The sequence below is a fragment of the Corticium candelabrum genome, chromosome 2 (assembly GCF_963422355.1).
Source record: "Corticium candelabrum chromosome 2, ooCorCand1.1, whole genome shotgun sequence".
Taxonomy (NCBI): domain Eukaryota; kingdom Metazoa; phylum Porifera; class Homoscleromorpha; order Homosclerophorida; family Plakinidae; genus Corticium; species Corticium candelabrum.
In genome coordinates, this window is record NC_085086.1 from 2,683,011 (window position 1) to 2,823,916 (window position 140,906).

General features: G+C 41.6%; 22 protein-coding genes and 1 pseudogene across 23 annotated transcripts in view; 12 read left to right on the top strand and 11 right to left on the bottom strand.

Annotated features, from left to right (window-relative positions):
- The window catches only part of LOC134176271 (uncharacterized), a 2,466-nt gene extending 263 nt beyond the window's left edge, over window positions 1-2,203 (top strand). Inside the window, exons 1-3 of the mRNA XM_062642947.1 lie at window positions 1-461; window positions 653-1,512; window positions 2,199-2,203. The exon at window positions 1-461 is cut by the window's left edge and continues 263 nt beyond it. Coding sequence (XP_062498931.1) covers window positions 1-461; window positions 653-1,512; window positions 2,199-2,203 — 1,326 coding nt within the window. The remainder of the gene's footprint in view (window positions 462-652; window positions 1,513-2,198) is intronic.
- A 2,164-nt stretch (window positions 2,204-4,367) lies between these two features.
- LOC134176272 (riboflavin-binding protein-like) lies at window positions 4,368-5,153 on the bottom strand. The gene has a single exon (XM_062642948.1). It carries the CDS (start codon window positions 5,151-5,153, stop codon window positions 4,368-4,370), a length of 786 nt encoding a protein of 261 aa, XP_062498932.1.
- A 6,076-nt stretch (window positions 5,154-11,229) lies between these two features.
- Window positions 11,230-12,166, bottom strand: LOC134176240 (riboflavin-binding protein-like). Its single transcript, XM_062642919.1, has one exon. The coding sequence runs from the start codon at window positions 12,108-12,110 to the stop codon at window positions 11,382-11,384; it is 729 nt and encodes a 242-aa protein (XP_062498903.1). The 5' UTR covers window positions 12,111-12,166; the 3' UTR covers window positions 11,230-11,381.
- Window positions 12,167-15,570: 3,404 nt separating this feature from the next.
- LOC134176258 (uncharacterized) lies at window positions 15,571-16,490 on the bottom strand. The gene is made up of 4 exons (XM_062642936.1): window positions 16,395-16,490; window positions 16,199-16,327; window positions 15,960-16,135; window positions 15,571-15,852 (listed from the first exon to the last, which is right to left on the bottom strand). The coding sequence occupies exons 1-4, from the start codon at window positions 16,425-16,427 to the stop codon at window positions 15,669-15,671; spliced, it is 522 nt and encodes a 173-aa protein (XP_062498920.1). The 5' UTR covers window positions 16,428-16,490; the 3' UTR covers window positions 15,571-15,668.
- A 2,310-nt stretch (window positions 16,491-18,800) lies between these two features.
- LOC134176273 (riboflavin-binding protein-like) lies at window positions 18,801-19,688 on the top strand. Its single transcript, XM_062642949.1, has one exon. The coding sequence runs from the start codon at window positions 18,801-18,803 to the stop codon at window positions 19,527-19,529; it is 729 nt and encodes a 242-aa protein (XP_062498933.1). The 3' UTR covers window positions 19,530-19,688.
- A 6,643-nt stretch (window positions 19,689-26,331) lies between these two features.
- Window positions 26,332-27,060, bottom strand: LOC134176274 (riboflavin-binding protein-like). The gene has a single exon (XM_062642950.1). The coding sequence runs from the start codon at window positions 27,058-27,060 to the stop codon at window positions 26,332-26,334; it is 729 nt and encodes a 242-aa protein (XP_062498934.1).
- Window positions 27,061-28,380: 1,320 nt separating this feature from the next.
- Window positions 28,381-29,497, bottom strand: LOC134176275 (MFS-type transporter SLC18B1-like). The gene is made up of 2 exons (XM_062642951.1): window positions 29,230-29,497; window positions 28,381-29,177 (listed from the first exon to the last, which is right to left on the bottom strand). The coding sequence occupies exons 1-2, from the start codon at window positions 29,495-29,497 to the stop codon at window positions 28,381-28,383; spliced, it is 1,065 nt and encodes a 354-aa protein (XP_062498935.1).
- A 4,296-nt stretch (window positions 29,498-33,793) lies between these two features.
- Window positions 33,794-34,755, top strand: LOC134176199 (riboflavin-binding protein-like). The gene has a single exon (XM_062642882.1). It carries the CDS (start codon window positions 33,823-33,825, stop codon window positions 34,549-34,551), a length of 729 nt encoding a protein of 242 aa, XP_062498866.1. The 5' UTR covers window positions 33,794-33,822; the 3' UTR covers window positions 34,552-34,755.
- A 2,323-nt stretch (window positions 34,756-37,078) lies between these two features.
- On the bottom strand, window positions 37,079-38,124 carry LOC134176276 (riboflavin-binding protein-like). Its single transcript, XM_062642952.1, has one exon. It carries the CDS (start codon window positions 38,122-38,124, stop codon window positions 37,402-37,404), a length of 723 nt encoding a protein of 240 aa, XP_062498936.1. The 3' UTR covers window positions 37,079-37,401.
- An 8,763-nt stretch (window positions 38,125-46,887) lies between these two features.
- On the bottom strand, window positions 46,888-47,944 carry LOC134176104 (riboflavin-binding protein-like). The gene has a single exon (XM_062642781.1). It carries the CDS (start codon window positions 47,890-47,892, stop codon window positions 47,170-47,172), a length of 723 nt encoding a protein of 240 aa, XP_062498765.1. The 5' UTR covers window positions 47,893-47,944; the 3' UTR covers window positions 46,888-47,169.
- A 6,246-nt stretch (window positions 47,945-54,190) lies between these two features.
- On the bottom strand, window positions 54,191-54,946 carry LOC134176278 (riboflavin-binding protein-like). The gene has a single exon (XM_062642953.1). It carries the CDS (start codon window positions 54,944-54,946, stop codon window positions 54,191-54,193), a length of 756 nt encoding a protein of 251 aa, XP_062498937.1.
- Window positions 54,947-61,619: 6,673 nt separating this feature from the next.
- Window positions 61,620-63,503, top strand: LOC134176279 (zinc finger MYM-type protein 1-like). Its single transcript, XM_062642954.1, has one exon. It carries the CDS (start codon window positions 61,620-61,622, stop codon window positions 63,501-63,503), a length of 1,884 nt encoding a protein of 627 aa, XP_062498938.1.
- An 8,359-nt stretch (window positions 63,504-71,862) lies between these two features.
- Window positions 71,863-73,140, bottom strand: LOC134176280 (MFS-type transporter SLC18B1-like). The gene has a single exon (XM_062642955.1). The coding sequence runs from the start codon at window positions 73,138-73,140 to the stop codon at window positions 71,863-71,865; it is 1,278 nt and encodes a 425-aa protein (XP_062498939.1).
- A 53-nt stretch (window positions 73,141-73,193) lies between these two features.
- Window positions 73,194-76,146, top strand: LOC134176205 (zinc finger MYM-type protein 1-like). The gene is made up of 3 exons (XM_062642887.1): window positions 73,194-73,486; window positions 73,555-73,742; window positions 73,803-76,146. The coding sequence occupies exons 1-3, from the start codon at window positions 73,392-73,394 to the stop codon at window positions 76,079-76,081; spliced, it is 2,562 nt and encodes an 853-aa protein (XP_062498871.1). The 5' UTR covers window positions 73,194-73,391; the 3' UTR covers window positions 76,082-76,146.
- A 4,751-nt stretch (window positions 76,147-80,897) lies between these two features.
- LOC134176281 (uncharacterized) lies at window positions 80,898-82,375 on the top strand. Its single transcript, XM_062642957.1, has one exon. It carries the CDS (start codon window positions 80,915-80,917, stop codon window positions 82,373-82,375), a length of 1,461 nt encoding a protein of 486 aa, XP_062498941.1. The 5' UTR covers window positions 80,898-80,914.
- A 3,323-nt stretch (window positions 82,376-85,698) lies between these two features.
- On the bottom strand, window positions 85,699-88,394 carry LOC134198461 (zinc finger MYM-type protein 1-like). 2 transcript variants are annotated; one of them, XM_062667871.1, is made up of 2 exons: window positions 88,267-88,394; window positions 85,699-88,199 (listed from the first exon to the last, which is right to left on the bottom strand). In XM_062667871.1, the coding sequence occupies exon 2, from the start codon at window positions 88,181-88,183 to the stop codon at window positions 85,826-85,828; it is 2,358 nt and encodes a 785-aa protein (XP_062523855.1). In that variant the 5' UTR covers window positions 88,184-88,199; window positions 88,267-88,394; the 3' UTR covers window positions 85,699-85,825. The 2 variants fall into 2 exon arrangements, with proteins under 2 accessions (XP_062523855.1, XP_062523854.1); XM_062667870.1 differs by having other exon boundaries at window positions 88,321-88,392.
- Window positions 88,395-92,850: 4,456 nt separating this feature from the next.
- Window positions 92,851-95,896, top strand: LOC134198429 (uncharacterized). The gene has a single exon (XM_062667825.1). It carries the CDS (start codon window positions 93,107-93,109, stop codon window positions 94,535-94,537), a length of 1,431 nt encoding a protein of 476 aa, XP_062523809.1. The 5' UTR covers window positions 92,851-93,106; the 3' UTR covers window positions 94,538-95,896.
- Window positions 95,897-96,266: 370 nt separating this feature from the next.
- On the bottom strand, window positions 96,267-98,872 carry LOC134198177 (protein O-mannosyl-transferase 1-like). Its single transcript, XM_062667513.1, has one exon. It carries the CDS (start codon window positions 98,828-98,830, stop codon window positions 96,431-96,433), a length of 2,400 nt encoding a protein of 799 aa, XP_062523497.1. The 5' UTR covers window positions 98,831-98,872; the 3' UTR covers window positions 96,267-96,430.
- LOC134198178 (zinc finger CCCH domain-containing protein 14-like) lies at window positions 98,859-121,024 on the top strand. Its single transcript, XM_062667514.1, has 12 exons — window positions 98,859-98,967; window positions 99,058-99,100; window positions 99,324-99,438; window positions 102,517-102,640; window positions 105,047-105,174; window positions 109,529-109,671; window positions 109,727-109,901; window positions 111,778-111,923; window positions 113,891-113,945; window positions 114,008-114,033; window positions 120,462-120,541; window positions 120,603-121,024. The coding sequence occupies exons 1-12, from the start codon at window positions 98,920-98,922 to the stop codon at window positions 120,777-120,779; spliced, it is 1,260 nt and encodes a 419-aa protein (XP_062523498.1). The 5' UTR covers window positions 98,859-98,919; the 3' UTR covers window positions 120,780-121,024.
- Window positions 121,025-122,968: 1,944 nt separating this feature from the next.
- Window positions 122,969-125,937, top strand: LOC134176282 (uncharacterized). Its single transcript, XM_062642958.1, has 5 exons — window positions 122,969-124,044; window positions 124,108-124,154; window positions 124,214-124,273; window positions 124,339-124,721; window positions 124,854-125,937. The coding sequence occupies exons 1-5, from the start codon at window positions 122,969-122,971 to the stop codon at window positions 125,715-125,717; spliced, it is 2,430 nt and encodes an 809-aa protein (XP_062498942.1). The 3' UTR covers window positions 125,718-125,937.
- Window positions 125,938-128,604: 2,667 nt separating this feature from the next.
- LOC134176118 (uncharacterized) lies at window positions 128,605-129,641 on the top strand. The gene has a single exon (XM_062642797.1). The coding sequence runs from the start codon at window positions 128,628-128,630 to the stop codon at window positions 129,459-129,461; it is 834 nt and encodes a 277-aa protein (XP_062498781.1). The 5' UTR covers window positions 128,605-128,627; the 3' UTR covers window positions 129,462-129,641.
- A 3,657-nt stretch (window positions 129,642-133,298) lies between these two features.
- On the top strand, window positions 133,299-135,085 carry LOC134198048 (exosome complex component RRP4-like). Its single transcript, XM_062667390.1, is given in 10 exon segments — window positions 133,299-133,412; window positions 133,691-133,742; window positions 133,745-133,794; window positions 133,857-133,902; window positions 133,961-134,050; window positions 134,135-134,200; window positions 134,262-134,330; window positions 134,383-134,571; window positions 134,626-134,757; window positions 134,816-135,085. Coding segments are annotated over 10 exon segments (831 nt in total). The 5' UTR covers window positions 133,299-133,338; the 3' UTR covers window positions 134,879-135,085.
- Window positions 135,086-137,977: 2,892 nt separating this feature from the next.
- The window catches only part of LOC134198038 (zinc finger protein ZFP2-like), an 8,302-nt pseudogene continuing 5,373 nt past the window's right edge, over window positions 137,978-140,906 (top strand).

A 140,906-nucleotide genomic window follows, 5' to 3' on the forward strand; every position in this document is an offset into this window, starting at 1 on the left:
GTTCATCAAGGAGATCCTTTGGGACCTGTGTTATTTTCCATTGCAATACATCCTCTTCTATTGAAGTTACAGTCTAATCAAGCAGGGATCATGGTATTGGCTTACCTGGATGATATATTTCTTCTTGGTCCACCAAATGAAGCAATGGTGGCCTTTGAGAATCTGAGGTCTGATTTCTCCAGTATTGGTTTAGAAATATCAAGCAGCAAGTGTGAGGTCTTTTCGTCATCCTCAGGCATCAAACTTCTCGGAGATCAAATTTCATCTATTCCGACTACATCCACGGGAACTACAATCCTTGGGGTTCCTATTGGCTGCCCATCATTTATTCAGTCCCACTGTTCATCATTTGCTGACTCTGGAAACCTTTTGTGTGACCAACTGGTCGAGCTTGAGGATCCACAGAGTGCGATGCTTTTACTCAGGCATTGCCATGTTCCTAGAATGACACACTTGGCAAGGTCAGTAGCACCAAGTACCTCATCGAAGCAGCTTCACTGCATGATCATCTGACAAGAGAGTCATTTTCAAAAATACTGAACTGTGGTCCAATTCCAAACGACAGGTGGTTTCAAGCGACACTACCGATTAAAAATGGAGGTTTTGGGATGACATCCATTACAGAGATATGTCAAATAGCCTTTATATCTAGCTGGGCTAATGCACTGTCGACATTACCGATTCGATTCCCAGCTATGGAGAATCAAATTAATGAAATCATTTTTGGAGATGGTGCAGATGGTTCTATTAGATCCGAGTTACTTCGAGCAATTCCTCCTGGCAAGATTTTTACTGACTTGCTAGAGGACACTAAGAGACTACAACAAAAATTAACTCGTCAACACATGACTTTTGCTACTGCCCACATGGTAGAAAACACTGCTTCGCCCAGAGATGCGGCTCGCCTTCGCTCTCTAGGTGGAAAAGGTGCTGGCTCCTGGCTTAACACGATTCCAGAATCAGCAAAATTCGCACTCTCACCTTACGAATTCCGTTTGGCGTGTTTGCTGAGATTGGGTCTATCTTTGCCGGCTGTCAGATGGATTGAGCAGTGTGATTGTGGAACTGCATTAGACGAAATGGGATACCACTTGCTGACTTGTAAGAAGGGTGGTGGGCCTGTTTGGTCACACGATTCGATAGTAAGTGAATGGGATGACTGTTTGCGGCAGCTGCAGATTCACCACAAAAAGGAACCGAGGGACAGATACAATGATAGCAACAACAGACCGGACATCGCTGTCTTTGATGTTGGCTCTGGTGCCAATGTGGAACTAGATGTAGCCCTTTCACATCCATGGGCATCGGACATTGTGAGTCAGGCTGCTGAGAAAGACGGGGCAGCAGCAGCAAGAAGAGAGGACAGGAAGACAAAAAAATACAGTGAGCTAAAGCTCGCTGGAATGTCTTCAATGAGATTTGTTCCCCTCGTCATGGAACACTTTGGTCGCTGGGGTGAAGAAGCCACAAACTATCTACAGGAACTATCTCGCCGATCATGTGATGATGCTGGCAACAATAACTGCAATGAGTTTATGTGCTTTTGGCGAAAGCGGTTTTCAATAACACTACAGCGGTGCAATGCAAAGACAATAGCAAAAAAAATTTCTATTCTTACCTTTAATAGTTGTAACACTGTAGATGACTTTGTCACACAATTTTACATACATTAGGTATAGATAGCAGTATAGTTGTAGTGGCCGCATAGAGCCTGCTTAAACTCACCTTCTCTTCATTAGCCTGTAGTAGTGTTCATGTTTGAAATATATGAGGATTGACAGACAGACAGACAGACAGACAGACAGACAAACAGACAGACATATACTGTACTCTCATAGAGACTCTACTTGCACATTTGCTAGGAATTTGTGAAAGCAAACCAGTCGTTGCAAACAGCAAAGTCATAGATTGACTAATGTACTTGGCCTTGAATGTCAAAATCAAATAATCTATCTGAATCAGACAGACAGACAGACAGACAGACAAAGACATGTAATTAGCATTGGTGTAAGTTATAGTGATGATATATAAAAACATATGTATTGACAAACAGACAGGCAAACAGACCGTAGACAATAGGACGGGCAAACATAATTTAAAGTAGGGTTTTGTGCTGGCCATGCAGTCGAGAGAATGATTTTGTTGATTCTCAGACTGAATTATCTTGGTTTTATGAACAATTGAATTATTATTTGCAGTATAATAGAAATCTTGGTGACTTTTCTCAGTAATATATAGCAGAAATGTTGCTCAAGAATTGGCAACCATTTCTAGTTCCATTGATAGTAATGAGAAAGTTGACTCGATCATACTGCACGTGCTGCCCCATGCTACTATTTGCCTTGCCCAAGTGACTCCCTTGAGTTGTCTACCTGTTGTCTTTGCCAGTACAGACAATTAAGTTTTGGAATGCGGAATCAAGTTACTAACTAGCTCAAAAGTGTACTAAATTTTGAATGATCTGAAAACTCATACAAAGAGAATATTCTTTATGAGAGTGCAGAAGCAATGTACAGATACAGTGGTGCAAACTTTTCACCCCAACAAACAAAAACCAAAACAAGCTAAAACAAAAATCGTAAGGACACATAGTAAATCATCAAAAAAGACATGTCGTCTCTCTTGGATTGTACATGTGTTAGTGAATGTCAAAACATTTCATCACTTCACAAAGAGGCATACTACAATTATTTCTTATTACCTCTAACATATATATATATATATATATATATATATATATACACAAATATTTGCTGTTCAAGTACACACACACACACACACACACACACACACACACACACACACACACACACACACACACACACACACACACACACACACATACACACACACACACACACACACACACACACACACACACACACACACACCCCAGTATACTAATTATATAACTTTTATTCACGTCACCAACCATATAACAATGCCATAATAATTATATAGTTTGCAATACAATACCCGTTGGCAAAAGGCATATACAACGTATACTTATAAGTGCCAACAACGCAATGACTGATACCTTCAATTTAATTAAGTAACTGAACTTAAATTAATTAACTTAATTTAATTAAAACCAATGCTAGCTCTAAACATACATTACCTCAATAATACTGTAGCTTTGTGACAACCAGCAGAGTTATGAATACGTCGCGTCATCCATCTAAATGATTCTATGCATTAGTAATTATTATGTGGTTTGCATTAAATGATCTGATTTGTAATGAGTATTAAAGTGTCTATAGATTATTTCATTTACGTGTTTATACCAACTAGATAATGCTTAATTAATAAATATTGTGTACACACACATATGGTATGCTGTCATTTTAATTGTATAGTGTTTATCTGTTAATAAATGTTTTGTAGGAGTAGTTGTGAAATAAAATTAAATTGCCTGAGTACTTTGTACTGTTCTAATTGTATTGGTAATTAATTAATTGCATATTATTTAACTGGACACAGGAAATAAATTTGCAATAAATAGTACACAATTTGATGTATGCAGTGCACGCCACAATGACACACAATTTAATCCAGTTAATTAATAATGTGCGTAGCAGATGCGCGCACCCAAAAAATATTTCAAGAAAACTGCAAATTTTTTTATTTAACCGCAAAAAATAGTAATTAAAAATTACTTTACCTGCCGTCCAATTTATTTGAAGTCGATTTGTGCCGAGAGCAACGTTCAGCGGACGACACTCAAAACTGAGGCCCCCTTTTAATAAACGGTGCAGGTTACTGCTCTAAAGATGCACAAAAAGACAGCAGTTCGTTTATGTCAAAAACGCGGTTGTAACATGTCCGTTCACTACCAAGAATCAATTGGCGCGTCGGTAGCCTCGTACACCAAAGCGCATTCGCTGCAGGGGCTAAGTTCCCAAACCTCGTCCAAAAAAAATAGCCCACCCCGCGGCCTCAATATCAGCGTCGACGTCACTCGACCAGAAGCTGATTACTAACTGAGGCGGGCATGCACAAGGTTTACAATGATAGAACTACTGAAAGGACACACGGACATTTGAATGCATTTGTATAGATCGCTAGCATTAATTAGCGTGGCACGTGCTAGTCAATGTGTCCAGCCCCCTTCTCAGCCTCTTCATGCTCTAGTTAGCAGATGCAAGTACGTGCGCAGCAGATGGGCTAGCAGCCAAGTATTTACCACTCTAGTGTTTCTTCACTAACCTAATACAATGCCTGAGCTCAACTGCAATTGGCTACGTCTATGCATACATATATGATATAATTGCGACTACACAAAAAAGTTTGCAATTCGTGACTGTCTGATCAAAATGTGAATTTCCAGTCTGCTAGTACTGCTCATGGAATGGCCAACCATTCTTTCTTCAAAATTGGAGAAGAATATAAGATAAGACAGAAAGCACAAAGTACAGACTACTTTGCCAACGTGCAATGCCATGAGCTCCACTCGTGTCTTTCTTCACGTTCGCATTAGGATTGTTACCAGTGAACGTCATGACCACACAATTATCATGTGCAACATATTGGTTATCTCCCCACATGGTTTCACACATTTCCTTGCCGTTTCCATACCACTCTGCAAAGGTACGACATGTCTTATTGACGCAATGAAAACGGCCCGTTTCATTATCTTCTTTGAAGCCTGTCAACCAATTTGGTGCACAAATAGCCACGTCTTTGCATGCTTCGAAAAACTCGTCACAATTGGAAGCGCATATAGGTAGATCGACCACTGATAACTCCTCCGAGCCTTTCCACTGTCCAATATATGGATCACAATGGAAAAAACAGCTATCGGCTTTCAAAAAGCGTTCACATTCAGGTGGTACCTCACCGCAGTCATCCCAGTGGAAATTGTACAACTCTTGGTCACCCTGTTGGTCAATTGAGTGCGAGACGTTTGGTGAGCAGCAAGAAAGGCTAGAATATCGACTGCATGCAGTGTCTGCTCTAATGTCGGGCTCGGGTGAAGGAGACGCTTTGTGATGAGGTCCAAACACGCATGTCAGATCAGCAGCTTGTACTACCATCTGGTTGGCCAGAGTAGCTAGAGCACTGATGACAATCAAAGCGAATCCCATTGTGCAGAATGTCTGGTAACCAGACTCCCAAACCAAATCTAACGGTTCTCTAAGACGTTGTGAAAGCATGCGCACCTAATTAGAATGCTTTTCTTTGTTCCAAAATAAGCGTGGTGTGTAGCTAATTAAAGCACCATCTCAACACAGACCAGGCGCTAAAAGCTGGTTTCCAGTAACGTACGCTAGTCGAGCGTTGAGCAGCTCAGGGTTCCATTCAGCGACAAGACCACTGAGCGGACACACAGACATTGCAATGCATTGTTACTAAAAAATTATCGTGCCAGTACTCTAGTGTTTCTTTATTGATCTAAAGCTAATGCGGTGCTTGAGAGCAACTGTAATTGGCAACGTGTTGCGTCGCCTGTGAAGAATGTCGGCCGTGTTTCAATTTTTGGCACTTATTAATCTTTAAACGCTTGTACATACGCGCAATCTTGCAGTTTTCGGAAGCCCAACTTTCCTAGCCTCGCCGTATCGAGGTTGTCATCTTCCCCGGCCGCGCATAAAGGCCTGGGTGTACGAGGCTCTCCACTAACTAATAACAACAACAGCAACAACAACAACAATAATAATACCAATAACTAGTAATAGACCAGATATTCCATTCACACTAGACAGCTACACTTAACTAAGCATACAGTATGGCAACTTTCACAGCAACATTGGAAACGCCCCATCCATGTTTAGGTAATCAGATCTAACCTGCTCACCTTCAATATCATGCTATATTCAAGTCTGCTTGACCAGGTTTAGTGCTATCTTCACTGTGCCTTAATTCTTCAACTAACTGAAATAGGTCTGAAGTTCAAGTTGACACTAATGCTTTGGCTGCTTCGTGACCCCATGCATAACTGATCAAATTTGGAAAACGACGACAAACAGATGAAAGTAGTGAATAAATGGCGCTGTATAAAGTTATGAGAAGAGAAGACATATCAGTTGATGCAGGTCAATTTCATGTGACTAAGGACGTTAGCAAGATGCTGCTGGATCCAACAGTTTTGGCAGTCAATCGAGATGCCTTGATACAATGTTTGGACTGATGTATAGTCGTAAATGATTCCCACTTGACGATGCAAATAATCAACTGCACAAACAATGCCACAAGAAATTTTATCTATTTCATCTACATTCATCTCATCATTCACCACTGAATCAGCAAGCAAATCAGACAAAGATGCTACAACTTCCTTCATCACCAACATGTCAGGACACGTAGACACAGTCACACTATATGTCACGGCTTAAATGAGATGGTGGAAGATAGAGTGCAGACGGTATATCAAAATGACATGCTTCTGTGCAATCCTTCTTGTTTCAGTATGATCTCTCTGATGACGTTGAATTGCTGCAGCAGACCTACTGCCTTTTCCGATTGTCCACAATACAGTTTCTGACATTCTTCACATTTGTATGACGATTCTCTTGTGTGCACTCTCTCGTATCAAGGCGTAATTCATCAGCACGATCAAACTTCTCTTTGCACACGCTGCATGCATATGATTTCTCTCCAGTGTGGCACTTCGAGAGCTATTTACACATTTACACATTTGACAAATAAGTAAACTTCATTACACACAGTTTACATTAGCAACGTTTTTCACCTGTGAGCACTCTTGTGTGCATTTTCAGTTGATATAAACAAACATTTCTCTCGCACAACTTGCAAACGTTTTTATTTTTATCAGTCATCTAGTGTTGACACCACAATGAAGCAGTACAGAATTTCTATCCACATTTACCACACGTGTGTGTTTATGTTTCCATAGTCCAAACTTAATTAAAATATAAATCGTTGTTAAAATTTTACATTCCCGGTTCTAGAAGTTAATCATTGTATTTATGTTAAACGTTCAGTTCGTAAAGCGTATAGAAACGTTACGTAGAAATTCCTGAAGTTTGAAAAAGCGCTAAAAGTCCGAAAGATGTATTAGACAGACAGAGAGACATTCAAAGAGACAGACAGACTGACAGACAGGCAGACATACAAAATACAGGAACAAACAGACAGACAGAAAAACAGACAGACAGACAGACAGACAGACAAACAGACAGACTGAGACTGACAGACAAACATACAGAAATACAGGGACAAACAGACAGACAAACAGACAGACAGACAAACAGACAGACAGACAGAAAGTTAAACTTGGGTAACACTGACGTAGATCGACGTTCATAAGTCTAGTCATCAGTTGTAGTTGTTGCTTCCTACAAAACAGTTTTGTATCCCATGTAGGATACTAGCATAGTTTTTTTAGCTGCACTTTCAAGTAGATCGATTTGATTAAAGCCCTTTATGAATAGCGAAATACCTTTGACAGACAGACAGACAGATAGACAGGCAGGCAGGTAGACAGACAGACGGACGGACGGACGGACGGACGGACGGACGGACGGACGGACAGACGGACAGACAGACAGACAGACAGACAGACAGACAGACAGACAGACTCATAAAATGGATAGACAGACAGACACGTACACAGACAGACTACTGCTATTGCACATGCTCGCTGAGACATGTTGGTGCATATGACTTACTGAGTATATGTTGGACATAAAAAATTAAATAAAAACTCTAACCTCGCCTTATACCCATTGAACCTGTCTCAGTGACGTATCGAAGTTTCTTGAAATGTTTACTGATCTCACAAAATCTAAGCACTGATACCGAAATCTGAACAACATGATTAGGAAAAACAAGCCGAGAATTGACTATCCTTGGAATGACAAGGACGGAGAGAGACTAGGTCAAGTCTAGACACGTTGGCTACAGCAAGAGAAAGGACACACGGGATAGATACATATAGCCAAATGGACTCGAACTCCTGCATTGAGGCTGCGCGAGAGGCATGTCGGACATAATTTCAGATTGTCATCCCGATTTCTAGCCTCAAACTAACCGTAGACGGCAATTCTCACACTTTCCCATCTGTTGCATGATATTATTTGCCAAGCCAAAGGTCTGGCCCATTACCAACAATGGTCGACCATGCATACGAAAGTTTAGACTAGCTGGCACATTTTAATAGTAAAGTAGACAACTGATTCGAGAGAGGCAAATGCGTGTGAGTTTCTTGCCCAAGGAAAATATGAAATACCTCGACATCACTGTCACTTAAACTTGCAACCTTGATGAGTCACTGTTTACGGTCGATTTCTTTAGGATGCATGACACTCTAGCCAACTAAGCTATAGCACCATGCACACGCACGCACACACACACGCACACACACAAAAAGTAAATTTTAGTGATATCAGCATAAAAAATATTTTGCAGTACCAAAAGTTAATTCTATAGTTTTTCTTTTAGAATAATTTACGCAATATAAATTATTTTCAATATTTTAATAACGACAACTACCGCCCATAACAAATTTTACTGTCTTGCAATTTTGGTTGACACATTAATAAAAACATATTTTAAATATTGAACGTGTGCCAGCAATGGTCTTGTCTCTCCGTCCACAGACTTCGTTTTCTATTTCCTAATTCGAAATCAACAGTGATTGCAAATTGAACAGTGAAATCAAAGACAATCAACAGTACTTGCAAACCAAGCAACCCTCCAAACATGACATACATGAGATGATTAGACCCACAATGGTCCCATTATGATTCTCAAATATAGAACTACTTGTCGAATTCCAGGAGTTAATTGTTCTTTACATTTTATTGATGTCGACCTAATTGGATCGAGAGCAGCGCGAGACTGAACTAACCACCTTCTTTAGTCAGTACATGCTCTTTTGGTAGTCTGGTTGTTTCTATATTTTTAAGGATACTAGGATGCTCAATCATTTCAGCTATTTCTTCTGTAGTGCATCAGTCCTAGCCATCGATATTATAATCTAGTTTTCTTGCCATTACAAATGTCACTAAGCAAACGCCTAGCTGATCGATTAGTGTTATCGGTTTCTTAGTTGAGAAATCACCTTTACGGTCTAGCTTTGCTCCTTTCATGAAACCACTAGTTGATATCATTAAATTATAATAATGAAAAACACAGTGACTTTATCGGTGGCTGCACATTGACAATTCCAAGGTTGCTATGTCTAATACTAGCCGCGTCCCCAGACTCACGTGAGCCTGGCAGTGTCCTGTTCCCGTATAAACTGTCAGAAATGTTATACGGGAACAGGACACTGCCAGGGTCACGTGAGTTTGGAGACGGGGCTATTTACTACATGTCTACAATAGCCGTTAGCACGTCAAGTGTCCGCCGATTCCTGAGTTCATATTACTTGCAGTTCTACACTGAACGCGCGCGGAGTTGTAATGTTCAATCGGCTGATCTGCAGCCGGCTAGCGTTTGATCTCTTAAGGATAGTGATTATTTTGCTAATTAATTGAGGAACGAGAGAAGATGATGATGACAAACCCGAATTAGCTCACTTTATTAATTAATTAAAATATATATTATATTATATTATATTATATTATATTATATTATATTATCATGTTTAATGAGTCCCTACAATTGTAGGCCTCTCTTCGCCTGACAATGGCAACTTTGTTTTGTGCCAAATTTCCTATTGAATATGCATGGCTTGGAGATGCCAAATTTACCGAGGATGCCAAATTTTCTATGACAACGGTCATGTAAGCTCACGTTTCATCACGAGCATTATTTTTCCAAGGGACGTTACAGCTACGAGACACGACTACTTTTATGGACACGCTCACTTTATTGGTTTTTAGTTGCCTGATACGGTAAAGTCAGAAGAATATCTCGACTAAAGAAATAGGCAGGGATCATATACTAGTCAGTGCATGACGTAGGAAGATGTCACGAGCGGGGACTGTATCGTGGATGTCATCGCGAGTAAGCAAACCTAACTCGCTTGCCAGACCGTAGACAGATTTGTAAAGTCACTGGCACAGAAAATTTCAATTCCTACACTGAGCGATGGGGCTTCAGACCTCCAGCTTCCCACTTCCTACGCCGGTGACTCTAGATACAGCTTTGGTTCTCACACGTATATACAGATAGTTACAGTCCAAAAATTTTATGGTCACGCCTACAAAATGAGCTGGAGCCCGGTCTAGCCCTTAAATGCCAAGCCTCGCTCATGCGAGTCTACTACAAAATGTGAAGATGAATCAGCTGCTTTTTTTCTATTTCTTTACAACGCGCAACGACACGTCGCCTAGTACAGTGAACGCTTTTTGCTTTGTGTTGATTACTACGACAGGATCAGTGAAGCTCTCTGTCATATCCTAGGTAATTTAATTAACATTGCTTGTTTAATCATCATGTGCGTGTCCACCTGGACTTGCATTGTCACTCCGTCCTTATGCCTGCCCGCCTGCATATCTGCCCACTGAATCTCGTTTTGGGCAGAGAGAGAAGAATCGTAGGAATCCTGTTTGGTAGAATTGGATGAACCAATGACTGGTCATTGGAATGCAGCGCATGCATTGTTGTTATCGTTGGTGTTCATTTGTGTCAGATATCGACAATCTCACGTGCCTGCCAATATGTCCAGTCTCTTTCTCATGTTGTTTATGTTAATTGTAATATTGCCAGAAAGCGTGTAGTAGCTGTTGCGTAACTATGAAAGTAGGGAAAGTTGACAGTGTGGACATTACGGCAAACGTTTATCTAGACATAAGAGGAGCCTAGAAGGGGCAACAAAGAGATACGTACGCACATTACAACGGAAGCGGGTTCCACTGCAAACATTCTATATTCCCCAAAGTTATTCATCATGATGCATTAAATATGTCATATATATATATATATATATATATATATATATAGGTCTGCATCTAAAATTCTGTGTACGTTCAATCTTCGTAGCGACGTGTGTGAAGTCACAGGTGATTATTCTAATTGGCCACTAGTGCGTAATCACATCGCGTGCTGTATAGGAATTTTAAGTAGCCAATTCTGTAGGTATACACATGTACTGTACAAAACTGATTACGAACAAGCTCTATATATAATAGTCTTCTCGTCTTCTCTAGTTTTCTAATAATTTTAGAATTAGCTGTTTGGGACATATACTTAGCGAGATTCAATATTTTTCATGCTACCAAATATTACTTTTCCCACTTTAATCTAGAAGCTGTAAGGATTTAGCTGCATTTCAAGACTCAAAGAAGGTATTTTTAATAACTGTGTAAATCATGGTTACAAGACAGAAAGAGTAATTAATGTGCATGCATGCATGCACAATATACAGCATCTATTGCTACACATAACAAAAAACCTTCCAGCTACAGCAACTATCTGACCATGTCAGTTTAATGTTTTCACTCTGTTACTTCTGGCCAACCGCGCTCTTTTCTTCACAACTGAAGAAGAATATAAGGAAAGACTGCAAACAAGAAGAGCAGACTCCTTTGCCAGCGTGTAACGCTCTCAGCTCCGCTTGCGTCTTTCATCACATTCGAATTAGGATTGCCACCAGTGAATAGCATTACCATGCAATTAGTGTTGTCTTCATCATATTGAAAGGAATCTCCCCACATGGTCTCACACATTCCCTTGCCGTTTCGATACCACTGTGCAAAGGTACGACATGTCTCGTTGACACAATGAAAACGGACGGTTACAGGATCTATTGTAGGGTTGAAGTCTGTTATCCAATTTTGTGCACAAAGAAGAACGTCTTTGCAAGCCTCAAACCAATCGTCACAAAAGGCAGCGCATATAGGTAGACCGGACAATGATAAAACTTCTGAGCCTTTCCACTGTCCAATATATGGATCACATGAGAAAAAACAGCTTTCAGCTTTGAGGTAGCGTTCACATGCAGTTGATATCACACCGCAGTCATCCCAGTAGAAGTTGTACAGCTCTCGATCACCGTGTTGGTCAATTGAGTGCGAAGTGTTAGCTGTGCAGCAAGAGAAGCTTGAATATCGGCTGCATGCAGTGTCTTTTCTAATGTCGGGCTCAAGCGATGGCGACGCTTTGTGATGAGGTCCAATTATGCACGACGGATTGGCTGCATGTTCTGCCATCTGGTTTGCCAGAATACAGAAAGCAATAATCACAACCAAAGCCAATCCCATTTGTGCACAAAGTCTGCTACAAAACTGAACTCTCAAAACCAAAACTACGGCTATATGACATTTGTGCAAGCAGGCACAGCTAATTAAATTAAGAACCAAGGGACTGTAAACCCTTTGTGGCTACGCAATTAGCCAGAGCCAAATTTAGAAGAACTCCAAGGGAAGAGGGCTGAACATATTGATTAGCAAGATACATTGCAATGATCCGAATATAGGCCTGGTATAGGTAGTCGTTGTTTTGCGATCGTGATCACGATAATTGAAATGTACGTACAGTCTAGGTTAGCTTCGGTATTCCAGACTGCTTTCTGCACGTCATGGGAGGGGAGAGTGGGACGAGACAAGAAAGCAGTCTTGAACTTGAGCTTGAGCAGTCGCGCTTCTTCCGAAGTCACTTACAATAGCACTGATCCCAGACTGCTTTCTTCTCTCCTCTCACCCTTCCCTCCCATCACGTGCAGAAAGCAGTCCGGAATACCGAGGCGAAGTCTAGGTATGGACTTAGATCCGTTGTAACGACAGTGGTATGGTATTTACTGACATAGAAATTGATATCGGCAAAGATTGACAATCAGCAGTGTTAGATGCAGCACAGTGAAGTAAAGGATTGATTGTACGGGACGTGTGAATAGTTGACTGTAGGTAGCATTCAACTCCTGAAGGTGTTTTCTTAGTGGTCAAGTACACACAGTCCCTAGCTACAATACAGAAGGATGGGGCGACGGAAATTCATATAGCGTTTTCGTCGCCGTTTGCTCACTTAGACGAATCGTTCTTAAACTCATCTGTAGTTGGACACGAACAAATTTGAGATTTGCGCGCGCGCGCGCGTGTGTGTGTGTGCGTAGAAGCCTCGTTACGCTCGGCAACAATCCTAGTGTCTTTCTTCAAGAAGCTTACTGTACACAGCCAACAAACATAAGCAGAGAATGGGGCACACGAGTTGTTTAGGCGATTCCCCGTATGTATAACAAAGCTTAAAATTTGTTCTCGCAGTCTACGTACGAGTGACGTCACTGTGCCCAAGCGTTCATGCCTGAGGTAAGAAAGGGCTAAAGTGCTAAACCCTTGAACAGCTGCGGCGCAGGTGTACTGGTATTTGCTAGCTAGCGAATTAGATCTAGTGCTACTGAACTCAACGTGTAGTGATCAACAATAAGTAGATAACATTCTCAAAACAAAGTGAATAGATTATACCGATCAGTGAAATAAAGAAGTGTTTATTTATTGTCGACTAGACACATAGTTGTTGGCTACAGTGACCACGGTAGTGACAATCATCAGCAGAAAACTGGCGAAACCAAAAATTGAGGTAGAGATGTGAAAATCGAATGCAGCTGTCAGGCCTCCAACAATGGGAGCACCTAGTGCTCCAGACAAATATATAGCTGCTAACAACAGTCTTGATATAGCTCCATCCATGCAATCCCATGTTCTTTTGGTAGCCTCTTGAAATGGAAGTGCTCATGACATCGGGACCAGCCGATATTACAACCATAGCCATTCCAAATCCAAATAATGTTGATCCAACGTACACATACCATGGCTTAGGAGAGAGAAACGAGAACATAAGAGATGGACCAAATAACATCATTCCACACGTTTCTACTAGTAACCCAATGATCATAACAATTCGTGGACTAGTGGCATCCACCACCAGACCAATTACAACAGCAAAGACAAGATACACTACCCCTGCGATGAGAAATATCAATCCAATATGAGCAGCACCTCAACCAAACTCATTTTCAGAAACACTGCATAGGATGTCTGAAAAAGTGCAAAAGCTGCATAGCAACTGGACATGTTCACGAGAACTAGAACTATAGATGGTATCTGCAGAAGCTGTAATGATGACACAGATTGATCATCATGATCATCGACTTGATCACCATCAGTACTTTCAGTTAGTGAATGACTGGCTGGCAGTAGAAGCCACAATAGCGGCATAAACAACAATAAAACACCACCAATGATCACAAAAGGAAAATTAAAGCCTTCAACCTGATACAGAAATCCACCAAACAGTGCTCCGCAGACCAAACCAAGAATGACAGCAAATTCGTAAAGAGCCCAAATAGTACCCGTATGAACAGGAAACATGCCTAGCAACAGAGCCGTCGATGTTGCATTAAATGCAGCTTCTCCAAATCCCATCGCAAGTCTTATAACAATACTGAGTGCAATGAATGGTGACCACTCTTTTACATACTCCAGAAAACCAAAAATCACTGTACATCCGCCGGCCAAGAAAGCCCGGATGTCATCAGGAACCTGCAACCCAACGGATTTATGTATCCTCCGATAAACAGCAACACGAAAGAAGAGGAGAGCTCAATACTACCGACCATTATACCAACTTCCGTGTCTGCTTTCGAGCCTTTCCTTTTCGGCAGCAAACTGTGGGTAGAAGGAAGCAGGCAAGTAGATGCAGATTTAGTTCACGAAGCAGCCCAACAAAATCACTGCCACAGTCACGTACTGACGCAGCCATCTAGATCTCTTTGAAGGTATCGTGATCGTTAACGTTTGGATTTCATCGGTAGTCGACGGAGAGCTTGAGAGAAGAGGAAGATCTTCATCCAAAATATTGCAGTACTATGATAATAATGAGCTCAACATGATGTCTTCTAACTTCGTTCATGATTTGATGGCTGTTCGGAGGCGTAAAATTTAGAACTAAACGCACGTAATATCCCATGACAGCAAGGTTGGGCTTCAGGTTTGGGACACGTGATCATGCAGATCGCTCTGCTAGTAGGTCGAGAAAGTGGCGAAAATAGACGAACGCTAATTGCCTTTGAAATTTCTTGGTTCACTGTAGAGATAGCTTCAAGCGGTCAAAGAGTAAAAACATGACAAAATTATTTCTGTAGTTGGTGATTTTTGCCAATCGAGCAGCCTCATTGCGGAAGTTCGAGCCAGCCTATTTCTCGAGGTGAGATACTGTACCTGGCCTCAGCAGTGGTTGCGTATAGCAGTGCAATGTCAGCTATATCAGTGAATTAGAAGCGACATCACTGAGCAATGTCTGATCTTTGCTGCAGCGTATTGCTTGTAATTTCATATCTATTGACAATGTAGTTGTGCATGGTAGCTATAGCTAGGGTGACGTGCATGTAGTGTATACAGAGTCTGAGAGTACATGTACTAACTAGACTAGAGACTATATCTAGGTATTCAGCAGCGTAGGAAGATGTTCGCGAGCGGGGGAGGGGGGGCGCTGTACATGTACGTACTGTGGATGTCATCACCAGTACGCAAAAACAGTGGCGTAGGAAGCGTAGCGGCTGGCCGCCTCACTTTTCAAAAAGTGGCTTTCCGCCAGCTGCTCATTGCCGGTAACTTCCGTTGTTACTTGTGTCGATTAAATAAGTAATATATTTCAGCATGAATGTGAGCAAACTTAATGTGCGCTAGATTGCTCGCTGTACAGCGCACAGGCGCGTCCGTTATATGAATGAATGAATGATATATTTCTGTCGAACCTAAAAAGGTACAATTCCCTCTTGGGGCAAACATAAAAACAACTAAGACATAAGACGTACAGCTAACAGACTACAAAATATACCAACTACAACAGACAGCACAAACTACACAAACTCGAGCCACTGTTTGTGGTTCATGAAGGTGGCTAGTCTTGTGTGGTCGGACCTGTTGATACAGTGCCTTCACCTTTAAGAGTTGCCCAGTCTCGGGGTACTCTAAAGCTTTCCTCTGATGATCATCAATATCAACAATTCTGTAAAGATAGAGTTATAATGCAACACTAACTACAATATTATCATAAGCATTGAAATAAACACATAATTACAGTTATGACTGTGGGATTTGAACACATCTTCGTACCTATAAGGGGCAGTCCACAAAGCATCTAACTTTCCACCCTTCCGTCCCACATTCTTCATAACCTTTCGAAGAACAAGGTCACCAATGGAAAACTGAAAAACTTTGACCCCTTTTAATTTCCGTTTAGCAAATTGTTTCTGTTGCTTGGCTTGGGCTTCTAAAACATTTTGCTGAACCTAGCAATATTAACAGAAACTATTAAGATTGTAAGACATAATAGTAGTACAACGCTTCTTTGCCTGTTGGTCAACACGTGTCATCAAACTATCTCTGTTTGCCACCATTCTGTCCATGTCTGCATCACTTTCAAAGATAGCTTCCTCCTTATTGTTAGCAGTCTCTTCCAAAGTTTCCTCTTCTTCTTCCATCTACAAAATAATTATAGCTAACAAATTGGTTCAAGACTGAATGAGGAACAACAATGAATGTGTTTACTTCTATCGGAGTTCTTGGATGCCGACCAAACATAAGGAAGAATGGACTGTACTTCGTAGACGCCTGTTTTTGAGCACGTATGGAAAAGGCAACATCATCAAGAAAGTTGTCCCAATCATTTTGGTGCTCATTGACAAGCTTGGCAAGTCAAACTTTCAAGGTCTGATTGGTGCGTTCATCAGGCCATTACTCTGAGGATGGTATGCACTTGTCACCGACCGCTTGATGTTAAACCTTCTGCAAAACTCTGTGTTGACCTGAAAATACATGCAAAATATTTTACATCATACGACAAACTTAATGGACAAGAAAATGTAGTTATGAGGTCAAAGAATTCTGTATAACATTCCTTCTACCCAATATCAAGTCTTCCATCAATCCATAAGCTATGCCCAAAACAATGAGCATGCATAAGAAAGCCTGCATAGGTTGCCATGATCTAAAAATGTAATTAAAGAAACAACATTTCATAAATATATCTAATGTATATTAATTTGGTAATTAAAATTAATTAGTGTGAAAAACAGAAATGACATGCCATTCTTACTTGTGAAACAAACTCTCTCCCTGATCAGAAAGAAGTCTTTTGGGGGCACCCCGTCTGTAAAATACAAGACCATATTACCAGTTTCACAAGTGCCTGCGGCTGATTGTTGACATTGAAGATAAATTGAACTTGTACCTGCATAGGAAAGTTCTATTCTCTGTACCACACCATTGGCAGTCTTGTCCTTCAATGAGTAGAAATCCACAAATTTTGTGTAGTAGTCTGTAAAGGTAAGAATGTACATAAACCCGGCATCAGTTGTTGGTAGTGGTCCTAAAAGGGATAGCAACAATAACATGGTCTTAACTAAAATTCAGATGATACAACACAGCTAGCAATTTCTATAAAAGCTACAAAGCTGGTACATACCAATAAGATCCATCCCAATCAGTTCTAGAGGCGCCTTTACCCTAATAGGCTTCAACTCTGGAGCCTACGTCTTTAGTTTGTCATACCTCTGACAGCGATCACAAGATTTGCACTGTAGAATGACATTGTCAAATCGTTATAGTTTACAAAATAATTCTATTTTATACAAAATCTATTTACATATTCAATGACATCTTCCCTCATGCCATTCCATGTGTAGAACTTGGAGACTTTGGCAAGTGTGTTGTTGATTCCACTGTGTCCACCCATGGGGTTAGAGTGGTATTGATGAAGAATTTCTGTTATTTCATCTAGCTGATAAATAACTTTCTTCCTCGTGTCTTTCCTAACTCCAATGTAAATCAATTCCTTTCCTGTAATGGAAACATGAAATACTGTCAAACGTTTATAACTTGCTGGAGACCAATAGAGGTTGATTCGATTGTTTATATGAATGGAAATGTTGTGTTGTTGAAACAAATCAGATATTAAAACATTGCACCACACACAATGAGTCAAAATAGTGATAGCATATGACATAGCTCAGTCAAATTATTACAAAACATTTGGTTAGGAGACGACAGTCCAAAAATCCCTACTCTGCCAACGCACTAAATAATAAAATTCTACAAACATTGTATAAGAAATAAATAAATTAGTATTGTTAGTTATATATTAATCAACTATTTTAATACGTTACAACAATGTAAAACACTGGGTTGAAGTAAATAATTCAGTTGTTAGGAATAATTATGTACTACATAATATGTATATGCTATATACAATTATATATATATATATATATATATACATGTATATATCTACAACTTTATACAATTGGAAATATAATTATCTATAATAACTATACATTTGTATGACTAGATTCTCTCTTACTTTTGACATCCCACTGGTGAGTCTTGGCCTGGTTCTTGATGTTTCTGATTTCATTTTTGCTATCCCTGATGGAAGGCTTTGTGTCAGGAGATAAGATACCAGATTCTGGTATCTCTCTCTGTAGCGACAAAGTCTGGCTTCCCTAGCTGCAATTATAGTTTGCTTCGGATCATCCATGGACTTCTCAAGCGAGTGCACACAACTATTGTCTACCCAAGAAACAAAAAACCTCAATATTACGATACCTAGATGTGTGAACAATCTCAGCACGCCGAATGTAGACTTACGCGCGCAAATAGTTGCTGAGCATGCGCAGACTGTAAAATACAATCTCGGCACGGTGACAATCTCGGCACGCTACACCGGTCGACGCTGACTTTGACGTTGAGATGCGAAGAGATCAACTAGCGCATGCTACTGTAAAGCAGCCTCTCTAGAGAGACACGCGCGCCTGTTATCTGTTGTTAGGGTGCAACTGTCAACACTATGCATGCACGCAATTTGGAACAAAGGAAGCATGCTAATTACTTGCGCATGCTTGCCTGAACGTCATCTAGAACCGTTCGATATTTTTTGGTCTGCGAGTCTGCACTAGAATGGTATTCACTTTGGTTGTGATCATTGCTCTATTTACTCTTGCCAACCAGATGGTAGTACAAGCTGCTGACCTGACATGCATTATTGGACCTCATCACAAAGCGTCTCCTTCACCTGAGCCCGACATTAGAGCAGATACTGCATGCAGCCGATATTCCAGCCTTTCTTGCTGCACAGCTAACACCTCGCATTCAATTGACAAACAGGGTGAGCGAGAGCTGTACAATCGCCACTGGGATGACTGCAGTGTGATATCAACTGAATGTGAACGGTACCTGAAAGTCGAGAGCTGTTTTTTCTCATGCGATCCCTATTTTGGACAGTGGAAAACCTCGCAGACGGAGGAATTGCCATTAGCAGGTCTACCTGTATGCGCTTCCTCTTGTGACGAGTGGTTCGACGCATGCAAAGACGTACCTGTTTGTGCACAAAACTGGTTAACAGACTTCAAAGAAGATAATGAAACGGGCCGTTTGCATTGCGTCACAAAGACATGTCGTACCTTTGCAGAGTGGTATCAAAATGGCAAGGGACTGTGTGAAACCATATGGGGAGATGGATACCGATATGTTGCAGATAACGATAATTGTATGGTATTTGACTTCACTGGTGACAATCCTAATGCAAACGTGACGAAAGACATCAGTGGAGCTCATAGCTTTGAACGCAGGCAAAGTAGTTTGTCGTTTGTGCTTGCATTCTTGTCATATATTTTTCTCCAGTTCTGAAGAAAGAAACGGTTGGTCAGCAGTACCAGAGTGGAAACTTTATGATGAGATGCATGGTCATACACAAGTCTCTATAATATTCCACCCTTTAATATGCCATGATTGTTATGTGTAGCAATAAATGACGTCTGTAGTGCATGCATGTACGTTTCACTTTCTGTCATATAACCGTATTTCTTTGAATGACACCGTCTTCGAATAAATGGTTCTTCAAATAAACGCTTTGCCTTGTCTATATGAGTCGTTATTAAATGCACTGGATAGTACTACAAAGTCCATGTGATTATCTAGACTCTTCAAGGTTTCAAGTTCGAGTTACAGTGATGGTGCATGTTTTCCTTGAGCAGGAAGCTCACACGTATTTACCTCTCTCGACTCAATACTCTAGGAATATACTTTGTTATATTCTTGCAAAGAAATGGAAAAAACCTTTTGGTTGCAAATATTATCCTGTAGCAGACGGACAGTGTGTGCATTGGTCTCTACCTATCTGTGTAGTTCGAGGCTAATTTGTTGGAAATAGGGATGAAAACCTGAATGTCTAACATGGCTCTCGCGCAGCCTGATTGCTGGAGTTCGAGTACGTTTGTCTACATCCCGTATGTATTTTCTTTGGTGCAGCTGCACGACTGTCCGGAGCAGTATCAACTTGTTTTTCTTACCATGACTGTTAACATAGCTTATTCAGACATTTCGGCATCAGTGGATTGTGAGATCAGTAAAAATTTCAAGACATTTCGACAAGCGTCACTGAGGAAGGTTCGATGTCTAGGTTTTAAATTTCTTATCTACAAACATATTTAGTAATTCATATATACCGGATTTGGTCAACATGCATCAGTGAGCATGCGCAGTAATACTTGTCTGTCTGTGACCGTGTCTGACTGTGTCCGTGTCTTTCCGTGTCCGTGTCTGTTCGTGTCCGTGTATGTCAGTGATTCATTATTGACAAAGAACTTTAATTAAATCGATCTACATGAGGGTGCAGATAAAACAACTTTAGGCTAGTATATCTCACTTGGCACAGTCTGATAAAATGAATATTGTAAGAACAATTAACAACAACAACAACAAAAACAAAAACAGCTACTACTGAATAGAGTTCTGAATGCCTAGTCAGGGTCATCCCATGCAGTCAATCGTCTTTCTATCGAACTCTTTGTCTGTATAGGTGTCTGTCTGTCTGTTTGTCTCTCTGCCTGTCTAATACATCTGTTTGACTTCTTTTGCTTTTCAAATTTCAGCAATTTTTATGTAACGTTTTATTAGGCTTCAGGAACTGAGCGTTAATACAATGATTTATCTTCTAGAACCGTTGTATGCAATATTTTAACGACTATTTATATTTTAGATTTATACTATGGAAACAAGTAACACACAAATGTGGTAAATGTGGAAATAAATTCTCTACTGCTTTAGCGTGGTGTCAACACCGTATGACTCATAAAGGAAAATAAATTTTGGAAGGAGTGCGAGAAAAACCTGTATTTATATCAACTCAAAATGCACACAATATTGCACACAGGTGAAAAACCTTGTAAGCTGTGTAATGAAGTTTACTTACTTTCAAATATCAAATAGCCGCCTGCCGTCTAATTAAGTGCCACACTGGAGAAAAATCATATCTATGCAAGGTGTGTCAAACGAAGTTTGGTCGGCCTGATGAATTTATCTTGATTATAAGCGTGCACACAAGAGGGACTACATGCATAAGCAAATGTAACGAATGCAAGTACGATTTACAGCACCTACATTTTTCTGATCATATTTTTCATACCATTTTGTTTTTAGTGTTTAGTAATAGGATTTTGTTTACATTGCAATTAAGTCTTTCGTGTCATTTGTCTCTAGTTCATTTGGTGTTTTAATTCTCTTTATTCAATCTTTCCGATCTAGCTGTGGCATATATGGTGTGACTGTGCATGTCGTATAGTGACATGTTCGTGATGCTTGGAGAAAGTTGTAACGTCTTTAGATTGTCTGATGTGCTTGATAATTCAGACATGAATTACAAGGCGAAATAGTTGACATTATCTATTGTTTGTGCAATTAACTATTTGCATCAAGTGGAACCATTCACGGCTATAAATTAGCCCTAAACTGTATTTCTCACATCTTGATTGACTGCCAAACTGTTGGCCGGATCCGACAGCGTCTTGTCTGATCCATAATGATGAGTGTTAACGTACTCATGCATTCACATGACAGTGACCAGCATCAACTGACATTGACATGTCTTCTCATGACATTATCCAGCGCCCGTTCACTACTATATTTCTTCATCTCTTTATCGTCGCTTGCTTAACATGATCAGTTATGATGGGATCACGAAGTGAGCCAAAGCATATATGACCTTCAGACTTATTTCAGTTTGTCAGATACAGTGAAGAATATACCTTACCTGCTCAAGTAGACGTGAGCATGAGATTGAGAATGGATGTTGAAGGTGAGTAGGTTTAGATATATATAACTGATTAGATATGGATGGGTATTTCCAAAGTTGCTGTGAAAGTTGCCATACTGTTTGCGTAGGGAGAGTTGCTGTCTGGTGTGAATGAAATATCTGATCTATTAAAGCCTCGTGCGCAGGTCCTCATGCACGTTTGGAGATGAGGGTCTCGAGGCTAGGAATGTTTAGCTTGGGAAACTTGCAAGATTGCGCGAACTTACACGCGTACACAAGACTAATACATATGCCAGAAACTGGGACACGACCGACAATCTTTGCGGGTGACGCAAATTAAGACATTGACCATTGCAGTTGCCCTCAGGCATTCTATTAAGTTAACTTTAGATCAACGAAGAAAAACTAGAGTGCTGAACTCTATTTTGTTAGTAACAATGCATTCCAACGTCTGTGTGTCCGTTCAATGGTCTTACATGTAACCTTCAGCTGCGCAACGCTCGGCTATAGCGTAAGTCACTGTAAACTAGCTTTTAGCGCCTGGTTTCTGCCGAGATGGTGCAACTTTCAACACCACACTCAATTTGGAACAAAGAAGAGAATGCTAATTAGTTGCGCATGCTTGCATAACTTCATCTAGAACCGTTGGATGAGTTTTTGGGGTTTGCGAGTCTGCATGGTTTCAGACATTGTGCAGAAGTGGGATTCACTTTGGTTGTCATCATTGCTCTATTTACTCTGGCCAACCAGATGGTAGTAGAAGCTACTGATCCGACATTCGTGGTTGGACCTTATCACAAAGTGTCCCCATCACCTGAACACGACGTTAGAGCAGACACTTCCTGCAGCCGATATTCCAGCCTTTCTTGCTGTACAGCTAACACCTCGTACTCAATTGACCAACAGGGTGATCGAGAGCTGTACAACCTTTACTGGGATGACTGCGATACGATATCAACCGCATGTGAACGTTATCTCAAAGCTGAGAGCTGTTCTTTCGCATGTGATCCATATTTGGGACCGTGGAAGGGTTCGAAATATTTATTATTGTCTGCTGTACCGGTATGCGCTTCCTATTGTGACGAGTGGTTCGACGCATGCAAAGACGTGCTTATTTGTGCACCAAATTGGTTAGCAGACTTCGAAAGGATAATATGACGGGCGAGTATCATTGCGTCAATGAGACATGGCGCACTTTTGCAGAGTGGTATCAAAATGGCAAAGGAATGTGTGAGACCATGTGGGGAAATTCCTTCCAATATGATGCAGATAACGAGAATTGTATGGTAATGACATTCACTGGCAACAATCCTAATGCGAATGTGACGAACAATCTTACTGTGAAAGTGATGACAGACACCAGCGGAGCTGCTGGCGTCCTACAGTGGCAAAGAAGTTTCTTGTTTTCCTTGCAGTCTTATCATATATTCTTCTCCAGTTCTGAAGAAACAATTGGCAGAGTTGATGAGATGGTCACATGTGTAGAATGGCGAACTTCTTGACATACCTGAAAGTGTTTGTTACATGTTTAGCAATTAACGTAGTGAACACGTTGTTTACTCTGATTGAATTTACGTCTTGTAGTTTTAAAAATCTTTCCTGTTAGATAGAACTGCCAGCATTTTCATACTGTTTGACGTCAAAATGACCACGTGACTTGGTGTGTGTAGCAGTTCTGCTACAGATACTAATTACAATGAAGTTGTACTGCTGTGGTGTGTGTGTGTGCGTCCGTGCATGCGTGCGTGCGTGCGTGCGTGTGTGTGTGTGTGTGTGTGTGTGTGTGTGTGTGTGTGTTGTGTGGCGTCGGTTGCTAACTGTATAGTTTGAGGCTAACTTGCCAGGAATCAGGATGACAATCTGAATGTCAGACATGCCATTCCCGCAGCGGCGGCACCTTATTGCTGGAGTTCGAGTGCGTTTGTCTACATCCCGTGTGTGCTTTCTTTGGCACAACTGCACGACTTTTCATTACACACAGCCTAAAAGGTTTTCACTTGTGTGCACTCTTGTGTGCATTATGAGTTGATATAAATACGTATTTTTCTCGCAGTCCTTGCAAAAAATGTTTATCCCCTTTATGAGTCATACAATGTTGACACCACGATGAAGCATTACAGAATATATTTCCACATTTACCACATGTGTGTGTTTGTTTCCATAGTCTAAACCTAAAAATATATTGTTGCTAAAATTTTAAATACCCTGTTTTAGAAGATAATTAATTGTATTTCTGTTAAACGTTTGGTTCATAAGCGTATTAAAATGTTACGTAAAAATTGCTAAAGTTGGAAAAAGCAAATAAAATCCAACATCAGTATTATAGACAGAGAGATAGACAAACAGACAGACAGACATACAGACAGACCTACAGACAGACAGATCGACAGAAAGGCGCGGAGATGTAATGTTCGATCGGCTGATCTGCAGCCGGCTAGCGTTTGATCTCTCGAGGATAGTGATTATTTTGCTAATTAATTGAGGAACGAGAAAAGGTGATGATGACAAACCCGAATTAGCTCACTTTATTAATTAATTAAAATATATATTATATTATATTATATTATATTATATTATCATGTTTAATGAGTCCCTACAATTGTAGGCCTCCCTTCGCCTGACAATGGCAACTTTGTTTTGTTCCAAATTTCCTATTGAATATGCATGGCTTGGAGATGCCAAATTTACCGAGGATGCCAAATTTCCTATGACAACGGTCATGTAAGCTCACGTTTCATCACGCGCGTTACTCCTTCAAGGGGCGTAGCAGCTACGAGACACGCCTACTTTTATGGACACGCTCACTTTATTGGTTTTTAGTTGCCTGATACGGTAAAGTCAGAAGAATATCTCGACTAAAGAAATAGGCAGGGATTATATACTAGTCAGTGCATGACGTAGGAAGATGTCACGAGCGGGGACTGTATCGTGGATGTCATCGCGAGTAAGCAAACCTAACTCGCTTGCCAGACCGTAGACAGATTTGTAAAGTCACTGGCACAGAAAATTTCAATTCCTACACTGAGCGATGGGGCTTCAGATCTCCAGCTTCCCACTTCTTACGCCGGTGACTCTAGATACAGCTTTGGTTCTCACACGTATATACAGATAGTTACAGTCTCAAAAATTTTATGGTCACGCCTACAAAATGAGCGGGAGCCCGGTCTAGCCCTTAAATGCCACGCCTCGCTCATGCGAGTCTACTACGAAATGTGAAGATGAATCAGCTGCTATTTCTATTTCTTTACATAGCGCAACGACACGTCGCCTAGTACAGTGAACGCTTTTTGCTTTGTATTGATTACTACGACAGGATCAGGGAAGCTCCCGGTAATATACTAGGTAATTTAATTAACATTGCTTGTGTAATCATCATGTGCGTGTCCACCTGGACTTGCATTGTCGCTCCGTCCTTATGGCTGCCCGCCTGCATATCTGCCCACTGAATCTCGTTTTGGGCAGAGAGAGAAGAACCGTAGGGATCCTGTTTGGTAGAATTGGATGAACCAACGACTGGTCATTGGAATGCAGCGCATGCATTGTTGTTATCGCTGGTGTTAATCAGTGTGTCAGATATCGACAATCTCACGTGCCTGTCAATATGTCCAGTCCCTTTCTCATGTTGTTTATGTTAATTGTCATATTGCCAGAAAGCGTGTAGTAGCTGTTGCGTAACTATGAAAGTAGGGAAAGTTGATAGTGTGGACATTACGGCAAACGTTTATCTAGACATAAGAGGAGCCTAGAAGGGGCAACAAAGAGGTACGTACGCACATTACAACGGAAGCGGGTTCCACTGCAAACATTCTATATTCCCCAAAGTTATACATCATGATGTATTAAATATGTCATATATATATATATATAGGTCTGCATCTAAAATTCTGTGTACGTTCAATCTTCGTAGCGACGTGTGTGAAGTCACAGGTGATCATTCTAATTGGCCACTAGTGCGTAATCACATCGCGTGCTGTATAGGAATTTTAAGTAGCCAATTCTGTAGGTATACACATGTACTGTACAAAACTGATTACGAACAAGCTCTATATATAATAGTCTTCTCGTCTTCTCTAGTCTTCTAATAATTTTAGAATTAGCTGTTTGGGACATATACTTAGCGAGATTCAATATTTTTCATGCTACCAAGTATTACTTTTCCCACTTTAATCTAGAAGCTGTAAGGATTTAGCTGCATTTCAAGACTCGAAGAAGGTATTTTTAATAACTGTGTAAATCATGGTTACAAGACAGAAAGAGTAATTAATGTGCATGCATGCATGCACAATATACAGCATCTATTGCTACAAATAACAAAAAATCTTCCAGCTACAGCAACTATCTGACCATGTCAGTTTAATGTTTTCACTCTGTTACTTCTGGCCAACCGCGCTCTTTTCTTCAGAACTGAAGAAGAATATAAGGAAAGACTGCAAACAAGAAGAGCAGACTCCTTTGCCAGCGTGTAACGCTCCCAGCTCCGCTTGCGTCTTTCATCACATTCGAATTAGGATTGCCACCAGTGAATAGCATTACCATGCAATTAGTGTTGTCTTCATCATATTGAAAGGAATCTCCCCACATGGTCTCACACATTCCCTCGCCGTTTCGATACCACTGTGCAAAGGTACGACATGTCTCGTTGACACAATGAAAACGGCCGGTTACAGGATCTATTGTAAGGTTGAAGTCTGTTATCCAATTTTGTGCACAAAGAAGAACGTCTTTGCAAGCCTCAAACCAATCGTCACAATAGACAGCGCATATAGGTAGACCGGACAATGATAGAACTTCCGAGCCTTTCCACTGTCCAATATATGAATCACATGAGACAAAACAGCTTTCAGCTTTGAGGTAGCGTTCACATGCAGTTGATATCACACCGCAGTCATCCCAGTAGAAGTTGTACAGCTCTCGATCACCGTGTTGGTCAATTGAGTGCGAAGTGTTAGCTGTGCAGCAAGACAAGCTTGAATATCGGCTGCATGCAGTGTCTTTTCTAATATCGGGCTCAGGCGATGGCGACACTTTGTGATGAGGTCCAATTATGCACGACGGATTGGCTGCATGTTCTGCCATCTGGTTTGCCAGAATACAGAAAGCAATAATCACAACCAAAGCCAATCCCATTTGTGCACGATGTCTGCTACAAAACTGAACTCTCAAAACTAAAACTACGGCTATATGACATTTATGCAAGCAGGCACAGCTAATTAAATTAAGAACCAAGGGACTGTAAACTCTTTGTGGCTACGCAATTAGCCAGAGCCAAATTTAGAAGAGCTCCAAGGGAAGAGGGCTGAACATATTGATTAGCAAGATACATTGCAATGATCCGAATATAGGCCTGGTATAGGTAGTCGTTGTTTTGCGATCGTGATCACAATAATTGAAATGTACGTACAGTCTAGGTTAGCCTCGGTATTCCAGACTGCTTTCTGCACGTGATGGAAGGGGAGAGTGGGACGAGAGAAGAAAGCAGTTTTGAACTTGAGCTTGAGCAGTCGCGCTTCTTCCGAAGTCACTTACAATAGCACTGTCCCCAGACTGCTTTCTTCTATCCTCTCACCCTTCCCTCCCATCACGTGCAGAAAGCAGTCCGAAATACCGAGGCGAAGTCTAGGTATGGACTTAGTTCCGTTGTAACGACAGTGGTATGGTATTTACTGACATAGAAATTGATATCGGCAAAGATTGACAATCAGCAGTGTTAGATGCAGCACAGTGAAGTAAAGGATTGATTGTAGGGGACGTGTGAATAGTTGACTGTAGGTGGCATTCAACTCCTGAAGATGTATTCTTAGTTGTCAAGTACACACAGTCCCTAGCTACAATACAGAAGGATGGGGCGACGGAAATTCATATAGCGTTTTCGTCACCGTTTGCTCACTTAGACGAATCGTTCTTAAACTCATCTGTAGTCGGACACGAACAAATTTGAGATTTGTGCGAGCGAGCGCGCGCGTGTGTGTATGTGTGTGTGTGTGTGTGTGTGTGTGTGTGTGTGTGTGTGTGTGTGTGTGTGTGTGTGTGTGTGTGTGTGTGTGTGTGTGTGTGTGTAGAAGCCTCGTTACGCTCGGCAACAATCCTAGTGTCTTCCTTCAAGAAGCTTACGGTACACAGCCAACAAACATAAGCAGAGAATGGAGCACACGAGTTGTTTAGGCGATTCCCCGTATGTATAACAAAGCTTCAAATTTTGTCCTCGCAGTCTACGTACGAGTGACGTCACTGTGTCCAAGCATTTCATGCCTGAGGTAAGAAAGGGCTAAAGTGCTAAACCCTCGAACAGCTGCGGCGCAGGTGTACTGGTATTTGCTAGCTAGCGAATTAAATCTAGTGCTACTGAACTCAACGTGTAGTGATCAACAATAACTAAATAACATTCTCAAAACAAAGTGAATAGATTATACCGATCAGTGAAATAAAGAAGTGTTTATTTATTGTCGTCTAGACATATAGATGTTGGCTACAGTGACCACGGTAGTGACAATCATCAGCAGAAAACTGGCAAAACCAAAAATTGAGGTAGAGATGTGAAAATCGAATGCAGCTGTCAGGCCTCCAACAATGGGAGCACCGAGTGCTCCAGACAAATAGATAGCTGCTAACAACAGTCCTAATATAGCTCCATCCATGCAATGCCATGTTCTTTTGGTAGCCTCTTGAAATGGAAGTCCTCATGACATCGGGACCAGCAGATATTACAACCATAGCCATTCCAAATCCAAATAATGTTGATCCAATGTACACATACCATGGCTTAGGAGAGAGAAACGAGAACATAAGAGATGGACCAATTAACATCATTCCACACGTTTCTACTAGTAACCCAATGATCATAACAATTCGTAAACTAGTGGCATCCACCACCAGACCAATTACAACAGCAAAGACAAGATACACTACCCCTGCGATGAGAAATATCAATCCAATATGAGCAGCACCCCAACCAAACTCATTTTCAGAAACACTGCATAGGATGTCTGAAAAAGTGCAAAAAGCTGCATAGCAACTCGACATGTTCAAGAGAACTAGCACTATAGATGGTATCTTTAGCAGCTGTAATGATGACACAGATTGATCATCATGATCATCGACTTGATCACCATCAGTACTTTCACTTAGTGAATGACTGGCTGGCAGTAGAAGCCACAATAGTGGCATAAACAACAATAAAACACCACCAATGATCACAAAAGGAAAATTAAAGCCTTCAACCTGATACAGAAATCCACCAAACAGTGCTCCGCAGACCAAACCAAGAGTGACAGCAAATTCGTAGAGCCCAAATAGTACCCGTATGAACAGGAAATATGCCTAGCAAAAGAGCTATCGATGTTGCATTAAATGCAGCTTCTCCAAATCCCATCGCAAGTTTGATAACAATACTGAGTGCAATAAATGGTGACCACTCTTTTACATACTCCAGTAAACCAAAAATCACTGTACATCCGCCGGCCAAGAAAGCCCCGGATGTCATCAGGAACCTCCAACCCAACGGATTTATGTATCCTCCGATAAACAGCGACACGAAAGAAGAGGAGAGCTCAATACTACCGACCATTATACCAACTTCCGTGTCTGCTTTCGAGCCTTTCCTTTTCGGCAGCAAACTGTGGGTAGAAGGAAGCAGGCAAGTAGATGCAGATGTAGTTCACGAAGCAGCCCAACAAAATCACTGCCACAGTTACGTACTGACGCAGCCATCTAGATCTCTTTGAAGGTATCGTGATCGTTAACGTTTGGATTTCATCGGTAGTCGACGGAGAGCTTGAGAGAAGAGGAAGATCTTCATCCAAATATTGCAGTACTATGATAATAATGAGCTCAACATGATGTCTTCTAACTTCGTTCATGATTGGATGGCTGTTCGGAGGCGTAAAATTTAGAACTAAACGCACGTAATATCCCATGACAGCAAGGTTGGGCTTCAGGTTTGGGACACGTTATCATGCAGATCGCTCTGCTAGTAGGTCGAGAAAGTGGTGAAAATAGACGAACGCTAATTGCCTTTGAAATTTCTTGGTTTACTGTAGAGATAGCTTCAAGCGGTCAAAGAGTAAGATTAAGACAAAATTATTTCTGTAGTTGGTGATTTTTGCCAATCGTGCAGCCTCATTGCGGAAGTTCGAGCCAGCCTATTTCTCGAGGTGAGATACTGTACCTGGCCTCAGCAGTGGTTGCGTATAGCAGTGCAATGTCAGCTATATCAGTGAATTAGAAGCGACATCACTGAGCAATGTCTGATCTTTGCTGCAGCGTATTGCTTGTAATTTCATATCTATTGACAATGTAGTTGTGCATGGTAGCTATAGCTAGGGTGACGTGCATGTAGTGTATACAGAGTCTGAGAGTACATGTACTAACTAGACTAGGGACTATATCTAGGTATTCAGTAGCGTAGGAAGATGTTCGCGAGCGGGGGAGGGGGGGCGCTGTACATGTACGTACTGTGGATGTCATCACCAGTACGCAAAAACAGTGGCGTAGGAAGCGTAGCGGCTGGCCTCCCCACTTTTCAAAAAGTGGCTTTCCGCCAGCTGCTCATTGCCGGTAACTTCCGTTGTTACTTGTGTCGATTAAATAAGTAATATATTTCAGCATGAATGTGAGCAAACTTAATGTGCGCTAGATTGCTCGCTGTACAGCGCACAGGCGCGTCCGTTATATGAATGAATGAATGATATATTTCTGTCGAACCTAAAAAGGTACAATTCCCTCTTGGGGCAAACATAAAAACAACTAAGACATAAGACGTACAGCTAACAGACTACAAAATATACCAACTACAACAGACAGCACAAACTACACAAACTCGAGCCACTGTTTGTGGTTCATGAAGATGGCTAGTCTTGTGTGGTCGGACCTGTTGATACAGTGCCTTCACCTTTAAGAGTTGCCCAGTCTCGGGGTACTCTAAAGCTTTCCTCTGATGATCATCAATATCAACAATTCTGTAAAGATAGAGTTATAATGCAACACTAACTACAATATTATCATAAGCATTGAAATAAACACATAATTACAGTTATGACTGTGGGATTTGAACACATCTACGTACCTATAAGGGGCAGTCCACAAAGCATCTAACTTTCCACCCTTCCGTCCCACATGCTTCATAACCTTTCGAAGAACAAGGTCACCAATGGAAAACTAAAAAACCTTGACCCCTTTTAATTTCCGTTTAGCAAATTGTTTCTGTTGCTTGGCTTGGGCTTCTAAAACATTTTGCTGAACCTAGCAATATTAACAGAAACTATTAAGATTGTAAGACATAATAGTAGTACAATGCTTCTTTGCCTGTTGGTCAACACGTGTCATCAAACTATCTCTGTTTGCCACCATTCTGTCCATGTCTGCATCACTTTCAAAGATAGCTTCCTCCTTATTGTTAGCAGTCTCTTCCAAAGTTTCCTCTTCTTCTTCCATCTACAAAATAATTATAGCTAACAAATTGGTTCAAGACTGAATGAGGAACAACAATGAATGTGTTTACTTCTATCGGAGTTCTTGGATGCCGACCAAACATAAGGAAGAATGGACTGTACTTTGTAGAGGCCTGTTTTTGAGCACGTATGGAAAAGGCAACATCATCAAGGAAGTTGTCCCAATCATTTTGGTGCTCATTGACAAGCTTGGCAAGTCAAACTTTCAAGGTCTGATTGGTGCGTTCATCAAGGCCATTACTCTGAGGATGGTATGCACTTGTCACCGACCGCTTGACGTTAAACCTTCTGCAAAACTCTGTGTTGACCTGAAAATACATGCAAAATATTTTACATCATACGACAAACTTAATGGACAAGAAAATGTAGTTATGAGGTCAAAGAATTCTGTATAACATTCCTTCTACCCAATATCAAGTCTTCCATCAATCCATATGCTATGCCCAAAACAATGAGCATGCATAAGAAAGCCTGCATAGGTTGCCATGATCTAAAAATGTAATTAAAGAAACAACATTTCATAAATATATCTAATGTATATTAATTTGGTAATTAAAATTAATTAGTGTGAAAAACAGAAATGACATGCCATTCTTACTTGTAAAAAAACTCTCTCCCTGATCAGGAAGAAGTCTTTTGGGGGCACCCCGTCTGTAAAATACAAAATCATATTACCAGTTTCACAAGTGCCTGCGGTTGATTGTTGACATTGAAGATAAATTGAACTTGTACCTGCATAGGAAAGTTCTATTCTCTGTACCACACCATTAGCAGTCTTGTCCTTCAATGAGTAGAAATCCACAAATTTTGTGTAGTAGTCTGTAAAGGTAAGAATGTACATAAACCCGACATCAGTTGTTGGTAGTGGTCCTAAAAGGGATAGCAACAATAACATGGTCTTAACTAAAATTCAGATGATACAACACAGCTAGCAATTTCTATAAAAGCTACAAAGCTGGTACATACCAATAAGATCCATCCCAATCAGTTCTAGAGGCGCCTTTACCCTAGGCTTCAACTCTGGAGCCTGCGTCTTTAGTTTGTCATACCTCTGACAGCGATCACAAGATTTGCACTGTAGAATGACATTGTCAAATCGTTATAGTTTACAAAATAATTCTATTTTATACAAAATCTATTTACATATTCAATGACATCTTCCCTCATGCCATTCCATGTGTAGAACTTGGAGACTTTAGCAAGTGTGTTGTTGATTCCACTGTGTCCATCCATGGGGTTAGAGTGGTATTGATGAAGAATTTCTGTTATTTCATCTAGCTGATAAATAACTTTCTTCCTCGTGTCTTTCCTAACTCCAATGTAAATCAATTCCTTTTCTATAATGGAAACATGAAATACTGTCAAACGTTTATAACTTGCTGGAGACCAATAGAGGTTGATTCGATTGTTTATATGAATGGAAATGTTGTGTTGTTGAAACAAATCAGATATTAAAACATTGCACCACACACAATGAGTCAAAATAGTGATAGCATATGACATAGCTCAGTCAAATGATTACAAAACATTTGGTTAGAAGACGACAGTCCAAAAATCCCTACTCTGCCAACGCACTAAATAATAAAATTCTACAAACATTGTATAAGAAATAAATAAATTAGTATTGTTAGTTATATATTAATTAACTATTTTAATACGTTACAACAATGTAGAACACTGGGTTGAAGTAAATAATTCAGTTGTTAGGAATAATTATGTACTACATAATATGTATATGCTATATACAATTATATATATATATACATGTATATATCTACAATTTTATACAATTGGAAATATAATTATCTATAATAACTATACATTTGTATGACTAGATTCTCTCTTACTTTTGACATCCCACTGGTGAGTCTTGGCCTGGTTCTTGATGTTTCTGATTTCATTTTTGCTATCCCTGGTGGAAGGCTTTGTGTCAGGAGATAAGTTACCAGATTCTGGTATCTCTCTCTGTAGCGACAAAGTCTGGCTTCCCTAGCTGCAATTATAGTTTGCTTCGGATCATCCATGGACTTCTCAAGCGAGTGCACACAACTATTGTCTACCCAAGAAACAAAAAACCTCAATATTACGATACCTAGATGTGTGAACAATCTCAGCACGCCGAATGTAGACTTACGCGCGCAAATAGTTGCTGAGCATGCGCAGACTGTAAAATACAATCTCGGCACGGTGACAATCTCAGCACGCTACACCGGTCGACGCTGACTTTGACGTTGAGACGCGAAGAGATCAACTAGCGCATGCTACTGTAAAGCAGCCTCTTTAGAGAGACACGCGCGCCTGTTATCTGTTGTTAGGGTGCAACTGTCAACACTATGCATGCACGCAATTTGGAACAAAGGAAGCATGCTAATTACTTGCGCATGCTTGCCTGAACGTCATCTAGAACCGTTCGATATTTTTTGGTCTACGAGTCTGCACTAGAATGGTATTCACTTTGGTTGTGATCATTGCTCTATTTACTCTTGCCAACCAGATGGTAGTACAAGCTGCTGACCTGACATGCATTATTGGACCTCATCACAAAGCGTCTCCTTCACCTGAGCCCGACATTAGAGCAGATACTGCATGCAGCCGATATTCCAGCCTTTCTTGCTGCACAGCTAACACCTCGCATTCAATTGACCAACAGGGTGAGCGAGAGCTGTACAATCACCACTGGGATGACTGCGGTATGATATCAACTGAATGTGAACGCTACCTGAAAGTCGACACCTGTTTTTTCTCATGCGATCCCTATTTTGGACAGTGGAAAACCTCGGAGACGGAGGAATTGCCAGTTTCTGGTCTACCTGTATGCGCTTCCTCTTGTGACGAGTGGTTCGACGCATGCAAAGACGTACCTGTTTGTGCACAAAACTGGTTAACAGACTTCAAAGAAGATAATGAAACGGGCCGTTTGCATTGCGTCACAAAGACATGTAGTACCTTTGCAGAACGGTATCAAAATGGCAAGGGACTGTGTGAAACCATATGGGGAGATGGATACCGATATGTTGCAGATAACGATAATTGTATGGTATTTGACTTCACTGGTGACAATCCTAATGCAAACGTGACGAAAGACATCAGTGGAGCTCATAGCTTTGAACGCAGGCAAAGTAGTCTGTCGTTTGTGCTTGCATTCTTGTCATATATTCTTCTCCAGTTCTGAAGAAAGAAACGGTTGGTCACCAATACCAGAGTGGAAACTTTATGATGAGATGCATGGTCATACACAAGTCTCTATAATATTCCACCCTTTAATATACCATGATTGTTATGTGTAGCAATAAATGACGTCTGTAGTGCATGCATGTACGTTTCACTTTCTGTCATTTAACCGTATTTGAATGACACCGTCTTCGAATAAATGGTTCTTCAAATAAACGCTTTGCCTTGTCTATATGAGTCGTTATTAAATGCACTGGATAGTACTACAAAGTCCATGTGATTATATAAACTCTTCAAGGTTTCAAGTTCGAGTTACAGTGATGGTGCATGTTTTCCTTGAGCAGGAGCTCACACGTATTTACCTCTCTCGACTCAATACTCTAGGAATATACTTTGTTATATTCTTGCAAAGGAATGGAAAAAACCTTTTGGTTGCAAATATTATCCTGTAGCAGACGGACAGTGTGCATTGGTCTCTACCTATCTGTGTAGTTCGAGGCTAATTTGTTGGAAATAGGGATGAAAACCTGAATGTCTAACATGGCTCTCGCGCAGCCTGATTGCTGGAGTTCGAGTACGTTTGTCTACATCCCGTATGTATTTTCTTTGGTGCAGCTGCACGACTGTCCGGAGCAGTATCAACTTGTTTTTCTTACCATGACTGTTAACATAGCTTATTCAGACATTTCGGCATCAGTGGATTGTGAGATCAGTAAAAATTTCAAGACATTTCGACAAGCGTCACTGAGGAAGGTTCGATGTCTAGGTTTTAAATTTCTTATCTACAAACATATTTAGTAATTCATATATACCGGATTTGGTCAACATGCATCAGTGAGCATGCGCAGTAATACTTGTCTGTCTGTGACCGTGTCTGACTGTGTCCGTGTCTTTCCGTGTCCGTGTCTGTCCGTGTCCGTGTATGTCAGTGATTCATTATTGACAAAAAACTTTAATTAAATCGATCTACATGAGGGTGCAGATAAAACAACTTTAGGCTAGTATATCTCACTTGGCACAGTCTGATAAAAATGATTATTGTAAGAACAATTAACAACAACAACAAAAAAAACAAAAACAACTACTACTGAATAGAGTTCTGAATGCCTAGTCAGGGTCATCCCATGCAGTCAATCGTCTTTCTATCGATCTCTTTGTCTGTATAGGTGTCTGTCTGTCTGTTTGTCTCTCTGCCTGTCTAATACATCTGTTTGACTTCTTTTGCTTTTCAAATTTCAGCAATTTTTATGTAACGTTTTATTAGGCTTCAGGAACTGAGCGTTAATACAATGATTTATCTTCTAGAACCGTTGTATGCAATATTTTAACGACTATTTATATTTTAGATTTATACTATGGAAACAAGTAACACACACATGTGGTAAATGTGGAAATATATTCTCTACTGCTTTAGCGTGGTGTCAACACTGTATGACTCATAAAGGAAAATAAACTTTGCAAGGAGTGCGAGAAAAACCTGTATTTATATCAATTCAAAATGCACACAATATTGCACACGGGTGAAAAGCCTTTGTAAGCTGTGTGATGAAGTTTACTTACTTTCAAATATCAAATAGCCGTCTGCCGTCTAATTAAGTGCCACACTGGAGAAAAATCATATCTATGCAAGGTGTGTCAAACGAAGTTTGGTCGGCCTGATGAATTTGTCTTGATTATAAGCGTGCACACAAGAGGGACTACATGCATAAGCAAATGTGACGAATGCAAGTACGATTTACAGCACCTACATTTTTCTGTAGTGTTTCACTATTCAACCCACATGCGAGTTGGTCGCGTAGTGCGGTTTGTAAATACTCCCCAAACTCGCAGTTCTTCGCTAACCGACGCAGCTCAGACAAATACACAGCGATTGACTCACCTTCTCGCTGTTGTCTTTTGAAGAACTTGAATCGCTCCGCTGTGACGACTACTTTGTGGTGGTAGTGCCTCTTTATCACGTCAATCAGCGCCTCCAACTCGAGATCTTGCGGCAGTCGCGATCTTACTAGGTTCTTCAATAGAGTGTAGGTCGTCCCTCCGAAGCTCGTCAAGAACACGGCCTTCTGTTTGTCTCCATCTTCGATCGAGTTAGCTGTACAATACAAGAAGACCCTCTCTTTATAGTTCTCTATGGTGTCAATTCCTGGGCTGAACTCCGCCAAACGTCCATGATAACTTGCAGCAGCCATACGGTCGTGTGTTTACTCTGATAGTTCGAACTCCTATCGTTCAATGACAATCTCTTGTCGCAACTGTATCGGTGCTCCTCAGCGTCGTACCGATCTTCTTATGGCTACGTACTCTTCGCCACTTGCCGAGTATATCCTCGTCGCCAATTGTTGTATAGCTCCCCAGCCGTAATACTACTCCGCTGTAGTCTAGGCTAAGTATATCGCGTATACCAACTCAGTGGACCGGTTATACCAGAATCTATTCTGCTACAGTAAACGACACGTACTCTACTGCACAAGTGCACTCAACGCTAGTTATCGCTAGACTAATATAACACGTACGCAAACCGCAGTCACACCTAAAGCGCATGCTCGCTATACCACAATGAGTATATACAATCAAACTAAATCCAATGCCCTTTCATGATGACTCATATAATAACTTGCGCGTCTACTAGAAAATGCAAGCGTTTATTTGAAGGACCGTTGATTCACAGAGTGTGTTTATTCAAAGAAATACGGTTATAGGACAGAAGGGGAAACATAGATGCACTACAGACGTCATTTATTGCCACACATAACAGTTTACGGCAAATTAAAGGGTGGACTACACGTGTGCATAACCATGCATCTCAACAAAAAGTCTCCACTCTGGTACTGCTGACCAACCGTTTCTTTCTTCAGAACTGCAGAAGAATATATGATAAGAATGCCAGCAAAGATGACAGACAACTTTGCCACAGTTCAAAGCTATGAGCTCCACTGATGTCTTTCTTCACGTTTGCATTAGGATTGTCACCAGTGAAGTCTATTAGCAGACAATTATCGCTATCTGCAACATATCGGAATTCATCTCCCCATATGGTTTCACACATTCCTTTGCCATTTTGATACCTCTGTGCAATGGTACGGCATGTCTTATTGACACAATAAAAACGGCCCGTTATGTTATCTTCTTTGTAGTCTGTTATCCAATTTTGCGCACAAACAGACACGTCTTTGCATGCATCGAACCACTTGTCGCAAGAAGAAGAGCATATAGGTAGATCAAAAAATGTCGAATTATCCAAAGTTTTCCACTGTCCAACATACGGATCGCATGAGAAGAAACAAGTCTCGGCTTTCATGAAGCGTTCACATTCAGGTGTTAACACACCGCATTCATCCCAATGGCGATTGTACAGCTCTTGCTCACCCTGTTGGTCAATTGAGTGCGAGGTGTTAGCTGCGCAGCAAGAAAGGCTGGAATATCGGCTGCATGCAGTGTCTGCTCTAATGTCGGGCTCAGGTGAAGGCGACGATTTGTGATGAGGCCCAATAATGCATGTCAGGTCAGCCGCTTGTACTACCATCTGGTTAGCCAGAGTAAATAGAGCAATGATCACAACCAAAGTGAATCCCATTTCTGCACAATGTCTGCATCCAGACTCGCAAACGAAAACAATTGAACGGTTGGAGAGGAAGTTAAACAAGCATGCGCAGCTAATTAGCATTGTCTTCTCTGTTGCAAATTGAGTGTGGTGTTGAAAGTTGCACCCTCTCGGCAAAAGCAGGCGCTAAAAGCTAGTTTACAGTAACGTACGCTATCGTCGAGCGTTGCGCAGCTCAAGGTTGCATGCTAGACAATTGAACGGACACACATACGTTAGAATGCAGTGCTACTAACATACTATAGTTCAGCACTTTACTGCTTCTTCGTTGATCTACAGTTAATTAATAGAATGAATGAGGGCAACTGCAATTGTCAATGTCTTAATTTGCGTCACCCGCGAAGATTGTCGGTCGTGTCCCAGTTTCTAGCATATGTATTAATCTTGTGCACGCGTGTGATTTCGCGCAATCTTGCAGGTTTCCCAAGCCAAATATTCCTAGCCTCGAGACCCTTATCTCTGTACGCGTATGAGAACCTGGTTACGACGCTCTAATAGACCAGATAATATTTCATTCACACGAAACAGCTACACTTCACTAAAATTCTTAAAACTTTTTAAAAAAAATTTATGTAGGGATTGTCTAAGAAGAAATAGAAACAAGATCTACAGCTAATATGAAAGAAAGCCAAACATCATTAGTGAATCCTTCCAACCCCAAAATGTAAAATGTAGGAAATATGGTGGTTGGAAGGATTCACTAAGGATGTCTGGCTTTTTCATATTATCTATGGACCTTGTTACCGCTACTTTTATACAATCCCTACATCTCCTTTTTTAAAGAAAAAGTTTTTAAAATTTTTGTTTGGTAAGTTTTTAAGTGCGCAAATGAGCAACATATACCTAGAGGGTACATATCTTTACTATAGCCTGTAAGCCTTTTACAGTATAAGCATGTCTTAGATTTAATGCGTTTTCATTAAATCTGTTTATATGTAACAGTTTTTGTTAGAATGATTCAGAGGCACTTAGTTTACTCAAGTGCTGTATATAGGTCTACGAGGCATACTGTACTATGGTATCCTGGCGCACGTTGCACGAATTTGGATTCTAATTTTTAGTGCCTTTGCATTGTTCTTTCTTCTGTGCGTGTATAGAATTGACTATGCAATGGCAGCTGGAATGGAAATTGGTTTCGTAGTCAAAGCCAAATATCACCACATACGGGATATGAGTTGCAAATGTTGGGTTTCCCGTAAACATTGGTATGTGACAGTGTAGCTAATTATTTGTCAATTTTGCTCTTTTGTGCGACGCAGATAGCAAACAATTTCAGACTGGACTGGACAATGGCAAACATGATCGAATTACACAGTTTTGGTGATAAACTCCTTCATAAACGCGTTTGGCCTATCTGACTGGCTTTTCGTTCATTGTCACTGGTTTACATGGACAAGCTATCGCAAGTACTGCTCCGTCATTGGCCCGAACAGTGCACTAGCGTTGATGACGGTCGTTGGATCAAATCTGCTTGAAAGAAAAACAATTTTTAATTAACTAGCATTGATTTCGGTTTCTCTAATCACCAAATGAATAGAGTTCGGGTAATTCTAAAGTTTTTTTTCAAGTTCACAGCCGTGCGTAACGTACAAAAGTGGTTTAGGAAGCAATTTAAAAAGTGGTGAGGCCTAACGTGCGTTAGAAGGCGACGTAATTTTGCGTGCGTTACCATACAAAGGTGTGGTCCTAGTTGTACACGCATGCCGCTTCTGGTTGCACCGACTTGCAGCTCCTAAGGCCCTGCAGCCCTACTTAGAGGTGCTACTGGTGGCCGTCGGATCCTTGTCACAACGTGTGTGGCTCTTGAAGGGGCCCCTTTTCCAACGACTGAGTCTTTGTTTCCTTCATCCTCTTTACATCTATTTTGTCCTGATGCTTGTAACGCTTCCTCCAGCGCGTAATTGTGTGTGACACCGGAGGCAAACACTTGTCTTCTTATTGATATCAACTGTCTTGCTGATGGCAACATTGGCAAGAAACATGCTGAGAAGTTGGCGAAGTACAGCGACTTGCGAGTGGAGATAAGCCGCATGTGGCATTGTCGAACACTGGTGGTTCCGGTGGTCTTGAGAGCTTTGGGCACAGTGCACGCAGGTATTGCATGGTGGCTGGACATTATTCCAGGTCATCACAACCTGCAACACTTACAGAAAACCGTGCTTCTGGGATCTACTCGGATTCTTCGTAAAGTCATGTCTTCTTTCTAGACAGCCGTGATGATCTAAGTACTTCTGACGCAGGGTTTGCTTCCGGTACTTGTAATAGACTTTACCAACCAGACTGATCCGGTCGAGCACGACACACACAAACTACAGGCAAATACTTATCTGTGGGAGACAACGCCTTCCAAGGGTCTTTGTGAACAGTGGAACCCTGAAATGTATTGGTGATCTTAACACGATCATTAATACGTTGAAGGATAAACCAGATATGAGTGAAATCAGTTACCTAGTATACTCTGATGCTTCACTAATGTCCAAAAGGCGGGGCTTAAAGACGACGAAGTCAACCAATTCTCAAACACCGACATGGATACGAAGGTTGGATATGAAGATTCTCACACCTCGAAGTGCGATCTCACTGTTGCTAGAGGTTAGAAAGGGTTCATCGGGCATTTGTATGTTACATAAACTGCGACTTCTTCTGCATCGGTTGGTCACTTCCTGTTCGGAGAGTTGTGAGGTCACCATCAATCGGTTGAAAATAGAACTTAATTAAGTCCAAGTCGAGCGGACCAGGAGGCTGGAGAAGAATTGTGAGAGATTTCGCCAAAATGGTTTGCTTCATCGAGAAGCTAAACGGTTTTACAGAGAGCTGGGTAAGCAGACTATCCAGGTCACTTCCCCGCCGTCCGCGTCTGAGGTCGAGCAGTACGGGGGTTGTATCCTAGAAACTGAGGTACATCACAATAAGTCTGCCTTCTGGCTGAGACGTCAAAACGATGGCGAGACACACTGGAGAGATGAGCGGCAGAGGTTACTTCTCTCAGACAGTGAGGTCGCATCGTGTCTCAAAAAGACGGGGAACTGGAAGTCTCCTGGTCCAGACAAGGTTATGGTTCTGGGTCAAGCGTATCACGTGTCTTCACACTGATCTGACTCGTACCTACAACCTGCTGTTTTAGAATCCAAACTCTGTACCCGATTGGTTGTCTTAAGGAACAACTCTGATTTCTAATAATAACAAGGCTGACCAGGCCAAAAATTACAGGACTATCACGTGCCTGTCCGTGTTCTATAAGACCCTCACCTCAGTCATCACGTAGAGGATTGCAGGGCATTTGGTTAAGAGAAACCTCATGACTCCGGAGCAGAAGGGTTTTCGACAGGAATCTTTTGGTGCGAAGGATCAGCTGTTCATCAACAAGCTGCCTACGAAAGACTGTAAGACCAGGCACAAGAGCTTGAGCGTGGCTTGGCTGGACTACCACAAAGCCTATGACAGCATGCCGCACAGTTGGTTACTCCAATGCCTTCAGCTGCATAATTTCAGTCCAGTCTTGTGCAGGTTCCTGTCACGTGCGATGAAGAGTCGAAGGACATCGATGATGCATTCTTGCGGGAACAGTACGATCAAGATAATTAAGGCTTATGCAGATTAGGAGGAGTATTTACAAGGTGGCTCATTTTCTCCACTTCTCTCCTGTATGGCTCTTAATCCTCTGAGCAAGGAGCTGCACAGAACCGGTTACGGCTACTGGATGACCACTGAGCATGGCGAGACTGGCAAACATCAGCTCTTCAAAACCTTGAAAGGGGTTTTGTGGGGTTTTAGAAGGGGTTTTGAAAACCCTCCAGGGTAATTGTATCAGTAACCCTACAGGGTTTTAGAAGAGTTTTTTGTGAAACCTCCCAAAACCGCCCAAAAAAACCTAGGGTTTTCTGTCGGATTCCCTGTGAGTGTTTGTTACATGTGTAGCAATTAACATGGTGAACACGTTGTTTATTCTGATTGAATTCACGTCTTGTTGGTTTAGAAAATCTTTTCTGTTAGATAGGACTGTCAGCATTTTCATACTGTTTGACACCAAAATGACCACGTGACTTTGGTGTGTGTAGCGTTTCTGTAACAGATACTAATTACAATGACGTTGTACTGCTTTGTTTACACTCTGTTGTGCAGAAGTTAATTTAGTTTTAAACCTCGAGAAAGCTGATAACTAACTCGTGTGTGTGTGTGTGTGTGTGTGTGTGTGTGTGTGTGTGTGTGTGTGTGTGTGTGTGTGTGTTGTGTGGCGTCCGTTGCTAACTGTATAGTTCGAGGCTAACTTGCCAGAAATCAGGATGACAATCTGAATGTCGGACATGCTACTCCCGCAGCGGCGGCAGCCTCATTGCTGGAGTTCAAGTCCGATTGTCTACATCACGTATGTGCATTCTTTGGTACAGTTGCACGACTTTCCATAGCATTAGCTAGGCAGTATATGACAGCTTGTCTTTTCTTACCATGACTGTTAAATTAAACCACTCTGCAAAGGTACACAACATGTCTTATTGACGCAATGAGAACGGCCCGTTACACTATTTTTTGAAATCTGTTAACCTATTTTGTGCACAAATAGGTACGGCTTTGCATGTGTCGAAAAACTCGTCACAATTGGAAGCGCATATATCTTATAGGTAGATCGACCACTGATAACTCCACCGAGCCTTTCCACTGTCCAATATATGGATCACATGTCATAAAGACAGCTGTCAGCTTTCAAGTAGCGTTCACATTCGGTTGGTATCACACTGCAGTCATCCCAATGGAAACAGCACAACTCTCGGTCACCCTGTTGGTCAATTGAGTGCGAGGTGTTAGCTGCATGTGTAGCAAGAGTATCGACTACATGCAGTGTCTGCTCTATTCATATGTCGGGTTCAGGTGATGAAGACTGTTTGTACGTAATGAGGTCCAATCATGCATGTCTGATCCGCATCTTGTAGCCTACCATCTGAATTGCTACAGTAGCTACAGCAACGATCACAACCAAAGCGAATACCCCATTGCTTTGTGCAGAATGCCTGCTCACCAGATTCCGAAACCAAATCTAACGGTTTCATATGACGTCATGCAAGCATGCGCAGCTAATTACCATGCTCTTTTTTGTTCCAAATTGATCGTGTTGTCGAACGTTGCACCATCTCGACAGAGCTATACGAGGCGCTAAAAGCTGGTTTACATTAATGTACGCTATAACCGAGCGTTGCGCAGCTCAGTGTTACATACAGTTACTAGAGCATTAAACGGACACGCAGACGTTGGAATACATTGGTAATATCAAATTAAAGTAGTGCTTCTTCTTTTAATAGAGTTAATAGAGTGCCTGAGGGCAACTGCAATTGTTAACGTCTTAATTAATTGTGTCACCTTGTCGGCTGTATTCCAGTTTCTGGCATGTATTTTTGTTACGAGTGTAAGTACCCGAAATCTTGCAGGTTTCCCAAGCCAGACATTCCTGGGCCTCTTCGTACAGAGACACTCATCTCCGGCCGTGCAAGAGGGCATGGGTACGAGGCTCTAATAGACCAAATATTCCATTCACACCAGACAGCTACTCTTCATAAGCAAACAGCACGGCAACTTTCACAGCAACTTTGGAAATACCCCATCCATGTCTACTCACATCTATTTAAATCTACTCACCTTCAACATCCATTCTCAATTTCATGCTTAGTTCACGCCTGCTTGAGCAGGTAAAGTATATTCTTCACTGTGACTGACAAACTAAAATAAGTCTGAAGTTGATATATGCTTTGCTCACTTCGTGATCCCATCACAACTGATCATGTTACGCAAGTCACGATAAAGAGATTAAAAAATATAGTAGTGAACGGGTGCTGTATAACGTTATGAGAAGACATGTCAAAGTCGGTTGATGCAGGTCACTCTCATGTGACTGCATGAGCACGTTGACACTTATTTAGGTTTTCACCTGTGTGCACTGTTGTGTGCATTTTGAGTTGATATAAATACGCATTTTTCTCGTACTCCTTGCAAAAAATGTTTTTTGTCTTATGAGTCATACAGTGTTGACACCACGATGAAGCAGTACAGAATATATTTCCACATTTACCACATGTGTGTGTTTGTTTCCATAGTCTAAACCTAAAATATAAATTGTCGTTAAAATTTTACAAACCCTTGTTCTAGAAGATAAATAATTGTATTACTGCTAAACGTTCAGTTCATCAGCGTATTGAAATGTGACATAAAACATTTTGAAGTTTGAAAAAGCAAACGAAATCCAACATACGTATTACAGACAGGCCGATAGACAAACAGACAGACAGACAGAAAGAGAGACAGATCGACAGAAATGCGAATGACTGGGATGACACTGAACTAGATTTTCAGAACTCTATTCATTAGTTGTTGTAGTTGCTAATTGTTCCTACAATATGTCTTGTATCAGACTGTCCCATGTGAGATATACTGGCACATAGTTGATTTTTAGCCGCACCTTGATGTAGATCGATTTAACTAATTAAATTTCTTTGTCAATAAGTGAAATACATCTGACAGACAGACAGACAGACAGACAGACAGAGAAACAGACAAACGTTATGAGAAGACATGTCAATGTCAGTTGATGCAGGTCACTCTCAAGTGACTGCATGAGCACGTTGACACTTATCATTATGCATCAGACAAGATGATGTCGGAACAGGCCAACAATTTGGCAGTTACAACTTACTACATGCATCAACAACATGTCACTACACGATATGTACAGACACAACATATATGTTACAGCTATATTGGCATGATTTAATAACTAGAAAGAATTAAAATGACAAATGAACTAGAGACAAATGATATGAAAGGCTTAATTTCAAAGTAAACAAGATTATATTACTAAACACTAAAACAAGATAATATGAAATATATAATCAGAACAAATGTAGATAAATCGTACGTGCATTCCTCGCATTTGTTTACTTATGGCGTCCCTCTTGTTCACACTCTCCTACCAAAAAATTCATTAGGCCGACCAAATTTCGTTTCACACACCTTGAATGGATATGATTTTTCTACAGTGTGGCACTTAGACGGCTATTTGACATTTGAGAAATAAGTAAACTTCATTACACACAGCTTACAAAGTTTTCACCTGTGTGCACTCTTGTGTGCATTTTGAGTTGATATAAATACGCAGTTTTCTCGCACTCCTTGCAATAAAATGTTTTTTTATCTTATGAATCATACAGTGTTGACACCACGATGAAGCAGTAAAGAATATATTTCCACATTTTTCACATGTGTGTGTTTGTTTCCATAGTCTAAATCTAAGATATAGATCGTCGTTAAATTTTACATACCCTTGTTCTAGAAGATAAATAATTGTATTTCTGTTAAACGTTCAGTTCATTAGCGTATTGAAATGTTACATAAAAATTGCTAAAGTTTCAAGAAGCAAACGAAATCCAACATATGTATTATAGACAGGCAGAGAGACAAACAGACAGACAGACAGACCTACAGGCATACAGACCTACAGACAGATAGATCGACAGAAATGCGAATGACTGGGATGACACTGAACTAGACTTTCAGAACTCTATTCATTAGTTGTTGTTCTAGTTGTTAATTGTTCCTACAATATGTTTTGTATCAGACTGTCTCATGTGAGATATACTAGCATACAGTTGATTTTTAGCTGCACCATGATGTAGATCGATTTAACTAATTAAAGTTCTTTGTCAATAAGTGAAATACATCTGACAGACAGACAGACAGACAGACAGACAGGCAGACAGACAGACAGACAGACAGACAGACAGGCAGACAGACAGACAGACAGACAGACAGACAGAGAGACAGACAGACAGAGAGACAAAGAAACAGACAAACAGACAGGCAGACAGACAGACACAGAAAATAGATAGAATGACAGACACGGACACAGACAGACACGGACACAGTCAGACACAGTCACAGACAGACCAGTAATACTGTGCATGCTCACTGATGCATGTTGACCAAAGCCAAGCCACTATCTAGGAATTACTACAGATGTTAAAATTTAAACCTAGAGATTGAACCTTCAGTGACGTATAGAAGTGTCTTGAAATTTCTACTTGTCTCACAATGCACTGTTACCGAAATCTGAATAAGTTAAGTTGACAAACATCGTAAGAAAAAACAAGTTGTTACATACTGCTTAGCGTTACGGAAAGTCGTGCAGCTGCACCAAAAGAAAGCACATACGGGATGTAGACAAACGGACTCGAATTCCAGCAATGAGGCTGCGTGAGTGGCATGTCGAATCAGATTTTCATCCCGATTCTTAGCAAGTTAGTCTCGAACTACACAGTTAGTACCGGTATAAGAATTGGAAGGATGGATAGTAAAGCTCCCTCGGTTACTGTAGGAATTGAAATTTTCTGTACTCCTGACTTTTGCAAATATGTTTACGTTCTGGCAAGTAAGGTACTTTTTGCTTAATCTTAATGACATCTACTATACAACTCCCCTCGTGAACATCTTCTACCCCACTGGTTAGCTAGAGACCAATGCCAACACTTTACCGTCTGCTTCAGGATTATATTTGTCAAGTCAAAGGTCTTGCATGTCCATTCCCATGCATGCAGTCATGTATTACATAGTATTTATAGACTATTTAGTAGAGAGAGAGGAAAATACGTGTGAGTGGAAAATACGTGTGAGTTTCTTGCTCAAAGGAAGTTTAGGGCAATAGCTTGTCATCAATGCGACTCGAACTTTGAGCATTCATGAGTATATATAGTCAGACTAAATCCAGTGCCCTCTAATAATGATATATATATGATAAACTTGCGCGTCTACCAGAAAATGCAAGCGCTTATTTGAAGTACAGTTTATTGAAAGATGGTGTTTATTCGAAGAAATACGGTTATAGGACAGAAGGGGAAACATAGATGCACTACAGACGTCATTTATTGCCACACATAACAGTTTACGGCAAATTATGGGGTGGACTTCTACACGTGTGCATAACCATGCATCTCATCAAAAAGTCTCCACTCTGGTACTGCTGACCAACCGTTTCTTTCTTCAGAACTGCAGAAGAATATATGATAAGAATGCCAGCAAAGAGGACAGACTACTTTGCCACAGTTCAAAGCTATGAGCTGCACTGATGTCTTTCTTCACGTTTGCATTAGGATTGTCACCAGTGAAGTCAATTAGCATACAATTATCGTTATCTGCAACATATCGGAATTCATCTCCCCATACGGTTTCACACATTCCCTTGCCATTTTGATACCTCTGTGCAAAGGTACGACATGTATTATTGACGCAATGAAAACGACCCGTTATGTTATCTTCTTTGAAGTCTGTTATCCAATTTTGCGCACAAACAGGCACGTCTTTGCATGCGTCGAACCACTTATCACAAGAAGAAGCGCATACAGGTACATCAAGCAATGATAACATCTCCGAGGTTTTCCACTGTCCAACATACGGATCGCATGAGAAAAAACACATCTCGGCTTTCAGGTAGCGTTCACATTCAGTTGTTAACCCACCGCAGTCATCCCAGTGGCGATTGTACAGCTCTCGCGCATTCTGTTGGTCAATTGAGTGCGAGGTGTTAGCTGTGCAGCAAGAAAGGCTGGAATATCGGCTACATGCAGTGTCTGCTGTAATGTTGGGCTCAGGTGAAGGAGACGATTTGTGATGAGGTCCAATCACGCATGTCAGATCAGTAGCTTGTACTACCATCCGGTTGGCCACAGTAAATAGAGCAATGATTACAACCAAAGTGAATCCCATTTCTGCACAATGTCTGGAAGCAAACTCGCAAACCAAAAGAAATTGAACGGTTCTAGATGAAGTTATACAAGCATGCGCAGCTAATTAGCATTGCCTTCTTTGTTCCAAATTGAGTGTGGTGTTGAAAGTTGCACCATCTCGGCAGAAACCAGGCGCTAATAGCTAGTTTACAGTGACGTACGCTATAGCCGAGCGTTGCGCAGCTCAGGGTTACATGCTAAACAATTGAACGGACACACAAACGTTGGAATCAGAGGCGTCGCTGGACGTCCAAAATTGGGGGGCCAGCGCTAAGATTATTGTCTATTGTCAATTGTCTAGACGGCCACGCCTACTAATATTGGGGGCCATGGCCCACCCAGGCCCCTATTGAGCGACGCCTCTGTTGGAATGCATTGTTACTAATAGAATAGAGTTCCGCACTAGTAATTACTGCTTCTTCGTTGATCTAAAGTTATTAGAATGCCTGAGGGCAACTGCAATTGTCAATGTCATAATTTGCGTCACCCGCAAAGATTATCGGTCGTGTCCCACTTTATGGCATATGTGGCATCTTGTGTGCTGTACGCGTGCAAGTACGCGCAATCTTGCAGGTTTCCCAAGCCAAACATTCCTAGTCTCGTTGTACCGAGGCTCTCATCTCCGGACGCGCATGAGGACCTAGGTACAAGGCTCTAATAGACCAGATAATATTCCATTCACAAGAAACAGCTACACTTCACTAGATTCTAAAAAAAATTTTTCTGAAAAAAGAAATAGATGTAGGGATTGCATAAAAAGTAACAGAAACAAGATCTATAGATAATATGAACCAAAGCCAGACATCATTAGTGAATTCTTCCAACCCAAAAATCTAAAATGTTGGAAATGTGGGGGTTGGAAGAATTCACTAATGATGTCTGGCTTTGATTCATATTATCTATGAACCTTGTTTCTGTTACTTTTATACAATCCCTACATCTACTTCTTTCTTCAAAGAAAAAGTTTATAAAATTTTAGTTTGGTAAGTTTTTCGGTGCGCAAATGAGCAACATATACCTAGGGTATGTTGCCTTTTACAGCATAAGCATGTCTAAAATTTAATGCGTTTTCGTTAGCGTTAATTAGACCTGTTATATGTAACAGCTTTCGTTAGACATGATTCAGAGGTACTTAGTTTACTCAAGTGGTGTGTATAGGGTATACGGTACTATGGTATCCTGGCGCACGTTGCACGAATTTGGATCCTACTTTTAGTGACTTTGCATTGTTCTTTCTTCTGTACGTGTATAGAATGAATATGCAATGGCAGTTGGAATAGAAATTGGTTTAGTAGTCAAAGCTAGAAATCATACATACGGGATATGCGTTGCAAATGTTGGGTTTCCCGTATAAATTGGTATGTGTACGTAATTATTTGTCAATTTTGCTCCTGTGTGCGACGCAGATAGCAAAAAAAATTCAGACTAGACCGGACAATGGCAAACATGATCGAATTACACCGTTTTTGTGATAAACTCTTTCATAAACGAGTTTGGCCTATCGGACTGGCTCTTCGTTCATTGTCATTGGTTGCCATGAACAATCGCAAATACTGCTCCGTCATTGGCCCGAATTGTGCATTAGCGTTGATGACGGTCGCTGGATCAAATCTGCTTGATAGAAACAAAATTTTTAATTAACATTGATTTCGGTTTCTCCAGTCACCAAAAGAATAGAGTTCGGGTAATTCTAAAGTGATTTCTCAAGTTTCACAGTCGTACGTAACGTACAAAAAGGGATATCCGTGGAGAAGAAAAAGAACGAAGAAAACCAAAATTGGTGCATCGGCCTCAGGGGCTAGCAACTGTTTTCTAAGTTGTTAGATGATTAGTGACCAAAACAAAATAGAATATAGTACATGACGTACAAACTTTTCATTTTCTTGAGTTTGAGAAATTTTAGTCTTCACTTACTACGTTATATATGTGTGCAAAATGACGACCACGCCTCCACAACGCTCCATAACCGGGGCAATCCCTACATACTGCAGGGTACTAGACTCTTACCCAGTCCTCCTCCTCGCGCGCGCTCCACGTGTTTTGGCACGTGCTTTTTGTTTCACTCGCCAGGAGAAGGACTGGTAACATATTACGTCATGTGATCATTTATTTTATTAATTTAATTAGAAACCGATCCTGTAAATTGTTGCCACCTGCACTGATAATATGGTGTCGAGTAATTAGTCTCACGAGAGTACGTATTATGCTAAACGTCGCCAGCCAACACAAAAACACAAAGCTTTACGCTCCTTCTAGGGACTGTTCAGAATTAGAGTTACAAAGTAGATTGCTTTCGTTGCAACGAGTGAAATCCTCTCTTCATAAATATTGTAGCTTCACTATCTAGCGGTAGCGAATGCACCTTGTACGCGCTCCTGTCGTCTATTGGCTACCATTCACTTCGTACGGAGCAGCTAGAGACATCTCTGTCAATTTGGCTGGAGAAGACGTCATTGTCATGATGTCCACAGCAGAGACACTAATGAGGTTGAACCTTGCGTGACGACAACAATTGCTAATAACCGTCTAGTTGTCAAGGTAATTGCTACTCAATTCATTCTAATAGGATCCTACGCGTGCTCTTGTAACAACATGTTTTCGTCTCGCGTTGCAGTTTTGACCAATCAATACACCGAAAACATAACACATGAAGAACTAGTTCTTCACGTGACATAATATGTTGCCAGTCCTTCTCCTGGCGAGTGGAACAAAAAGCACGTGCCAAAACACGTGGAGCGCGAGCGAGGAGGGGGACTGGGTACGAGTCTAGCTGGGTACTACCATATATACCCTGTGATAAGCAAACAGTATGGCAACGTTCTTTCACAGCAACTTTGGAAACACTCCATCCATGTCTATTCAGATATATTTAAACATGTAAACCTACTCACCTTCAACATCCATTCTCAATTTCATGCTTCACGTCTGCTTGAGCAGGTAAGGTATATTCTTCACTGCGTCTGACAAACTGAAATAAGTCTGAAGTTGACATATGCTTTGGCTCACTTCGTGATCCCATCATAACTGATCATGTTACGCAAGCGATGATAGAGATGAAAGAATAGAGTAGTAAATGGGAGCTATATCACGCTATGAGAAGACATGTCAATGTCAGTTGATGCAGGTTACTGTCATGTGACTGCATAGGCACGTTGACACGTATCATTATGCATCAGACAAGATGCTGCCGGATCGGGCCAACAGTTTGGCAGTCAATCAAGATGTGAGCAATACAGATTAGGGCTAATGTAGCCGTGAATGGTTTCCACTTGATGCAAATAGTAATTGCACAAACAATAGGAAATATCAACTATTTCGCCTCATCATTCATGTCTGAATCATCAAGCACATCAGAGAATTTCACCTAGAGGCATTACAACTTTCTCCATGCATCACCAACATGTCACTACACGACATGCACAGTGGCACCATATATGTCACAGGTATATTAGCATGATTGAATAACTTGAGAGAAATAAAACAACAAATGAACTAGAGAAAAATGACGTGAAAGGCTTAATTAATTGTAACGTAAACAAGATCCTATTAGTAAACACTACAAAAAGATAATATGAAAAACATGACGAGAAAAAAATGTAGGTAAATCGTACTTGCATTCCTCACATTTGTTTATGCAAGGCGTCCCTCTTGTGTGCACACTCCTATCAAAACAAATTTATTAATTTATTAAGCTGACCAAACTTCGTTTCACACACCTTGCATGGATATGATTTTTCAACAGTGTGGCACTTAGACGGCTATTTTACATTTGATAAATAAGTAAACTTCATTAGCAATTTACACACAGCTTACAAAGTTTTCACCTGTGTGCACTATTGTGTGAATATTTTGAGTTGATATAAATGCGTATTTTTCTCGCACTCCTTGCATAATTGTTTATCTCTTATGAGACATACAATCTTGACACCACGATGAAGCAGTACAGAATATATTTCTATATTTACCACATGTTTGTGTTTGTTTCCATAGTCTAACCCTAAGAAATAAATCGTCGTTAAAATTTTACATATCCTTGTTTTAGAAGATAAATAATTGTATTTCTGTTAGACGTTGAGTTCATCAGAGTATTGAAATGTTACATAAAATTGCTGAAGTTTGAAAAAGCAAATGGAATCCAACATATGTATTATAGGCAGGTAGATAGACAAACAGACATACAGACAGACAGACAGACCTACAGGCAGACAGATCAACCGAAAGGCGATTGACTGGGATGACCCTGAACTAGACGTTCAGAACTCTATTTATTAGTTTTTGTTGTAGTTGTTAATTGTTTCTACTATATGTTTTGTATCAGACTGTCCCATGTGTGAGATATACCAGCATATAGTTATTTTTTAGCTGCACCTTCATGGAGATCGATTTAGCTATAATTAAAGACCTTTGTCAATAAGTGAAACTTCTGACAGACAGAAAGATAGACAAACCGACAAACACACTGGCAGACAAACAAATACAGAAAAATAGATAGAATGACAGACACAGACACAGACAGACAAGTATTACTGCGCATGCTCACTGATGCATGTTGAACAAAAAGCCGGTATATAGGAATTACTACATATGTTGAAATTTAAATTTACAGATCGAACCTTGCTCAGTGACGTGTCGAAGTGTCTTGAAATTTCTACTTGTCTCATTATGCACTGTTACCGAAATCTGAATAAGTTAGGTTAGCAGTCATAGTAAGAAAACAAGTTGTCATATACTGCTTATAGTACAGGCCCGTAGGAAGCAAATAAAAAGTGGTACGGCCTAACGCACGCTAAAGGGCGTGGCTTTTAATTTAGTGCGCGTTAAAGCAAGAGACCAATGCTCCAATTAATGTCTGTCAGTCTGGTTTCAAATTGAATGCCTCCTTATATGTGTTTGTTTTTCCTCTTCTCTCTCTTTCGCTCGCGCAGAGAAGGGTCTGGCTAGGCGAGGCTACAAAAAGTGGTGCGGCCATGGCCGCACCAGCCGCACCGGCTCCTACGGCCCTGTAGTACTACGGAATAGTTGTTTAGCTGCACCAAAAGAAAATACATACGGGATGTAGACAAACGGACTCGAACTCCAGCAATGAGGCTGCGTGAGTGGCATGTCGGTTCAGATTGACATTCCGATTCCCAGCAAGTTAGCTTTAAACTACACAGTTAGCACAAGTATAGGAATCGGAGGTATGGAGGAGGCTTCAGCCCTCTCGGTTACTGTAGGAATATAAAATTCTGTGCTCCTGCTTGACTTTGCAAATATCTTTACGATCTGGCAAGCGAGGTAGTTTTGGCTTCGTCATGATAACATCGACGATACAGCTTCCCCTCTCGTAAACATCTTCCTACCCCACTGGTTAGGTAAACTCCAATGCCAACATTTTCCCGCTGCTGCAAGATTATATTGGCCAAGCCAAAGCGTTTGTCCATTCCAATACATGCAGTCATGCATTGCCTAGTACTTAAACTATTGAGTCGAGAGAGGCAAATACGTGTGAGTTTCTTGCTCAAGGAAAATATATGCTAATGTTCGCCGTCACTGTGACTCGAACTTGAAACCTTGATGAGTATATATAATCAAACTAAATCCAGAACATTTAACAATGACTCATATAAAAAAACTGGCGCATCCACTAGCAAAGGCAATCGTTTATTTGAAGGACCATTTATTCGAAGATGTTGTTTATTCGAAGAAGTACGATTATGGGACAGAAGGGAAAACATACGTGTATACACTGCAGACGTTATTTATTCCCACACATAATATTTTAAGGGCAAATTATAGGGTGGAATTCTACACGTGCTCATGACCATATTGACCAGACGCGCGTGTATCTATATAGGCTGTTTTACAGTATCGTACGCCAGCCGATCTTTTCATGTCAATGTCAGCGTCGACGGTGCTCGACCAGAAGCTGATTTAACGAAGGCGTGCATGCAACAGGTTTACAGTGATAGGACCACTGAACGGACACATGGACCTTTGAATGCATTTTTATTTATCACTAGTGTTAATTAGCGTGGCAAATGCCAGTCAATGTGTCCAGCCCCCATCTCAGCCTCTTCATGCTCTAATTAGCAGGTGCAAAAACGTGCGCAGCAGATGGGCTATCAGTCAAGTATTTACCGCTCTAGTGTTTCTTCACTAACCTAGTACAATGCCTGAGCTCAACTGCAATTACCTACGTTTATGGATACATATAAGGAATATTTGCGGCTACACCAAAACGTTTGAATTCGTAATCATCTGATAAATATGTTAATTTCTTCTCTGCATTCCTTTCTTCAAAACTGGAGCAGAATATAAGATAAGACTGCAAGCCCAAAGTACAGACTATTTTGCCAGCGTGCAATGCCATGAGCTCTATTGGTGTCTTTCTTCACATTCGCATTAGGATTGTTGCCAGTGAATGTCATGACCAAACAATTATCGTCAGCAACGTATTGGTTATCTCCCCACATGGTCTCACACATTACCTTGCCGTTTCCATACCACTCTTCAAAGGTACGACATGTCTTATTGATGCAATGAAAACGGCCCGTTTTATTGTCTTCTTTAAAGTCTGTTATCCAATTTTGTGCACAAATAGGCACATCTTTGCATGCGTCGAAAAACTCGTCACAATTGGAAGCGCATATAGGTAGATCGACCACTGATAACTCCTCCGAGCCTTTCCACTGTCCAATATATGGATCACAATGAAAAAAACAGCTATCGGCTTTCAAAAAGCGTTCACATTCAGTTGATATCACACCGCATTCATCCCAGTGGCGATTGTACAGCTCTCGATCACCTTGTTGGTCAATTGAGTGCGAGGTGTTAGCTGTGCAGCAAGAAAGGCTGGAATATCGGCTGCATGCAGTGCCTGCTCTCATGTCGGGCTCAGGTGATGGAGAAGCCTTGTGATGAGGTCCAATCACGCATGTCAGATCAGCAGCTTGTACTACCATCTGGTTGGCCACAGTAAATAGAGCAATGATGACAACAAAAGCGACTCCCATTTGTGTAGAATGTCTTGCAACCAGGCTTCCAAACCACATCTAACGGTTCTATATGACGTTCTGCAAGCATGCGCAGCTAATTAGCATGCTCTTCTTTGTTCCAAAGTGCGCATGGTGTGAAGTTAATTAAGACACCATCTCAACATAGACCAAGCGCTAGAAGCTGGTTTACTGTAACCTACGCTAAGCAAATGTTAACGTTGAGCACCTCAGAGATACATTCAGAGACTATACCCCTGAGCGAAAACAGAGACGCTGGAATGCATTGTTACTAACAAATTCGCTTACCAGCACTTTAGGACTTCTTCATTGATCTAAAGCTAATAAAGCGCTTAAGGGCAACTACAATTGGCAACGTCTTGCTTCACCTGTGAAGAATGTCTGCCGTGTCCCAATATTGGCACTTAGTAATCGTTGTAAGTGTGTACGTACGCGCAATCTTGCAGATTTCCGAAGCCAACATTCTTAGCCTCGTCGTACCGAGGCTGTTATCTTCTCCAGTCGCGCATAAAGGTCTGGGTACGAGGCTCTCCACTAATTAGTAATAACAGTAATAGTAATAATAATAATAATAAGTACAGCGACTTGCGATTGGAGATAAGCCGCATGTGGCATTGTCAAACACTGGTGGTTCCAGTGGTCTTGGAAGCTTTGGGCGCAGTGTACGCAGGTATTGCATGGTGGCTGGACATTATTCCAGGTCATCACAACCTGCAGCACTTACAGAAAACAGTGCTTCTAGGATCTACTCGGATCCTTCGTAAAGTCATGTCTTCTTTCTAGACAGCCGTTAAGGTCTAAGTACTTCTGAAGCAGTGTTTGCTTCCGGTACTTGTAATAGACTTTACAAACGAGACTGATCTGGTTGAGCACGACATAATAATAGTCACCGCAGTGGCTTAGTGGTTAGCGACAATGGCTACCACTCCATGGTTTGGGGGTTCAAACCCCAGTGACGATAGTAAATTATGAAACTTAACTGTCTTTCTCATGTTTCTCTAGCTTTATTCATGAGACTATGACTCGTTTCAGTCGTTGGAGAGTTTCTATGGTCTGGCCAACGGTTCGTTGACAATGACGTTCAGCGCTTTCCTGGTGGTCGTTGATATCCACTATGCGTGCTAATGGCCGCCACTTCATGGTTTAGGGGTTCAAACCCCAGTGACGACAGTAAATTATGAAACTTGTCTGTCCTACTTTCTTATGTTTGTCTATCTTTATCCATGAGACTACGACTTGTTTCAGTCTTTGGGGAGTTTCTGTGATTTGGCGAACAGTCCGTTGACGATGACGTTCAGTGCTTTCCTGGTGGTCATTGATATCCACTAGGCGTGCTGATCCGATGTTCGCGGTCACCGTAATGCCTGCAATCTATATCGAACTGGCTAGTCATTGATTGCCGTGTGGACTACACAGAAACATATACCCTGCTGGGCTTACCTGCCAAGTTGGTGGGCGCAGGGATAGGGGTGAAGACCTCACTTGCCCATTATGGAAGGGCATGCATAACTACATACTAATAATAACTAGTAATAGACCAGATATTTCATTCACACCAGACAGCTACACTTCTTAGGCAAACAGTATGGCAACTATTACAGCAACGTTGGAAACACCCCATCCATATTTAGGTAATCAGATCGAACCTAGCTAATCACCTTCAATATTATGCTATGTTCATGTCTGCTTGAGTAGGCTTAGTGCTATGTTTACTGTGCCTTAAGTTAACCTAAACCGGAGCATACAAATCACTGAGTATGTTTGATATAAATTTTTTAAAAACACTAACACCGCCTTATACCGATTCAACCATTCTCAGTGATGTACCGAAGTCTCTTGAAATGTTCACTGATCTCACAAAATTTATTGAACTAATACTGAAATCTGAACAACTGTCCTAGAAAACAAGCCGAGGATTGACAATCCGTGGAACTACAAGGGAGAGAGACTGTATCGAGTCTAGACACGTTCAGCTACAGCAAGAGAAAGGACACACAAGATCGATCTAGACAAATGGACTCGAACTTCTGCATTGCCGCTGCGCGAGAGGCATGTCGGACATAATTTCAGATTGTCATCCCGATTTCTAACAAGTTAAGTAATTAGCCTCGAACTAACCGTTGAGTAAATGGCAATTACCACACTTTCCCATCTGCTGCAAGATATTATTTGCCAAACCAAAGATCTTGTCCATTCCCAGCAATGATCCATCAGGTACTAGCTCATTTTAATAATAATGTAGACAACTGATTCGAGAAAGGCAAATCCTTGTGAGTTTCTTGCCCAAAGAAAATAGGAAATACCTAGATCGCCATCACTGTGACCTAGACTTGCAACCTTGATAAGTCACCGTTTAGAGTCTATTTCTTTAAGATGCATGACACTATAGCCAACTGAGCTATAGCATTATGTACACACATGTACGCACGCACACTGACATGCACACGCACACACAGACACACACAGACACACACAGACACACACAGACACACACAGACACACACACACACACACACACACACACACACACACACACACACACACACACACACACACACACACACACACACAAAGTCAATTTTAGTGATATGAGCATGGAAATATATATTTGCAGTACCCAAAGTTAATTCCATAATTTTTCCAGAATAACCTATGCAATATAAACTATTTTCAATAACAACAAGTACAGCCCATAACAAATTCTACTATCTTGCAATTTTAGTTGACACATTTATAAAAACAAATTTTAATTATTGACGTGTGCCAGCAGTGGTCTTGTCTCCCCATCGTAACTTTCTGTTCCTCTGTCCACAGACTTTGTTTTCAATTTTTTAAATCGGAAGCAACAGTGATTGCAAATTGAACAGTGAAATCAAAGACAATCAACAGTGCTTAGAAACCAAGCATCACTTCAAACATGACATACATGAGATGATGAGACCCACAATGGTCCCATTATGATTCTCAAATCTAGAAGTACCTGTCAATTCGAATGGCATGAGTTAATTGTTTTTTTACATTTTATTGATGTCGACTGTATTGGTGTCGGATCAAGAGCAGCGTGAGACTGAACTGACCACCTTCTAAGACTTCAAGCCCGACGGAAGCAACTTGAAAGTGGAGCGACCTAGCGCGCGGTAAAAGGTGTGGCTTAGCGCACGCTAGGGGTCGGTTGGCTGGGCGTGTACAGGTACTCACAGACACCAGTTGGCGTGAATCATCAAATTTTCCTTTTTTCAAAACAGTCACCAAATTAGTAGAGCCGCAATCCGGTAGTTGACCAAATATATTATTTTATTTTATCAGCTCTATCTTTAGACCGGAAGTATGCAGCAATCGTTCGCTGGCTGAAGTCGAGTTTTTTCAAATAGTGGGGCGGCAATGGCCGCTGCTGCCGCTGCGGCTCCGTCGGCTCTTTCTTTATTCAGTGCATGCCCTTTTGATAGTCTGGTTGTTTCCATATCTTCAAATATAGTAGGATGCTCAATCATATTACTGCTATTTCTTTGTAGTGCATCAGTCCTAGCCATCGATATCATTATCTAGTATTTTTCTATTGCAAATACCACTAAGCAAACGCCTAGATGATCAATGAACTATTGTTATCGGTCTCTTAGTTGAGACATCAGCTATATGGTCTAAATTTACTACTTCCATGAAACCACTAGTTGATATCATTAGTGAAAAACTCAATGACTGTATCGGTTACTGCGCGTTGACAACAGTATAGCGTTCTTGTATCATTGGAAGTTGATAAATTAATTATCTATTTAGATGGACCATCAGATCATTATCATGCTTTTGTTGAGTCGTACTTTACGGTTCCTATGTTTACTACATGAATGTCTACAATCGTCGTTAGCATGCCAAGTGTATACAGCATTTTGTACGTTTATCAATTCTTGAGTATATATTACTTGCAGTTCTACGCGCGCGGAGTTGCAATGCTCGATCGGCTGATCTGTAACAGGATATCGTTTGATCTCTAAGCCAACGCAGCTGGGAACGCTTTTCAAGGATGATCATTGCTAATTAATTAACGAATGAGAAAAGGTGATGATGACTAACCAGAAGTAGCTCACTTTATTAATTAATTAATTATAAATATATATTATATTATAATATATTATATTATCATGCTTAGTGTGTCCCTAACATTGTAGGCCTCTCTTCGTCTTACATTAACAACTTTGTTTTTGTTGCCAAGTTCTCTAGGATATACAGTTCGGGAATGTAAACGTCTCGAAGAAATACTAAATTTCCTAATGAATATGCATGGCTCGGGGATGCCAAATTCCCAGAGTATGCCAAATTCCCTATGATAACGGTCATGCGTAGCGTGCGCGACCTCTACAATGAGGGCTAAAGTCGACGATGCTACGAGACACGCCTACTTTTATGGACACGCTCACTTTATTGGTTTCAATTGCCTGAAACGGTAGAATTAGAGGAATATCCCGACTGAAGAAATAGGCGGTGAATATACTAATCATGCAGTGCATGACGTAAAAGGATGTCACGAGTGGGGACTGTATCGTGGATATCATCGTGAGTAAGTAAAAACTAATTCGCTTGCCAGACTCTAGGCAGATTTGTAAAGTCACTGGCACAGAAATTTTAATTCCTACACTGAGCGATGGGGCTTCAGATCTCCAGCTTCCCACTTCCTACGCCGGTGGTAGCCTCGACGTTAGGCCAACTTCGCCTTACGTGGTGGAGTAACGCGCGCGACTTTGCATAGGGCTCACATGACCGGAAACGAAGTTGCCACCGTACGCCGGTGACTCTAATTACACAGCTTTGGTTCTCACACGTATTTACAGTTATTTATAGTCCACAATTTTTATGACCGGGCCTGCAAAATGGACTAGACCCTAGACTAGCCCCTAATTGTCACGCCACGCCCATGCGATTGCACCACGTAATGTGAAGACGGATTAGTCGCTATTTTCCAGGCTACTACTTCACAAGGCGCATCGACACGTCGGCTAGTACAGTGTATGCTTCCTGCTTTGTGTTGATTACTACGACAGGATCTGGGAGGCTCCCGGCCATATCTTAGGTAATTTAATTAACATTGCTTGTGTAATCATCATGTGCGTGTCCATCGGACTTGCATTGTCACTTAACCCTCATGCCTGCCCGCCTGCGTGCCTGCCCACTGAATCTCGTTTTGGGCAGAGAGAGAAGAACCGTAGGAATCCCGTTGGGTAGAGTTGGATGAGCCAACGACTGGTCATTGGAATGCAGCGCATGCATGCATGAGTGTTATCGCTGGATCGACAATCTCACGTGCCTTTCAATACGTCCAGTTACTTTCTCACGCTATTGTTTATCAGATGCCAGAAAGCGTGTAGCAGTTGCTGCGTAACTATGTAAAGTAGTAAAAGTTGACAGTGTGGACATTACGGCAAACGTATAATTATCTGTAGACATAAGAGGTGCCTAGAAGAGACAACACAAAGGTGTACACTTAACATTACAACAGAGGCGGGTTCAACTGTAAACATTCTATATTCCCGATGTTATACATTATGATGCAATAAATATGTCATAAATATGCATAAAAATTCTAGGTATGTTCAATCTTTGTAGCGGCGTGTGTGAAGTCACAGGTGGTTACTAGGCGTAATCACATCACGTGGTGTATGCCAATTAAGTACCCAATTTTGTAGGTATACGTAGCCTCGTCCCCAGACTAATGTGAGCCTGCCAGTCCGGTTCTCGTATGACACTTTCAACATCTCGTGAGTCTGGAGTCACCGCGACTACTTTCACACGCTCACTTCACTAAGTATCACCCACGTCATAGCCATATCAGCTAATTGAGTTTGTGACGTAGGTAGTATTTAGTCACATGAGGTGCCAAGGCTATGACGTGAGATGTCGCTTAGTAAAGCAAGTGTGTGAAAGCAGGCGTGGTGAGTCTAGACTCACGGGAAGCTGAAAGTGCCATACGGGAGTCGGACACTGCTAGGCCTACAGGAGTCTGGAGACGAGGCTAGGTATACGCATGTACTGTAGAAAACTGATTACAAACAAGCTCTAAATGTAATAGTCTTTTCGTCATCTCTAGTTTTCTAATAATTTTAGAATTAGCTGTTTGAGACGTGTACTTAGCGAAATTCGATATTTATCAATGCTACCAACTATAACTTTCCACTTTATTCTAGCAGCGGTGAGGACTTAGCTGCATTTTAGAACTTTTTTATTTCAAGAAGGTATTATTCAATAACTGTGGGAATCATGGCTACAAGACATGTGAATACAGGCATGCACAATATACGGTTCTAGTGCTACACATAACAAAAAAAACCTCCAGCTACTGCAAAAAATTATCTGACCATGTCAGTCTAATGTTTCCACTCTGTTACTGCTGGCCAACTGCGTTCTTTTCTTCAGAACTGAAAAAGAATATAAGGAAAGACTGCAAAGAAGAAGAGCAGACTCCTTTGCCAGCGTGCGACGCTCTTAGCTCCACTTGCGTCTTTCATCACATTCGCATTAGGATTGTCAAGCCCGTAGACTGGGGGGGGGGGTGTACTGGGTGCACGTGCACCCTCCCCGAATCCGTTCACGGAAGAAGTCCGGGCTAGTAGGCAAAAGGACTCCGAGGAATGTATTGGAACTCCAAAGCACGTGCCAGATACTTGGCTATCCTGTCTGCTACCTGGTAACGTGGAGAAGTGTGTGTTCGTCACAGTGACACTAGATGGAACGGGCTCAGGAAAAAGGTAGAAAAAGGAGGCAAGCAGCGGCTACGTGTCAACGGCTGGACAGTTTTCTAGTTCCGAAAAGGGCACGTGATCAACTTGTGACTCCTGATCCAGATTTTACACAGCTGGTTGCAGTAGACGATCAACTAACACCGACTTCCAGTGAGTGCTGTAGTGGTAGTGTAGAAAGAGTAGGGTCGTCCTCTACCGCCACGCATGTCGAGTCTTTGCGCAACACATGCTGTGAAGTTTACGACAACGAGGCTCAGCGTGCAGCCGTCGCAGGCGGCAATCAGCAATGCCATCATGCTAATACTTCTGATCATGATTTAGTGGATGATATTGACAAATTGTTTTTCAAAGCCAAGTCTCCTGTCGATTTCTGCAAATCCATGAAGGCTCTGGGTGCTGCGGAGAAGTATAACCTACTGACAAATCACAAAAAGCCTCGTGCCGACCAAGTTTTTCCTCCGACATGTATTGGTGGCCGCAACCGAGCTTTTCGTCCAGTTTGGCTATCAGGACACCTGTGGATGGTTTACAGCGAGCGAGTGGATGGTGTCTTTTGCATTGCTTGTGGAATTTTCGTTGCTAAAGTGTCCATGGGGAAGTTTGTATGCAAGCCTTTTCGTGATTGGAACAAGAAAGGAAAAAAAGCAAAGGAGCACGAGCAGTGCTTATACCATCATCAAGCCATTGAGCAAGCTGATAACTTCAAGCGAACCTTGGAGAATCCAGATACTACCATTACTGCACAGTCAGACACCCGCAAGGCGGCCAATGTCGCGCGTAATCGTGCTGTCCTGAAGTCCATTGCTTCTGCTGTGTTGTACTGCGCCAGACAGTGCATTGCTTTACGTGGAGACGCAGAGAGTGTGGAATCACCCGGAAATCCAGGTAATTTTCTGTCTTTGCTGAGGCTTCTGGCAGTGCACGATGGAGAGTTAAGAAGGCACCTGGAAATTCCTGCAATGCGATGTGCAACTTATCTTTCTCCTCAAACACAAAATGAGCTGATTAAAGTCATGGGAAACCACATCCTCTTACAGGGAATAATAGGTGATTTGACAACTGCGCCCTTTTACGCCATTCTTGCTGAAGAGGTAACTTCGCATAACGTTGAGCATCTTGCCATCTGCGCCAGGTTTGTTGACAGAAGTACTAAAGAGGTCAGAGAAGAGTTTTTAACGTTTTTGAATTTGGTCAGAATTACTGGGGAGCGGATTGCAGATGGTATCTTTGGCTTTCTGGAAGAGAATAACATACCACTTGCTACTATGTGTGGTCAGGGCTACGACGGCGCCAGCAACATGTCTTCAGATCGAGTGGGTGTCCAGGCCAGGATTAGACATAAAGCTCCTTTAGCCACCTACGTACACTGCAGTAGCCACTGCCTTAACCTTGTGATAAGCAAGTCATGTGCTCTTCCTGAAGTACGTAATGTGATCGATTGCGTTACAAAATGCAGCCGTTTCTTCCTCAATAGTCCAAAGAGAAGTGGTGTTCTAGAAATGATCATCAACCACAATGTGTTCAATGAAGAGAGGAGGAAGCCACTGATCGATCTGTGCAAGACGCGATGGGCTGAGCGGCATTCGGCTTATCAGCACTTCTACCAAGGGTACATATTTGTGGTTGAAGTTCTAGAGATGATAGCTTTCCGCTATCACTTGGAGAAATATGGGGCTACGAATGCTGACTGGAACTATGCAGGCCGCAATGAAGCACAACAGATTCTGGCCAGTGTTACTTCCTTTCAGTTTGTTGTTGTGTTTGTGCCGATGTATCAGTACTTATCACATCTTTCGGGCATCACCGTAAAGTTGCAGAGCAAAGCTGTTGATATCGTGAAAGCGCATAACACGATATCTGAATTGTGAGGACCTACAACAGCGAGCGCGCAAACGTTGAAAGCAGCTTTTCTCAAATCTACAAAGTTAGTTCAGACATGGCAAAAAAGGTTGGAAGTACAATTGCAATGCCTCGCATTGCAGCAAAACAACAAAATCGCAGCAGTATTCCAGCTGCTTCTGTTCAAGAGTATTTCCAGAGAAATGTTGCAATTCCCTTTCTTGATCATATAATTATTAGCATCATCCGGCAGTTCTCAAAGTCGGCAATCACAGCCATATCCCTACCTGGTCTTGTACCAAGTATCCTATGTTCGCAAGATGTCAACCTGGAAGAGGCGCTGATCAAGTACAGAGATGATCTGCCATCGCCCGAATTGATGGACGCGGAACTCAGGAGCTAGAGGAACAGGTATATGGCGATGCCCCCTGAGAAGAGACCGTGCTCACCAGCAAAAGCCATCAAAGAATGTGACGCCATTGACTGACCATCGCCTGTACCATACCTGTCACCTCGTGTGAATGTGAGAGAAGCGCCAGTGCTTTACGACGCCTAAACAACTATATGCGCGCATCAATGGCTAAGGACAGATTGTCTCACCTTGCTCTCCTTCACATCCACTACGATGTACCAATAGATCTTGACAACGTAGTCGATTATTATGCTCGCCTTCACCCTCGTAGACTCGAACTTGACTCGGTACTGTTACACTAATGTTTTCTGCTAACTCTAAGTCTTACATATACAATTATGAATACAAATACGTATTATTAGATAATGCCTGGACAATTGCAATACAATTATGTGAACTAAGTATACAAACACAATTTTAACCATGTTTCCAAAGTGGTGAATCCACAAAAAAACTTTAGCGCAGTGCGATTACATTTAATTGAAACCACATAGACTTTGTTGGCAAATGCACCCCCCACTCCTGCGACCAGCCTACGGGCCTGATTGTCACCGTTGAATAGTATTACCATGCAATTAGTGCTGTCTTCATCATATTGAAAGGAATCTCCCCACATCGTCCACACATTACCTTGCCGTTTTGATACCACTGTGCAAATGTACGACATGTCTCGTTGGCACAATGAAAACGGTCCGTTACATTATCTATTTTGAAGTCTGTTATCCAATTTTGTGCACAAAGAAGAACGTCTTTGCAAGCCTCAAACCAATCGTCACAACAGGAAGCGCATATAGGTAGACCGGACAATGATAAAACTTCCGAGCCTTTGCACTGTCCAATATATGGATCACATGAGAAAAAACAGCTATCGGCTTTTAGGTAGCATTGACATGCAGTTGGTATCACGCCGCAGTCATCCCAGTAGAAGTTGTACAGCTCTCGATCACCGTGTTGGTCAATTGAGTGCGAAGTGTTAGCTGTGCAGCAAGAAAAGCTTGAATATAGCAAGTAAAGCTTGAATATCGGCTGCATGCAGTGTCTCCTTTAATGTTGGGCTCAGGCGATGGCGACGCTTTGTGATGAGGCCCAACTAGGCATGACGGATTGGCAGCAAGTTCTGCCATCTGGCTTGCCAGAATACAGAAGGCAATAATCACAATCAAAGCAAATTTCATTTGCGCACAATGTCTGCTACAAAACTGAACTCTCAAAACCAAAACTACAGCTATATGACGTTTATGCAAGCAGGCACAGCTAATTGAATTATGAACGAAGGGACTGTAGACCCTTTGTGGCAACGCAATTTGAATGCCATTAGTAAGAGCCAAATTTAGAAAAGCTTCAAGGCAAGAGGACTAAACACATTGATTGGCGAGATACATTGTAATGATCTGAATAGGAATGCATTTTCTTTACCTAATTAGATAGCAGCAGTATACACAAGTTTCAATCAGCAACCATATCTTTTATGCAGATTTTGACAATAAACGATTACTCATCAGAAAGAAATACTATAAACAAGGATTACAAAAGGCGAATATATCTGAATGTACCTGAACTATACTTTCGCTAGCTAGGTTTCCCGCTGGTCCGACGACATAGATACGATTTGGCTGTAATCACTAGCAATTGCTCCTGTATTATATTGTTGACATAGCAACATGCGTCGTGAAACACCTAGGCAGTATCCGCCCTAGTGACAATTTAGCACACGAGTGATTATTTGTACGGGACATGCAGGGGTTAACTTATACAGTACCCGTATATAGTCTCGCGTAGCCAGACCCCTTTCCGCCGCGTCATACTTCCTCGCGAAATGGGGTCTGGTGATCAGCCTTGATGTCGCTGTGTGCCGCGTAGCCAGAAATCGGCTATCTAAAGACCGGATTTGGTTTCTTAAATGCTTCACTAAAGACCAGACTGGTATGCAAGCAATACAATCTTATCTCATTAGCTTCTCTTGTCTAGTAGAGAACAACTCGAAGACTACAGCTCGAGTCGTTGCTGTTTGTGAAATCTGCATGTCTACAGCAGCAACTAATGCGGCCGCGGAAACGTTGACGTCGGCAGGCTCGACGTCCTACGTCTAGCGCTGTGCGCTCGTGTCACAACGGCGACTGAATGCGAACGCAATGAATGGATGAGAATGTACTCGATGCTGTTTGCTGTTTTGACGTCTAAAAAGCGACCGCAGGCAGTCCAGAGTGATTAAAGGGCTTAGAGCTGCATGACGTCATCGAAACAAGATGAGTCGTCTTTCTGTGTTTGGGTACTACTACAGCTAGAGTCGTTGCTGTTTGTGAAATCTGCATGCATAGCTACAGCAACAATTAGTAAACGCGGTCGAGGAAGTATGACGCAGCGGAAAGGGTCTGGCTACGCGAGACTACACCGTTCATACGAGCTTACATGGCCCATTGACACAATGACAACGGTCCGTTACATTATCCATTTTAGAGCCTGCATCTCAATTCTGAGGACAAAGGAGTCGTCTTGTCACAATAGGAGGCTCATATAAGTAGACAAACCATTATGAATTTAATTAATTATTAGTGCCTTTCCATTATCCAAAGTGTGACTAACATTCGATACAATAACTCTCAGCTTTCAGATAACGTTTACAAGCAGTTGATATTACACCGCAGTAATGCCAGTGGACATTGTACAGCTATCACTCGCCCTCTCGGTCAATTGGGTGCCAGGTGTTAGCTGGGCAGTAAGAAAGACTGGAATATCTGCTGCACGCGGTGCTTACTCATTGTCGGTCTGAGATGATGGAGACGCTGTGTGATGAGGTCCAATAAGGCAACTATCACAACTACAGCAAATCCCATTTGTTCGCAATGTCTGCTATAAAACCAGACTCCCAAACCAAATCTAGCGGCTATAGATTACGTTTTGCAAGTATGTCCACATAATTAATTGGCAAGGTTTTGTGTTGGCCTGGCTGATCCAAAATGTGTGGCGCCTCAAAATCTTTCGTGAGAAAATATCGAAGCGTAAACGCAGCGACAAACCCACCAAATTGTAAAATGGATGCGAAATTAGATTTTGAATTTACAGGAAATACGAGATCAAATTAGCTGCGAAATCAATCCAATATAATACACAGAGTGATTGCTGCGAACGCAATTGGATCAATAAATAAATAAATTCAAGCAATATAAATAATATAAATTCAAATAAAGCCATGCAAGTGTCCAGAGCCAAGACTTTAAAAATAATTATACTGTTCTAGGATACAATTCTATAGTATCGAGATACGATGGCGTCGGAAGCTCCTAGATTGGGGGTGCCGGCAACAAATTCCCAGAGTCACGTGACCATCCGCTTGTTTGAGAAGCTACTGTCCTTGAAGGCTTTACATAGCTTACGGATTTTGAAACGTTTACGATATCCATTATATAATTAATCTGATACCAAACACAATACATAATTCCGGTGAAACAATTACCAAGCACTAGTACTAAAACCCCCAAAGTATCTTATTTGCTCGTCGGCACAACAAACAAAATCGGTCGCAACGCCTACCAGTTCACGTCATTCAGTAACTCTTTTTGCACATATGTAAGAGTGAACAGTTATCTAGCCTCTTTTCCATTATTGTGGATCGTAGGTAGGTCAGTGGCCTCCTAAGAGTTTGGTTAGGAAAATTGGAAGGTCTGTCGCCCCTCGAAACCCATCTCCGCCGTCACTGAGATAACCAACCGTAAAACATTGTATCCTCCAACAGAAGAGGACCCAAATGCTTAGTGACTTCTGCAAATTACTAAATTTCAAACTTATGCATGAACCCCACAGCAAATTTGCCAACCGGGACACTTAACATAACCGCCCCTTTAATTCAGTATTTGAAAGATAAACGATATATTAGCATTTATTAAGTAAAAATGCTTCTATTAGCAGACGGCTTTTATTCGACGAAATATAGGGTTTGTAATACAAGACAAAATAGGATATCATGCATGTAAAGACTATCTATATAAACGCCATAAATTGCTACCTGCACATAGCAAACACTTCTAGCCAGGAGCTATGAAAAATACTTTGCAATTTTACACACGTGATCATCTTATCAAAAAAAGGTTTCCACTCTCCGGATGTCTTCGAATGTTTACGGCTCTTGAGCACTTCATGCAGAACAGGATCGAGAAAAATATAGGATAAGACCGCAAGCATGCAAGAAGAACAGATTACGTTGTCAACGTGCAGCGTATGCCATGAGCTCCACTGACGTTACCAGCTAGTGAATATCATTACTATACAATTATCGCTATCGGCATCATAGTGAAATTCATCCCCCAAATGGTGTCACACAGTTCCTTGCCATTTTGATACTACACTGACATGTCTCATTGACGCAGTAAAACTTGCCAGTTTTATCATTTGTGTGAAGTCTGCTAGCCAATTTTGGCAAGAAACAGACTCGTCTTTGCATACGTCAAACCACTCGCCACACGAGGAAGCGCATATATAGGTAGGCGAATCAGTGATAACTGCTGCGAGGTTTTCCACTGTCCAATGTACGGATCACATCTCAAAAACCATCTTTCACCTTTGCGGTAGCCTTGGAGCCAGACAGCTTTTGCACGTGAGGGGGCGGGAAAGGCGAGTGAGAGGGCGGGAAGAAAAAAGCGGTCTGGGGACTTCGCTATTGTAAGCGAGTTCGGAAGTAGGCGTAACGACTTAACTCGTTATTACGCTAAACAAGTCTCACAGTTATTAGCTACTAACAATCTACTAACAGTAATCTGAGAACCAGTTGTTGTTTACTAACGCAATTCATCATGTCATCTACGGCAAGCACTCTGCTTACGCCTAGGAAGACTGTATCTTCACAAGTTCAGAATTTGCGGCAGTAAGTTTACGTCAGGGAGCGAAAAACACAGCTTGTTTGGGACCAAGCAGAAATTCCACATCACCAATTGCAACTAGGCGACTACAAAACGCAAAGAAAAGACAGGATTTTGCCTTACCACTGAACTACTGTGTGAGCTTCGTCCACAACCACGGCTACGAACCGCTCTCTCAACTCATTTGCTTGTAAGGCGCATCGCCACTCGCGTGAGCCGCGACCGACAAGCACTTCGGGGCTTCCAGAGACATAGGGAAATTCCCCTACCTTGATAGCAGCGTCTGACGAATCGGACTCACCAACAAAGGCAGCCGTAAATCCTTTGCGTTTAAAATAGTGACCTGATCTCCCATCAGCGACTTCAATGGAGTCACCGCTAGCACCGCAGGATCCGCGGGATATTGCCGGAAGCCATTGGCTGCAATGCTAGTCTGGCATATACCTGCGGGAGAAGATGAAAAATTAGCGACTTCCCTTGTCTACGGACAAGGAGGCGAAGAGATAGCATCTGCAGTGGCTTCAAATTCTGCTCGCCGAACAGAGTCAAAACGCTACATGGATACGGCAGTTGCAAATGGCTTCATCGTCAGGCATTGCTCGGAAGTCATCCTTAACTACCAGACAACAAGGACGTTCGTACGCTCACACACTAAGACCTTAGCAAGCGGTAATTGCAATCACTTGCCTTATAGCCTCTTGCACCTGCATACGCAATAGCGTGTCCTGCTGCGTTGCTGTTAGCATTCTCATCACCGATTGGCTGCCTTCCTGAAGGCGTGGGTTTTGATTGACGCGGTTGCAATTGAGCGAACAAGAACCCTCCTCTTCCAAACTAGATATGAGCGGTGCAGTCCCCAGACCGCTTTTTTTCTCCCCGACCTCTCACTTGCCTTTCGTTCCCTCAAGTGCAAAAGCGGTCTGGCTTCGAGGCTACTTTGCAGTAGCGTTTACCAGCAATTGATATCACACCGCAGTCATTTGGGTGGTAATAGAACAACTCTTTATCATCCTCTCGCTCAAATGAGCAAGAAAAGCTGGAATATCGGCTGGATGCAGTGTCTGCTCTAAAGTCAAACTCAGGTGATGGGGACGCTTTGGGATCAAGCCCTAGCAGTCATGTCCTATTCGCAGCACGTGTCACCATCTGGTTTGGCAGGGTAATGATCATGCAAAACCAAAGTGAATTCTATTTGTGCATCACGTCTGCTGTATACAATGAGACACGACTAGATCCAACGAATGTAGATGACGTTTTGAATGCATGCAGTTAACCTAGCATGCAATTTTTGTTCCAAGTCATGTGATGTGGTATAACACCACACCGGATGCGTCTGTATAGGCTAATTTGCAGCAACGTAGCTAACTAGCCAAACGCTGCGAGTCTCAACGTCAAAGTCAGCGTCTCTCGACGCTTGCTGGCCGAGACGAGCATGTTGTAGAGACCACAGTGACAGGACACTGAACGAACGCACGGCTATTGGAATGCATTGTTATCGTTGCTGTTACTCAGCATGTTAGAAATCAACATTTCTATGTGCCAGTCAATGTGTCCAGCCCCCTTCTCACGCTGTTCGTGTGCAAATGCCAGTACACGTGCGCAGCAGCGGTTCGCTAGCAGCCGAGGGTTTAGCACTTTGGTCTTTCTTTCGTACCCGAGGCATGAAACGGTTGGTCACAGAGACTCCACGTGTAGACGAACGACCGACCAAGCGAGCGCGACCAATGACGGGAAAGATTGATATCGTTTGTTATCGCCGGCAAAGCATGGATGCCTACGTGGTAGCTAGATTGTCACGAGAGCGGATTCCGCCAGTAGGAAGGTGATCCATGATTCTATGTCAACAACACAGGAGCTATTAGGAGGAAGCAGCGCACTAGTGAATACAGCCAAAACGTGCTTGAATGGCATGAAACTTGGCAAAAGCTAGAAAATTGCATTGCAGTACGATTTACAATCTATCTCGCTACTTACTGTGTCCAGTCCTCTTCTCACGCTCTTCATTGGCTGTGATCTGCTGGGGTCTCAGCTGCCGATCTTGACTGATTAGTGAGAGCAACTGTATGCAGTACAATTGGCAACTGCAATTGGCAACTCAATAGCGAGTTGAGCCTTTGCAAAGCCTACCTAAGGACTGCTAGCAGTGGCAGATTAAGAATTTGAGGGTTCGTGGAAGTTTTGTACTGTGAGCATGCGCACTTGCAAGTATTTTAGATGCGAGGTAATAGGGCAAGATGTTCTATATAGTCGTAGGACCCTAGCTTTTACAGTGTAGGCTTATGCAGATTTGAAGAGGTAGCCTTCTAGTAGCACGTACCAATGATCAATTCACATAATTTTGAAGTTACTCCGATGGGGGAGCACGTGCCCAGTTCCCCGCCTGTGGACTCAATTACATGTTCCAAAGAAAACTCGGAAATTATGTAATTATGTGACCTGTTATGTACATTACAAAAGAGAGGTTGCTACACAACAGTATATTATTATAATCGGTAGACATATGCCCTTCAATCTTTGAAAGAATCCAGAGGCAGAATCCCTGAATCCACGTAAAGCTCTCTCTCGATAAAACATGAATTTCTAGAACGCTTATTGGACAAGAACAGATCTTTTCACTGTATCGATTCGATATTCAGCGGTCGATCACCAAGACACACGTATCTACCTGTCTTGCTGCAAGAAAGAGTTACGGCAGAGTTGGGACATAGTTTACTGAATACTAAATAATTCTCACCGTTACTTCTGAATACTGTACGGAGCTTATGAATAAATACTCTGTTCTTTCTCTTTCAATCTCCTCGTCTCTCTTCTTGTTGACCAGCGGCTGCTTGCCCTAGAATGACTGGTTCCAATTATAGGATCTTGCGTTGTATGGCCCCTCGTCTCAACAGAACGGTAGTATCATAACCCCTTCCAACTTCATATATCTACAGAGACGTGAACATGCATGGCACATGCAGTATCTTTAACGAAAGAGACAAAGTAAGCTTATCAATTAAAACATTTTTTCAATTTTTTAGTGCTACTAAACTCAACTTGTAGTGATCAACAATAACTAAATAACATTCTCAAAACAAAGTGAATAGATTATACCGATCAGTGAAATAGAATTCAAGTGTTTATTTATTGTCGTCTAGACATGAAGGTGTTGACTACAGTGACCACAGTAGTGACAATCATCAGCAGAAAACTGGCAAAACCAAAAATAGAGGTAGAGATGCGAAAATTGAATGCAGCTGTCAGGCCTCCAGCAATGGGAGCACCGAGTGCTCCAGACAAATATATAGCTGCTAACAACAGTCCTGATACGGCTCCATCCAATGCCATGTTCTTTTGGTAGCCTCTTGAAATGGAAGTGCTCATGACATCGGGACCAGCAGATATTACAACCATAGCCATTCCGAATCCAAATAATGTTGATCCAACATACACACACCATGGCTTAGGAGAGAGAAACGAGAACATAAAAGATGGACCAACTAACATCATTCCACATGTTTCTACTAGTAACCCAATGATCATAACAATTCGTGGACTAGTGGCATCCACCACCAGACCAAATACAATAGCAAAGACAAGATACACTGCCCCTGCGATGAGAAATATCAATCCAATGTGAGCAGCACCCCAACCAAACTCATTTTCGAGAAACACTGCATAGGATGTCTGAAAAAGTGCAAAAGCTGCATAGCAACTGGACATGTTCAAGAGAACTAGCACTATAGATGGTATCTTTAGAAGCTGTAATGATGACACAGATCGATCATCATGACCATCAGCTTGATCTCTATCAGTACTTTCAGTTAGTGAATGACTGCCTGGCAGTAGAAGCCACAATAGTGGCATAAACAACAGTAAAACACCACCAATGATCACAAAAGGAAAATTAAAGCCTTCAACATGATACAGAAATCCACCAAACAGAGCTCCGCAGACCAAACCAAGAGTGACAGCAAATTCGTAAAGAGCCCAAATAGTACCCGTATGAGCAGGAAACATGCCTAGCAACAGAGCTATCGATGTTGCATTAAATGCAGCTTCTCCAAATCCCATCACAAATCTGATAACAATACTAAGTGCAATGAAAGGTGACCACTCTTTCACATACTCCAGAAAACCAAAAATCACTGTACATCCGCCGGCCAAGAAAGCCCCGGATGTCATCAGGAACCTGACACCCAACGGATTTATGTATTCCCCGATAAACAGTGACACGAAGAAAGCGGACAGCTCAATACTACCGACCATTATACCAACTTCCGTGTCTGCTTTCGAGCCTTTCCTTTCGGCAGCAATCTGTGGGTAGAAGGGAGCAGGCAAGTAGATGCAGATGTAGTTCACAAAGCAGCCCAACAAAATCACTGCCACAGTCACGTACTGACGCAGCCATCTAGATCGCATTGAAGGTATCCTGATCGCTAGCGTTTGGATTTCATCGGTAGTCGACCAGTGGCGTAGCCAGGCATCTATTTTACCGGGCATATGCCCGGGCAACTTTTTGCTTTGCCCGCGTATTTTAGGTGACATAAATTCAAGTTCAACGCATTTCTATAAACAGTCGGGAACACCGTGATAGAGGAGTCCCGCCCACGGAACTGTCCCGGATGCCGACTAATATCAATTCTCAGCGTCTGATTCGTTGAATTCGCTCAATGCAGGAGAAGATGGATGCGTCAGAGTCTAACGCTAAGCGTAGAAAGCGAAAGCGACATACTGTGACTCTGAATGACTTTTGGGGACCCAAAAGGTATCATTTCTCGTAGATACCAGTGTAATGATTTGGTGTACTTGTAGAAAATGTTTGTGGTTAATTAGAATTGAAAACGGTGACAAAACGGGCGATTCAGACGATATGCCTAACAAAATTCAGCAAGCCATACCTGAAAGCGCTGAGTCTGCCTACGAAGCCCCGGATGATTCTGGTTCTGGAGAAGACATGGCAAATACCGAGCCTGGTAATGCTAGGAGTACTGTGTGTTCAACATCTTTGGAGATCATATCAAGTACATATGTACATATTCTTTCCAGGCATTCATGATTGATTTATGTTGTGTTCTCTACAGAGTTGGACATTTCCACGAGGTTTCAGAGCGGCCCTTCCCAACCGGTCTGTCAGTTTCCTTCTAAAAATTTTGGAAAGGGAAAACACTCATGTAGAAGATCGTTTGTTGCCACCTGGTACACAACATATCCATGGTTGGAATACTCGATAAAATTTGACCGAGCCTACTGCTTTGCCTGTCGTCATTACTGCCTTGGCAGTGCAAGCGGCCGTGCCGACACAGCGTTTACCAGTATAGGTTTCGGCGACTGGAAGCATGGTACTGGTAATAAAGGAGCATTTCTGATCCATGCCAGTTCGGCACATCACAGGAATGCTATGGCAGAATGGCATGAGCGGCGACTGGATGACTGTAACAGCCAGCGTCGACGAGTTGAAGACCTCTTTGCAGAAGAAGATGAACGCGTTGTTCTTTCTAACAGACACTATTTAAAATGTCTGGCGGAGGTTATCCTCTTGTGTGCTAAACAGAATCTTGCACTTCGTGGGCACGATGAATCGGAGGAGTCATCGAATCCAGGCAATTTTTTGGCTGTATTTGAGCTTCTTGCAAGGCATGATCACGAATTGTTCAAACGAATTGAAACGCTCCCCGGTAACGTAAGTTATAAGTCTCCAGAGATTCAAAACGCTTTGATCCAGTTGATGGCTGATATGGTACGAGAGAAAATATGCAGTGAAGTACAAAGGAGTGGCTATTTTTGTCTTATTTGCGACGAAAGTAAAGATGTAGCAAAGAATGAACAGCTTGCAGTTGTTCTGCGCTATGTTCTAGACGGGACTGTTCATGAGCGGTTTATATCTTTCACACCTCTTGGCAACCTTGCAGCAGACGGGATAGCAGAGGAGATCTGTCAAGTGTTGACAAGGAACAAACTTACCTTGCAGAACTGCATTGCTCAAACCTACGATGGTGCTAGTGTCATGAGCGGAAAGCACACCGGCGTTCAGAAGAGAATCAGAGACATTGCTCCGAAAGCCGTCTACACGCATTGCTACGCACATAGGCTGAACCTTGTTGTCGTTGATTCTGTAAAGTCCGTCTCCTCGGCGAGTGTGTTCTTTGACGTCCTTCAGAGGCTGTACGTCTTTGTTTCATCTTCTGCTGTTCACCCAATTTTCTTAGAAGCTCAAAAACGTCACTATCCGCAACGTTGTGAGAGCGTCACGCTGAAGAGACTTTCAGACACACGATGGACCTGTCGAATAGACTCTATACGAGCAATGCTTAAATCCTTTACAGCAGTAGTCGATGCCTTATCCTCTTTGACAAATGCTAGCAACAGCGAAAGAGCCATTTTAGCTGCAGGTCTATTGTCACGAGTGAAATCGTTAGAGTTTACCTCAAACTTGGTTATTTTCGAAAAGATGCTGACTATTACAAAAAATCTGTCCGATCAGTTGCAAGCTGAAGATTTAGATCTGTCTGGAGCCGTTGATTTGTTAGAGACTGTGATAGAGCAATTGGTGGAGACCAGGGAATCCGGGTGGGACGATACATGGCAGCAAATTCTTCACTTGGCACAAACCTGCAGCGTTAATATGGATGTTTCTGATGGATCACGCAGTCGTGGTGATCCTGGACTTGTTACCGGTCGTCGCACTCGGAAACAAAAGGAAATTACTGATTGCGTTTTAACAGAGACTACTGGGCAGCGATTAACTGATTATTTCACCAACGATCAAGATCCCCTGGATGACGTGGCAAGAACGAAAATTCATTTACGACGAAAGCTTTTCTTACCGGTGATAGACCAAATGCTGCAGGAACTGGAATCAAGATTCAGCAACGATGGACGATCCCTTATGAAGTCAATTCAGGCTTGTAGTCCACAGTCCCGAAACTTCCTTCAAGCAGACGCCATTAATGCCTTAGTGGTACATTACGACATAAACCGTGAGGAAATTGGTTATGAAACTCATCAGGCAAGAAAATTTCTTAATGCATCTATGTGTGAAATGAAGTCTATCGCCGACGTCATTAGAGTTCTTACGCCGGTCAAAGCAGCTTTTCCGCATCTTATATCTGCCTTGCAGATAGCGTTGACTGTTGGGGTGACATCTGCCTCATGTGAGAGAACTTTCTCTAGTTTGAAGAGGCTGAAGACTTACACGAGACAATCGATGCTGCAAAGCCGAATGAACAGTCTAGCGATTTTGACCATAGAGAAAGATGTAGTTGAAACGTTAGATTTAGAGAGGGTAGTTACGAAATTTGCAAGTTTAGAATTTGGAAGATGCCGAAGATTAAGTCTAGTTAGCAAAAGCACAAAATTTTAGTGCTCTATAGAACAGCTTGTATTCTAACTGAGCTAATTATGAGTACATGATTAGGTTTTGTTCGATTGGTTTGTGAAATTGATGGATATGGGCAATGCCCGGTCAGTCCCTAAGGGCATGGCTACGCCACTGAGTCGACGGAGAGCTTGAGAGAAGAGGAAGATCTTCATCCATATTATCGCAGTAATTTGATAACAATTAGCTCAACATGATGTCTTCTAACTTCATTCAGGATTGGATGGCTGTTCGGAGGCGTGAAATTTATTACTAAACGCACGTAATATCCCATGACAGCAAGGTGGCGCTTCAGGTTTGGGACACGTGATCATGCAGATCGCTCTGTTAGTAGGTCGAAGAAGTGGCGAAAATAGACGAACGTTAATCGACTTTGAAATTTCTTGATTTACTATACAGATAGCTACAAGCAACCATAGTGTAAAAACGACCATACTTATTTCTGTAATTGGTGATTTTAGCCAATCGCGCAGCCTCATTGCGAAAGTGCAAGCCGTATATTTCTCGAAGTGCAGATACCTGACCTTAGCAGTGATTGGCTATAGCAGTCCAATGTCAGCTAGATCTGTGAATTCTAGGCGACATCAGTGAGCAAGGTCCTATATTTGCTGCAGCGTATGCTTGTAGTTTTATATCTACAGACAATGTAGTTGTGCATGTTAGCGATAGCTAGGGTGACACTATTTACATGCAACTATGTAGTGTAGACAGACTCTGAGACTACTAACTAGACTCGAGACTATATGTAGTATTCAGTGGTTTTGGAAGATGTTCAGGAGGGGGGGGGGGGGCGTTGTATGTACCGTGGATGTCATCACGAGTACGCAAAAACCGCCAGACCGTAAACAGATTTGCAAATGTCACTGGCACAGAAAAATTCAAAGTATGCTTCTGATATCTGTAGTTGAGTAGTTGGCGAGCGAAGCGAGCCTCTCTCTTGTCATGTCAATTGAGCTCGAGATATATTATATTTATATATTTATATATTTATATATTTATATATTTTTATATTTATATATTTATATATTTATATATTTATATATTTATATATTTTATATATTTATATACAGACATGAGCATAATTATGGAGCCATCCCTCATATCAGCTGAGGCAGGAAAATCAACAGAACATTGCAGATTTATGAATATACCTGCTGACCCGCCTAAAGCTGCATCTGATTCTACATCAAATCATGCTAATTGAGTATTGATATTGTTTTGATTGGACGCTTTGACAACTCGTAGCAACAAAACGATTAAGGGATGACCAGACTAACCACCGCCCCCTTGCATGACCATGTCAGGATTTCGCTCTCTTGAAGAAATTTGTGGCTTTTAAAAAAGCCGGTTTAGTTCAATGGGTCACACACACACTCCAAATAACCCACAAACACTCCGTTAAATTATCAATACTTGGTTGCTCCTCCTCTCGCTTGTCCTATAGACTCAATTCGTCTTGGGACACTCTCCATCAGGTTGTTAATTAATCCCTGGGGTATTTCGCGCCAAGCCATCTGCATTGCTTCCCACAACTCTTGTTCGGTTTCAGGATGTTTTTCATTTGCCAGAACCTTCAGAACATGCCATAGATTTTCAATGGGGTTTGCATCTGGCGACTTAGCAGGCCAGTCCAAGACAGTAACCTCGTTGTCCCGCAGCCATTGCCTGGTTGAGCGCGAGGTGTGAATTGTCGCGTTGTCTTGCTGGAAGATAAAATCTTTACCGACTAAACGACGAGCATCTGGCAGCATGACATCACCCAGGATATGTTGGTAGTCTTCTGAATTCAGACGGCCTTGTATGCGATGAAGAGAGCCTACACCTTCAAAGCTGATGCAACCCCGTAGCATAATGCTCGTTGGATGCTGCACTACTGGCTGACAACATTCTGCGCTAAATTCTTCCCCTTTTCTCCGCCACACGTACAGGCAGCCATCACTTTCGATGCTGATTTTCACCTCATCGGAAAAGACAACACGTTTCCAGTCCTCCAACGTCCAGCCACGATGGGTGACCGCCCACGCACGTCGACATCGCTGATGTTAACGATTCAACTGCGGCTTCTTGCGTGGACGGCGAGCACAAATTCCTTTTTCCCTGAGACGGCGAGTGATGGTTCTTCGGGACAATGACTTCCCACATGCCGCTGAAAGTCTACCTTGCAACCGTCTCGTCGTCACCTTTCTGTCAGTAAGTGCAAGTCGTTCGAGTAAACGATCCTCCCTAGCCGACGTTCATCTTTTCCTTCCAGATCGCTTGATGTAATCACTACTGCCTTCTTCCCATCGTCTCACGCACTTCTGTACTGCTCCACGAGACTTTTCTACCAATCTGGCAATTTCACGATGAGACAAGCCCGTCTGGTGGAGACCTTCGATCTTGCCTCTCGAACGTGGGCTGAGTTGGCGAGCGCTTGGCATTTACGCAATAGAACACAACCGTGAGATACTGAAAAAATCAGCTGAATGCGACTTGAGAGAAAGCACAGGTGATTTGAGAAGACAGCTGACCATTTCCCCGCTAGAAATTGCTTATCGCTCAATCGAAACAGCTGATTTCTCTACAACAGTCGCCATATTTGTGTACATTGTTGCAAACCTAAAGTCACTCCGTCAGCAATCTTTGCTAACTGGACTGTGACAGAAAGGACTGGACAGGACATGAGCACTGCAGAACAAGTTTCAGCAATACAGAACAGTGACCAACGAATTTTAGTCTCAATTGCTGGTCTAGACCGTTCATGTTGTGACGTCACAAGAGCAGATGAGAATAGACTCAGAATATGCAAGTAAACTGAAACTTATAGCCTCTATTTAATTTTTGAGTATGTCTTCTAAAATAAACAAAGTCATTTTATTGTTTAGAAGCTTTTTGAAAATGATTTTGATTATTAACTTTCAAATTTACTGATTGAACTGGCAGCAAGAAGCAGTCATGTGTCTCAACAGGTCACACATCTCCTGCAATCTCAGACATGTGGATGGCACAATCAGAGCCATTACCTCACCATTATGACTTGTTTTAATTTATTACAAAGTGCAGCTGTCACTGTAGATACATCTACTTGGACTGTCTGAGAAAGTCTAATTAGCGAGCGAAGCGAGCCTCTCTCTTGTCATGTCAATTGAGCTCGAGATATATTTTATTGGCGTGCGAAGCGAGCCTCTCTCTTGTCATGTCAATTGAGCTCGAGATATATTATATTTATTGGCGAGCGAAGCGAGCCTCACTCTTGTCATGTCAATTGAGCTCGAGATATATTTTATTTATTGGCGAGCGAAGCGAGCCTCTCTCTTGTCATGTCAATTGAGCTCGAGATATATTTTATTTATATATTTATATATTTATATATATACGTAGGTCAGCACATGGATTTACGGCAAAACAGAAAGACAAATCAACAAAACGACGATGCCAGATGAATGCAATTTTGGCTCCGTAACATATGCGCTAAAAATTGAAGCATGGGACCTCTTTTGAGGGGTCGACTCAATTGTAATTTCTTGGCGAGGAGAGTCAAACGACTCTCGATTTTGCTCCCTTACGCGACTAAAGAGAAAAGGAGACTGATTTGTGACAAACGAAATGAAAAAGAAAAGCTAAAAGAAGAGAAAAGCCTGTTTTTTGAGTTTCCGCGCGTTACTTTGATAGAAATTATTGCTACGCAACCATTGTCACGTGACTATGCGATCATTGTTACGTAACTATCTCAGCTAATAAACGAGTGAGACGATTGAAGCGTGAACGAAGTATTGAAGACAACTATAGTATTTTGCGTTCAAATATTCGAACTCGGCGTTTAGTTACCCGATTCAGGCAAGCAATTATCCGAATTGAGCGTTCAGTTATCCGATTTGGGCATTCAATTATCCGATGTTCTGTCCTAATTAGAAGTACCAAATATAGAAATAATTATTTTAGTCGCACATTTATTTCATGACGTCTTTTGATGCTCACACACGTTTCAGCTGACCACTAAATGATTAATTCAAGAAAGGTGGGAAGGCAAAGTAGTGAAATTCGAGCTCTTGATTAGCTAAATACCCGCTGCAACGCATGATGGACTGTTGCATGGTATCACGCGCAATCTACAAAGTATGCGGATTACAGCACGATTGACGGAGCAAGGCGTTGTTGTAGGCTTCCTAGATATGTAGATTTAGTTCGCTCACAGCAGCTTAGTTAGACCTCCGCGGAAACGTGGGACACCAAGATTAGTGCAAAGGAAATTATCCTACAACACACGCTAAAAATTCACGCTACAGTCAAGATTAATTACAAATTATTGAGTCTATACAGCTGATGAATGATGATATTTGAGCAGCTGCCCAACCGCAGACTATGTAAGTTATTTAGTTGCACAACAGCCGTAAGCAACGGATAATTGAACGCTTGAATCGGTTAATTGAACGCAAAATACTTTAGAAGAGCAACTGAAAGTCTGTTTCCTGAGTTCCCGCGTTTGTTTGACAAACACTATTGCTACCTAACGCAACCATTGTTACGCGAATAGGTAAAGACAGAACACCATCGCTCGCCAAACACAATGCTAACCGAGCATTTACTAGTTTACAATACTAGAAACACTGGATTCGTCAAGACATACCGTGCGCGGAATATGATGGAGGATGTCGAGGTTAATTGCATCACGTGCCCACGTGACTTTCTAAAGAATTCTCTCGTTCCCGCGCACTCTGGTCTGGAAGTTCGAGGCTAATGTACAGTACGTATACGTGCGGTATGTACGTGTACACATACTTGGCCGTAGTTAGCGTGCGTTAACTTCACGGAACAACTAATAGCTCTGTACTGAATGCTATGGAGTTGAGAACGAGGAAGCGGTTGACGTATGTAGTCACTAGCATCTACTTCTTGCTGGGAGGCGCAGAGTTTGCTGTCATTCTTCCCACTCTCTATCCCTACGTCAAAAGTCTCCATGGAGACGAATTTTTCTATGGCGTCACTTTAGCCGCTTTTTGCATATCCAGTCTATTTGCAAATCCAGTGTTTGGTCACGTGGTCGACCGAATGAAGAAAACCAAGTCGATGGTGCTTGTAACAAATATGTTTCAAATTGGAGGAAATTTTATGTATTTTGTTGGGACGTCCAAGTATATGCTACTTGGTGGTAGACTCGTTACTGGAATTGGAATGGGTGGTGGGGTAGCAATTTATGCACAACTTGCATGGATGAGTACAGAGGAAGAACGAACTGCTGTGATGTCAATAGCGATGGCTTGCCGACAGTTTGGGATTCTTGCTGGTCCAGCTTTGAATATATTTCTGAGAGAGATAAACTTCCAGATTGGGCCGTTCAATGTTAATCAGTTGTCAGTGCCTGGATTGTTTCTAGCAGTGTTGTGGTGTGTAATGCAGCTTGTTGTTATTGTTATGTATTTTGATCTTCCTCCGGTTCAGGAGGTTACAGTGTCAGACGAGGCATCAACAGCAGACAATGTTAACATTTCAAAAAGTGCCCAGGATGGATCCGGATTTGGCTACCAATTTAATGATATATGTAGCAATGATTCAGATTCTGACGTTATGCCACTCTTGAGCACTAAAGCATCAAAGTACCAAACTATAACTACTTGCACAGACAGAGAGTCAATAAGTCAGCAACACTCAATCCGGAGAAGACTGACTAGTATAACAGATGAGTATCTTCGTGAGGAGATTGTAGTGCTGTTGGGCATTATCTTTATCATCTTCTTCAATCAGTTGGTGCTTGAAAGTGTCATTGTTCCATTGTCTACGAAGTATTTCGGATGGAGTGCTGTTGATAACAGCTATTTCTACTGTGGATCGGCTGGTTTGGCAATGTCTGCATATGTAACTATCCAGAGAGTTAGCAAACGAGTGTCTGATCGTTGGATCATGGCTATTGGTCTCGTGTTTGGGACTTCTGGTGTGTGTTTGCTCACTATATTCACTCCACAAATGACACCATTACATGATATTACTAGAAATACTATCATTGTTATGTTTGCTTCTGCTTTCTTAACCCTCGGCTTTCCATGTGCTTTGACTACTTCCACATCACTGATCTCTAAGCTTACCTCAATGAAAATGCAAGGAGTAACTCAGGCAATTCGACGTATTGTCTCAAATTTTGGAATCATAATGGGACCTTTGTGGTCCTCAGCCTTTTTTGGGATGCTAAACATCATGTGTGGAGTTATGCTTGGCTTGCAGATAATGATACTTGCAATGGTAATTCTTTCATTCAGGAAATTGAAAGAAAAGTCATTTTTAAAGCAGAACAAAGATGAAGATTAAGAAGTTCTAAGAAGGTATTATGAACTGTATATAAGTGGCGTATCAAATAACTCATTGGATACGCAAAATTTATTTATTTAATTCAACCACATGACTGCCTGTTTGTTAATTGTTAGGAGGACTGCTATATGAACAGTATTTTCTCGGTTTAATTTGAAATCACCACACATTGGTGAGGCATGTCAGGATTAGCAGAAATCAGTGCTATTATTCATTGACAATAAAATATTTGTTTCAAAGAGCTCCTGACTTGCTAAGGCAACAACCTTTGACTTGAAGTGTACTATATATGCAACAACAAAACATGCCCGTATATTCACTTCAAATTGTTATATTAACAGTTTGTCTGTCTATCTCTCCGTTTGTTTGTCTGTCTGTCTCTCTGTCTGTCGGTCTATCTGTCTATATCTGTTTGTCCGTTTATCTTTCTGTCTCTCCGTCCTTCAGTCTACCTGTCTGTTTGTTTGAAATATATTCTCATAAATCAGTACAGTACTATTACAAGCTCTTGTGGAGTTACAAACTACACAAACAAAAAGGACCCTTAGGCCCTAGACATAATTTGCAACTGTATTCTGTCTGCCTGTCGTATCTGTCTTGTCTGTTGGCGTGTCTTTCTGTTTGTTCGTTTGTCTCTTCGATTGTTTGTCTGTTTAGTAATAATTTTAATTGTCCGGCCGTATATCTGTCGGTCCATCTGTCTGACTGTTCATCTAGTTGTTTATATCTGTTTATCCGTTATCTTTCCGTTTGTCTTTCTGTCTCTCCGTCTGTCCTTCCGTCTGTCTGTCCTGTCGTCTGGGTTTTCTCTCTGTTATGTTTGTTGGTGTGTCTGACTGTTTGTTTGTCTGTCTGTCTGTCTGCCTGCCTGCCTGCCTGCCTGCCTGTCTGCCTGCCTGCCTGCCTGCCTGCCTGCCTGCCTGCCTGTCTGCGTGGCTGCCTGTGATACATTCAGAACACACTCTGAAATAGTTGAACTTGTTTATGAAGCACTTTCTTTTAATTATCGAAAAATCATGTATTCTACAGTGTGTAGAGATGCTTCTTTCTAATAGAATAATCTGCCTGCCTGCCCGCCCGCCCGCCCGTCACTTTATAGTGTGACTATAAAGAAGTAGAAACACTGTTACAGTCCAGGCTAAAAAGGTTTTCATGGCTCGATGCGATCGTCAAATTGAATGGCATCTTGTTGACGATAGAATCTAGAAGACCAATGCAGTGCAAAGACCGTTGACCAATTTTAGCATTTCGTAGTATAGGGAGCAATATGTGATTTCTCTCCAGTGTGGCACTTAAACGGCTATTTGACATTTGAGAAATAAGTATTTTGTGAAATGTAACTTGCAAGAATGTTTTTCTTTTATGAGTCATACAGTGTTGACACCACAATATGAAGCGGTCGAGAATTTATTCTACATTTACCGTGTGTGTGTGTGTGTGTGTGTGTGTGTGTGTGTGTGTGTGTGTGTGTGTGTGTGTGTGTGTGTGTGTGTGTGTGTGTGTGTGTGTGGGTTTGTTTCCATAGTCTAAATCTAATATATAAATCGTCGTTAAAATTTTACATACGTCGGTTCTAGAAGATAATTATTGTATTTCTGTTAAACGTTCAGTTCATAAAGCGTATTGAAATGTTACGTAAAAATTTGCTGAAGTTTCTAAAAGTAAACGAAATCAAACGTATGTATTATAGACAGGCAGAAAGACAAACAGACAGACAGACAGGCGTACAAACAGACAGATTGACAGAAAGGTGATTGACTGGGATGACACTGAACTAGGCATTCACAACTTTATTCATTAGTTTTTGTTGTAGTTGTTAATTGTTTCTACAATGTTTTGTATCAGACTGGCCCATGTGAGATATGCTACCATATAGTTGGTTTGAGCTGCACCTTCATGTAGATCGATTTAAATTAAAGTTTCTTTGTCAATGAGTGCAATACTGCTGACAGATAGACAGACCGACAGACAGACAGACAGACAGACAGACAGACAGACAGACAGACAGACAGACAGACAGACAGACAGACAGACAGACAGACCGACAGACAGACAGACAGACAATGTACTTCTGAAGAAATCAGTAATGCCTGGTCGGGACAGGCCAAGTGCCCAGACTCGTAGATGTTTTCTAGAAGAGGGATCACATGATCCCTTTTAACGAATTAGTAGTTAAATATAGATTGTATTTAGTTGTTAGTTGTTTTCTTTTGCTTTTTTGTCATAGGACAAACGTAGATAGCCATTTGCTATTGTATCCTAATTCAAATATGAAAAATATGTGTATTGACAAACAGACAGACAGACAGACAGACAGACAGACAGACAGACAGACAGACAGACAAACAAACAGACAAGCAGAAAAATAGACACAGAAAAATAGATAGAATGACAGACACGGACACAGACAGACACGGACACAGTCAGACACAGTCACAGACAGACAAGTATTACTGCGCATGCTCACTGAGACATGTTGACCAAAGCCGATGGACGTCTAGAGGAACTAATAGGGAAGCTACTTTTAGGTGTACCTAGTTGTGGACACTCCCCGGTAATTTGAGTTACAATTGCTATTTTCTCTGATAGCCTGCACGAAGAGACAGGGAAACATGTCTGATGTGCGCTCCAATGTCTTGGCTTTGTAACGGTACCTGTAGGACTAGAATCGCACAACGTCAACACAATATACGAGATAACGTCTGTAAACCGCCTGGACGCACGTTGTATCCTATTTTTGAACATTTTTTTCCGTCACAGAAAGCGTCTGAGCCTGATCATATATATATATATATATATATATATATATATATATATATATATATATATATATATATATATATATATATTATAGTGACACCCATATATTTGTATATAATACAGATAACACAAATAACACATATCCGCCCTAGGGAGGGCAGCACAAAGAGTCTAAGTCATAATAATTAGGTAGATAGTCACTAATCAGTCTTGACTTATACTGCCATAAACGAACAGATAACTGTTCATGAAATTGCCTGGAAGCTTGGCCCAGAGACAGGCCAGATGATAGAAGAGACTTCTTTACAATTGATCTCAATACCTCTAGACTATGTGCAGCCCATACTCCGTATGATTCCACCACAAGAGGGTAGAACAAACAGCCATAACTTGAAACGTTAGCAAGATGGCGTTCATCTTTGTCCACTTCCCCAGCCTCAGCAGCAGCACCAGCTTTTATGGCAGAATTAATAAAGTGAGAGGGAGTTAACGAATTCCTCACGGAAATGTCGGAATAAGCAGCCTTGCAGGGGCGTACCGTGGCCATTGGAATTGGGGGGGGCTGAAATACCCGAACACTGACACGCCCCTTTGACAAAAATTGTATTAGTAGCAACAATGCAGACCACAAAGTATTACGTTTACTCGTATACATATATACAGTATGGAGCAGACTAAACAAGCACCTATTTACTGAAAAATCATCCTGCGGTTTCCTCTTGCACAGAACTCTTCTATGAGTTCATCAATAGCTTCCTCTAACTTCAATACCTCTTCTCTCTCAACTGTTAGTAAGGCCAGAGCTGCAAGTCTTTCTTCTTCCATAGAACTCCTAAGCCAAGTCTTTAGACGACGGAGAGTAGAAAAGGAACGCTCAGATTCTGCTGATGAGACTGGAACTACCAGATATATTTGCAAAAGCCTTAAAACTTCTGGATAGCTGTCTCTAAGACCCTTTCCAGCAAACAGCTGCCTAATATGCTGTATTGCCGGTAAATCGGACTCTATTTGTCTTTTTCCATGAGAAGATGCTATCGCCTTTATTTCACCATAGAAGACAGTAAGCTGGTGGTGTAGACGGGAATAGTCAAAATCACTTCTATAAAACTGACAAGCTGTCTGAAGAAGACTCAAGTTTGGTTTGGTCTCTGTCAAGGCATCTGCTAAAAGAGTCTCTACAGCAGTGAGAACGTCATAATTGTTTTCGTTAAATCTTTCTCTCAACTCCATTATCATCGTGTCAACAAGTTCGTTAACAGTCATTCTGAACTGGTCTTTTGGCGTTGCTGGATAATATGGTTCACTTCTTCCCCACTCTAAGCGCTCAGATGCTTTCCGTTTTCGAGCCAAACGAGGCATTTCTAGATCTAGCTCCTCTGCAAGCTTTTCAGTTTGCTTCCAAATCATCTCGAAGTCCCCTCTAACACAATTCAACGCCTCAATTGTGCCCAAAACTTTGGCCTTTACTCCAAATAGTTCTACATGCTTTGCTTGGAGAAATTCAGATAAAACAGCCGTTTTCCCCAAAGTTGCCTCTAGAACAGAAATATAGAAGTAGAATTGAAACGTTTCAACCGACTTCTGAAGAGACACAGCGTCTGCTCCTAATTCTGCATCATCACTTGCAATAGTTTGAAGGGTTTGAACTATGGATTTAAAAGCCACCTTAATGGCTTTAACTGCTTGGTAACGAGAAGACCAACGAGTCTCGCAAATTCTTTTCAGAGTGGTAGCCGGGTTTTCTGAATCCACGGATTCTTGGATGTTCTTGAATCGCATGTGCCTTTTTGCTGACCCTTCCAGTAATTTATATAAGGAATCCACTACTCCGAGAATGTTCCGAACATCCTGAACAGAAGTAGAAGCTTTGGCAAGGGTTAGGTTTAATACGTGAGCATGGCAGTGGATGTATATGGCTCGGCTCTCGTCCTGTAGAAACCTAGTGCTAACTCCTTTATATCGTCCTCTCATATTTGCAGCGCCGTCATAACATTGTGCTCTCATCATGCATACTGGAATACCGAGCTCTTTCAGTACGTCCTTGAGAAAGTTATGCAATGACTCACCATCAGTTTCCTTAACAGGCCAAAATCCTAGAAAACGTTCGTGCACTGTTACTGTTTCGTCAACATATCGAAGACAAATTGAGAGTTGCTCTTGACGAGAAATGTCAGTCGTTTCGTCACATATTAAACCATAGCATCCGGATTTCCTGACCTCCTCAACTATTCCACGCTGAATTCTTCTTCCACACAATGCAATGATTTCATTTTGTATTTTTGGCGACGTATAGGTAAATGTTCCTTTCAAATGTAAAGCAAGGTCTGGATTATCTAATGCTCTCAAATTCAGTAGCTCTAAGAAGTTCCCTTTGTTTAAGGAACCCTCACTTTCATGACGTCCACGAAAAGGTATGTTCTGGCGACCAAGGAAGAGAATTGTGTGTATGATTTTGCTGAGATTTCGTCTATTGAGCTCTACCCTTCTGGCATAGTCGTCACTAAGGCTTTGTGCCACAGAACTACCTGTAGCCGCAACATGCCTAGCCTGATGCCACATCCCAGAAGCCAAGGAATGAACTGAGCTCAATTCATGTTTTCTAAAGTCATCAAGAGCAGTCTTCCAGTTTCTGAAGCCTTTCCGTGTAAAGGATGGATCAGGACGACCTATTGTACCACTGGCACTGCATTCTGCAAAACGGCAGGAAAAGCAAAAGACTGCGTCCAACTGTGGACTGTATTCTAGCCATACAAATTTGTCATACCAAGATGACTGAAAGCACCTTTGTTGTTTACCAAACTGTCTTTTAGGAAATGTTCCACCAATCACAGAATCAGCTGTTGGCTGAAAAGGACCTCGAAGAACGTCAGCTGTCTTTGCTCCTAGACAGGGATCTTTCATATTGCACAGACTCGATGGCGCTATCTCTTCACTGTCATGGCTGTCTGCTGACGCTGCAATGGCAGTGTCTGGCATCAGTTTGGTAGTAGAGTCATTTGCTTCCTCAAGTCCCTCCTCTTGCTGTTCAGATTCTGGCAAACTGCGCATAGCCGGCTGGACTAACCTAACACAGAAATTGACATTTTATACTCGCTACTAGAACTATACTCTAGTAAAGAATTGTAACACACCCACTACTGCGTAAACTCTGTTTGACACATATCAGCGTGGACCATAGATCTTACCGAAAACAGTGAGACAGTTTCGTCTGTTTTTTGTACTTCTGGTTTTGCTGATGAGACGACATGGTGTCAGTGAAGTAGTGTTGATCACGGAAACCGATGTCTGCAGCCTAGTGTGAGACACGCATGCTTGGCCTCGAACATCCAGACTGTAAACAGACGCGCACGTTTACAAAAAGCTACGTAACGCTAGTTTTCACCTGACAAAATGGGAAACGCCCACAAAAACTGGGGGGGCTATAGCCCATTTAGCCCATGCCACGGTACGCCCCTGAGCCTTGTCTAGGGAAAGTCGAGATGGAAAACGTCACCTAGTCTTGTCATAGAATGAGAGGAACAGCGTTGTTCTCGACGTACATTGGAGTTGTCTAAGAGCAACCAGTGGAAGATGACGTCACATAAGGCATCATGTCGCTTAATCCGAAGAGGGCCACAGTCAAGAGCATGGTCACCAAAAATGTCCAATTCATGACCGCGCACACAATGGACTGAGTGTGGGGTGCTGGAAAAACCGGAATTCCCAAACGCAAAAGCAGAGAAGTCACAAATTCACGCAGAGACATGGCCAGCCTTACTAGACTTGAGTTGGGGATAGCCCTCAACCAAGCCCCAGAATGAGGATATGCGACAGCAGTGAAACGTGCCTGTTCTCGCAGACTAACAACGCTGACTTTAATGCTGCATCTCAAAGCATCATATATATCTTGAAGGAAAATGCTGGTACACGTCGTGAACAAGGATGCTCGACTCTGTCCTTTGATAGACTGGGTGATGTTTATTACCCTGATTTCTCTCAGGACAAACCTGCCTATTTTGATGTGTCGGTCAGGAATTCATTCGGCTCTTCTCACATTATCAACGCTGCAAGTAAAGCAGCTGTGGCTGCTGAAGCTGGAGAATGTGGGAAAGATCTTCGACATGATGAGAACGTTGCAGCTGCAGGGGGGATTTTCTATCCTCTAATAGTTGAAACTTATGGAGTGTGGTCAATGCACAGCCTGGAGGTTCTGAAATCCATTGCGAAGAAAACATCTCTGTTCAACGGATTGACTTCTAGTAGAACTTTATGTAATTTACACGAACAGTTGTCATGTAAGCTTTGGCAGTACAATGCTAAATTGATAGTAGATAAGTTAGCTTGTTTAGCTATGACATGGATTCTTTTAATATAGTTTTAAAAAATTATATATATATATCCATATATATAAAGGAGAGGTGTCTGTCTGTCTGTCTGTCTGTCTGTCTGTCTGTCTGTCTGTCTGTCTGTCTGTTGGAGAGTTTCTCAAAGACGGCGAGTCCGATCTCGGCCGAATTTGGCTCGCGCACGCCAAATTCATTAATGTCGAAAGTGAAACGGTGGTCGCCTTCCTGACTTCTCCCACGCCGACGCCATTTCCGGCCGATCGCGCTCGCTTCCGCTCGCGCGCGAATATCTCCGGAACGGCGCGTCGTAGCTCCACCGAATTCAGACTGCCCGTTCCCGACGTCGGACGGTACGCGCCGAGCGTGTCGTTTATTGAGGGCGACGCCGGGAAACGGAAGATATTTTTGCTGATATCCGGGTCTCGAATAAATGCGCCCACAGTCGTTTGCCAGTCTACGACCGTCGAAGAGCTGCCGTGTTTGATGCACCTGTTCCCCGAAACGCCAGCAACGACTTCGAAGGGACGACGTTCAGCGGGACTGTCGAAAAGGCGAGAGTCGGCATTCGTTATATACGGGGAACGGATTATCCGGGTAAGTATTGCACGTGACTTACACGTTACGAGATTCACGTCGAAATTATAGATGCCAGGTTCGATACACCTGGTCTCCGCAACGGGACTGTCGAAATGGCTTCAACGGCATCAGTAATCCAATCAACGGGATTTTTGAAACTGGACACGTGTCGACTAGATGCCAAGTTCGATGCACCTGTTACTCGCAATGGCAGCAACGTCCAAGTCGAAATGGCTTCAACCAATCGCTAATCCAATCAACGGGATTTTGGAAACGGCAACTGAACGGGATACAACTATGAATGAGAATTCTGTCTGGCTGCTACTAAACGGTAAAAGCAGTTACACCACGGCTAATTTGTGACAGTAAACGGTTACTGACAAAACATTACAGTCTACTGCGCCAAAACATTACAGTCTACTAGCTGCGCAATATCCGGGAATGCTATACGACTGCAAGTGCATACGCGACATTTTTCGTTGTTTTTACAATGCCTCCGAACAGACGGACTGGCTCAGGTTGCGCTGACAAGGGCATAAGTTAGTGTAATTGGTTTGTGCTGTGATTGGAATTTTTTTGCACAGGGATGATAAGCAACACTCTAGAGCAGAGAGTTTGGAAATCTACAAAGATCTCTCTATACAAACTGTACGTGACTTGGCTACACCCCCTCTGCCTTTCCAACCATCAAACGCATTTTTAGATACTTTCTGCTATAATCTCTACCTATAAAAGCGACCTGTCTGTCTGTTTGTGTGTCTGTCTGTACTGTCTGTCTGTCATTAATAGCAAACAGTGTCTGCAAATCAATAATTTGTGTGATTAAACTATTACCCGGGTGTTGTCCCCCGGGCGAAGCCGGGCATTGGAGCTTGTATACATATATATCAGGGAGTGCGGTAGCGCTCCCTATGTAGGGATGCGAAGAATCTAAAATGGCGCCCCATACAAAAGTATCCAAGCGCATCGGAACCGGATCTCTCAGAACTCACTATAGAGATCTCGGACCCACGTAGCGCTCAACTTCAAACGTTCCTAATGGTAGCCAGACTATCACCGCTGACACTAAGCGCCTCAGAAGCCAGCTATCGGCAAGTAAAAAAACCCGATTTATTCTTTCACATTTCACATTACACATTTCACATTTCACTTTGTCAGCGAGGCTAGCGCCTCACTCGAAGGAGCTACAACGACGAGAGTCACACCAAACGATTCGCTGTTGTCCGAAGAATTGCACTGACCCATGCACCAGCTAGAAATGTGCAAAGTCATCTTGTATCAGTCAACTGCTGCCATGCAATTCCACGTACTGCTTCCTACAACGCCATGTTGTTCCGGTCACGTATGTACATGTGACTACCGTTTGGAAGGCTAGCTGTTCCGGTCATGTGTGTACATGTGACTACCGTTTGGAAGGCTAGCTGCCAGTTTATTTTTATAGCGCTAGGACTGTCATTTCCATTTCAAACTACATACACATACTCGATGCATTACCCCTCTTTAGTTTCAAACTACATACACATACTACTATAGACCGGTCTATTACTGAAGACACCACTGAAATGTCAATGTACACTAATTATCGTGATATGGTTCACTTCGCAGTTGTGCGAAACTGCATACCCGATTGTTATACTGTCTAAAAAGGCCACTTGAAAAGAAATACCGTAGCTAAACTGGGATGTGCTGCATCTAATTACAGCCTGGAATTCCTGGCCTAGGGTGGGAGGAGGGCGGGACAGAGAGTGCAACCTGCATGTGGTCTGTCCTGGGGTTTTGAACATGAAAGTATTCTCACATGTTCAAAATGCTAAGCACTCTGTTTACTAAAACTGTCATTTTCATCTAAAAATGTATGAAACAAGTCCAAAAATATATGAAACAAGTCCAAAAACATTTTGAGAAAATGATGGGTATGTAGGGATGGGTATGTACTTATGTCATTTATGCCCATCTCCTACATCACACTCTTTTTACCTATATCGCTTGCAGCAGTTGTGAATGTAATGTAGGAGATGGGCATAAATGACATAAGTACATACCCATCCCTACATACCCATCATTTTCTCAAAATGTTCTTGGACTTGTATATATATATATATATATATATATATATATATATATATGTGTGTGTATGTATGTATGTATGAGTATTCAGTGGCGTAAGAGGATGTTCACAAGCGGGGAGAGAGGGCTCTACGTACTATGGATATCATCACGAGTACGTATACGCAAAAACCGCCAGGCCGCAAACATATTTGCACATGTCACGTGCACTGGCACAGAAAAATTCAATATATGCTTCTGATATTTGTAGTTGAGTAGATTAGTTAGTATCTTACAGTGGTAAATTCATATAAAAAAGCCTTAATTAATATTTTACAATACTAGAAAACACTGGATTCTTCAAGACATTTCGGGCGCCGGATATGATGGAGGACGTCGAGGTTAATTGTATCACGTGCCCATGTGACTTTCTAATCTAATTAACGGTGTGTGTAAGCGCTGTAGTGTAGTGATAGCTTCGAAGTTCCAGGCCGTCTCCCAAAAGAAATGGGAGACGGTCTGGATCAACTTCTGACAAAACCGAGTTCGGAAGTGATCCGAGTCAGCCAATCAGCAAGCTGCCGCCACTAAAGTGGCAGCCAATGAACGTCGAGAGATCTGTAATGACATACATGGCGTGTGACAGACAGCTCGTAATTGATTGCATGCAGGTGCGCTTTCGTAACGCAAAACTGCACTGGACCGCGCCTTTGAAACAACGCCCAAGGCTCTCGAAATTGATTCTATGCATCCCGAACAGTGGACCGCTGCAGATTTGCCGCCATCGCCGTTGATTACCAGCCACCTTGTTTGAACACACCTCTAGCTAGAATGTAGGGTGGCATAGCGCTGGTATCTAGAGAGGTGTTTTTGACTGCTACTACCTTTTCGTTTCTCTTAATTAAGTAACTACGCCTACTTCTGAACTCGGTTTGATTAGAAGTTGATCCAGACCGTCTCCCAGATGTAGTTCATCTAGCGTGCGTTAACTTCACGGAACAGCCGCATCTCTGTACTGAATGCAATGGAGTTGAGAACGAAGAAGCGGTTGACGTATGTAGTCATGAGCATCTACTTCTTGCTGGGAGGTGCAGAGTTTGCTGTCATTCTTCCCACTCTCTATCCCTACGTCAAAAGTCTCCACGGAGACGAATTTTTCTATGGCGTCACTTTGGCCGCTTTTTGCATATCCAGTCTATTTGCAAATCCGGTGTTTGGTTACGTGGCCGACCGAATGAAGAAAACCAAGTCGTTGGTGCTTGTAACGAATATGTTTCAAATTGGAGGAAATCTAATGTATTTTGTTGGGACGTCGAAGTATATGCTACTTTGTGGTAGACTCGTTACTGGAATTGGAATGGGTGGTGGGGTAGCAATTTATGCACAACTTGCATGGATGAGTACAGAGGAAGAACGAACTGCTGTGATGTCAATAACGATGGCTTGCAAACAGTTTGGGATTCTTGCTGGTCCAGCTTTGAATATATTTCTGAGAGAGATAAACTTCCAGATCGGGCCATTCAATGTTAATCAGTTGTCAGTGCCCGGATTGTTTCTAGCAGTGTTGTGGTGTGCAATGCAGCTTGTAGTTATCGTTATGTATTTTGATCTTTCTTCGGTTCAGGAGTTTACAGTGTCAGACGAGGCATCAACAGCAGACAATGTCAACATTTCAAAAAGTGCCCAGGATGGATCCGGATTTGGCTCCCGATTTAATGATATATGTAGCAATGATTCAGATTCTGACGTTATGCCACTCTTGAGCACTAAATCATCAAAGTACCAAACTATAGCTACTTGCACAGATGGAGAGTCAACAAGTCAGCATCACTCAATCCGGAGAAGACTGACTAGCATAGCAGATGAGTATCTTCGTGAGGAGATTGCATTGCTGTTGGGCATTATCTTTATCATTTACTTCAATCAGTTGGTGCTTGAAAGTGTCATTGTTCCATTCTCTATGAAGTATTTCGGATGGAGTACTGTTGATAACAGCTATTTCTACTGTGGATCGGCTGGTTTGGCAATGTCTGCATATGTAACTATCCAGAGAGTTAGCAAACGAGTGCCTGATCGTTGGATCATGGTTATTGGTCTCGTGTTTGGAGTTTCTGGTGTGTGTTTGCTCACTGTATTCACTCCACAAATGACACCTTTACATGATATTACTAGAAATACTATCATTGTTATGTTTGCTTCTGCTTTCTTAACCTTCGGCTTTCCATGTGCTTTGACTACTTCCATATCACTGATCTCTAAAATGACGTCAATGAAAATGCAAGGAGTGACTCAGTCAATTCGACGTAATGTCTCAAATTTTGGAATCATAATGGGACCTTTGTGGTCCTCAGCCTTTTTTGGGATGCTAAACATCATGTGTGGAGTTATGCTCGGCTTGCAGATAATGATACTTGCAATGGTAATTCTTTCATTTAGGAAATTGAAATTGAAATAAAAGTCATTTCTAAAGCAGAACAAAGATGAATAGTAAGAAATTATAAAAGGTATTATATAACGTTTATAATTGGCATATCAAATAGCTCATTGAATCCTCAAAATGTATTTAATTCAACCACATGACTGCCTGTTTGTTAATTGTTAGGAGGACTGCTATATGAACAGTTTTTCTCGCATTAACAAATTCACTAAACTTTATTTGAAATTGCCACACAATTGGTGAAGACTGTCAGGATTAGCAAAAGATCAGTTCTATTATTCATTGACAATAAAGGATTTATTTCAAATTGCTAAGGCAACAACCTTCGACTTTTAGTGTACTACATATCCAGCAACAAAACATGCCCGTACATTCACTTTTAATTTATTATATTAATTAATTAAGTCTGTCTCTCTGTCTGCCTATCTGTCTGTCTATCTGCATGTTTGTTTGTTTGTCTCTCTGTTTGTCTATGTGTCTGTCTGTCTATCTGTTTGTCCGTTATCTTTCCCTTCGTCTTTCTGTCTCTCCGTCTGTCCTTCCGTCTATCTGCCTGTCTGTTCTGTCTGTCTGTGTTTTCTCTCTGTCTTGTCTGTTTGTCTGTCTGTCTGCCTGCAATACATTCAGTGCTTCACATATTGGAATAGTTGAACTTGTTTATGAAGCACTTTCTTTTAATTATTGAAATATCATGTATTCTAGTGTGTAGAGATGCTGTATCCTAATATTATAAAACGATATAAACTATTGTTGCTGAGTGGTCTGCTTGCATGCCAAATGGAGCTGGATATTCATCAGCAAACAGACCCAAGAAACAGATACCTACAAACTGATGGAAGACCAGACATTACATTCTACAACATTGATTCTGGTGTCACCTATGAATGTGATGTTTCTTTAAATGGCTCACCCTTGGAGGAAAGACATAGTGAACGGAGCTGCAAAGGCATGCAGACATGCATGCAGAGACAAACGGGAATCAGAAAAATGTTACAAATATTCAAAGGAGATCTTGCCATATGGATCTAGCCCTGAAATTGTTTCGCTAGTTTTTTAGCATTTCGGCACATGCGGATCACAAGCGGAAAACTTACTGCATGATATGGAAAGAAAGGCAGGGCTCATTGAAGGAAGACGAGTAGATGCAGAGTTTATGCCATATTGGCGACGACGTTTTTCTGTGACTCTCCAAAAATGCAATGGTAAAGTTGTCTTGAGAAAAGTGTGTAAGTTGTCACAAACAGACTAATGGAGGATAATGTAGTTAGCAGAGATAGATACATTCTGTGCTTGTTTATGAAGCACTTTCTTTTAATTATTGAAAAGTTATGTATTCTAGTGTGTAGAGATGATGTATCCTAATAAAATTACCTGCCTGCCTGCTTGCATATAGTGTCTATTCTTGCATGATTTCTGACTTGACTGACTGACTTGTTAACTAACTTGTGCTGTACTTTATTGGTAGCTAGACAGAAGGCTTGACAAAGTGCACTAATATTGTGATGGCAATGCCTGGTGCAAAGTTACCGACGGTGCCCATATCTGGTGCTGACGTAGTCAGTGTATCTATAAGTTTTTTCATCTGTCTGTCTGTGTCTGCATGTCTATCTGTCTGTATCTGTCTGTCTGCCTCGCTGCCTGTCAGTTAAACCTGCTTATCAGATACATCACCAATTTGTTGGGTTCTGGTACTAAGTATACTAGAACTTCGATACTGTGACGAAAAGATGAGCTGCAGAACAGACGATCAGAGAGCATGAGATATTTTGACTTCATAAACTCACTACCAGATACTGCAAAGTAAATCTAGCGCCATTACAATTAAAACTTGAATCTCATGCAAACAACTGTCAATAGTGTTAGGTCTCTATTTCTCCACACATGGAACTAACCCAATTGTGTCCTTCAATACTATATTAACATTCCTATTTGACCGTCAGGTCTTCTGACAAGGAAATCCCATGTCGACAGCCACCTACGTGCTGCAACACCTTCCGGAGTAAGAGACTTCAATCCATATGAGAATGGAGAGAAGTAATAAAATGACCACAGAATGGCCAGTACAACCAACCCAATAAATATCAGATATAAGTGACGTAGTCTAACTCGCTGTGGGATGACGTAATGATACACGTGATCAATAACGATGGCGATGAGAACAATCTGGAAAACAACAGCAGGGAGGTAGTGATGAAGGAAAAGTGCTCTGTCCATCGTAAAGAATGGAACATAATGAAGTAGCCATCCACCGACCAGCAGCCAACCAGCATCCTTGAATTGTGTCCAGACTGTCATTTCAATGTCATAAACCTGTCTTCTTCGACGGATCAAATAAAATCCTAATAATCCAAAATAGGTAACCACCCCAACTGATGACGTCCACCATAGCAACGGGTTGCCTAGCAACTGGATCTGGGCCATAGATGTGTTGCTAATCCAGTAAGCAATCGAACGCTGACACAAAGGCCACTCCAATGGACGCGAACTGAAGGTATGCTCCTCAGTCAACTCTCGATTTTTCACTAACATGGTGAGCAGCATTTCTCTAAATTTGGAAAAAAACCACATGGAAACTGGAACACCAGACCGTTCGTTCGTTTCAGTATTATTCTTTGGGTTAATTCCAAATTGTATCTCCTCCACGATCCATTGACTGCCCTGTTTCGGAGACTGCGTGTTGGTGGTGACTTCCCACTGATAAAATCCCCACTCTGGCAATCTGAGGTCGGTTGTTTTCAAAGCCTGTGAGGAGTTGACGTGGACAAATTGAACTGTTGTGGATGTCGACGTCCAACCATTTGATCCTTTCGAATGCTTCAAGAATTGAACTTGCCATAGATCTTGTAGCACACTGACATTCTCGTAGTGAATGTATCCCGACACTTCCTGATTCGTCGGTGTCAAAGGAGCGGCGACGTTGTGAGAGTTTAATCTCCTTCCCGTCATTCGATGAACCAAATGGACAAAATCCTTGTCTTTTACAGGAATAGGTGGGTTGTCGAGAGTCGCGTTTTCAGTGCCAGGTCGTTGGATGGCCCACCAATTGTTCATATCAGAATATCCATAACACGTAATCTGTTGCTGAGCACTTGAGCCTCGTCCATTATCATAGAACACTGGATAATTGTGTGGATGAGAATGCAGCCAACAGGCTTCTCCGTCAACTCGTTTCAAAGTCACGTGACTTCCAAATGCAATTTGATGCTCTACACCTGCCTGTGGAAGCTCCTCCGGATGAGTCAATATCCGGGATCCTTCCAGAGACTTCTGAAAATCCCTCGACATGAAAGCATCATGAGGACCCGATCGGTAAAGCAACTTAAAGTCGATAAAAAAGCAAGTCATGAATACAACGATTGGAATAAAAATCAACCCAAACACTCTCGCACCAAAATGCTTTATGACATCATAATCTGACATTTTGGGTTGACCCAGCAACACCCAAAGATCGTGTAGAGTATGAAGTCCGACCAGAAACACGACAAAAACTCCCACAAACTTGACACTCAAAACGCAGCCGAGTGCGACTCCCGTTAGGCACAGTTTTTGATACCACACTTGAGAGAAATGCCGCTTTTCGCTGCTGAACACGACGTAGCAAAGGACAGTGAGAACAATAAAGAAAATGAGGATCGAGTCAAGTAGAATAAATCGACACTGTGTGACAGATGCATTGTCAAAGATCAAAAACAGAGAGGCGAGAAACGCAGAGTAGTGCGAACACCCGAGCTCCGTCACGATCCGATACACCATGAGAGGCACCACACTACCCAATACAGCAGGCAGCAAACGCAGATAAGTGTGTGCAACCAGCTTGGGGTCATACTCTTCTCCGATCGTCTGGAAAGGAAAGAATCCTTCGTAGTTGGTTATCCACGCCATCAGACTCAGCAGCTGTTTACCGAGAGGTGGATGCACGTCGAAGAAGAAGATCCCGTGCATGTAATAGCTGATAAATTTTCCAAAGTGTACTTCATCAAACACGACCTGATTCGGCTCACTCAGACGCCAGAGTCGAGTTACAAACGATAAAATGCATAAAATCCACCACAACGGATTGATGATAACATTCATTGATATTGGGGGTAGATCAGAGGTTGAGTCTGGTCGTGGTACATATGTCTGTAGTGCTATCTTTCTCTCTGTGTCCTTCTTTTCCGCGTCAGAGGCTGAGACTTTTGTCGCAGGGTCGGGATCCTGTTTGGGGCCCTCGTTGTGCTCGTCATCTCCGGTCTCGTTATCATTGCTTTTTTCGTCTTTTGTAGTGTCCTCAGTTTCCTTCTTGTTCTTGCTTTTTCTGCTGTGTGGCATTACTCCCGCACAGCTGCTAATCACGTGTCAAACAACAACGTACGGGACATCGATATGCAGCATCCCGTATAATTGTACCTTACGACTAGATGGCCGACGTGGTAAAGCTAGACTCGAAGCAAAGAGCTTCTTTCAAAGTACGCGAAGAGTAGTTTGGTTTTTTGGTTTTAGTCGTACTGGTGTTGCCTTTGTGAGCGACATTTTGTTTTTTATTTCTTTCTTCTCAGCTCTCAGTGAAACAAAAGCTGCAAGATCTCGGAAAGTATATCGGTAAGTGCATACAGTTGTATGTGTAGTCTTTAAACTAGTCAGCGCTACAGCAAAGCAATAACAAGATGTGCTGCATGTGTGTGACGCAGACCACGTGACATTTTCAAGTGCATACATTGATATAAACTGATTTGTTGACGTTACTGTGGTTGATGTAAACTTATATTCTATTTGTAAATTTTTGTAGTTGGTATCGCATGACTTAGATTGCTGATTTGAGTAGATGAGGAGTTGCCCGAGTATGTGATGGTTATGGTAGGCAACAGCAGAAGTCATGCACAGATGGCGTCAGATCTCAAGGTCTTCTTAGGAAGCAGCACTGTTGTCTTCACTGATTGGTATGGAAATTTAAAATGAGAAATAGATGATGAGAATTGGTGACAAAGAGACAAGACGATGAAACAGGCGTGTTGACATGCCGATTCAAGGACAGACAAATAGACAGACATGATTTTTGAAATGTATACGTGGTAATGCACTATTATATGTTTATTGAGGTATTTACATGGATTAGTTACACTGACTGGTTTAGAGATAAGTTGCTACAAGGTCCTGGTGCCACTTTTTTTGTAGTTCTTTTCTGCAACAGAATACACTCACTCAAACCTCCCTAATTCGGAGAGTATGGGACCAGCTGCTGTCCAGATTCTAGAAATGTCCGGAAGATAGAGATAGCTAACACGCGTTATATCCTTGGAATCCCTGACCATTTTATTGTAAAGTTTGGTGAATGTCATACCAGGTCTGCATGCAGTATGCGTGCACAGTACACACTTGTACTACACTGTAATGCCCATGTGTACTTTGTACTATTGTACAGTGTAGTACAGTTACAAATGAGTTCTCTTAGGTACTGGCTCGTGATAGTCAAGACAGGCTTAAGAATTGAGTGTTTATACGGGGAGTTTCTTGCCAAAGCGCTTACCCTTTGAGTCCCAAGACCTGATTTGTGCTGGGAAAAGTGAGGTGTCTGGATTTTGGAGGTCCGGATTAGGGAGGTTTAAATGTATAATATAATGCAGATTTAAAGAATCTAGCCGCCCTGATTAGTGATAGAATGATTCTGGCACAGTCAGAAGTTGTGAGCTGTCAGTGTGAATTATTATCTTTAGGTGCACATATACACTGGGATTAGGTAGTGTTCTTACCAGAAACGGATGACTCAACGGCTGGAAATGACCATGTAACCAACTAGATTGGAATGCATAGCTAGTGCTCATAGGTATTGTTGGGTACTACTGTAGTAGTATGGGTACTCTACTGTAGTAGTACGTGTACACGTACTCTACTGTAGTAGTATGGGTACTTTACTGTAGTAGTATGGGTACTCTACTGTAGTAGTATGTTTACACGTACTCTACTGTAGTAGTATGGGAAAACTAATGTATTTCAACAAGCCGTACTACATATATACACATAACAACGGAAGTCATACTACTACAGTAGAGTACCCCAGTACTCTACTCTACTGTAGTAGTATGGGTACTCTACTGTTAGTATGGGTACTCTACTATAGTAGTATGGGTACACATACTCTGCTATAGTAGTATGGGTACACATACTCTGCTATAGTAGTATGGGTACTCTACTGTAGTAAATTCCATCCCAGCTAACTTCAACCTGGTCAGCCACTTGTGGGAGGGCATGTTGTAACTAGATTAAGATATAATGTAAACTGAGAGCGTCATCAACAGACAGTTTAATGTGCCAATAGCATGGCTGCATTTCTAGACACTTTGTACATGGAAGTGGAAACCACCACCAGCATTGGCTACACGACACTCTGATGGTCTAAAGTCAAAGAATTAGGGAGTTTACTCTAGGGGAAAGTTTTCCAAGGCTTTTGACCCCTTTAGACTATCCTCATCACCAGTTGTTACCCCCTCAGAAAGCTAATCATTTCAAGTGGTTATTACCTCTAATCATGTACTGCCTGTTCATTGGTCAGCTCATACACTGGGTGTTCATTGGTCAGCTTTTTGATGCAATAATTAATATACAGGAAATTACCATGATATCTATCTGACAACAACGGCAGCAATGAAAAGTTTAAAATGGTATTAGTAGCACATTGCTGCAATATTTCTAGTGTTGAAGTTAGCTGGGATTGACTTTAGTATGGGCACTCTAGAGCGTTTCTCATAGATTTGTACAAAGACTGTATGTCTTTTCTCAGCCAGCTGTTTAGACATGTTTTGGCATGTGGTGTGTCTAGCTATGTCCATGTGACCTTTTGTCTCATGACAAACCTTCATTCTGACCTACCATATATGCATCCTTGTAGCCTAAGGTAGCAACCGAGAGTTTTATTACTTTAGGGTTTCTTTATTAAACAAGTTTCTTGTCGTAGTTTGGGTCTACTGCTATACAGAATCGATTATGTAACTATAGCATCTGCTTAGTAAGTGCGGTGAATCCTCTCAAAACAGATAAGATATTGGATCTTGAAATGTGATCATGAAAGAGCAGTAGCATGCTCATTATGCTGTGGATGTACTTGTAGCTGTGAAGATAATGAGTCAACAGAGGCTCACTTAGTGGTATTAATCAAGTTCAAATTTCGCGTATCTTGGTAGCATGTGTGATACAACAAGGTAAGGCCCCCTGGATCTACTGTACATTGTGATTGTTGTGTTTCACACCGTTAAGTTATTCATTGCTTTTTATTAGGAATCACAGTGCATGAGTAGGGTTGATGTGATTATATTCCACTTGTTGCATACCGATGCATCATGTGATTACTGGAGTAGCCTCGGTATGAGGCTATGTACACAGCGCTAAAGCTATATGAGTGTTGCGTCTCTGGGTGTTGAATGTTACACTGTTGCTATGCGCTTCTTGTTATTTTTCAATCTCATTTATATAAGCCACATGTCTAGCTATTACACAATAATTATAAATACCTATCTATATTACTTAAATTAATTAAATCACAATTTGTGTGTTTATAACTGAGCAAAATAGATGGGGTACACCTTCATGTGTGTTCAGAGAGAATCTGGTTCATTGATTTGCATTCACCAACCATAATCGCGACGTTTTGCTGTCAGCTTCTCCATTTTGCTTCCTTGACTTTTTATCACATTGATAACTGATAGTAAGTCACTTTGGTGCCCTTGCTATGCCTATAGTAGTGACCATCAATGCAACACATCTGAACCATATTGCAGCTTGTGCACCAATATGGGAGTACATCCAGGATGCTTGGGCCATGACGTCAACTGCCATCTGCTGGAATGAGATGGATGAAGTAGTCATCTTTAGGCATAGGGACATAGCAACTGGACATTGTTGGGGACTAATTTGTTGACAAGAGTTAAATGACAGACGTTTCACAGAACATACAATGTGTGCACATAGAGTTGTGGAAATGACGTGACAATCATGTGGTACTCTATTATATTGTATTTTTCTAGGCTTTTTCAGAAGCTCTCTAAACTATCGAGTGATGCAACTAATGAATCAGACTCAAGAGAAGGAACACCACTACTAGATGAGAAGCCTGCAGTCAAATCACCTGCCAAACCACCAGTCAAGCCTGTATGTTACTTCATGTTTGTAATGTCTAGGCCACCAGTGCCTAGTTTATCATATTTATGGGTTGCTGTTTGCTTATTCTGCATTACATAATCTTGCAAGTTTGTCAATCTCTTGGTTTATAAGCCATATTTGGCTATAGTTAATACTAGGTCAAATATATTTTCTCTACTTAGGCTAATCATAGTTCTAGCCAGAGCGGGCAATGCCAGCAAAATGCCTGCTGGAGGGCTTAGACTATGATTATTGTAGCCAGAGAGCTGACAATTCCAGTTGTAGACCTCAAACTATGGCAACAAAGTGATTAGTAGGAGTATTTCTTTCCAAAAAAGTCTGTAGACAAAGGAGTGTGTACCATGCTCTGCTGTCAGGACAAATCTGCTAAATATTGCAGTAGAGATGCTCCATGGGACAATGCAATGAACTCTCCATTGGCATTGACCTGGCCAAAGAAGGTATAGATTTATTGAGAAAGGTCAGTCTCCAGGAGTGCTCTACAAATTTTTATTGTTAATTGTATTAACGTAAATGGTGTCAGGTATACATCATTGTAAACATCCAGAGTCAACAACAGACAGTGTTCTGTTTCAGATACTATTACCATGGAGAGGTATCACTGTTTCAGTCTGGAAATATATTTACTCAACAGGACATTGTACAAATATATATATATATATATATTGGTATGGTCAGTGGGTGTGGTCAGTGGGTGTGGTCAGTACTGACTATCGTTTGCCAGCTGTCACAATTTCGAGTTAGAACTCTTGTTAGTTCAGAGCTGTCCCCAGGATTTTTGTAAGGCATGGCAGAAGTTCTCACGACCACGCCCTGCATAATTTTTTAACGTAACGCATTTTAATCTAGAATCCAATCAAACTTGCTTGACAGTCTTAGAGATAGTATATATAGACCTGTCTATATACCCAGTGTTGTACTGATGTGAACCAAACCTAAACTTATTTTGTTCTCATTTGTTGCAACATTTTTGGACAATTTCTACTGGGGATCAGATGCCATTACCTGTTAATTAAGGAAAAGAAAACATCTTTTAAAGTTTACAACAGTACGCCTTTTTACCGCTACACTTTGATGGTCATGTTTGTACAAAATACGGGCAAGCGCATGCCATGCCAGTTTGTCGGCGCAGCTTCTTCAAAGATAACTAACTGTTGGCACTTGCAAACATTTCCCGGTTGCAGCCAATGCCACTTCCACGGCATGAAAGAGGCAGTTGTCATCGCCACTGACACGAACCGGGAAATAACTCTGATGGAGTGTCACGGGAAAGTAGACTGCCAGCTACGTTGTCTTTTTAGTAATGGAGCACTCATTTTCGCCGAAGTAATCTTGTGTGTGCACATTCTCACAAGGACTTACCTCAATCATTGTGCTAAAAGGAGAGGTTTTAGGTCAAGGATTAGTATGACTCACACATCGCAGTATATTACAACTTGGAATACGCGTCAAACTAAGAAGTCCGTTAAAGTCTTTGAGAAATTTTCAGAGCTCGAGCAATAGTATTCGCATAATCTGTTGAGAACATGTGATTGGGAGGGCAACATATCTACAGGCCGCATTAATTTATACTCTATCTACAATGACAGCCTTAGATTCGCCTAGATGCTCCCAACAACATAGCAACAAGAATCACGCTTGTTGTGCTAGTCACTGTTATCGTTTTTTCGGTCTCTATGGAGAATCTTGTCGCAGTTCTGACAAGTCTTCCTCATTTATTTCTATTGTTAACCTGTTTATTGTTAGTTCTCTAAAGCCGTCTAATATTCTGCAGTAGCTACACCCTAAATCAAAAACGTTTAGTGATGCTAGAGGGAAACTGCAGTTGCTACCGACGCAATTGTAGGCGGTGCATGACAACTACTGTTGCTTTTTGAGTACTTGTATTACAATCAAGTTCATACCATATGGCAGTCATCCCCCTAATTGGTCTCACCATCACACCAAACATCCCAGGCCCTCTAGGCAAAGAACTAAAATAATATGCAAAGAATTAGTTGCTTGCCTCAAACAACTTTGTAAATTTTTAAAATACGAAGTCCGCTATCTTCATAGCTACAATAGAGAACAGTAGACTCGAAGAACAACTGTTACAGAGACAGCTAATTAAATCAGTGTATGGTGACTCTTAAATAATGCAATTAAACATTTAGCTTGTCTGCTTATGTCAAAACGAGACGGGTCTAGGGGCAAAATGTGTGAACGGACCTTATAGTAGCCACTGCCTACTCAGTAAAGCACGGCGGGCCTGTACCAAGCAGGAGCCAAGGCACGGCGGAGCGCCATGCCTTTGGTATGCTGGGGACAACCCTATAGTTATCTACGTCTCTCTTGGCTGTTACTTTTACACTTTCAATTGACTGTTTACTTACAGCTTGCTGATCTGCTTTGTAGATGCAGCCTGTAGTCATGGATGCTCGAGATGTGATAAGAAGCAAACAGGAGGATCGAGACGATCATCGAGATGACCGTAGTTTGCCAAAAACTTCAGTCCTTTCAAGTGTCGTCACAGTACAGCCAAGGTTGGTTTGTGCAAATAGTTAGTGCTCGTTATTGTAGTGCATGTGATAAGGTCGTGCATGAACAGGTTAGTGGGTATTTGTTTGGTAAAAAGAGAATGCTAGAATTGATGAATGGACCCGAACAGAGAAATTATTTTTTCTGTTTGTTTGGAAATTTGCCATGTGTCTGTATGTTTGCTAAAGCTTGAAGTAACTGGCAACTTTTGTGATCAACTGGGTACCATACGTATTCGAAAAAGAGCTCATCCGATTAGCAGCCCTGAGGTAGTTAAACAGTGGAAAAGGTGCGTGTTGAAATCATTAATTTATCACAAATGTGTCGGAATAAGTGCCTGTCCAAACGAGCCCTTCACTAAGACCAGGGCTCTCTCTACAAGGACTACTCTACTTTCCTCACGTCGGGTGAGTGGCCAACCTACATTTGCTACCCGGTAGATTTGCTTCAGATGTTTATGTGAGACCTCGTAACTGAGAGCTTGTGTGAGAAGTTTCCCAATCTTGTCAAAATATGCTCTTCACACTACAGGGAAGCATCCGTTCAGAGATGGCACATGAAGCCATTCATGTCACATGCAGATCTTTCCATTCTGTGCAAGTATGGTACTAGCCTACTTTCTCCGAATGGCAGATGCATGCAACAGACTACCCAATGCTGCAGTACTGAGGTGGTAACCTATGCTAATTTATATGATGCCTGGGTTTTGTCAAGTCAAATGGCCATGATCCCGCCCTTGGCATGCACAAGTCGCTGAGTATGAGTGCATGTTGATAGTGTTAATTTAGAGGAGGTACTGCACAGTAACGGAGGACACTCCTTACAGCAGTGGGCGTGGTCAATACTTTGACGGATCTGTTTGCCAAGAGTATGACCCTATTCAAAGTGTTTGCGATGCGAGGTGTTGTTTTACGTGTTACTCTAGCCACAGGATTGGAATAGTTGCCGAAGTCTTGATGTGTTTTGAGTTGAGTCATTATGCGGGCATGTGGGTCAATCATATCTTTGCATTTGTATTTGTGGGTTGGGTCTTTGAATGCTTTTGTTGGTGCTGTTTTGAATAGAGCAATAGTTGTAGAAAGATGTTGTATTGAGAAATCGTCAAAGACCCCAAGATTTGACTTTGCAACTTTGACGATAAAATCCTTTTCCGGTTTACGAAGTCGTCCGTGTCCATGTTCACTGGTCTGTTGTGGAGTGTTTCTCTCATGCAACCTGTCTGTTTTCTGCTACTGTAATCTAACAGAGCAAGTCATAGAGTTCTCGATAACGTCTAGTCTCTAGCTACACGGACATGTACATCTACGGTGAAATAGCTATATAGAATGCGTACAAATTACATGCTAGTGTATTATTCTGGGTTCTCTTCTTGCGCAGTTGGCAGTGGAAATTGCAAGCAGTGATCAAGAACCCAATCCTCCCTTAAGACCATCATGGACACGGACTGCTGTGTCTAGCCTAGATCTGAGTGTGGTGTTCTAAAACATGCTTAGATTTGACTTAGTAGCAAATTACTAGCAATGCAGCTATCGTAGAAACAGATCTGTGTAAACGATCGCTACACTCTCAGACCTCAGAATGGTAGAATTTCCCATCCCAACTCCTGCATAGGTGGTGCATACAGTACCTCCTCTAGTGTTAATTGTTTCAGGTACACATTACTGCAATGATATATCTCTCTGTATATTTAACTCTTACCCAATCAGCTGTTGCTTACATGCCAGTGAGTACCTATATGGTAGAGCCTGAGTAGAGTGACCAAATACAGCAAATGGTGAAGATTACAGGCGAGTGAATACAGCTGTTGTGGGAGATAGTACTTGTTATTGCTGTGTGGCAAAAGAGCCATAACTTGCCACGAAGGCAGTTTAGTTGCATTTGCTAGTAAATTACTCACCCCGTAGAGCCCTTAAATTTAGATGGACATTCTACAGTGAAGTGTAGCTTGAAAAGTCTTGTGTAGTGCACTACACCAAGTGCATGCAGCTTTAATTCTTAATTTATTATTAACTTTTAGAGTGTAAACTGATACATCAGCGGCCTTGCTGCATGCTTTGATCTGACTGCCATCAACATGAATTGTCAGTCTACAGCTTGTATGTTATGTTGAGCTCATTATGCCAAGCAACATCTGCACTAACTTAATCATACGATACCCGCCTTTGCCTCAATGATGGTCCTCGCGTGGTCATTCGGACAAGATAAAGGTTAGATTTTCTTAAAAACACACCAGTACCTGGGCCTCAATTTTGGTCATTTACTGTTCATAAATTTTTATCATTAGTAGTGGCATAACCAGATCAAAAGTTAACTGCTTCACAGAGCTGACATATTGTCTTCAGCAAATGTAGTACCTTACTTTTTAACAGTATGTAGTCACGGATCTCTTGGATGCTCATTTTGCAGACTAGCACGCTCTAGTCGTGATAGTGCGGCTCTGTTATCAGTGAACGTTACGTGTACAGTACTGTACCTGCCTAGTACTCTGTACTGTACATTAAGTAAACTTTCCGAGTAATGATACCACACAACTTCAAGAGATCAGAGACTCTCAAATACTCTAAAAACAGACCATGCTCTTTTGCCAGCTGCTTCCCTTGTGACTTTTGCATATGCCTGGCTATGCCTCTGATTAAGTCACGTTCAGTTGTTGATGTCCTTTATTCACCTATTTTGAGTAATTGTCGATTTGGCAAGGTCATGGTATAATTTGGCACCATGTTAGATGCTGGCATACAATACATTTTTGCCAACTCTTCAAGATCTTAACCGTGGTGAATCAAATTATGGTAGCATGGGAAAGAATTCATTTGGGCAATGGAGTCAATGATTTGATGTATGTACGTGTGCAAGCCAATTGAAGAGAAAGTGAATGCACGTAGTATTGTCCATGACCCTTCCGATCTTCAGTTTTCAATTTTCAAATTTTGCTTATTTTTTATTTTCTATTTTTAAATTGTTGGGCTAATTTTTAAGATTTTTTGTTAGTGACGTTCAATTACTTTGCAGGCGAAATTTGAAGTTTAATTTTAATTTGATTTGATTTGCCATCGCTGAGCTAGTTAAACTAATTAATTGTTGTTGTTAGTAAACAGTTAATTAGTTAATTAGTCAATAATTAATTGCTGACTTATTAGCTAGTTTGTTGTTGTTAGCAAGCAGTTAATTAGTCAATTAGTTAATTAGTTGGTTTACTTAATTGCTGAGTTGGTATGCTAATTAATTGTTGCTAGTAAGCATAACATTTAGAGTTATTTTCATTCATTATGATCCATTAGTTTAATTAATGTATTGAGATTCAGTCGTTACTATTTAGTGTGATACTCTCATTTAGTGTGAAGTGTTAGGCTAATAATTCTTTCCAGTAATCAAACATTTAGAAATATTTTTGTTTATTGTCATCCAGTAGTTTAATGTATTGAGATGCATCCTTTACTATTTAGTGTGATACCGTAGAAGCTCGCTAATCCATACAGCCCCGTGCCAAGCCCCGATCGGATTAGTGAATTGTTTGGATTATCAAAAATGCCTAAACGCGTATTCTTGGAAGTCCAGACTCTGCCTTGGACACCCATACCTGTAGTGCATTTACATATCTCTACACACATGGTATGTTTGTTGTACAGGTCACAGCTGCAACAACTACATGTTCTACTAAACAACATGACAGTCAGGATTTTAAATAGTTAGATACGCAAATTTCCTGAAACAAGATAACCGCAACCCGGATCAAGCTGTCAAATAGGATCTGGGTATGCAAGGCAGGGCACCAAAGGTAATTTGGATTAGCGAGGATTCGGATTAGCGATGTTCTACTGTACTGTAATGTAGTGAGACATGCTACTCTGTGAGTTTCAAGGCATAAAATATGTTGAGAAGTGAGAGGCGTAGACAGCACTCTAGCAGGGCCAGACCAATATTCGAAAATCGCACTTTTACCAGACACTGAGTTACATCAACATCCGGTCTAAGGATAATGTAATTAAATAGGTAATTTATATGCAACAATTATTGCCACATTAATTGTGTCTAACATATTGGTTGTAATAAACTAGACACCGTCTTTCCAATTTCTAATTTGCGTACACTGCACTGTATGTGTTTAATTAAGAGACACTCTTGTATTTCATTCTCCCATTCATGATTGCCTATTTTTCATTTTCGCTTACTGCACTGCCCGCCCAATCATCAAGTGAACTAAAATTACACTTTTTAGCACGAGTTAAGTGGCTACGCCTACTAACGCACATTACTATTACTATTACTATTTACCAATTTACTATCTACCAATTGCTATTTGCTGTTGAGGTGTCTGGAAGTTATGACTTAATTGTGATGTAATTTTGTGATTGTGTTTAGACCATCTATAAAGCCAGCCAATGTCACAGTTCGCAATGCTTCCTTGTTGACAAGGGCAATTGCAGATGCTACTAAATCAACACGAGAAGGTAACACAAGGGCTGTTCGAACATCTGCTCGTTCACCTGATCTCACAGTTCGAGGTATTGCAATCGACTGTGTACATCTGTTGTCATTCTAAGTTTGATGTTGTTGTAGAGCCAGCTAGAGTCATAGCTGATGTCAACAATGGTGTTGTTGCTCGACGTCCTGTTCATGAGAGACTAGGGAATAGAGTGGGCCGAATAGAGGAACCATATGTCGAGGACATTTCATCAGATGAGGAGGACAAGGGACCATCAGTAAAGAAGTCAAAGCGAAGTGACGATGAAGAGTAAGACCTATTAGTTTCCTTTCTTTAGATTTCAAGGATGTCCTTCTTTAATTGGTGACTGTGCCTATTTTGCTTTGTTTTTGTGCCTACCATGTGTGCATTATTGCAGGGACGTAGCCACAGGTCCTGTTGGTTTGGTTGGTCTGGTTGGTTCTGTTGTTCCAGGTGGTCCGGTTTCAACTGGAGTACTGTTTAATATTTGTACTTTCACCAACAGACTATTCCTGACAACTTCCAGAATAGGGCAAAGCTGATTAAATAAGTTTGATTTTAAGCACTCTGAGACAACCTCATATCAACTGCCTGCAGCCCAGCAGGTCAGAACGTGTACAGCTTGTAGACTTGTTCATTCTTTTTCAAGAATACCGGATAGTAAGTGGAACGAGATGGTGTTGCTTCTGTCACCTCCCTCTAATGCCTTCATCACCCTATGAACTTTTTGTTTTGTACGAGACCCTTTTGGTAGTCTAAGAATTACCCCTGGGCTGCATCTTACTCTGCACAAACCCAATGCATGGTTTTATACCTAGCCACCTTTTAACTACAACATCAGTGACGCTCAAGACATTACATTCTGTCACTACATTATTATGCAATATGAGTAAAAAAATTTTGTGCCTGTCTGCACATGCACGTCTGTGCACGTGCTTGCTAATTTTCAACCGGGCTACTTCCAAACTGCCAGCTATGGCTCTGATCATTGAGTTGTTTTAGTCAAACTTAGCAGCCATGTAATTATGCTGAGACATAAACGTATACTGGCTGCATGCTCCTGCATGAAGTCACCCTTTTTCTAGTTCATGCCTCTCCACATGCTCCAAAGTTGTCTTTGCACATGCTCATACATTCATATTTGAAAAATGCTAACTGACGCCCTTGGAGGTTGTAGCTATTTCCCGGAAGCTGAGAAGGAGCTCTATGTCCATGTTTGTAACTCAGTGGTGTAGGAGTGTCATCTAGGTTGGGGGCCAAACCTGGAATTACGTGCAATTGTAGTTTTACACTGTCGTCTATTCGAGCTCCTCATTTTCTTCCACTTGTAGTTCGTTTTCATGATGATATATTTATATATAGTGACCATAAGCTGCTGTTTGTGTGGCCATGGCCTCGTGGCCGCCATGGTTTCTATGCCTATGTAACTATTTGGCTATGGCATCTTATTCACCAGAAAATGGTGTGCAGGTAGACGGAGACTCTGTGTCTTATTCGATTGTGGAGCAACCAAGATTTGCATAAACAATTTTTTGAACTCCTTGCTGCAACAGTCATCTGGCAGTAGACCTACATCTTCTATGAATAGTACAACGTCTCGTATGTGTCCTACGTATTTCTCGATATAACTGTTGTAAAGCCATAGAGATAAACGCAAGCAGCTTGGCTTCTGTCCATTGCAAATGTGAGCTAAAGTGAGTTATGTCAATCTGAACTAACTAACTCACTTTAATGACACACCCATTAAAAGCATTGGCTTGCTTCTACAGAGTGTGTCGTGTAAACACCGGCTAGAATGCTGGGTTGGCACTGGCTGGCATGGCATGTCTTGCTATGCGTGCTCGTGTAAACGGGGTATAATGGTCAATTTGGGTAGGTTTTTATTTGTTGCACACACATTCAGTGCCTCTTGCTTTTCACCTCTTGTGTTTATTGGTCTGACGGTCTGTTTGTTTGTCTATGTGTCTGTGTTGTATAATTATTTGATGGCCTCAGGCCTTGACTAACTTGTGGAAAATTTGACCTGTTGAGCAATCATTCGATTAAGTGATTGCTGAAGTTTGTTTGCACGCATGTGTGTGTGTGTGTGTGTGTGTGTGTCATTTTGTTAGTTTTTCAGTATAAATTTGTTGTAATAGAAATGTAATGGAAATTTTGTCTTTAGGCAACCCGATAGCCCAAAGTTTATTGTCACTCTGGATGGTGCAAAAGGAATGTTTGACAATACTGCTGAGTTATCAGACTCAGATGATGAAATACAACAGTCAAGACCAGGCAGTGTGTTTAGCAGAATAGGAACGATTGCTTCCAGTAAGTTTAAAGGCAATACAAAATTTTCCTGATTTTTAAACTATACAATCAGTATCTAATGTGAATGTGTATTTGTGTTGTGTAGTCCAAGTTGTATTGTATTTTTGTGTGCATTATGTTTGATTGGTTAGTTGCTGGATAGTGTGACCTCACTTTTTTGCTACCTGAGTGAGAGATCCAACTGCCTTTACATATTTAGTCATACAACTGGAGTCAGTCTCGCATTGACTTAACGTTGGGGCGCAAGGCTCCCCAACCTTTGTAGTCGTCTCAAGCAAAAGAGCCAAGTTTCCCTCATATTACCAAACAGTCAGCTTACTGTTAGTGTTGTGAAAGCATTAGCTGTCTGTTTGATGGAACACGTCAGCATTCAGTATCATTAAGACAGATTTGTGAAGCCAGTGTGGAAAAATGTCATGACAGGTGAAATGCACGTGCCCATCACACTTTCCTGGCAATGACAGATGAATAAGTAGAAGTAAAAAACAGGCTTGGCTTTACAGTGTGATTGATTGGCCCCTCCAAACTTGATGACCACGCTACTCTTGTGAGTTTCGCATTACTTTTGAGTTTTATGAGTTGTCTGTAGCGATGGGTTCAGTTTTAGTATGTCCAATGTGCACATGGTGCAAGATCCTAACTATTGTGCATGTGCTGTACTAAATGTGTGAAATAGTACGTATTCTGTATTATTATCTTACTGTAGTGCAGTTATTTTGGGGGAATATGGGTTGGGTGAACCAGCACGACACAAGACACCCGGCAGGGTTCTAGCCAGGCATACTAAGTATGGCGGGCTGCCATGCTTTACTCCTCAAAATGAGATGCCCGCCACACTTTAGGATTGACCGCCACACCATGTGAACAGACATTCCAGGTGGAATTAGTGGCTGTGTCCACACTACAGCAAGGATAGCAAACAAAAGTTTGCACTAGACAGACTGGCTCACTTTTCACTTTGACCGTTTACACTTGCTAGTTATGGCCTCAGCAGGTGTGCTATTCACTGTGCCATGTTGTGTGCTCTAGCAGAAGTTATTACAAAGCATGATGACTAAACGGGAAGCATCATAGGATGTGGCATTTTATGTAAACATACTTGTTCTTTACAAAAACATTGATCTACAAACAGTTAATTTCTTTCCACAAGCTTATAAACAGCCAAGTTATTCAGACTAGGTTTATTAATAAGCAGAGGAAGTCACAAAATATCTCACCAGAGCTACATTTTCAACAAACCATAACTCACAGCAAAACCACACCCTTTTCAAAAAACAGTGCCTCTTTACCAAGCAACGCTCTGCCGCCACGCGTTGCCAAGAACCTGGCTAGAACTCTGCCCTTGGATCGAACCTGGCCATTCCGCCAATCACTAGTGTTGCTTCCAGTGACCCCTGCTTGGCTCTTGTTTGACCGGGTTTCCTGCCTGTTCCTTCCTATGTGTTGCATGCTAAATTTTAATCTAAATTGCGTATGCATTCTACGGTACTTCGACCCGACCCCAGTCTAAGTGCAAGGTGTACATGCTAAGTCAATCAATGATCGTTGTTGTATGTCAACGGTATTACAGGCTAGTCCAACTCAACTGACTAAATTAGGGATAGTAGCTATTGTGGTTTTGTCCTAGTATTTAGAACAAGATACGGAGAGTTTGATCAACATCAGAAATAGAACACAGTAGTGGTGCTACATCAGGGGGGAGAGCATTCATTGGCTGCGAAAAACTCGAAATCAAGCTACAATAGTGCATCTTGTGAATGCAATGTGTTTTTATATCAACAGAGTGTCTGCCTGTGTGACGATGCATCACATGTAATCATATCCAAATTAGCAAAATGTTAAATATGACTGTCACACAGGTCAGCTCATTTAGATATGGTTACTTGAGGTGTGTTACTGATTCATTTCTACTACTGAAGTGCTAACACGTTTCTGTTTATTGATTGTTGTTGTATTCATATCCTTAGATGTCACGACAAATAGCAATCGTTTTCTATTCAGTAAAGCGACAGCACCACCACGGTAGGTTATTTATTTATGCAGACGTCAAGTTGCAGTTTGCTAAGTCAAATTTTACTTTGAAGGTTTCCAACTCCACAGACAAGTTCTTGTAAGTGCATAACAGTTGTAGGTTTTGTTATCTGTCGTTCTGTTGTTTGTTTGTAGTTTGTGTTTTCTAGCCTAGGAAAGTAGGTGTACTTGATTGCACTTTATTTTAACTCTCAGTACACGATAGTATCACCTTATTCTATGTACTTACCAGCAGGGTTGCATAAGTCAGTGCACCTAGGCTGTAGCTGTTGAGAGATGTATGTCTAACAGAGTGGAATATAACGATTGGTCATTGACCGAATCCAGGGGCGTACCTGGTGCATTGTATGGGTTGGTTCTTTTAGTGCTCTGATGGACCTTCTATTCAGTTCAACATGCTTTATTATAATGAATCTTGTGCCAAGAAGTCTTAGAGTCCAAATCTGTTTTCATCAATCTATAGCTACATCTAAGGACAGCAGAAGCAAAGAAATTTAAAGTGGTCCGGCATAGCGCACGTTACGTTTGGGTGTGCATTGTATGCAACTACTGTACTTTATCGATACTGCATGCTCATGACACCTCAGCTCTTTGTAAGATCATAATTTTCTAACTTGCCAAATAGCCTCAGTCGTTCATTGCTGTAGTTTTTCAGTTTATCCTTGTGCACGTGCAAGACTATCACATGATTGAACCTGTAGATCTCCTGTGTCATAGTTGATAGCAAGTAGAACTTGACACGTCTCGTGATCTTTACTAACTGCATTAGTTAGTAGAAGGAATCACCAAAATCAATTTTAATATTATCTACCACCTTGTAGCAAACATGATTGACTGCGTGGGAAACACGCTGTTTACACGTGTCTCAGATAACTCGTTGAGAAGTCTGACTGACAGACTGCCCGCAAAATGTCTAGTTTTTAAAAATACTTTATAAGAAATTGCTACCACCATAGCATCGTAACTATTCCACTAGCCCTGACAGGCATCTGAAATGTGGCACCCGGGCCAGCACTTTAGCAGTTACAGCCTTTGTGTCTGCACAGTGCAAATATTGCATGCATGGTTGATTGTATACAGAGGTAAGAGCGGACCTCTGACTGAAGTGGGTCAGTTATATCTCACCCTTGAACCCCCTAGGTACATGCCTTCCGAGGCCAACTGGTGTTTATGACTGACAACAATTTTGCTTTGATCGAACATACTACATGATTGGTCAAGACATAATAGTTCATCAAGAGCATGTGTTGTTCAAGTAACAACTTATAATCTAACAGGTATGTGCCTATTACAGTATTGCAGGGTTGCCATTGCCATGGCAATGGTGCCAGCACTGGCACTGAGCTCAGATTTGCTGGCACCGGAGAGAAAATGGGCGTTCCCTATATTATCCTGGGAGACACGGAACTATGAGACTTGACACGGCAGAGTCCTCAAATCTATTTTGCAGGAAATAGATACTGGACTGTATGATGAAGACAAGTTACTTAGACAACTGCCAGACTAATTTTTCATGATTCAAGTTTAGACTTTCTGTATGAACACGAGTGCAGAGATGATTCTGTTAGGTTTTTTGTGTCTCTGTTACAAGATGGGGAATGTACTGAAATCTGCAAGATGGCCTTACACTTGCGTTGTTTAGCTCATAGTACAATAGATTGTGAGAGAAGATTTAGCTTTATGAACTCTGTGAAAACGAGTAGCAGGAATAGACTGTAAAAGTCCTTATGGCAATAATGAGCCATGAAAGCTTCCTTATTACATTTCCTTTTGCAAGGTTCTATTGATATTATATACTAGGCTAGCTGCTATAGCCTTGGACCAAGGCTGCTAATGAATAGCTATTTGATATCAACATTTGCTGGTACCACTGGGGTCCTTCATGCCAGATATTTGGCTCAACTTGAAAATACAGGCGGCATTCGTGTATTGCCAATTAATTAATTTGCACTCACAAATCTGGGTATCATCAACTCTATAATTTGATCTTGTCTGCTGCTTCCGTCAGTTGTGTGGACTTTTGGGTGGCTTATTGATTGATTCCTTACCATCTAATCCATGCAATAAATTTAGCTTGCTCATCTCTTGATCAGGTCAAGTCATTACCGTAACCTTTCATTTAATCTTTAACAGTTCATGTCATTACTGAATTTACTCTAATGCTTGTCATCACGATCAATAGCAATGCAACAAAACAACAGCAAACACCAAATCTTTAGTTTGTATTTTAATAAAAAGTGTATACAGTAGTGAATGTGATGCAACAAGAAATTGAACTGAATGTAGATGATGGTAAATTGCAAGAAATTTGTGAAATCAATAAGAATGAATGCCCAAATCTAACTCATCAGGCCAACCTCTTTGCTAGAGCACGATATCCGACCAATAAGTTTGCCGTATGTTCCACTCTGTTTAATGCTCCAAGTCGTATTTAAAACATTGATGGGTTTGGTTACTCCTATTGGTGGGTACTTGTATCCTAATGGTTGGATTCGATAACGTTGTGTGCGTATATTGACCAGCACAGTCTTTGTGTTGCGGTATTGGTTTCTTTGTTTGCATGTTTGCATGTTTGTTTTTGCTGTATCTGCTGTACCCACAATTATCCGGATCTCGATTATCCGGATGGTTTGATTATCCAGATCTCGATTATCTGGATGGTTTGATTATCCAGATCTCGATTATCGGATGGTTCGATTATCCGAACAATTATGTTCCCCTTCCCTGATGTTTGGCGGTGCCGGACAATGCATTCCCAACAGCCTCACACGAATGAGCAAATACCTGACAGAAAAAGTAATAATTCAGCTATGAGCCTAAAAGAAAAGAGACTTTGTAATAGTCACGAGACTTGGCGAGTAGCGTACTCTAAACGTATAGGGCTAAACCGACTTCCGGTCTGGGGACTATGTGTCTGGCTGGCTGGCTGGCTGGCTGGCTGGCTGGCTGGCTGGCTATGTCTGTCACACTACAGGAATGTGGCACGCCTCCTTAGTGTGGCCCAATCATGAAACATAAATTCCTTTATGTCGTACGTGGCAACCAGAGACAATAGACGAACAGCCAATCATATGCACAAAAACTTCCTTGAGAGATTTTTCTCACCAGAACAGTGTAATTCACGTTTGCGATTGCTAGGAACTGTCGGACATAAACAACAGAACTCACCTGTCTGCAACTGCTGACCCAAAATCGATTGCTTTCTTGATTTTACGATAGTTATACGGGAATCTAACATTACGTAACCAGTAGAGATTTTATGTCCCGTATAGGATGACTCTACTTACGGCTACGGACTTTGCGGTCACACAAAACGACAGTCGCTATGTAGGATTTTAAATACATGTTACAAGTCGAACGTCTAGAAAGAAAATAGTGTGTATATTCGTAATTCTTCACGACAAATACTCCTCCTACCGTACGGTGCCTGTTGTTCAGGACTTTGAAGGCCCATAGCTATAGAAGCGACGGTGTAAACACAGCTTCAATTAGTAGTCTAGTAAGCAGGCAGCTATTGATGATGACTCTTCTAGTGACATGAAAGAACAATAGGTATGGAAGCAGTGTGGTCTTGTGTACAGTGGAGGAATATTAGTTGATATCTATCAACTTTTGATTATACAGACAATCGATTATCCGGACTTATAACCTGCCTTCGAAGAAGTCTGGGTAATCGAGGGTGTATTGTACTGATAAATCGTTATATAAGGGTTAGTAAGTGATTTATTGGTATAAGATTGTGTTTTCTTGTATTTCAATGGAGTGTTTGTACCAAACTGTTTATCATTGAGCAATGTGGTCTCGTGTAGCCAGCTCCTCACCTTTTCTATTTTTGGTATCCCGCTTACCAAATAGGAAATGGGAGGGGCTGGCTACACATGACTACATCAATGGCAGGTTCCTCATCTCAAAAGCTGCTGCCAGCAATCCCTGTTGTTCTAAATTGAGTTCTCAGGTACAGTCAAACCACACTAATTCAAAAAGCTTGTTGCCAGGTCCTGTCCAGATTAGTGGAGTTGTTTAGATTACCAAAATGTAAAAAGTACAGGTTTGTAGGTCCAGACCTTGTCTCGGACACCCTGGCCACTGGTACATTAACTTACGTCTCTACACATAGGTCATGTTTGTGGTAAAGGATACAGCTGCAATGACTGCATACACTTCTAAATAGTGTGACAGTCAAGACGTAAGATGGTCATATGCGTGAATTTGCTGAAAACTAGATACAGAGTAACCATAACCCCCATCAGGCTATCCTACAGGATCCCAGTACACAAGTCCGGGTGCCAAAGATAATTCGAATTAGCGAGGATTTGGATTAGCGAAGTTTGTCTGTACTCTAAAAGTGCACGTGTGTGTAGCAGATGGTAGACCGTTGGTGATGACATCCAAGATCTTGTATTCCATGATGAGGGTTGAAGGTTCGATCCTGGTGGAGGCAACACTGTCGCAGTTTCCTTGAGCAAAGAAACTCACCCACACTTGCTTCTCTCGACTCAGGAGTATAAATGAGTACCTGGTCATTGACGGGGTGGATATGACCACTGGCTTGGCAGCAACATTATGCAGCAGACAGGTACGTGTGGGCCTTGGTGTTCAGTCCCAGAGCTGCGCCATTGTCAATGCCCCTGGATGACTCTGAGCAAGCTCCAGGTGGATTGTAGTGCTGGCCCCAAGACTCCTCGTAGCGCATGGAGGCCCTGTCTCTAGAGGCAGGGGGAGCTATCTTCGCAACTGACCTCAAGGTCGACGTCGAAAGACATGGAGGGCTTAACATTTGTCCATTTTGTCCATTTGTTCTGCTGAGTCTTACACCACAAGTGATTTCATTTATGGTGATAATTGACTGTAGCTACTAGCAGTCTTATTGGGGTTGACATGTATATTGTTAGAATGCTTGACTGCTTAGACAGCTGCCATCGTACGGACATTTAGATGACACTCTTCTTCCTATATGTTACGGGTATATGGTGGACTGAGTTGACGGCGTGACATATCTCATGTATGGCTTTCTCTGTGCCCAGATAGCCCAATACTTGATCTACATACATGACCGCAGATGCTACGGTTAAATTGGTATAGGTCCCTTTGTTTATGGTACAGGTACATAGCTATTGCTCTAACCTTTTCCTGACATGGTTGCTTTTTGCATTACTGTGGTGTAGGTTTACTGACTCTGATTAGCAGTCTATAACAGTGAGGTGCTGATAATTTTACTGCGAGGTTTCCAATTGTGTTTAACCATAGCTGTTTCTAGATTTAGTTTATTAAGATATGCCCTAAGAGAGCAGATGTACTCTCAAGATCTTGCCAAGACAGTCTTGCATATTAAGTGTGTCATACACTGCAACAGCTTGAGATATCCAAACCCCGAAATACGGATTTTAAATTGATTGGCGACTCAGAGCCTTCTGTGCCATGTTTGTCTAATTTTTTTATGTCAAATGGCCGTGCAATCCTTTCACTTGGTCTGCCAAAGGCATGGTTTTTGGCTGTTGGACAATGGCTGGCTGTTATTTCATGCTCTCTCCATATCTATGATTTGGTAGTAGAGAAGTTTAGGTCTGAATATTTACACGCTTTGGTTGATTTCGTACATTCTGTTACCTGGACATTCGTTTTGGGCATCTTATTTACGCTTCTGATCCGTTCGAAGGGTATTTATTGTGATATACATTGGTTTCTTGCATTGCAATGTTGCAGCTCTCGATACCGTTTATGCTAAATTATAAGTAAGTTGTTGGGTTTGACATCTTTGATAAGTTTTAAAGAAAAAAACTATTTAGCAATTTGCGAACTTTGTGGCTGACAGTGTATATACTAAGGCAATACTATTGCTACATGTGCAATTACAAATACAGTTTTTTGAACAATTTGTAGCACACAGTATATTTGTAGCAAACCAACGAATATGGATAGCGATGTGCACAACGAGAATGAAACAGCTTGTGGCTTTGTCTTACACTGAAAGAAATTGGAACACAAAATAGCAAGAAATTTTAATGTGCCTTTACTACATTTCCTATTTATAGTTTGTGTGGCTTTGAATGTTATGGATCCCCTGCTGCATTATACTAGGAGAGAGGCATTTCCTATTTATAGTTTGTGGGCTTTGAATGTTATGGATCCCCTGCTGCATTATACTAGGAGAGAGGCATCTCTGGGCAAACTCTGAAATAGGGATTTTAAATTGATCAGTCACTGAGTGCCATAGCTGCCATTTTATGAAGTTTTGTCATGTCAAATGGCTGTGCAATGTCCTCATTTGGTCGGTCAAATGCGTTGTGTGCTTGCTGTTATGTCATGCTCTGTCTATATCTGCAGCAACCGTTATGTAGGAGGAATTCTTCTGATAATATTAGTTTATTGGATTGTGTATGCACAGTTCTTATTACATTACTCTTAGTTAACCTTTAGACTACATCACAGACATCATTGCATGGATGTTAGTTAATTGCATTAATTTATAAATTTGTAAACTTGATTTATTATGAATTACCTTTGCAGACCCTTCATTTCGGCCTCAGCAACCAAATGTCTGGCAAACCATTCCTTTTCGACCTCGACATCCTGTTTATCCCCGAACAGTGAGTACGCAAATGTAACATTTTGTTATTGATCTCATATTGTGTGTTGTTATTGTTACAGCCATTCCGAACACCAAACCAATATAAACTGGTAAAGAATCAGTTTCCATCTCGTGACAAGTTGAAGTGGACTGCGCCGACATCTAAACCCTCAGTGCCCGTGAAGAAACCTGAACCTGACACAAAAACTGTAGTAGGTGTACCATTGACAGTCAGTCAGCCTGTGACTACATTATGATTGATTATCATTTGTAACTTCAGCATGAGCTGATGAAGACAAACTAGCCTTACGTTGAGACTACTAGCTGCTGCAAAGACACGTTGATAGATTATCTGATAGCTTTATTGGCAGACTTGTGTCATGTACTATCCAGTTTTGTGTTATCATTTTTGTCTTGGGCTGGTCTCTTGAGCCAAACGTTTTGATTTCTATCAGTGAAAGGTAGATATCAAAAATAGAGAGATTTGGTTGCATTAGACTGAATCATGTGGCTGTTGTCTTTGTGACGGACCGCAAATGTAACGAGACTGGAGAGTGCAGTAGCAGGATTGTTATTCTCATTTCTTTGCATGACATCAAGACAATGAATATCGATCACATCGTATAGTGTGGTCTTTGTGGTTGTTCTGGCTGATGTTGGAGTAATGCCCTAGTAGACATGACTGAAGGGAATAAATGTACAGCATATACTAGTATACTTATCAAAGTGTGGCCAGGAGCCAACTTTATAGTTAAACTTGGCAGGTATACTGAGTGCACTTGACCCCCTAAACATTTAATCAGCTTTGTTCAAGTGTGCAAAGTTTGGAGAGAGGCATGGAAGAAATTCAATTCTCTACACTGCAAGATGGCAACAGCTTTGTGTATTCTCGCGCTGGAGCAATTCCGGCAAAAGCTCCTCCTCCTGGACGTGCGTTTAGCTCAGCGACTGCGCGAAAGAGCCTGGCTTGCGAGGCTACGGGTTAGCGCTGGCTTTAGTTGGGGTTAGTGCACAGGACTGAATCAAAGAAGGTTGCTCTATTTGTGTCGGTCTGGCAGTCTTTTCTTGAGCAAATTGAATCCACAGCACGACTTGCGGCATTTTGTAATGAAAGACGTTGTTGAATCCGTAGATTCAGGCAACTGTTGCTGTTCTTTCACACGCATGTGGTCTCTACACCAAGAGAAGGCAGTCAAGACGGACAGTGGTCGGAAGACGTTTCAATTCTTGCGTGGAATTGAGTAGCGTAGCTTGACTACATGATACATCAGTTGCGTTCTGCTAGGATTCACACACCCTAATTGAGTAGCAACTGGACAAGCTCAACAAGTGAGAACTCCCCTTGCGAATGATAGCACAGCAGGGTGTCATGATCCATTAGCGCAACCCGAGTTTGCTAACCCAAGTGTGAACACGGCCATTGACGTTTGGTGAACAAAAAGAGCAAAACTCCGGTTTCCATTTCTGACAACTTACTGTAGTAACCAACCTAGAAGGGCAAGGCTCTTATTAGAAATTTTTGGTACTACGTGTATGCGCTGTGCACAGTGTGATTAGGGACTGGGTAGAGGCCATTGAATTCCCTGGAGGATCACAGACAAGGAAAACACCACTGAAGTTTCGCATTTCTAGCTGATGCATGAGAGCAATTGTCACTAAAAATTGATTCCTGGAGGAAGCAACTAAATCAGAATCAGAAACATGCATGGCTGTCTAGCAATGATGTCTTACTTCATCTGCAATCCTCCATGGCTCTAGTAGCTATTCCATAGCTAAGCACATTGTACGAAGGCACGTATCTAGGAGCCTTGCTCTTCTTTAAGGCTCTTCTTGGAGGAGGAGTGATATGGTAGCAGTGACACTAGACCTGCATGTGGGTGGCACCCTTATTTACTTTGGTCCTTTCCACTTGTGATTTGAACAAGCTGAAATATGACACTAATTATAAGGAACCCCGATTAGTGCTTACTGTAGTCATTGGAAGACCATGCATTTTCCAAAGTTTGTATCACAAACAATAATCTTACGCGTGTGTGCATCATAATGTAGTATGGGGGAAGGTGTAAATTCGTACATTCCTAGAGAAACAACTGGGCTCTCAAAGCTAGCTCAAGATTTGTGTAGATTTCTGTCTAGCTATCTCAAGAAAATGTACAGCACAAGCACATTCTGACCCATCAAAGCTAGTCTGCTCCAGAGTCACATAGGGGGAACGGCAGAGATTTGCTGAGTGTAACGTGGTACCTTGCAGACTTGAAATTGAACTGGGTTATAGACTATGGAGAATGCTGGAGAAAGATCTCAGAACTCTAACAGCAAACAGACGTAGTTATTTTGGGAACAACCACACGAGGGACACAAACACACACGGAGTCCCTTGTAAGGCGGGGAGTCGATGGGGACTGCTCTTGTGGCGCCAATACGGGACATTAAGACACACCATTACATGGCGGTGGCTAGTTTATCTTCATATCGAGATCACTTTCACGTTCTCGTTTTCTGCAGTGTTCCTTCGGAATTAGAAGCGGCCCGTCGGGTGTTAGAAAACGGAAGTGATAGCACTTTTGAGGTCGTCCACACCGACGTGATCACCGGTCTTTCTTTGTGTCGCGAGTGGAACAAGTCCCCGCTGACAGTTGGTCTCATAGCGCAAGCAGATCCAGGTGGCAATGCGTGCACAGGTCGCCTGACGGAAATGAAGGGTCTTTTCAGCGTCGACTTGGCTGTGATGACGGGTGTTTGCTCTGCTGTTGAAGATGTTCATGCAAGAGTGGAGTATGGCACGGTGCTCGTCGCAAAGAGCACGTCGACGGAAGAAGGAGGAATGAAGCTGCACGACGGAGAGTTTCTCGCTAATGGAAATCCAGAGAAGATCGACAAGGACGTGGGCGTGGTTATTGAGCAGGTCATCTGCAAGCTGGGCAGCGAACGAGAGTGGTTGGAAGCCATTCCACCGAGCGAGAGGCGTGCCAGTCCTCGATACGTACAAGAGATGATGCTGGATGAAGTTGTAAAGAGCAAAGAAGGCGTGCAGAAGAGAGATCTGTTTGGCAGACTGAAACTTGAGGAGGCACTAGAGGGACTGGACGGGAGAGTGTTTGACACTATTTTGAAGAAAATGGTGGAGACACGTGGATGGGTGATCTTGGAAGATGGAGTCATCAAGCACACTGAAAGTGGTGAAGATTACATGAAGAATGCATGTGAATTTCCTCGTCCCGATGAAATCAATGTATTGATGGGATCCATTGGTAGCATTGCATGTGTCAATGACAATCTTCCAAATGACATAGAACAGTACAGGAAGCACATGGCCAACAGGAAGCTGAACGGGATTGACATGGAAGCACATTACTTTATGGCTCATTGCAAAGCTGCTTTTCCTGGGAGTGTGAGTATGGTCATGAAGGGTATCTTAGACTACGGAACTGCAGACAGGCAAGAGTACTACCAGGCATATGCTGCTTCAACATCAGCGGCTTTCCTAAATCATCTTTTGAAATTGAAATTATTCTTTGATTCGTGAGTAACTGTGTTATACAGCACAATTTGAATAATGTGAACTGCTCTTTGTTTTATATATAGACTGTCATCTAAATTTCAATGGCTGGCTTGTGGCGAAAGTGCAGGAGGTGACTGATATAGAGATGAGTTGAGATAAAATGATTTTAAAATAGTTTTCCTTGTGTAGATGCACTGGTTTTTGACAAGCTGGAATATGATCCTCTGAAACTTCAACTTTTTCCACGAGGTGCCACTAGTGTGTGTTTGTCTGTATATTACTGCCAGGTTTTTACAATCTACGTAATGTTGTAGAGACGATCAGGTCACCAGAAACTGTTCAGAGTCAAGTGGAGGATTTGCTAGTTAAAGTGGTTCAACATGACAGGCGAAGAAGGTTAACTATTCCACGTGCAGAAGAGATAGAAGGTCACCAGAGACGTGCAGATGCTGCTGAAACACGAGCTGATGATTTAGAAAGACGACTTGCCTTATCATTAGAGGAAACGCAAACAGTACGGAGAGTAATTAGACAAGAACAAGCAGAGAAAAAGGAGATGCAGTGGACTGGATTGGCACTTCGATACCAGAATTTGCATTATTCCTTTTGGCGCAAGCGGCTAAGAGCAATAGTAGGAAGGTGGAGAAGGCCTTCAAGTGAACAGCAAGCTTCCCAATATTTATGTGACAACGATCGGGTGAGAATGTTGATATTGTTATGTACAGTCTTTAATTAAATCTAGCTGTTGAGCTTGAAGTCTTCCATACTATGCTGCGTGGAGAAGCTCACTTCTATTGATTTAAATTTAACTAAGTTGTATTGATATTAGGTCAATGAGGGTCTGCCATTATGGACACAGTGGAATGTACCCATGCCTCATGACAGTCGGCCATATGGTAGAATGGGAGAGGTTGCTGGCAGACTAGTGGCAGGAGATGGAGGTGAAGAGGTGCATGTTTTTGATGACGAGGGTGATACGACCTTCAAATTGGTCAGAGAGAATGGCAACATCATGAACATAGTATGTCAGCAAGGTGTGTGTCTCATCCACGTATATGATAAAAAAGAATGTCAATTTATGATTGAACGAGTTTGTTTGAATACAAAGAAAATATGGCATCTAACAATTCTGCCCAAAGAACAGCAGTTGAATGATGTGTCTCTTGCTCTTGATGACGACTTGTTGTATGTGGTGGGTGGTATGACTGCTTCATTTGAGAGAGTTGGCACAGCATTTGTATACAATATTCACGAAGATCGTTGGCTTAGGTTGAATAACTTACCAACAAGACGTTTTCTTTGTTCTTCTGTTGTTATGAAGAACAGAGCATATGTAGGGGGAGGTAGAATTAATCCGTATGAGTTTTTGAATACAGTTGAATGTGCAGATATTCGGACAAGAGGTTGGACAACAATTCACTCAACTAAGACGTATCTTCCTACACTGACTGCAGTCGATAACAAACTGGTGGCAACTGGAGGACAGACAGAACAGTGGTTTGATTCACCTTCTTCTAATGTCGTTCAGTTGTATGATGAGAGATCTACCAAATGGCTGCTCCTTCCACCAATGACTCAAAAACGAAAGTTACATGCAGCTTTTTCAACTGAGGATGGAAAAGTCATTACAGCAGGGGGAAGAGATAAATCATTTGAATCGTTATGGTCCATAGAAAGCTTAAAGTGTTACTAAAGATTGTTCTTTTATTTGCTGTATTTCTATGACACTGGTATTTGAATTATGAACTCTAGTTCTTGGTAAGGCAGTTTAGGTGACACGACATAATGACTGCAGGCACAGGATGCACTTAGATTTTATGTTTATGTATCTTGCCAGATGTAAACACGGTCTCTTGAAAACCAGCAGACTATGCTGTTCAGGTGTGTCCTTGTACAAATATATGTCATCTTCATCATCATTCCTTGTTTCAGGTGTCTGGTCTGTCTTCGGAGGTAGCAGGTTCTAGTGAATTGTTTCCGGTTTTTGTAGCAGTGATCAGGCTCTCTAATAGACAAAACTCGCTAACTAGCCCATTCTTCAACCGACCAACAGATATTAGGTGCTATTCAAGCAGAGTGACTGTTTGAGTATCACATTCCAAAAACCAGAAATCGGACGGAGATAAATAACAAATTCCCGTATAACGCATACCACACTATCACAGAGATACCCTAGATAGCCTCGTACCCAGACACACATAAGCCTGGCAATGTACGTTTCCTGTATAACACTTTCAGCCTCCCGTGAATGTTATATACGGGAACCGGACACTGCCAGGCTCACGTGAGTCTGGGGACGAGGCTAACCCTGTACAGCATAGATACAAATATACGATACAAAATGTACAATACCATACACACACACACACACACACACACACACACACACACACACACACACACACACACACACACACACACACACACACACACACACACACACACACACACACACACACACACAGAATAATATAATATTCAGTCAATCAAACTACTCAGTGTAAACGAATGGTAACAAATATGCAGTAGTATGCCTTATCAGCTGCTTCATGCCTACTCTGTAAGCACTTCATTTAGAAATATCTTTCCCAAGTGTTGTACATGTATTGATATCTCTCTGTGAAATGGAATATGACGTACAACCATCAAGTCAAATTTGGCACAGGTCGAGAATAATGACGACCTAGTATAACACTTGACAAGTATGTGTGTGTGTGTGTGTGTGTGTGTGTGTGTGTGTGTGTGTGTGTGTGTGTGTGTGTGTGTGTGTGTGTGTGTGTGTGTGTGTGTGTGTGTGTGTCTATCAAGTGACTTGTTTTTTGAATTAAAATGACTATACGTAGCTTTCTTTGTTTGCAACATATCAGTCAAAGTAAGTAAGCCAGTTGTCACCAGCTTCTAGTGTCCACGTGGCATCTTCTTCCTACATCACAAATCCTAAATTCTGACTTAGTCATTCTAAGTAATTAACCCTTAGGACCTAAACGTCGAAGTTCCGAATCATTGCAACATATCAGTCAAAGTAAGTAAGCCAGTTGTCACCAGCTTCTAGTGTCCACGTGGCATCTCCTTCCTACATCACAAATCCTAAATTCTGACTTAGTCATTCTAAGTAATTAACCCTTATAACCTAAACGTCGAAGTTCCGAATCATTGCAATCCCATAACTGACAATCATAAAACGTTGCAGAATAACTTTAAAGGAATCGACAGAGTACTTTGGACAAGCAGTGCCAGTGGCTTAGCGACGGGGTGTTGTTGGGGGTTCAGTCCCCCAAATGTTATGGCCGTGGTTGCTCATCTATTTTTATAGGCTAATAGAGTGATTTTATGTACAAATAATTAATTATACAGTACCAAAATGATACGTTGTTAGTTTGTAAATCTATACGTCTATAAATTACAGTCAATTTTACACAAATTAATATTAATTTTAAACACTATTAATATTAATAATAATTCACCCCGCAAAAAATTTGTTTTGGCTAAGCCGCTGCAAGCAACTCTCTCGACTTTAAAGAATGATTTGAACGAGAAGAAGAATCGCTTGCTTCAGAGTGTATGAGGCGAAACTACTCAAATCTGAACAAACTGTATGATCAAAATGAGTACATGCAGCTGTCCACAAAATCTAGTTTCGACTGTCAAAGTACATGTTAGGAACACCCAAAGTTGTCATTCACTTCGCGTTGCGGATTGCCAAACGAATACACTTGATCTTACTATACCATACCAGTGAACTAGCCGACGTTGCGCTGCACGAAAAGAACGGAACTCTCAAATAACATAGACTGTAGACCTTTGACAGAACAAGAGACTAGAAAATGTTATTGGTGTAACTCACCCTACTAGAGCGATGTTGCAGATAGCTACCAATCAGACAGCCCCTCAGAGTGCGCCAGAAGATCATCACTAGACACCGAAAGTAGCAATGGCGATTATGTACCTCCTTGACGAACACCGTTAATTACAGGAAGTCTTCTGACAATACCTAGTGCCCCACCTCTAGCTCTTGCTGTCAAACTCCTGTGTAGCAGTATTCCAGAATCTGAGACCTTTGGATTGAGATATTGATATCGTTGTATTTCCATCTGTGGCTTGCATGATTACTATAGAATGTTTACTAGTAAAGAAAGAGTCAGTGGTGCAAACTTCCTTTCCATAGATGTCCTAATTATCTTCCCTAGTGCTATATCCGAAGTGGCATTAGCCAGTATGTCCGTGCTCGTCATGGCTGACAGCCGGGATTTGGCTCTGCTCTGACGCAACATATTTCAGCTTGGCGCTGTCAATTTATAGCGCCAGCTGGGCACTAATGTATACATCAGTACTATACTTTGCCAGGCATATTTGCCAATGTCTTCTTAGAGAACTTGTCGTAAAATACCTCAAGCGTAGAACCCTGGTACGCGTTTAGTATACAGTCTACCTGCGCTCTAGGTGTACGCGTATCTTTGGGTTTTTAATTAGGCGAGTTGAGTGACTTATCACGCTTATTAACGCACTTTATAACCACGCCTTTTAGTGTGCCTATAACCTGGCCACTTTCAGTTTGTCTCTACTGTCTCTTGAATCAACGCTAAGACGCCGGTGCCAGTGCAAGATGCCTGCGACTAAAGTTTTGCAATCTTTCGTCGTTATTGTTCTCATTGCGTTTGGGCCCAAAGGCTCCGAAGCTTGTGATTCATCGATTTGCTGCTGCGTTACTAGCGGTACGGTCACGCAGGTAGCAAATAAGCTCGAGGTAGTAGTCGACGTGTACGGTCGATGTACCAATGGAGTCGTGACGGTGAGCAATCTATGTACCGTCTACAGCAACACGGTGTGCGTTGACGACCTAAACAATCCCGACTTTGCTATCTACAAAAGCGGAACTACCGCGCACGTTGTCAGAGACTTCGACTACGACGACTGTGACGCACAGTTCGGGTGTCAGTCGGGATCGTGCGCCACTGCTTCTGCTGGTTGGGAAGGAACGTACAGGGTAACGACCGACATTCCCTCCTTGGCTCGAAACTGCGATCCCGAACAGTGCTGTTGTGCCAAATCGGTTTCTGCGTCTGGCAGCGGTTCAGATCTCACGCTTTCAATTACTCCGACTGCTAACTCTACAAGATGTCCGTACGGAGACAGAAGTTTCGACGTCGATTGCAACGTGTTGGGCAATCTGTATCTCGTCTGTCGGGATAGCCTTACCGGCTTTCAAATTCTGATGAAGAAGAAGAGCTTGAACGAAGGGACAAATTATGTGTTTGTAAACAATGACGCTTGCAACGCCGTGTTTGAGTGTGAAAGTGAAGACTGCATGAACAGCGGATTTGCAGGACAGTATCAATCCGTCAAGCAAGCTGACAACGGCGGAGGCTTTAAGACGGCGTCTAAATTTGTCATTGCAGTTGCTCTTACTGCCGTTTCTATTATCTGGGGTTCGTATTAGCTACTCAGTAACGGTGGTCAGGAACAAAAAAAATTAAAGTGCTAATTGCATCATTGATTGTTAGTTGATTCAATGTCTTTGTTGTCGATTAAGGTTGGAACACGTACTGATTATTGCTGGCTAATATGCTGCAGTCCAGATTGATCCCTATGTGTGTATAGCTATAGTAGCTAGTTTCGATTTCCGTTTTAACTTTGTCTCATTTCAATTTCCGTTTCTCGTCTTCTCATTTTAAGTTCCGGTTTCCTGCTTTTGGCTTCTTCTTTCAGTGGTTGTAAGCTTTTACTTCTAGTTCATTTGTCCAGTCTCTCAGTTTGTGCTCTGCGAAATCGACGCATGTGCGGGACGGAGTCTGTTGGAGTGCATAACATATTAGCTAAATAAGGCCTAGATGGCTAAAGTCAATTCCAACAATAGTGCAGTGTGGGAATTGTGGGTGTGGACTTTGTCAGCTTAAGCTGTCTAGTGAGGAAAGTATAAAATTGAATTAGCGTAACTACTTCAATGACGTCTGCTAGACACAATGTAAACACTCGTTTACAAGCTTGTGATGGCATTCTAGAATAGCTGCAGAAATGCTACTGACAAAAGTAGGTGCGGATGTCTCCTAAAGCTCTGAATTGAGTTTGTTCATGACTCTGCAGACGTCATTGAGCTGTCTAGTGTCTTCTAAAGAATGCAATTAAGTTAATTGCATATCTTCTCTTTAGCTAGAATAGGATGGGCCATGTCAGACTAGGGTGCAGTCTACATATGTAATATCAGGAAGCTGCTCGTACCAACGTACTAGAGCCTCATTCTGACTGCATGTTAGATAGCACCAGTGTCTCCAATTCCTCACGTGCGTTCGGAAGGTATCAGTTTCATGTTTGCATGCAAGTGCCCGGAATACCAAGATCTGGTAATATCCTCACACTGCATCTAGTGTTGGAATGGACTCTATCTAGTAGGGATTCGAAGATTTTAAATGGCCGCCCATACAAACGCGTGCTATCCAGATTTCTTCAAACTCAATAAAAATCTCAGAGCCATGCACCTAACGCGCGACAGTAAACGGTCTAAATGTAGCCAGACTACAATCTCTGACACTAGGCGTCTCAGAAGTCAAGTAAAAAACGCCATTTATTTTCACATTTCGCTTTTGTCAGCCAGGCTATAGCGCCTCCCTCGAACTCGAAGCAGCTACAACGACGAGAGTCAAGTAAATTGTGATGTAGGAGATGAGCACGACTTTAGAGGTACACGCTCATCCCTACATACCCATTGTTTTCTCAAAATTTTATTATGGTTGTGTCTAGATGGCTAGAATTACGCTCAGTATGAGTACTTTACAATAGGAGATATACTGTACATGTAGTAGGTCATCCTACGCGCTGTATTTTCGACATTGCTGTGAAAATGCTGGAGATTCTTGGATATCACAGAGGCGTAAAATTTACCACATATAACAAAGAAAATGATTTAATTACGAGGTGACAACTGTGCAGCTTCTCACAAAGACCTCTGGTGTACAAGTCATGTTTTACTTCTAAGAACAACAATCTATGCAAATTTGGTGGCACAGAATGCATGGACATGCACAAGTAGTCTAGATCTGGAACAGTTTGAAGAAAACTGTCTCTATACAAAGAGTAGAAATGAAACTGAAATGAAACAATCTACTTGTCTCCAGCAGTAGTCATTTTGGTTAACATTATTCAGCAAATGTGCTAACTCTGAGACATCAATTATTATTCTTACCTAAAGAATTGATTGCCGTGTTTGCTGTTGACTAGTAGCAGTATTAGTGTTAGCTAGAATTGCTCTAGAGTTTGAGGTTAGTTTAACTACACTCTTGCTTGGTTTGATCGAGAGCAAGCACTGCAGCAATGAAATTCTTTTCTATAAGCTAAGTGTGTCAAAAAATTACTAAAACAGTTAATTATAGAGGAAATTGTGGAAGGATCAAAGACAAAGTCTCGATCTTATGCAGCTGGCTTTGGAAGTCCCGCGACGTGCCACTTTGTTAACTAAAGTTCACGACTAGATTAGTTGTCAAGTTATTTATTCCAGTGAATATACAATTAAGTCTGTATGGTCTAGACCCGATGATTGTTTTTGGTTGCTGTCTGTAGAACTTTCTATGTCTGGTAGATGGTACGTTGGGAGGTGATGAGCTCATGTTGACTAAATTCCATTTCCAATAAGATTAAACATCAAAATTTTATATAACTTAATTAGCAGCACATATCTTATATAATTGTGGTGGCAGGGATGTTAATTGCTATTGCTCGTTCGCATGCATGCATGTTATTTCTGCGTGGGCAATCATAGTTATAATGCTCTTACGACCAGTGTCGACCTCATACCGTCCATGCTGAAATATTACAGCGAATACATTTTGGCGGATTGTCAGATTTTTCAGCGATCGCCAATATAAAATCCGCCATTAATTTTGGCTACCGGGATATGTTGACGTCATCATGCACCCACGTGGATCAGGCATCATAGAGCGATGTGATGGTACGTCACACCGATGAGGCCACAAGATGGTTGCTTGCCGTCTGTTGTGCCTATGAATAAGGGCTAAGAGGCTATGGATGAAGCTGCACTGTCGCGTTCACGCAGGTTCCGTTCTTTGCACTGACACAGCAGCTCTACATCACTTTAAAGGCAGTAGTTGGAGACCAGTAAGTAAATTAGGGAAATGTGAGCCACGAACACAGCTGCAATCGCAAACTTCTCCCTGACCGCTTATAACTTTTATCAGTTATCAAACAATGATGTCCAACGGCCATATACTGACGGGCCACTTTTATACCTAAAATATAATTAGGTCTCTGAAAAAGTAGTCTTTTAGAAATAATTTATTAGGTCTCTGAAAATATAGTCTTTTCGATATAATTGCCAAATGTAGCGAGGCTTGTAATCCGGGTCGACAGTAGAAATGGACGTGGTCCTGTATCGGTCTCCATCGAGCTTTTGGTGTGTGTGTGTGTGTGTGTGTGTGTGTGTGTGTGTGTGTGTGTGTGTGTGTGTGTGTGTGTGCGTGTGTGTGTGTGCGTGTGTGTGTGTGTGTGTGTGTGTGTGTGTGTGTGTGTGTGTGTGTGTGCGCTCGCGCGCGCAGACACAAATCTCAAATTTCTCCTCCCCATGACCACGTTTCATGATAGAACCTACCCTAAAGGATCGTTTCCGTGTCCGACTACAGATGAGTCTAACAACGATTCGTCTAAGTGAGCAAACTGCGACAAAAAAGCTTCATAAACTTTCGTCGCCCCATCCTTTTGTATTGTAGCTAGGGACTGTGTGTACTTGACAACCAAGAAACACCTTCAGGAGTTGAATGCCACCTACAGTCAACTATTCACACGTCCCCTACAATCAATCCTTTACTACACTGTGCTGCATCTAACACTGTTGACAATCAGTGTTTGCTGATATCAATTTTATGTCAGTAAATACCATACCCCTGCAGTCGTTACAACGGAACTGAGTGCATACCTAGACTGCACATTTCAATTGTCTTGACCGCGATCGCAAAACGACGACTGTCTGTACCAGGCCTTTATACGTAATCTAAACTACTAGGAAGTTTGCATGTTTACTTCCATGACAGCTAAGGTTTCAACAAATACGTATTGTTTATCTAGGACTCGGCGTTTCAGTAGATGGTCTGAAAACTCAGTTGGACGTGTTACTCACAAACGAGAGGCGCCTACGGATACCGTACAACTAGTTTAGAAAATTAGTTCTAGGACGGCTAACCTGGAATGGCACATGAATTAGAACTTTTCGCTGATGGGTCGAAATACGCGCATGTGGTCTGGGATACCAAAGTCTAATGGATCACGAGGAGACAGCAAACGTCAGTGTTGGGTCCCCACGTAAACGGCAAATGCTCGTCGCAGATCACCGTCTGCATGTAGTAACGCCGGGAGAAATGATTACGAGTGATACTGGATTTATGAGGTGAAAACTCGCAAACTCTGCTTATCCATGTGTCTCTTAGTCAATGCGTCTGTCTGTTTATTGGTTAGTTTGTTCGTTTCTCTGTTTTTCTGTTTGTTTATGCGTGTGTGTGTGTGTGTGTGTGTGTGTGTGTGTGTGTGTGTGTGTGTGTGTGTGTGTGTGTGTGTGTGTGTGTGTGTGTGTGTACATGTCTGTGTGTGTATGTGTGTGTTTATTTGTTTGTTTGATTGTTTGTGTGTTTATTTTGTGTGGCTGTGTGTGAATGTGTCTTCTATTAGAGGTCACGGAACGTATGTCGAAGGTGAAACAATCAAAGCTGCAGTGGCAGGAGTAGTGTGGAGCGAGTTAACAAACTCATTTGTGTGAGACCTGTTCGCTCAAGGTACATCTGACTTGACAACAGCATTAGTAGTGCAAACAGTATAATACAATTGATATGGTCAGATATGGTGGAGAGATTGGAGATGTTGTCGTTGGAAGAATCATTGAAGTAAACCAGTAGACGATCAAATATTATGGAATTTGTTATTTGAATGTTGCAATGGAAGGTTGGTCAGAAGAGATGGAAAGTTGACACTTTCTCTCGACTTGATTCTGTTCTTATGCTTTCATCTGTCAATCTCCCAGGAGGGATTTTGGTATGTGCAATGGATCACAACAAATTGTCAATGTAGACAAACAGCAATCGACGTGTCAAGTAATTGCATTGCTGTTTGGCTTAGCGTCGACGATCAGCAGAAGACGAGTTAATGATGAGAAGTTATTTCAAAGAAGGCGACCTTATCTCTGTTCGTGTCTGGTCAGAATGTATTCCCTTTTTCTAATTATCTGTTTATTATGAAATTGTAGGCTGAAGTGCAGTCGGTTTTCTCTGATGGTTCGTTGTCTCTGCACACACGAAGCATGAAATATGGCAAAGTAGGGATACATGCTATTTGTCGATAATGTATCTTGATTGATGCTTGTATAGTTGAGACAAGGTTGTTTGGTGGCTGTTCCACCTTTTCTTGTCAAGAGACGCAAAACTCATTTTCACAACTTACCTTGTGGTGCATCTCTCATCTTGGGAAACAATGGCTACATATGGATTGGAGCGCTTGCTACAGAAGGTCATGATGATGGTGATATCAGCAACTCAGAAACAATGGAAACAGACATGGTTTGTTAGCAGATTTTGTTACATTTGGAGTTGTTATTGTATGCAGAATGTTAGGTGGCGAATAATGATGTTAATCATGAGGTGATTGCTCGACTACGAAACTGTGTTCTAGCTCTGACAGATCAGAAACTGCCACTTTATGACACAAGCATCTTGTATGCATATGATGCATCTGCAGGGCACCCAGTAATGCTGACATCCCTGGTTGATTGTATGACAGAAGATGTCATGATTATGTGATTAGGTGAAAGATCTTCTGAAGCCTGAAATTATTGAGGAGATAACAAGTCATGTCAGACAACTTTGAACAACTAAGTATAATGTAAGAGTAAATAGTAATCGATGTGTGTGTTGTAAATTTTAACTAAGGAGAAGACGTGGCAGAAGTCGTAAGTGGGTGAAGTTGTTTTGTCTTCCATTTTACTTTATGTAATCTTGAACATTTAGACATCACAAACAATAAACTACTGTGTTGTAGTGATAGTAGGCTGCACGATTACAATTTAAACCTTTGTCTGCTTTAATAATTAGAATCACTTACACACACACACACACACACACACACACACACACACACACACACACACACACACACACACACACACACACGCACTCCTCCTGTATTGCTTCCGTCTAAACGGACACCATACCCCTTTAGCTACCTTACACACACGCACGCACGCACGCATACACACACACACACACACACACACAGACACAGACACACACACACACACACACACACACACACACACACACACACACACACACACACACACACACACACACACACAGACACACACACACACACACACACACACACACACACACACACACACACACACACACACACACACACACACACACACACACGCACTCCTCCTCCTGTATTGCATCCGTCTAAACGGACACCATACCCCTTTAGCTACCTTACACACACGCACGCACGCACGCATACACACACAGACACACACAGACACACACACACACAGACACACACACACACACACACACACACACACACACACACACACATACACACGCACACACACACGCACACACACACACACACACGACACGCACGCACGCGCGCGCACACACACACACACACACACACACACACACACACACACACACACACACACACACACACACACACGGTGGAGTGAGTGGTCGACACGACCAAACTCATTTATGGCTCTGCTTGTGTCTTCAAAGACCAATGCGTGCTGTGCAGGAGCGTCCACAAACATCGCATTAGAGATCGTCTTTCGTTCCTGCCTTTTTGGTTGGAGTGTTTTCAAACGCTGGTTTCCCTAAGCAAGAAACGTACACACAGTTGCTTCTCACGACTCCGGAGTATATCTGCTGTTTGACTACAGATAGCAGCTATGGGCTGCGACGTGACATCAGTTCTATGTATAACTAATTATTGGGGTTACGGGATACTTCGGTTTCAACCTTCACATGCCCGTGCTCCTGCGAGTACCTGGCCTGGCTTCAGGAGATTGCATAAGATAGCAATTTTATAATATTGCAAAATTATTTATCTTTAGCTAGCTGTCGTGTATTAACTAATTAATCATTTTAGTTTTTGCCTCAGGTTTCCAATTATTAGATTTATGATCATATTCCGTGTCATAAACAGAATTACGCACGCACATGCACATATACATAGCTTTCCATAGCCTCGACACTAGGCCTCCTTTTGCTTTGGTGGTCCGACCGCGCGAGGATAGCAACGGTACTGTATCACGTGATGTTCTCTCCGAAAAGCAACTCATTATGTCACGTGACAAGCTAGCTTGTCACCTGATCTATTTTGCAAATGATGATTGGTCGACTGTAAATCACATTTGAGTTACTTCCTGATTATTTCCTCTGAGACATGCGGATCAGTAAACAATCGCCCACCTCATAGGTGTCATTTAGTGTGCGACAACAGCTTGTGTACCGACCCAAGAATATTGTTTATACGCGTTTGTAAGTTGCAAACAGTTGCAGTATTCTTTCTACATCGCAACGAGTGAAGGTATCACTTTAGTCGTGCAGCGATTGCTTCTGGAGTAGCTTCAAGCTGACATCAGCCACGTAGAAATTTCACGCGTAGTCGCAATGGCTTTCGATCGATTCCTTGACATGGCCGTACAGTCTTTGCGCTCGTTTCTTTGCGCTAACTAGACAGTAAGCAGCATCGAAAGGCCAGCATGCATAGTTACTGACTGTATTTCGCGCCTTTCCGTTCCAACACCGTTGGTATGTCGGTATACCTGCTGTAAACCAAAACACACCTGATCTCTTTTTGCAAGTCTTTAGCAATATGAAACAAACCGACAAAGGGTGAGGTTTTCTAATGACATAATTAGTTGAGTTGTCACGTGACATAATGTGTTACTAGGCCTCCCTTTGCTTTTCGGAGAGAACATCACGTGATACAGTCCCGTTGCTATCCTCGCGCGGTCGGACCACCGAAAGCAAAGGGAGGCCTAGTGTCGAGGCTAAGGCTGTGTCTCCACTTGTTGCCCTTTAAACATGTTTATCATTAAACATGTTTAAACTCTAAACATGTTTAGTAGACAGCGTCTCCACTTGTCCATTTATTCCGGGCTATTAAAAGAATTATCCGGGACTTTGTTGTACCGCGCGAATTCGTTTCTTGTGCACCAGACAGTCGGAGATCGTCTTCTTGTCGTCTGAAGAACAATCACAGACACAAGTCTCTGTCTTCGCCAAAATGGCTCTCTCCTGACACTGCATCAGTCTAGGCACTCTCTGACAGTGCCTAGTTTTGTCTTCTTCCAATAATCTCCAAAGAAAGAGAAAGAACAGCGTGAAAGAACTAACATCCACCGTTTTGGAACGCGCGTTTATATCACGTGACTGTTAAACCTAAACCACTTTCGTTAAACTACCTCTGAAACATGTTTAGCAAAAGCTGTTTAGGTTTAGAGTTAAACAGGTTTAACGCCAGTGGAGACGCATTATTCTTAAACATGTTTAGACTTAAACAGGTTGTAAACATGTTTAAGCCCTAGTGGAGACGCGCCCTAAGCTTTCCATATGTCCCTGTGAATTTCAATAACAACCACGTCTACAGTCTACACTTTAGCGTACGTTACTCCGGATGTGTCTTTCGCTGCTTCTGCGCTTCTATTCGTCATTAACGGTAGGTGTAATTGTTAGGGGCATGCTAGTACTCAATTTTCTACAGTGCATGGACACGTTCGTTTGCGTGCTTCACTAAACGGAGTGCGCGCTAGATTCTAGCTAGATGTTTTGGTCTCTCGCACTATCCAGGCTCTGATGTTAGATAATGACGTGTTGTTGATTACTAGGTATAGCTAAACCATGCTTTTCAATTGTGGACTGCTTCTAGCCAATGTATAGCGGTTCTTTTTGTTTCATTGTTTGCATATCCCGTATGTGGTTAGAACAGAGTTGTATGCGGTGATATCCTGTGTTTGCGTTTGTGGACTCATACTAGAGAGAAATCACATTTATGCATCAGTGTGGAAAACACTCTTCTTTGTCAAATCCGAATGCACAGATGTTATTACACACTGCAGAAAATCGTTATGAATGCAGTGAGTGTGGAAAAAAGTTTAATCAAGCTTGGAATCTAAAAGTTCATATGAGGATGCACACAGGAGAAAATCCATTTGAATGCAATGAGTGTGGAAAGAAATTTACTAATTCTAGTGGTCTAAGAGTTCATATGAGAATGCATACAGGAGAAAGACCATATGAATGCAATGAATGTGGAAAGCAGTTTGTTCACTCTGGTAATCTACAAATTCATATCAGAACGCACACAGGAGAAACACTATATGAATGCAGGGAGTGTGGAAAGAAATTTACTCAATCTGGTAATCTACAATTTCATATGAGAATGCACACAGGAGAAAGGCCATATGAATGCAGACTGTGGAAATAAATTTACCCAATTTCGTGATTTAAAAGTTCATATGAGAATGCACACAGGAGAAAAGCCGTACCAATGCAGTGAGTGTGGAAAGATGTTTACTCAAGCTAGTCATCTGAAAGTTCATATGAGAATGCGCACAGGAGAAAGGCCATATGAATGTAATGAGTGTGGGAAAAGTTTACTCAAATTAATAATCTAGAAGATCATAAGCGATTGCACGCAGGAGAAAGACCATATCAATGCAAGGAGTGTGGAAAGCAGTTTGCTCGATCTGGTACTCTAAAAGTTCATACGAGAATGCACACAAGAGAAAAGCCATATGAATGTAGTGAATGTGAAAAGAAGTTTACTCGGTCTGGTGTTCTAAAAGTTCATATGAGAATGCACACAGGGGAGAAGCTATATCATAGTTCTCAAAAAGAAGAGAAATACCATTGTGAACATAGTGGGACACCCGAAAGTTCATACTCCGGACGAAAGGATTGCTCAAGAGTGTATAGATATGATATCATCGTCAAGCAAGTCTCAAACCAACTCTAATAGTACTCATTTATCTGCTCAAACTTCTCTAAGTAATGTGTTTTATATCAGTTTACTCAACATTTTATGTTATTTTTTGTTAGTGTTTAGTGATAGAAGCTTATTCACATTTCTATCCATTTCTGCCAACGGTGTTTGCAGTTTATCTGTTGTTTTCTCTATGTTCCACCATCCCAATATAGCTGTGACATATGGTGTGGCTGTGTCCACGGGTAGTGACATGTTGGTGATGGAGAAAGTTGTAACGTCTTTGTCTGATGTTCTTAATGACTCAGTCATGAATAATGAGATGAATGTACACGAACGAGTTGATATTTCTTATGGCATTGTTTGTGCAGTTGACTATTTGCATCATCAAGTGGGAATCATTCACGGCTACATCAGCCCTACCACTGTATTTATCACATCTCGACTGACCGCCAAACTGTTAGATCCAGCAGCATCTTATCTCTTGCATGATAAGATATGTCAACGTGCAGAGTCATATGATGATGATCTGCATCAACTGATCTGTCTCCTTATCAAATTATACGACTCATATCCACAATTTTCATCTGTTAGTCGTCGTTTATGCGAAATGATCAGTCGTGATAAGATTAATAAGTCAAGTGATAAAGTGGTGTCTACGAGGGAGCTCCTTGAGTTAATTAATGAATTAAAGCACGATGAGGAATACAGTTGCAGCTCACGCAGACGTGAACTATCGATAGTTAATTGAAATTGAGTTCGTTATCTGATTAGATATGAATGTTGACAAGTTGTGTTTGTAGACAATGTTTGCATGTAATATACAAAACATGTAATATACAAAATGTACACCTGCCGGATATTGATACAATATATTTGATGTTCCTGCTTTACTGCGTTGTTGCTGCATAGCGCAAGAAGGCATGCATGTTATTGCAGACACAATCGTTTCTGCTTTAACTCTTCCGTTCTACCTTTATTTGTCGACGCCATACATTCTATTCACACATCATTCCCTAGCCCTATTATGCACATACCTGCACATTTCCTCGGTACATATAACACAACGCTATAACTATAGATTAGGTTTAATAAGCTGATATAAATAAATTATTATTTTAAGCATAATTTTTGCTTACCTTTTTAAATTAATGTTGTTTTCACGATTGACCGCGATCATCAATGCATAATAATAGTTCAAGAAATAATTAAGACTTAGCACGTATCATCTCTGCACAGAAAGTTTCTCGGGTTATGCAAGCCTATGTCAACAGTTTATCAAGTATTCACTATAGTCTATCAATTTTGTTAGTCATATGATTATACTATGGTATATAGAACGAGAGAAGTTTTTGCTGCTTGTGAAACTATTTGCATAGTCTTAATTAAGTTAATTATAAATAGCGTTATGATTTATTAGACGTGACGGTCAGTATAGCAATTGACTCATTCGATTTTTGGATTGTAATAATCATGTTTTTAATTTAGTTACTTTTACTTTCATTTAAGTTTGATAATTTCTAATTAATAAATAAAAAGCTATCTAAAATCAACTTACTTTAAAATTACATAATTTAAAATTTAATTATTTTTAAACGTATATCTTAAATCTAAATTTTGTTTCCATTTTCAAATTTTAGAATTTAAATTTTATGGATGTGTGCGCTACGCACCGTGCTTATATAAATCATCAATGCATAATAATAGTTCAAGAAATAATTAAGACTTAGCACGTATCATCTCTGCACAGAAAGTTTCTCGGGTTATGCAAGCCTATGTCAACAGTTTATCAAGTATTCACTATAGTCTATCAATTTTGTTAGTCATATGATTATACTATGGTATATAGAACGAGAGAAGTTTTTGCAAATTTAAATCTAAATTTGTCAAAATTGCTTATTTT

Excerpts from the sequence above, each read along its gene's own strand:
- LOC134198429 (XM_062667825.1), top strand. The coding sequence starts at position 93,107 with ATGGAGTTGAGAACGAAGAAGCGGTTGACGTATGTAGTCATGAGCATC.
- LOC134176199 (XM_062642882.1), top strand. The coding sequence starts at position 33,823 with ATGGTATTCACTTTGGTTGTGATCATTGCTCTATTTACTCTTGCCAAC.
- LOC134198177 (XM_062667513.1), bottom strand. The coding sequence starts at position 98,830 with ATGCCACACAGCAGAAAAAGCAAGAACAAGAAGGAAACTGAGGACACT.
- LOC134176279 (XM_062642954.1), top strand. The coding sequence starts at position 61,620 with ATGGAACGGGCTCAGGAAAAAGGTAGAAAAAGGAGGCAAGCAGCGGCT.
- LOC134198178 (XM_062667514.1), top strand. The coding sequence starts at position 98,920 with ATGGCCGACGTGGTAAAGCTAGACTCGAAGCAAAGAGCTTCTTTCAAA. Across the intron at positions 99,101-99,323 it reads AGATCTCGGAAAGTATATCG|ATGAGGAGTTGCCCGAGTAT; the intron begins GTAAGTGCATAC and ends TGATTTGAGTAG. Across the intron at positions 105,175-109,528 it reads GTCGTCACAGTACAGCCAAG|ACCATCTATAAAGCCAGCCA; the intron begins GTTGGTTTGTGC and ends GATTGTGTTTAG.
- LOC134176278 (XM_062642953.1), bottom strand. The coding sequence starts at position 54,946 with ATGTGGTTTGGAAGCCTGGTTGCAAGACATTCTACACAAATGGGAGTC.
- LOC134176280 (XM_062642955.1), bottom strand. The coding sequence starts at position 73,140 with ATGCGATCTAGATGGCTGCGTCAGTACGTGACTGTGGCAGTGATTTTG.
- LOC134176276 (XM_062642952.1), bottom strand. The coding sequence starts at position 38,124 with ATGGGATTCACTTTGGTTGTGATCATTGCTCTATTTACTCTGGCTAAC.
- LOC134176104 (XM_062642781.1), bottom strand. The coding sequence starts at position 47,892 with ATGGGATTCACTTTGGTTGTAATCATTGCTCTATTTACTGTGGCCAAC.
- LOC134176275 (XM_062642951.1), bottom strand. The coding sequence starts at position 29,497 with ATGGTCGGTAGTATTGAGCTCTCCTCTTCTTTCGTGTCGCTGTTTATC. Across the intron at positions 29,178-29,229 it reads CATATTTCCTGTTCATACGG|CACTGTTTGGTGGATTTCTG; the intron begins GTACTATTTGGG and ends TGGTCTGCGGAG.
- LOC134176273 (XM_062642949.1), top strand. The coding sequence starts at position 18,801 with ATGGTATTCACTTTGGTTGTGATCATTGCTCTATTTACTCTTGCCAAC.
- LOC134176205 (XM_062642887.1), top strand. The coding sequence starts at position 73,392 with ATGCAGGAGAAGATGGATGCGTCAGAGTCTAACGCTAAGCGTAGAAAG. Across the intron at positions 73,487-73,554 it reads GACTTTTGGGGACCCAAAAG|AATTGAAAACGGTGACAAAA; the intron begins GTATCATTTCTC and ends GTGGTTAATTAG. Across the intron at positions 73,743-73,802 it reads ATCTTTGGAGATCATATCAA|AGTTGGACATTTCCACGAGG; the intron begins GTACATATGTAC and ends TGTTCTCTACAG.
- LOC134198461 (XM_062667870.1), bottom strand. The coding sequence starts at position 88,382 with ATGTCGTCTCATCAGCAAAACCAGAAGTACAAAAAACAGACGAAACTG. Across the intron at positions 88,200-88,320 it reads AAACTGTCTCACTGTTTTCG|GTTAGTCCAGCCGGCTATGC; the intron begins GTAAGATCTATG and ends TTTCTGTGTTAG.
- LOC134176281 (XM_062642957.1), top strand. The coding sequence starts at position 80,915 with ATGGAGTTGAGAACGAGGAAGCGGTTGACGTATGTAGTCACTAGCATC.
- LOC134176272 (XM_062642948.1), bottom strand. The coding sequence starts at position 5,153 with ATGCTTTCACAACGTCTTAGAGAACCGTTAGATTTGGTTTGGGAGTCT.
- LOC134176282 (XM_062642958.1), top strand. The coding sequence starts at position 122,969 with ATGGCGGTGGCTAGTTTATCTTCATATCGAGATCACTTTCACGTTCTC. Across the intron at positions 124,045-124,107 it reads TTGAAATTATTCTTTGATTC|ACTGTCATCTAAATTTCAAT; the intron begins GTGAGTAACTGT and ends TTTTATATATAG. Across the intron at positions 124,274-124,338 it reads ACTTCAACTTTTTCCACGAG|AGACGATCAGGTCACCAGAA; the intron begins GTGCCACTAGTG and ends GTAATGTTGTAG.
- LOC134176258 (XM_062642936.1), bottom strand. The coding sequence starts at position 16,427 with ATGTTTGGTCGGCATCCAAGAACTCCGATAGAA. Across the intron at positions 16,136-16,198 it reads TGACACGTGTTGACCAACAG|GTTCAGCAAAATGTTTTAGA; the intron begins GCAAAGAAGCGT and ends TAATATTGCTAG. Across the intron at positions 15,853-15,959 it reads TTGTGGACTGCCCCTTATAG|AATTGTTGATATTGATGATC; the intron begins GTACGAAGATGT and ends CTATCTTTACAG.
- LOC134176274 (XM_062642950.1), bottom strand. The coding sequence starts at position 27,060 with ATGGGATTGGCTTTGGTTGTGATTATTGCTTTCTGTATTCTGGCAAAC.
- LOC134176240 (XM_062642919.1), bottom strand. The coding sequence starts at position 12,110 with ATGGGATTGGCTTTGGTTGTGATTATTGCTTTCTGTATTCTGGCAAAC.
- LOC134176118 (XM_062642797.1), top strand. The coding sequence starts at position 128,628 with ATGCCTGCGACTAAAGTTTTGCAATCTTTCGTCGTTATTGTTCTCATT.